The sequence below is a fragment of the Anomaloglossus baeobatrachus genome, chromosome 5 (genome assembly GCF_048569485.1).
Source record: "Anomaloglossus baeobatrachus isolate aAnoBae1 chromosome 5, aAnoBae1.hap1, whole genome shotgun sequence".
In the NCBI taxonomy this organism is placed as follows: domain Eukaryota; kingdom Metazoa; phylum Chordata; class Amphibia; order Anura; family Aromobatidae; genus Anomaloglossus; species Anomaloglossus baeobatrachus.
In genome coordinates, this window is record NC_134357.1 from 332,664,616 (window position 1) to 332,808,794 (window position 144,179).

General features: G+C 47.7%; 1 protein-coding gene across 2 annotated transcripts; it reads right to left on the minus strand.

The window, feature by feature from the left end:
- Positions 1-9,786: 9,786 nt before the first annotated feature.
- RPN2 (ribophorin II) lies at positions 9,787-93,101 on the minus strand. Of its 2 annotated transcripts, XM_075349816.1 has the most exons (18): positions 93,000-93,101; positions 80,138-80,331; positions 71,581-71,676; positions 71,327-71,502; positions 30,524-30,599; positions 28,237-28,371; positions 27,965-28,141; positions 23,973-24,091; positions 18,449-18,554; positions 17,858-17,949; positions 17,663-17,777; positions 16,216-16,410; positions 15,958-16,044; positions 13,944-14,039; positions 13,300-13,375; positions 13,083-13,212; positions 12,740-12,810; positions 9,787-10,210 (listed from the first exon to the last, which is right to left on the minus strand). In XM_075349816.1, exons 1-17 carry the CDS (start codon positions 93,007-93,009, stop codon positions 12,759-12,761), a joined length of 1,932 nt encoding a protein of 643 aa, XP_075205931.1. In that variant the 5' UTR covers positions 93,010-93,101; the 3' UTR covers positions 9,787-10,210; positions 12,740-12,758. The 2 variants fall into 2 exon arrangements, with proteins under 2 accessions (XP_075205931.1, XP_075205932.1); XM_075349817.1 differs by lacking the exon at positions 12,740-12,810.
- Between the last annotated feature and the right edge of the window lie 51,078 nt (positions 93,102-144,179).

Sequence of the window (144,179 nt, forward strand, 5' to 3'; positions counted from 1 at the left end):
TGTCACTCTAATTAATATACCCTCATGCTGCCGCTCTCCTTAATATACCCCCACACTGCCACTCTCCTTAATATACCCCCACAGTGCTACTTTCCTTAATATACTCCACGCTGCCACTCTCATTAATATACCCCTCCCACACTGCCTCTGCAAAATATTTCCCCCCCACAGTGCCCTTTTGTAAAATATCCTACACACACACACACACTGAATAAAAGTACTCACCCCACTACCTCTCAGAAAGCTGTGTCCCTTTCACGATTGTTCTCCCCTTTTCCAGTACAGTTCATCTTCCACTCCTCCATGGAGCGCTCACCACTGCCCAACGTGTATCTGTGGCGCCCGCAGCAGTGTGATGAGTTCAGCACCTTGCTGACGTCATCACGCTGATGCACGTCGGAGCCTAGACCCGAGCGCCGCGCTACACTGTTCAAATGTATTTACGGCTGAGACACGCAAATACATTTGATCAGGAAGGAGAGAGCTGCGGTCACCATCACTCTCCTCAGCAGTGTGTATGCCGGGCGCAGAATCGCACAGCAAGGCCGACACAGCACAGCGCATACTGCGGAGGAGAGCGGCGGTGACTGAAGATTGAGCGGCCACTACAGACACCAGCCCACTACAGGTACAGGCTCCGGCCCTTCTGGTATTTGCCAGAATAGCCCTATGGCCAGTCCGGCCCTGATGTATAGGATGACAGCACATCACAGAGCAGTCCGCTTCACAAGACATTCTTGTCCAGATCCTCTTTCATTCTTTAATGTGTTTTCTTCACAAAGATGCCATGAACCGTGGCATAACTACAAGATGTGGAATATTCTTAGATATTATTCACAAAGCATCTCCGAGTATCCTACATTTACTTTTTCTGTATCTTCTAACCAGTTCAACACCGAATCTGGTTAGCAGCCGCAGATTTAGCATTCAGTGCACGTGACGGAGATAACAGCTCCCAGACCTTAGTAACATCATTATAGAAATGGGGCAGTTACTGCAATTTCAGACAATTCTCACAGTTCAGTGTCATCTCTGCTTCCAATTCTGAAAACGCATTGTAGAACTGGGCATGTAAAAATTTTACAGACCGAAATTTATTCATCCAAATCAGATATTCATGAGGACATAGAAGTTTTAAGCAGTTGTGTAAAATAACTGCAAAGTAATGCTTTCAAAGAAGGGAATTTTGTTTACTTACCGTAAATTCCTTTTCTTCTAGCTCCAATTGGGAGACCCAGACAATTGGGTGTATAGCTACTGCCTCCGGAGGCCACACAAAGTACTACACTTAAAAGTGTAAGGCCCCTCCCCTTCTGGCTATACACCCCCCCGTGGGATCACGGGCTCCTCAGTTTTAGTGCAAAAGCAAGAAGGAGGAAAGCCAATAACTGTTTTAAATACAAATTCAACCCGAGAAACAACCTCGGAGAACTGAACTGTTCAACATGAACAACATGTGCACCCGAAAAAAACAAACTTCCTAAGAAAACAGGGCGGGTGCTGGGTCTCCCAATTGGAGCTAGAAGAAAAGGAATTTACGGTAAGTAAACAAAATTCCCTTCTTCTTTGTCGCTCCTAATTGGGAGACCCAGACAATTGGGACGTCCAAAAGCAGTCCCTTCTTGGGTAAAAGAATACCTCGTGATAGGGCCGTCAAACAGCCCTTTCCTACAGGTGAGCCACCGCCGCCTGAAGGACTTGTCTACCTAGGCCGGCATCCGCCGAAGCGTAGGTATGCACCTGATAATGCTTGGTAAAAGTGTGCAGACTCGACCAGGTAGCCGCCTGGCACACCTGCTGAGCCGTAGCCTGGTGCCGTAATGCCCAGGACGCACCCACGGCTCTGGTAGAATGGGCCTTCAGTCCTGATGGAATCGGAAGCCCAGCAGAACGGTAGGTGTGAAGAATTGGTTCCTTGATCCAACGCGCAAGGGTGGATTTGGAAGCTTGCGACCCTTTACGCTGACCAGCGACAAGGACAAAGAGTGCATCCGAGCGGCGCAGAGGCGCCGTGCGGGAAATGTAGATCCTGAGTGCTCTCACCAGATCCAATAAATGCAAACCTTTTTCAAATTGGTGAACTGGATGCGGACACAAAGACGGTAAAGTGATATCTTGATTGAGATGAAAGGAAGATACCACCTTGGGAAGAAATTCTGGAATTGGACGCAGAACTACCTTGTCCTGGTGAAACACCAGGAATGGAGATCTGCATGATAACGCCGCCAGCTCGGACACTCTCCGAAGAGACGTGACCGCCACTAGAAAGGCCACTTTCTGTGAAAGACGAGAAAGGGAAACCTCCTTCATAGGCTCGAAAGGCGGCTTTTGGAGAGCAGTTAGAACCTTGTTCAGGTCCCAGGGCTCCAACGGCCGCTTGTAAGGGGGGACGATATGACAAACCCCTTGCAGGAACGTGCGTACCTGAGGAAGTCGCGCCAGGCGTTTCTGAAAAATACGGATAGCGCGGAGACTTGACCCTTAAGGGAGCCAAGCGACAAACCTTTTTCCAACCCAGACTGCAGGAAGGAAAGAAAAGTAGGCAATGCAAAAGGCCAGGGAGAAACTCCCTGAGCAGAGCACCAAGATAGGAATATCCTCCACGTCCTGTGGTAGATCTTGGCGGAGGATGGCTTCCTAGCCTGTCTCATGGTGGCAACCACTTCATGAGATAAACCTGAGGCCGCTAGGATCCAGGACTCAATGGCCACACAGTCAGGTTCAGGGCCGCAGAATTCAGATGGAAAAACGGCCCTTGAGACAGCAAGTCTGGACGGTCTGGTAGTGCCCACGGATGGCCTACCGTGAGGTGCCACAGATCCGGGTACCACGACCTCCTTGGCCAGTCTGGAGCGACGAGAATGGCGCGGCGGCAGTCGGACCTGATTTTGCGGAGCACTCTGGGCAACAATGCCAGAGGTGGGAACACATACGGTAGCCGGAACTGCGACCAATCTTGAACTAAGGCGTCTGCCGCCAGAGCTCGGTGATCGTGAGACCGTGCCATGAAAACCGGGACCTTGTTGTTGTGCCGTGACGCCATCAGGTCGACGTCCGGCATCCCCCAGCGGCGACAAATCTCCTGAAACACGTCCGGGTGAAGAGACCATTCCCCTGCGTCCATGCCCTGGCGACTGAGAAAGTCTGCTTCCCAGTTTTCTACGCCTGGGATGTGAACTGCGGATATGGTGGATGCCGTGTCTTCCACCCACGTCAGAATCCGCCGGACTTCCTGGAAGGCTTGCCGACTGCGTGTTCCCCCTTGGTGGTTGATGTATGCCACCGCTGTGGAGTTGTCCGACTGAATTCGGATCTGCTTGCCTTCCAGCCACTGTTGGAAGGCTTGTAGGGCAAGATAGACGGCTCTGATCTCCAGAACATTGATCTGAAGGGTGGACTTTTTCCGAGTCCACGTACCTTGAGCCCTGTGGTGGAGAAACACTGCTCCCCACCCTGATAGACTCGCATCTGTCGTGACCACCGCCCAGGATGGGGGTAGGAACGACTTTCCTTTTGACAATGAGGTGGGAAGAAGCCACCACCGGAGAGATTCCTTGGCTGCCTGAGAGAGGGAGACCTCCCTGTCGAGGGACGTCGACTTCCCGTCCCATTGGCGGAGAATGTCCCATTGTAGTGGACGCAGATGAAACTGCGCAAAAGGAACTGCTTCCATTGCTGCTACCATCTTCCCTAGGAAGTGCATGAGGCGCCTCAAGGGGTGCGACTGGCCCTGAAGGAGAGATTGCACCCCTATCTGTAGCGAGCACTGTTTGTCCAGTGGAAGTTTCACTATCGCTGAGAGAGTATGAAACTCCATGCCAAGATATGTTAGTGATTGGGTCGGGGTTAGATTTGACTTTGAAAAGTTGATAATCCACCCGAAACTCTGGAGAGTCTTCAGTGCCACGTTCAGGCTGTGTTGGCATGCCTCTTGAGAGGGTGCCTTGATAAGTAGATTGTCCAAATACGGGATCACGGAGTGACCTTGCGAGTGCAGGACTGCTACTACTGCTGCCATGACCTTGGTGAAGACCCGAGGGGCTGTCGCCAGCCCGAAAGGTAGAGCTACGAACTGCAGGTGTTCGCTTCCTATAACGAAGCGTAGAAAACGCTGATGCTCTGGCGCAATTGGCACATGGAGATAAGCATCCTTGATGTCTATTGATGCTAGGAAATCTCCTTGAGACATTGAGGCGATAACGGAGCGGAGAGATTCCATCCGGAACCTCCTGGTTTTTACGTGTTTGTTGAGCAGCTTTAGATCCAGGACGGGACGGAACGACCCGTCTTTCTTTGGCACCACAAACAAATTGGAGTAAAAACCGTGACCTTGTTCCTGAAGAGGAACAGAAGTCACCACTCCTTCCGCCTTTAGAGCGGACACCGCTTGTAGCAGAGCATCGGCTCGGTCGGGCGGTGGGGAAGTTCTGAAGAAGCGAGTTGGAGGACGAGAGCTGAACTCTATCCTGTACCCGTGAGACAGAATGTCTCTCACCCAACGGTCTTTGACCTGTGACAGCCAAATGTCGCCAAAGCGGGAGAGCCTGCCACCGACCAAGGATGCGGAGAGAGGAGGCTGAGAGTCATGAGGAAGCCGTCTTGGTAACGGTTCTTCCGGCTGGCTTTTTTGGGCGTGATTGAGTCCGCCAAGAATCTGAGCCCCTCTGATCCTTTTGAGTCCTTTTGGACGAGTAGAATTGGGACCTGCCTGAGCCTCGAAAGGACCGAAAACCAGACTGTCCCCTCCTCTGTTGGGGTTTGTTTTGTCTGGGCTGAGGTAAGGATGAATCCTTACCCTTGGAGTGTTTAATGATTTCATCCAAACGCTCACCAAACAATCGGTCACGAGAAAAAGGCAAACTGGTTAAGCACTTCTTGGAAGAAGAATCTGCCTTCCATTCTCTCAACCACAGGGCTCTGCGTAAAACCACAGAGTTGGCTGACGCCACCGCCGTACGGCTCGTAGAGTCTAGGACAGCATTAATCGCGTAAGACGCGAATGCAGACATTTGAGAGGTCAAGGGTGCCACCTGCGGAGCAGATGTACGTGTGACCGTGTCGACCTGTGTAAGGCCAGCTGAAATAGCTTGGAGTGCCCATACGGCTGCGAATGCTGGCGCCAACGACGCTCCAATCGCTTCATAGATGGATTTTAACCAGAGCTCCATCTGTCTGTCAGTGGCATCTTTAAGTGCCGCCCCATCTTCCACTGCAACTAGAGATCTGGCTGCAAGCCTGGAGATTGGAGGGTCCACCTTGGGACACTGTGTCCAGCCCTTGACCACGTCAGGGGGAAAAGGATAGCGTGTATCTTTAAGCCGTTTGGAAAAACGCTTATCTGGATAAGCGTGGTGTTTCTGGATTGCGTCTCTAAAGTCAGAGTGGTCCAGAAAAGTGCTTAATTTACGCTTGGGATACCTGAAATGGAATTTCTCCTGCTGTGAAGCTGCCTCCTCCGCAAGAGGAGCTGGTGGAGAAATATCTAACATCTTATTGATGGACGCTATAAGATCATTCACTATGGCGTCACCATCCGGGGTATCTAGATTGAGAGCGGCCCCAGCATCAGACTCCTGATCAGTTACATCCGCCTCATCACACAGAGAGTCGTCCCGCTGGGACCCTGACCAGTGTGATGAAGTTGAGGGTCGCTCATAGCGAGCCCGCTTAGGTTGTCTGGGACTGTCGTCCGAGTCAGAGCCGTCACCCTGGGGTGCATGTGACACCCCCGGAGCTAGGAAGTGGTCCAGCTGAGGGGGACAAGGTGGCAATGAATCAACAGTGCCCATGGTCTGAGTTACTGGTCTAGACTGCAATGTTTCAAGAATTTTAGACATAGTCATAGACAATCTGTCAGCAAAAGCTGCAAACTCCGTCCCTGTCACCTGGACAGCATTCACAGGTGGTTCTCCCTGGGTCACCTCTAGCAGCGGCCCCGGCTGAGCAATTGCCACAGGGGCCGAGCACTGCACACAATGGGGGTCAGTGGAACCTGCCGGTAGAGTAGCCCCACATGCGGTACAAGCAGCATATAAAGTCCGTGCCTTGGCACTTTTGCTTTTTGCGGACGACATGCTGTTGTCTCCTTGAGAAATCTAAGGAGGGTATATAGCAGAAAATCACCAGCGACTGTACAGTGCAAAGTATTGCCAGCACAAAATACAAAGTACACTATGGCACAAGTGGGGGAGAGCCCTTGAGGGCTGCTTACCGCCCGCTGAAGAGGGGCGGACCGTGGGCGTCACAAACAAAAGTGCGGGAAACTGCGTCCCACTGTGCCTAGTGTGAGGGCTGGAGTATGTAAAACAGACTCCAGCTCTTAACGCTGCTGGTCTGTACAGCGTCCCGCCCTCCTCCTGACTGGCAGGTCTGGGGGCGGGAACGATACGAACCAGGCCGCAAAAGCCGGGGACTGTAGTAATCTAGCGCGGCCGTCATATATGCACGGCCAGCGCGGAAGTCCCCGGCGCACCACAAATCCCAGCCGCGACGCAGTAAAAACTGACCCCCGCGGCCGGATCGGCCGATCGTACTAAGTCACCTCACTCAGCAGAGCTGTAGTGAGTAACGGCACAAGCGCAGCAGCGCTGTTTACCCCGGCGCACTAACACACCCAGCAATGCTGCAGTGTGCGTGCGATAAGCACGGGGACACGGAGTACCTTGATGGAGCAGGGTCCTGTCCCTGAGGAAACTCCGCTCCGTATCCAGCAGATCCTCCAGGGGCTGTGGATGGAGCACGGCCTCAGTGCCCGGAGACCGGTAAAGTCCCACTTCACCCAGAGCCCTAATGGGGATGGGGAAGGAATCAGCATGTGGGCTCCAGCCTCCGTACCCGCAATGGGTACCTCAACCTTAACAAACACCGCCGACAGAAAGTGGGGTGAGAAGGGAGCATGCTGGGGGCCCTCGTATGGGCCCTCTTTTCTTCCATCCGACATAGTCAGCAGCTGCTGCTGACTAAACAGTGGAGCTATGCGTGGATGTCTGGCCTCCTTCGCACAAAGCATAAAACTGAGGAGCCCGTGATCCCACGGGGGGGTGTATAGCCAGAAGGGGAGGGGCCTTACACTTTTAAGTGTAGTACTTTGTGTGGCCTCCGGAGGCAGTAGCTATACACCCAATTGTCTGGGTCTCCCAATTAGGAGCGACAAAGAAATAGAAGTGTTAATAATTTTCTATCAATTAATAAAATGCAAAGTGAATGAACAAAAGAGAAATGGTAAATCACATTAATATTTAGTGTGACTGTCATTTGTATTCAAACCAGCATCAATTCTTCTAGATACATTTGCAGACAGGTTTTGAAGGAACTCAGCAGGGAGGTTGTTGCAAACATCAGATCGTATGTGGATTTGGGATTGTGCAAACCCTCTAGTCTCTATGTAATCCCACACAGACTTAACCCCACCCCTTTAAATGTGAGGGCTATATCACTTCAGGACTCCTTGTTCTTCTTTCATGTCACAAGTCATACACGACGGTAAGACTAAGGCTATGTGCGCACACAGCGTTTTTTTTGACGCTGCGTTTTTGGCCGCAAAAACACACAAAGACGCCAAAAAACACAACTGTGCCAAAAACGAACTGGTAAAAAACGCACCGCATTTCAGTGCGTTTTTGGCTGTGTTTTTCCAATGCATTGCTTGGGTTAAAAATGTAGTAAAACGCTGGAAAGAATTTACATGTCCATTTTTTTTTTTTTTAGCTCAAAAACGCAGCTAAAAAAAAAAAAAAATAAGTTGTGTGCTAACAGCAAAAATGAAAAAACTCAGACTTTGCTGCCCAAAAATGCACTTGAAAAACACGCAAAAACGCTCAGTGCGCACATAGCCTTACCGTAGTTTTTGGACTTTTTTTTCCCCAAAATTTTTGGGGAAAGTGGGGGGGGGGGGGGGGTGAGTCTTATAATCTGATGGCTGCAGTGGTGGTGGAGCAGGTCATCAGAGACAGGAACAGGATGTAGTAGCACCTACCATGACCATGTCATTAGCCTCATTTCATAAGCACTGCATCCCGACGCCCATCATCTCTCACCCCTGAAGCTGGCGCCGAGAGGTGGGCGAGATGATGGGCAGGGATTGTGCGCATACTAAACAGCCGGCCCACGTGATCATCCCTGGCTCCTACAGCCTCGAGTGAACATGTGTAGCTATATTCACTGCCCCCGCGCATCATCAGCAAGGGGGGCAGTGAATAAGTATACACACCGGTCACCATTCCCTGCAGCATCGCAATGACCTCCTGTCTACCTGCCCACTGATGTGTGTGGAGAGCGATGCGCACAGCAATGACGTCATCACTGTGCGCACGGCTCCACACAGGTCAGCGGCACTGCTGCTGGCACAGACAGGAAGACGAGCGATGCTGCGTGGAGTGAGGAAAGGCGAGTATAAACGTTTATATTTTTATGTGTGCCACAGGATGCAGGCCGTATACCACGATGAGGGCATATTCCAGGATGGGAGCACATACCAGGATGGGGGTATTTATCAGGACCGGGGTATTTATCAGCATGGGGGCTATACCAGGATGGGGGACATATATACAAGGATGGGGATAATATAGAAGGCAGGAGGATCATTACCAGGAAGGGGTACCTTAGTAGAGAATTTGGGGACATTACCCCCATAACAGTGTCAGCAGCAGATCCTCTCCCCATAACAGTGTGTCATGACAACATTTTTTGCTTAAAATTTTATTTTCCCATTTTCCTCCTCTAAAACCAGGGTGCGTCTTATGGTCCGGTGTGGCTTATAGTCCGAAAAATACGGTAACACAGCAAGAAGACAAAAGGTTGTTATACTACACCAGAGAGGTCTCTTCCAGGAAAAGATTTCAAACCATCAAGATGAAGTGTTCAAGCATTAAGAAGTGGGCAAGGGCTGCAGAGCAGTACAATAATGAGTATCTGCAGGCAACAGTGAAGCCTGGTGGAGGCTCCTTTCAAGTTTAGGGCAAGTTTCATTTCAAAAGTTGAGCATTTAGTCAGGATTAATGCTGTCCTTAATGAGCTAAATGGATGCCTCCTTGATTATATTGCAAATACGTACCTGCACTTCTCAGCATAGAGTACATACTAATCTTGACCAAATCCATTAGCTGAAACTATTATTATTTATTATTATTATTATAGTGCCATTTATTCCATGGCACTTTACAAGTGAAAGAGGGTACACGTACAACAATCATTAACAGTACAAAACAGACTGGTATAGGAGGAGAGAGGACCCTGCCCGCGAGGTCTCCCAGTCTACAGGGCAGCCCCAAACTTGTAAGGAGCCTCCACCATGCTTCACAGTTGCCTGCAAACATTCATTATTGTACCCCTCTCCAGCCATTCAACTGCCTATTGTTCACATTTTGTCTCATCAGTCTACAGCACCTGCTGTCATCTTTGTGCGCCCTAGTTCCTATGTTTTTGTGCAAACCAAATCCTATGATTTACGCAAGCTTACATTCACATAAGATCTGGGGTTAGTTCTTCAAAATGTTTGGAGCAAACTTTCTGCTGAGATCCTTCAGAAACTGTGTGCAAGTGTACCTAGAAGAATTTATGCTTTTATGCCATTTTGAATACAAAGAACGGTCACAGCAAATATTGATTTGATTACCCTTTTCTTCATTCACTTTGCATTTTAACTAATAAAAACTATTAACACTTCTATTTTTCAAAATATCCCTATATAATGACTTGTGAATTTTCTTTGCAAGTCAATAAAGGTTTTTTTTTTTCATTTAGAAACTTCGTTTTGGATTATTAAGGAAATACACAAAAAAAAACCAGTCCCATTCACCTTCATTTTATTATCAAGGGAAGAAGTTTTCAGAAGTCCCATTTCATCTTCTTCCAATTTCATTCTTCACATTGCCCCCCAAAAACATGCTGCCAGCCCCCACACAACCCGACATCATGGTTGTCTTTAAACGTGTGAAAATGCCCAGGCAAAAGCTTGCCAACAGCTAGTTCACTGCCTTCACCTGGCAGAAAGATGTCAGCGTACACATCTGGAATGGATATCACAGTGGTTTCAATGACGAGGGGCAAGGGCAGCTGAGAGGCCATCACACAACAATCAGTGCAGAGGAAACATTCTGGGCACATAAAAAAAAAAAATGGACTGCAATTTTTCAACGTGTACAGATGAACTGACGCTGGCATCTTGGGGTGTATTTTTTTTTCAAATCTGGTCTCACTTCACTTTTCTGACCTGTCGAAACAAAGAGGATAATTGTTATACAGTTTTACAAAGGACAGTCACATTATAGATAACAGGACAAATGTGTTATGCGCAGCGAGCCATACATACCTGCTCACGTCAGACAACCTATGATCAGGAACAGTCCACACCTTTCCATTTTATGAGAAAAAGCTGGGTGCCAATAATTACCTTACACAGCCCTTAGGGGGAATCTGTCACCAGTTTCTGCTCCCCCATCTGAGAGCAGCCCAATGTGGAGACAGAGACCCTGATTCCAGCAATGTGTCCCTTACTGAGCTGTTTGCTGTCATTTTGATAAAATCAATGTTTTCTCTGCAGCAGATCTAGCAGTTATACAGAGCTCATGAATATGCTGGACTACCTGGCAGCACGCCAAGTAGTCCTCCAACGATAAAATCACTGTTTAATCAGCAGTAGGTTATCAAAACTATACTAAGCAGCCCAGTAAATGACACATTGCTGGAATCAGGATCTCTGCCCCTACGTTATGCTGCTCACAGATTAGGCTATCTGGTGTAAAATGAACTAAAGTAATAGGAGGCACAGACTTATTAAGTTTATGCATCTTTTGCCTGGCTGTACAAGACAAATTTACACCTACCAAGGGCTTGAGAAAAAAGATTAGCACAACAATGTCTGGTACGGAAATTAAAAATGAGCAAAATTTGGGGCCAACCACTATTTTGGAAAAGTGTCAGTAAAAAATGCCTTGCATATATTTTCTGAAAAGAGGTGCCCTGTTAGGATATCATGCTGCCCATTGCTCAAGCAGCAAAAAACTGACATCAGGGTCCCTTTAAATTTGTTTGAAGGGAAAACTTTATGTTAAGAGTGCAAAACAAACTGTATTGGTTTATAAATGTACAAATTCTCTTCCTTAAAACATCCCCCCAGCGATTTGTTTTATTTATTTCACACCTGGAGTGGTGCTTTAACCTCATAACGACGGCCGTACGACTTAAAGCGGCGGCAAAACAGGGTACTTATTCTGTTCCGCCGCTTTAAAGCGGCGGCCCGAAAAAAGCCTGTAGCGCCCCCCAGCGACCGAAAATCTCGGGGGTTTCAGCTACCGGGGGTAGCTGAGAACCCCCAGATTATGAATCGGGGTGTTTTTTTTGGACCCCGTTAATGTGATCGGCGGTATACACCGTATACCGACGAACACATGAAAAAAAAAATAAATGGCCGGTAAAACTGATTTCTTTTTCATCTGACAAGATCAAAGAAATCTAAACCCCTAGTGCCCCCAAAGCCCCCGGTACCGGAGAGTCCCATGCAGGCTGTATTACTCATCTGCCGCCATCTTCACCTGTTTCCAGTGTTGCTACGGTCGGTCTCCGGTGATTTGTGACCTGCCAGCATCTCCAGTGTTTCATTGTGACCTTCAGCGTCACATACTAATTAATGTAACTCTATGAGAGACATGTTCTGACTCTCATAGACTTGCATTAAGAGCTAGTGACAACTTCTGACTTATGGCCATTCAGACGTTATGGGCACAAGATGGTACCATTGGACCGGAGGTGCGCCGAAAAAGGATCAAGACGGCGGTAGGTGAGTATAATACCAGGGGCAGGGAGCTTACATTTAAACCGCCACTCCAGCGCTGAAAAACAAAACACTGGAGTGGTGCTTTAGGCCAGGTTCACATTTCTGTTTTAAATCAGTCAGCAACAGATCAATTGTTTTTTAGATATCAACTGACGCAACAGATGTGTTTTTCACAGGATTCCGTTCACAGGAATCCTGTGAAAAAACTGATCCGTCGCGTCCGTTACATCCGCTGTGCGTCCGTTTTTTGATGGATCAGTCATGATCCGTTTGTGTTTGGGACAGCCCAGTGGGTGTGCCAAACATGCTGGGCATGCTCAGTAGAGCATGACGGAATCCAGTGCCAAAGACGGATTATGACGGAATCCAGCACCATAGACATCCATTACAAGCTTGATGGATTCCTGCACGGTACGTTAATTTTGACGGCCAGAAAAATGTTACATTCTGTGTTGCTCCTGCCCGGCGGTCAGTCAAAAAACGACTGACCGCGATGCAGCGGATGCAACGCAAGATCATCAGTCGCAATCCGCCACTAATACAAGTCTATGGGAGACAACGGAATCCGCTAAACGGATGCCGTTGTTTACCAGAGCAGCGGATTGTGACTGATACATTTTAACGGAAATGTGAACCTAGCCTTAATAGGAACAATATATGACATGGATTCATATCAACATTAGACAAAAAATAAAGGCTGTGCTGGAAATGCAGGTGGAGTACGTTAGGACATGATAGCAGGGTTGCTCTTTAGTGAAGCAAGATACACATAGTCCATTCATTGTACTTGAGAAGATTAAAGCCAAGCAAAGGGAGTGAACCTCTGATGGGTGGAAATGCATTTCCCGTGCAGTTGCAATAGACATCACAGCAAGTGGTTAGTCCTAAACATGGTCATGAGGCACAGGGTTTGTGATATGGAGCATGGTTGGCATGCATTACAATGATTTGGTAAGGGAGCCTTACTTCATGGGACGCCCCCAGATTACCGAAGCGTTCTATACTTTGCCAACCTACTGCTCTGTTCAGCTGCAGTCCTGAGAGAAGAGAGGAAGGAGAAAGAAGCAGAGGAAGAGAAAATGAAAGCTTGGGAGTCACCGAGACGGCTCTGAGTGCAGAGAAGATTACAGCAGAGAAGGCCGAGTACAAAGGAACACGTTTCCTGGGTCTGTAACACTCCCAGACAGATAGAATTGGAAAGTGCGTGCTAAGTGGAAGAATAGAAGGCACCAGAGAGCAGCCATTTTATTTCGATTTCCGGGAATTGCATTCCATCTGAAAGCAGAGATGATTACACAGATTACTTTACCTTTTGACTGCTTTATGGGCGAGCATGCGATTTCCAGCCAGGAACGTGACAATTCCCAGTAGGGCCAAATACTTCAGAGTCTGGAACATGTTCAGCTGAGTCCAGTAGACATACATCAGGCCCAACATAGCTAGAAAAGTCAATACAAATTAGGTAGTAAAATGATCCGCCTGCTGGATCCATTACACATGGCAAGCAATAGCATGTGGGAACATACCGGCATGTCCCAGATGGAAGAGCAGTGTGCTCGGAGAGAAGCTGAAGTTGGAGATATTTACACCAATCTTTACCCACTAGAAAAAAAAATAGCATTGTTATTATATGAAATCAAGGGAATATTTGTAGCAGCATGCCTAAACTTTAAGGGGCATACAAAACAAAAAAAAATATCAATCAAGGCCTGTTTCTTCATTGCTTCAATGGAATCTGTCAGCAACATGATGAAGAGGCATATGACCTGATCCAAGTGATGTATCACTTGGTGGAGTTTGGATAGAATCCCTGTTTTCCCTGTTGTAGATGTGGCAGTGGTCTGAATGCTGAGCTGTGTATAACCGCCCACACCCCTAATTGGCAGCTTCCTGTGTACTCTATGCATTGTCTGCAAGCTGCCAATCAGTGGTGGGGGCAGGGTTAGCCTGCATGTAAGACCTAGTCCTGCAGTGATAATCTCCTGCTGATAAAACAGTAATAGTATTAAAACTGAAGCACACAGGCTAATAAGTGACATTTCTGGAATCACACCCTATGTCTCTACTTTATGCTGCTCTCAGATTTAATAGTAAAAACCTGCTGACAGATTCTCTTAGAAGTAGCAGGGAAGGAAGAGTGTAAATGAATAAAATTAGTATTGTAACTTACGAGAATAAAGAGCAGGAGCAATGGTGCCAGGACCAGGGCAGTGAAAGTATTCGATACAACAGTAGGTGGCCTCTTCTCAGGTTCCCGGAATAAGTGCTGCACATACAATATGCACATTAGGGAAGTCATACATACAGATCAGATCAATAAATCAATTCATGCTAGCATTGGAAATGTGGAGGGAGCAATCCGGAACAGGAAACTGATCTCCAGTGAAGGCATATAGGAGATTTTCTTCTCCCATAATTAAAGGGGTATTCCAACCATAGTAAGTAATAACACAGCACTATTGGGTGATCATGTGCAGCGATGCAAGGGTAGAAAATAGAGTGGTCCCAAATGTCAGACCCCCAGCAATTAATGTTAAGGCATATCCTAGTCTTATGTCATAACACGATCAAAGGAAAATACACTTTAACGTGCACCAATCACCAGGATTTTTGTATATAACCTAAAGCCAGTGCTATACTGGCACTATCAGGCTGAGTCTATACAGACCTGTGATGGTCAGCTCAGATGTTTAGGATTTGAAATCCAAAAAAGTAAAGTTTATAAAATCAGCAGCTGCTTGATGAGTGACAGCAGCTGAGGAGCAGATAAAATCTGGGGGGGGGGGGGGATTCATACTTATGCTAATTCTAACAGGGAGAGGGAATAAAAGTATTATACCATCGATTCACTTTTTCACTTGCAGGACCTGTGAAGGTCATACCCATATGACCAGAAGGGGCGGGGCCTCAGCCAACAAAGCTGATACCACGATGCAACTTTTTTTGTTGGCTGAGGCCCCGCCCCTTCTGGTCACATGGGTATGACCTCACACAGGTCCTGCAAGTAAAAAAGTGAATTGATGGTATAATACTTATGCTAATTCTAGATCAGGTTAGACAGGATGATTTTGTAAAGTAGCTGCTTGCCTGTTAACAGATTATAAACTACAGTGGAACCTCACTTTACGAGTAACTTGGTGTGTGAGTATTTCGCCTAACGAGCAAAGCTTTCTGTAAATTTGCAACTCGGTTTACGAGCAAGCTTTGCTGTGCGAGCAAATACTCACTGCACACACTTCCGATTCCGTACATCCACCGCGCTGACCCACTCTTGCAGTCCATGAAAAGACACACAAGCACGCACACACACACACAAACAAACACGCACGCACGCACACATATGCTCACCTTACCTTCCGTTCCCTCGCCGGCCTCATGGAACTTGCATGTATCGGGTAACCATCGCGACCGATGCCGGACCTTCCGCTCCCAGCGCGCTGACATCAAAGGCAGGAGCCGCTTGCCTCTGATTGGCCAGCGTGCTGCCTTTGAGTAGCGGCTGACAGGGGAAGGTCCTGCCTCCACAGGATGTGTATCCGGTAACCATCGCGACAAGGGAAGAACTTCCTCTGTCAGGCGCTACTCAAAGGCAGCGCGCTGGCCAATCAGAGGTAAGCGGCTCCTGCCTTTGACGTCAGCGCACTGGGTGTGGAAGGTCCGGCATCGGTTGCCTTGGTTACCCGATACACATCTTGTACGGGCGAACTGCAAGTTCCAGGAGACCGGCCAGGGAACAGAAGGTAAGGTGAGCATAATCTGTGTTTGTGCGTGCTTGTGTGTGTTTGTGCGTGTGTGGAATGATAGAATAGGGGACCAAAATGGGACATTTAACAAGTTGTGGAAGCAATTGTCAGCATTGCAATGATTTCCTATGGGATATCTTGCTCTGCTGAACGAGTAGCTTGGTTATCAAGCACAGTCCCAGAACGGATTGTTCTCGTTAACCAAGGTTCCACTGTACATTCTGTTACCAATCATTACGGGTGCCCGTAGAGTGCAGAATATCTGCTGCAGTCAGTGAACGTTAACATTACTTTTGTGGTTCTCTAATGTTCAGTTTCTCGTTATCAAATATTTTTTTCTTGATAAATGTACTTTCCATGAAATATCCCAAAAGTTAAGACAAGTTATCTCCAATAACGTAAATCCATTTGGGCACACTCATATGCTCTGAATCCAGTTACCTGAATGTCTGGTTTAGGGGTGAATAGGTTCTTGCTTTGGACAGTAGTTGGGGCATCTTCTTCAGGGAATTTGATGACAACATCAGCCTAAACCAGAATTAAGAAAAGAAAAAAAAAGGTTTTTATTAAGTATTAGACAGGTCCTAGCTAGTTAATGTCATATCAGCCACAACTTTTCTATTTCCCACCAAAAAATGACCCAGTCTTCCATACATGGCTTTGTTTAATAACTATTTTATTACAGTGCCTACACCATACCATATTCCAGAGGATGGGATTCTCCAGGGTAGCATCGCCGACAATCAAGTAGAGCGTGTAAGTGCCGGACGCAGAGTCAAACTCAGACTTCCTCTCAGACGGATCAAGCTCAAACCTATATGTCCCCTTATTATCTGGCTCCGCAACAAACACCACTTCTTGGCTAGTCTTCTGGTTATGTAGACGAACAAATGTCTGGGAATCAAACGGAAAAATAAGTTATTGTTTATCGCAATGCAATCTGTAATTGGTTGTAAAAATGTCCTGCAGAATAAAATGGCTTCATCTTGATTTTTAGTATTGACAGGTTAAAGGGATCCTGTCACCAGATTTGTCCCCTATAAGCTGCAGCTACCAGCAGTGAGCACTTATATACAGCATTCTAGAATACTGTCTATAAGTGTCCATGACGCGCTGTATAATATAAATAGCATTTTTAAAAAATAATCATCTGGGGTATGGTCGGCGTCGCTGGTCTCAGTCCGGTGCCTCCTCTTTTCCTTCCACTGCTGTCCTTCCTAGCTCCGTGTGGATCACGCATCTTACATCATCCACAGAAAGGCCACCATTGTGCTCTTGCGCATTTTAATCTGCCCTGCTGAGGGCAGCGCAAAGTACTGTAATGCACAGGTGCGAGGTCAGAGACCGCTCGAGCTTCTGCACCACAATACTTTGATGTGTATTCAGGGGCAGATCAAAGCGCGCTTGTGCAGGAGCACTATGGAAGACTGTGTGGATGACGTAGGACGCATCATTCACATGGAGCTGGGAAGGAGGACAGTGACACTACAGGATATTAGAGGCGCAGGACATGGGTCCAGAGACCCAACCGCCCCCTAGGTAAGTATAATAAAGGTGTTTTTTACAGTATATACAGCGGCCTGGGCTCTTATATACAGTATTCTAGAATATATTCAATATAGATAATATACATGAACTTTTCTTCATATAGGTGAAAAATATCAGACTGATTGGCAGGGATGACACCCAGCAACCTCTCTCTGACCTACTGCTATTATCTGAAATCTGTAATGCCCAGAAGCTGCCACTAACCACCTGAATGGAGCTGCGGCTGCTATACAGTGTAGCTTTCCCACTCTCTTTGGTCCATTTTTTTTTTTTTAGAAGGATCTATCCAATTAAAAGATTGTGTAAGATCAAAAAACACAATTTATATCATGACCTATTCCATAAGAGGTCATCAATATTATGCGGTCATGCAATCCCTTAAAGGAACTATTAATGCATTGATGACCCCTTTCTCTTTTGTATTTGTTGCAGTGCATTAGTCCCAGATAACCATTACTTCTGCTGTCAGATCGATGTGTAAAGAAATATTGTATAGGATGATCTGGATAATCTTTTTTTCCCTCAAACATGTCGATGAATGGCCATAACCTTCAATGCCTCAATTATATAACAAACTTATGTGTGCTAGGAAATGTACCTGATGAGGAGTCAGGCTGGCTCCTGTGTTCACATCAGTAAGTTGGAAAGACAGTGCAAAATTCTGGTGACTGTCAGCAGTAAACGGTCCTTTGGCTTTGGAGGGGAATGCCACCCTGAAAGGAAGAAGTCCTTTAAGCTTTTTTTACAGTCTCTTACACACCCGAAATATCCCATAAACTGATGCCACAATTACCTGGTAGTTTTCGGAGAGATACTCTGGTCTTTATCCACTATGGAGAGATCAACGTTGCTGATTCCAACTTCTGTTGACACCTTCACCTTAATCTGTAATGAGAACAGTTTACAGTCCAGCTCACTTTCCGATAATATCGAACAGACTTCTGCGATAACAGTTCATTGGTACATTTCGAGGCTAAACCTGAGGAGCCACATAAGGGTTAATACTGATTCATATTAACCATTTCCTTTCCCTGCCTCCACAGCCCCTACATTCTATGAGGGAAAGAAACTGCTGCCTCGCACTTGTTTAAAATGGAAGAATGAGGGCACAATGTCCCGCAGCCTTATACAATTTCATTCGAGAGTCTCTTGCTCATCTCAAGGAGTTCAAAACCTGGCAAAGTAAAGACTCAGAGCCATCATTTTCTGTTCACGCCTTTCATATGCAGACATTCCAAGTGGATAATTAGGATAATTAGACCCGAGCAATAAAAATGAAAAGGCCCTGGAAAGCTCTACATCACATTATGCAGCACATTTGCTAGATGATTTGGCACTATTAATTATAGGTCTCCGTGTCAGACAGATTTCAGGTCATACACACCTCCACCTGGCTTGCCAGGAAGCGGCTGTCACCCTCCACGCTCACGGAGAAGTCATAGTAGCCGCTTGCTGGCTTCGAATCCATAAAATTCAGTTCAAATGCGTCTCTATAAAAAGGTAAAAAAAAGAAAGAAGGAAATTATGTTGTATGAATGTGAATATGTTCTGCAGTTAGTGGCTGTTAAGCGCAGATCTGCAGAGATCAGAGTGACAGCAGCAGAATAAACAGATTCCAGTGAAATTAACCTATATATTGTATTCATGTCTCGTACCTACAATTAAGGACTAAAAAGGACAAGTTGGAAAGTGCAGTAAATAATATTATCAGTCCACTGTTAACTACATAACACCTCTAGAAAGGGGTTCTGGTCTGAACGGTGTGCTCTTCCATGAAAATCAATTAAATTAATTGCAGTTTTCTACGATTATCACTTTACTATATAATGTACTGAAATATAATGTACTGAAAAGCAATTCTGTCTGGTGCTGAATAGTGAAAAGAATGCAATTCTTTGCTTTGATCTGAAGGGGTGAAATAAGATGTAAAAATTATATATGGAAATATCATACAAAATTTTCCTGTGTGTATAAATAAATTATATATATATATATATATATATATATATATATATATATATATATATATATATATATATATATATATATATTATATATATATATATATACACACACACACACACACACACGCACATACATGTACACACTGCATATACCAACAGTAGTGACATTCTTTCTCACGTGTTTCGCCATCCACCCCATCTCACTAGTCGAGGCAACAATGCACTAAACAATACCAAATATCATATTTTCTTTTACTTTGGTAAAAAAAAAAGGAGAGAATATGTCTTTAGTTTATAGTAAATAAATATATATTCATATATTTTATATACATATAGACATGGTAAATAAATATGTATATATAAAATATATATATATATATATATATATATATATATATATATATATATATATATATATATATATATATAAAAGATTTTTTTTTATTTTCATGACTCTGAAAATTGTAGATTCACATTGAAGGCATCAAAACTATGAACTATGAATTAAAGGGAAGGTATCGTCAAAAAAAAAAAAAATAACTGCAAAAATGTAAAGTAATAATGTTTAAATGTTTTCTTTAAATATTATTTTTTTTTAATTGTGCAAAATATAAAAAAAAAAATTAAAAAAGTTTTATATTTTCCACTGTTAAACACTAGGGGGAGCAGCTTCTGAACTCCTACTGAATTTCCACTGTATAAAAAGCTCAGATTACAGCCTGACGTAAAGTGGGCGGAGTCTGCTCTCCTGTGTGTGATGGCACGCCTCCCCCCTCCCAATCTGAGTGTTTACAACAGATAACAGAGAATGACATGTAAGAACACAATGCACAGTCATTTTCCTGGTGACCAGAAATGTCTAAAGTGTCACCAAGGACAGCAGGAGTATCACACAGGATAGGATTAGATACACGGCTCTGCAGACAGTATCACACAGGAGACGATTAGATACATGGCTCAGCAGACAGTATCACACAGGAGAGGATTAGATACATAGCTCAGCAAACAGCATTACACGATAGGATTAGATACACAGCACTGCAGACAGTATCACACAGGAGAGGATTAGATAAACAGCCGTGCAGACAGTATCAGACAACATAGGATTAGATACACAGCTCAGCAGACAGTATCAGACAGGAGAGGATTAGATACACCGCTCAGCAGACAGTATGACACGATAGGATTGGATACACGGCTCTGCAGACAGTATCACACAGGAGAGGATTAGATACACAACCCTGCAGACAGTATCACCGGTACACACACAGGTACTCACATGCAGTGGCGTACGCGTACACACACACACACACACACACACAATCACCCCTGATGGGGACCTTGTGCCACACACACACACAAACACACACACACAATCACCCCTGATGGGGTCCTTGTGCCATACACACACAATCACCCCTGATGGGGACCTTGTGCCACACACACACACACACACAAACACACACACACAATCACCCCTGATGGGGTCCTTGTGCCATACACACACAATCACCCCTGATGGGGTCCTTGTGCCATACACACACAATCACCCCTGATGGGGACCTTGTGCCATACACACACACAATCACCCCTGATGGGGACCTTGTGCCACACACACACACACACAATCACCCCTGATGGGGTCCTTGTGCCATACACACACAATCACCCCTGATGGGGACCTTGTGCCATACACACACACAATCACCCTTGATGGGGACCTTGTGCTACACACACACACACACACACACACACACACACACAATCACCCCTGATGGGGACCTTGTGCCATACACACACACAATCACCCCTGATGGGGACCTACACACACACAATCACCCCTGATGGGGACCTACACACACAATCACCCCTGATGGACACACACACACCCCTTTCACATCATTCCTCCCTGTGACCTCCAGTGGGCGCTCCAGGCAGCTGTGCTGCATGCCATCCTCCCCTGCGTCCGGCCGACATTTCACACATCCGATCGCATACACTCACACATCCGATCGCATACACTCACACATCCGATCGCATACACTCACACATCCGATCGCATACACTCACGCATCCGATCGCATACACTCACACATCCGATCGCATACACTCACGATATCGCATATACCTGTACAATCGCGCGCACACACTCACAACATCCGGAGATATCACATGCTTCCCATGTGATCCTCTCGCAGGTCCTGGAAGCTCACTGCACAGCATCGCAAGCGCCGACACACACTCACAATCACCCCTGATGGGGACCTTGTGACACACACACACAGCAGCGACGGGCAGAGCTGGGGGAGCTGCGGCAGCGGGCAGAGCGGGGACTTGGGAGAACGGAGGGAGGGGGGGTGTCATTGGAAACGGTAACGGCGGGGGGGAGGGGTGGCGTCAGTAGCTGGGGCAGAGCAGGGACTGGGGAGAACGGAGGGATGGGATGTCATCGGAGACAGTAACGAGGGGAGGGGAGGGGGCCCGTACTCACACATCCCGGCGGGTGACAGGGGTTAAGTGGAGCAAACAGCACATGCTGTGAGCTCCACAATAATGGCGCCGGTCTCCTCCCTCTGCTGTGTCCTGGACAGCCCAGGGGGCGCGTCCAGGTGCCAGCAGACGCCCACTGTAACGTACAGCATGGGGTCGGAGCCCGACTATCAGAGTCTATGCACAGGGGCTGCCATAAAGGAAGGAGTTACTGTCGTTACACACACGGCAAATCCAGCATGGCAGCCCCCAGTGCCTCCAGTAAAATAAGAATTACATAAAAACTAAATAAGCTGCGATTTTCATTTTGTATTAGAAATACTTGATTTCATAATCACTATTTTTAATACAAAAATAAAAAACCGCGATACCTTCTCTTTAACAGATGTGGAATGAAATACTTAACAAAAAAGTGTGAAACAACTGAAAAGATGTCTTATATTCTAGGTTCTTCAAAGTAGCCACCTTTTGCTTTCATTACTACTTTGCACACTCTTGGCATTCTCTTGATGAGCGTCAAGAGGTAGTCACCGGAAATGGTCTTCCAACAGTCTTGAAGGAGTTCCCAGAGATGCTTAGCACTTGTTGGCCCTTTTGCCTTCACTCTGCGGTCCAGCTCACCCCAAACCATCTTGATTGGGTTCAGGTCTGGTGACTGTGGAGGCCAGGTCATATGGCGTAGCACCCCATCACTCTCCTTCTTAGTCAAATAGCCCTTACACAGCCTGGAGGTGTGTTTGGGGTCATTGTCCTGTTGAAAAATAAAATGATGGTCCAACTAAACGCAAACTGAATGGAATGGCATGCCGCTGCAAGATGCTGTGGTACGCATGCTGGTTCAGTATGCCTTCAATTTTGAATAAATCCCCAACAGTGTCATCAGCAAAGCACCCCCACATCATCACACCTCCTCCTCCATGCTTCACGGTGGGAACCAGGCATGTAGAGTCCATCCGTTCACCTTTTCTGCGTCGCACAAAGACACGGTGGTTGGATCCAAAGATCTCAAATTTGGACTCATCAGACCAAACGACAGATTTCCACTGGTCTAATGTCCATTCCTTCTGTTCTTTAGCCCAAACAAGTCCCTTCTGCTTGTTGCCTGTCTTAGCAGTGGTTTCCTAGCAGCTATTTTACCATGAAGGCCTGGTGCACAAAGTCTCCTCTTAACAGTTGTTCTAGAGATGTGTCTGCTGCTAGAACTCTGTGTGGCGTTGAGCTGGTCTCTAATCTGAGCTGCTGTTAACCTGCGATTTCTGAGGCTGGTGACTCGGATAAACTTATCCTCCACAGCAGAGGTGACTGTCTTCCTTTCCTGGGGCGGTCCCCATGTGAGCCAGTTTCTTTGTAGCGTTTGATGGTTTTTGCCACTGCATTTGGGGACACTTTCAAAGTTTTCCGAATTTTTCGGCCTGACTGACCTTCATTTCTTAAAGTAATGATGGCCACTCGTTTTTCTTTACTTAGAATTTGTGTTATGGCAAGAAAAAAGCAGCTAACAGTCTATTCAGTAGGACTATCAGCTGTGTATCCACCATACTTCTGCACAACACAACTAATGGTCCCAACCCCATTTATAAGGTAAGAAATCCCACTTATTAAACCTGACAGGGCACACCTGTGAAGTGAACACCATTTCCGGTGACTACCTCTTGAAGCTCATCAATGCCAAGAGTGTGCAAAGCAGTAATCAAATTGTCTCTCCAGGAAAGGAGACAAACTCCAGTGCAGCGCCACCTATTGGAAGTAGCGATCCTAAAAGTCAAAAGTGGATTTTTAACAATCCTTTTCATATGACTTAGGATTTATGCCAGATCAGAATCCCAATTTGCAGACACTGTTTCGGGGTGCTTGCCCCTCGTCAGTGCAAAGTATGGGGTGTCTGATCTGGCTCATGAGAAGCTATGTGGGGACCACGGGGGAACACTATTCTCCTAAATGAGACTTTGCAAGAGGAAACAAAGCAGTAATCAAAGCAAAAAGGTGGCTACTTTGAAGAACCTAGAATATAAGACATATTTTCAGTTGTTTCACACTTTTTTGTTAAGTATTTCATTCCACATGTGTTAATTCATAGTTTTGATGCCTTCAATGTGACTCTACAATTTTCAGTCATGAAAATTAAGAAAACTCTTTGAATGAGGTGTGTCCAAACCTTTGGTCTGTACTGTATATATAAAATATATTTTTAAGAAGTTAAAATGATGCGATTGGTACTATGTGACGCAGGCGGTACCCATGCTGCTGAGCTCCTGGACCTGCACCATACAATGATGTACAGCGTTCGTCGCTAAGTGCTTGGTGACATCCTTATAGCACATTATGCAATAACAATTGACAAATTACCAGCTCACTTGACGAAAAAAAATAAGTGTACCTGTAATTAAAGTAAATTGAAACATGTCGCACTTAGTGAAGACGGAGAGACTGTCTGACATGAAGAACGTGTCTTACCCAGATGGAGAAAATGCTGCCTGCTCCAGAACTGGGGCTTTGGTGCTACTAGACTTGGCGTCAGTCAATTTCACTTTGGCATCTGATAGTCGCTGGGAGAGAACATTGGTAACCAAAAGCTATGCAAAAGAGGAAAAAAAGAAAGTATTTCAGCTAGATTACAACAATATTAGAGGTAAAAGCTGTTAAAAACAAAAAGAAGGGAATTTTGTTTACTTACCGTAAATTCCTTTTCTTCTAGCTCCAATTGGGAGACCCAGACAGTGGGTGTATAGCTACTGCCTCTGGAGGCCGCACAAAGAACTACACTTAAAAGTGTAAGGCCCCTCCCCTTCTGGCTATACACCCTCCCGTAGGAGTACAGATTCCTCAGTTTTAGTACCAAAGCAAGAAGGAGGAAAGCCAATAACAGTTTCAAAAACAAATTCAATCCGATAACTAGATCGGAGAACTTAAGAAACAACGTGAACAACATGTGCACCCGAAAAAACGAAACCCTAAAAACAGATAGGGCGGGTGCTGGGTCTCCCAATTGGAGCTAGAAGAAAAGGAATTTACGGTAAGTAAACAAAATTCCCTTCTTCTTTTTCGCTCCTAATTGGGAGACCCAGACAGTGGGACGTCCAAAAGCAGTCCCTGGGTGGGTAAAAAGATACCACATGAACGGGCTGTCATACAGCCTCTTCCTACAGGTGGGCCACCGCCGCCTGAAGGACCTGTCTACCTAGGCTGGCGTCTGCCGAAGCGTAGGTATGCACTTGATAGTGTTTGGTAAACGTGTGCAGACTCGACCAGGTAGCCGCCTGGCACACTTGCTGAGCCGTAGCCTGATGCCTCAACGCCCAGGACGCACCAACGGCTCTGGTAGAATGGGCCTTCAGTCCAGATGGAATCTGAAGCCCAGCAGAACGGTATGTGTGAAGAATTGGTTCCTTGATCCACCGCGCCAGGGTGGATTTGGAAGCTTGCGATCCCTTATGCTGACCAGCGACTAGGACAAAGAGCGCATCCGAACGGCGTAGAGGCGCCGTGCGAGAAATGTAAATCCTGAGTGCTCTCACCAGGTCCAACAGATGTAAACCCTTTTCAAATTGGTGAACTGGATGCGGACACAAAGATGGCAAAGTGATATCCTGATTGAGATGAAAGGAAGAAACCACCTTGGGAGAAAACTCTGGAATTGGACGCAGTACTACCTTGTCTTGGTGAAATACCAGGAAGGGAGATTTGCAAGATAACGCCGCCAGCTCGGACACTCTTCGAAGAGACGTGACCGCTACAAGAAAAACTACCTTTTGTGAAAGCCGAGAAAGGGGAACCTCTTTCAAAGGCTCGAAAGGCGGCTTTTGAAGAGCAAGGAGAACCTTGTTCAGATCCCAGGGTTCCAATGGCCGTCTGTAAGGAGGAACGATATGACAAACTCCTTGGAGAAACGTGCGTACTTTAGAAAGCTGTGCCAAGCGCTTCTGAAAGAATACGGATAACGCGGAGACTTGACCCTTAAGCGAGCTAAGGGACAAACCTTTTTCCAACCCAGACTGCAGGAAGGAAAGAAAAATTGGCAATGCAAATGGCCAGGGAGAAAACCCTTGAGCCAAGCACCACGCTAAGAATATCTTCCACGTCCTGTGATAGATCTTAGCTGAGGATGGTTTTCTAGCCTGTCTCATTGTGGCAACAACTCCCTGAGATAAACCTGAGGCCGCTAGGATCCAGGACTCAATGGCCACACAGTCAGGTTCAGGGCCGCAGAATTCAGATGGAAAAACGGCCCTTGAGACAGCAGATCTGGACGGTCTGGTAGTGCCCACGGTTGGCCTACCGTGAGATGCCACAGATCCGGGTACCACGACCTTCTTGGCCAATTTGGAGCGACGAGTATGGCTCGCTGGCAGTCGGACTTGATTTTCCGGAGAACTCTGGGTAACAATGCTAGAGGTGGGAACACATAGGGGAGTCGGAATTGCGACCAATCCTGAACCAAGGCGTCTGCCGCCAGCGCTCGGTGATCGTGAGACCGTGCCATGAAAACTGGGACCTTGTTGTTGTGCCGTGACGCCATCAGATCGACGTCCGGCGACCCCCAGCGGCAACAGATCTGTTGAAACACGTCCGGGTGAAGGGACCATTCTCCTGCGTCCATGCCCTGGCGACTGAGAAAGTCTGCTTCCCAGTTTTCCACGCCTGGGATGTGAACTGCAGATATGGTGGACGCTCTGCTTTCCACCCACGTCAAAATCCGCTGGACTTCTTGAAAAGCTGAGGAATCTGTACTCCTACGGGAGGGTGTATAGCCAGAAGGGGAGGGGCCTTACACTTTTAAGTGTAGTTCTTTGTGCGGCCTCCAGAGGCAGTAGCTATACACCCACTGTCTGGGTCTCCCAATTAGGAGCGAAAAAGAAAAATCTCTACAGATAATCTAAAAGGGGTCAAACGTGCAGAATATATTATTTCATAAACATCCAAACTAAATAAATAAAAGAAGCAACTTCACAAATAGGGTATAAACTATCCCTATGGTGCATACAGCAATAATACGTTGTGACTTCATAGTTTCAGGTAAAACAAAGCCCTCTGCACTCAGACTGATATTTTACCCCTTTCTTCTGTATGGAAAGCTGGATGACAGCAGAATCAAATTTCCATGAAGTACTAACAAATAAAAACATATCTGTGGAAATCAAAAGGATACTAAATAGGAGAACAAAAGCGCAATAGGGTCTCATCCAAGATAGAAAGTTGGGGTGCCTGGGTGTGGTTCTGTGTGACACGACCACTCGTGTTACACAGAAACAGCTGCTGCAAATCCACGGGAGTCTTCAAAAGGATAAAAAGGAAAGTGGATGTCATCTGCACTGCTGTTCAATAAGGATTGCAAAAGCCAGGATAGGGAATAAAAGTGGCTTTATTTGTCAATGCATTTCCAAATCTAGCTTATTTGTGCTTGTCCTGAGGAAGGAGTCAGTGTAGACTGAAACGCGTTGACAAATAAAAACACTTTAATTCTCAATCCTGGTTTTGAAATCCTTTACATTCCATTTGCCTTTTTACCCTCAAAATCATTAGGATATAATCCTCAATAAATAGCTGCAAAGCTGCTCACTTTTATATTAATTGCAGCAATAAAAATGTTTCAATAAAATTTCACTAAAAATTTGCAAAGGATCAAATTGATTTACTCAAACTATGGGGTAGCATGAATAGGATCTGGCTGCACAAGTGTCACCAGGTATATTTTTCTCTGAAAATCTCCTAAGTGTTAGGTTGCTTTAACACTACCGCCCCATCACCGTTCAGTGGTACCGTCAGAGCGTCCTTTCAAACCCCACGGAAAACGGGTTTCGGACATATGCGCCGATGGGGCCACTGACTATAATGGTGCAGACTGAGTCACCGTGTGTTCGGTCGTGCAACATTTTTGGGAGCATAAGCCTATTAGAGGTGGACACCCAGACATAGTATAGAGTGTCTGGGTGCCCGCCTCCAGTAAGCGTATACTCCTGAAAATGGTGAACAACAGAGCGCAGTGTGAAAGCGGCCTTAGAGTAAACTTAGTGTGAAGCTCTGACCATAGGAAGAGATGAGAATGGTCCATTGCCACTCATGACTGGCTTTTCTCAGCACTGCTCCAGGTGACTGACAGGTCTCTCGCTATGTACACACATGACAGACCTGTCAATCAACCAGTGCAATACAGGAAGAAGCCAGATTATCAATATAGATTTTCTCTGAAATGCCAAAACATTTCAGAAAAAATATTCCTAGATGCAATTGTTCAGAAAGCTCTGATTAATGCTGGCTGTGGTTTGGGCATCAGGTGACAGGTTCCCCTTAATTTGGGGCTCACAGCTTCATACTTCTCTTGATGTCACAGGGTAACACTACAATTTTCTGACAAGTAACCTGATGGAGCGGAACCACAATACCCTTGTGAATAAAAACCATATCCATACAACTCAGCCAGGTCATCCATATCTGGCAGAAATACGTACTCTAAGGAGGGGTTGTTTGTGAGACACAGCAGCAGGACCATCAGGCACCACAATGAGTGGAAGGTGATAGCGATTGTGGGAAAGTGCAGAGGCAGCAAAGGCCACGCTGAAGGCTTCAGAGAGGGAATCAAAGCTCTTCCTGCTGAAGATGGCATTTACCAGCTGGACAATCTGGTCCTGGGAAACAGAAGAGTAGTTTTTGAGAAACACAAGTAGAAGGCAGTAATCTTAAATACTAGACTTAGTAAGAACACTTCTGGAGCTTTTGTTACCTCTTTCAAGGCAGGCTCCACACCAACATGATCTGACAAGCTGTATGTAGCAGCCACAAACAGAGCAGTAGCTTCTAGTCCTTCCTCAAACTGCAGATACTGACCACCCAGGTCATCCAGTCGCGCCACTAAGTCCTATGAAAGAAAAAAAAACAAACAAAAAGTCAGCTTCTAAAAGGGGGAAAAAATGGCAACCATTCATCTTAAATGACCATAAATTACAATTTTAGCCTATTCACTGCATAAAGAAAAAGTTATGTTGTGTATAAATGTGTCTACACCACGTGCAGAATTATTATGCAACTTGTATTGTAGAGGATTGTTTTTATTATTGATCAACAACTATGTTCTCAATCAACCCAATAGACTCAAATATCAAGGCTTAATATTTTTGGAAGTTGGAGTGGTTTTTTTTTTAGATTTGGCTATCTTAGGAGGATATCTGTTTGTGCAGGTAACCATTACTGTGCAGAATTATTAGGCAACTTAATAAAAAACAAAATATATTCCCATCTCACTTTTTTATTTTCACCAGGTAAACCAATATAACTGCACAAATAAACATTTCTGACATGCAAAAACAAAACCCCAAAAAATTAGTGACCAATATAGCCACCATTCTCTATGATGACACTCAACAGCCTACCATCCATAGATTCTGTCAGTTGCTTGATCCGTTTACGATAAACATTGCGTGCAGCAGCCACCACAGCCTTCAGACACTATTCCGAGAGGTGTACTGTTTTCCTTCCCTGTAGATCTTACATTTTATGATGGACCACAGGCTCTCTATGGGGTTTAGAGCAGGTGAACAATGGGGCCATGTCATTATTTTTTCATCTTTTAGACTTTTACTGGCTAGACACACTGTGGAGTAGTTGGATGCATGTGAAGGAGCATTGTCCTGTATGAAAATCATGTTTTTCTTGAACGATACTGACTTCTTCCTGTACCACTGCTTGAAGACGTTGTCTTCCAGAAACTGGCAGTAGGTCTGGGAGTTGAGCTTCACTCCATCCTCAACCCGAAAAGGTCCCACAAGTTCATCTTTGATGATACCACCAGCCCATACCAGTACCCCACCTCCACCTTGCTGGCGTCTGAGTCAGAGTGGAGCTCTCTGCCCTTTACTGATCCAGCCTCTGGCCATCCATCTGGCCCATCAAGAGTCACTCTCATTTCATCAGTCTATAAAACCTTTGAAAAATCGGTCTTAAGCTATTTCTTGGCCCAGTCTTGACGTTTTATCTTATGTTTTTTTGTTCAAAAGTGGTCGTTTTTCAGCCTTCCTTACCTTGGCCATGTCCCTGAGTATGGCACACCTTGTGCTTTTTGATACTCCAGTAACATTGCAGCTCTGAAATATGGCCAAACTTGTGGCAAATGGCATCTTGGTAGCTTCATTTTGATTTTCCTCAATTCATGGGCAGTTATTTTGCGCCTTTTTTGCCCAACACGCTTCTTGCGACCCTGTTGGCTATTTGCCATGAAACACTTGATTTGAAGCGTGATTACGCTTCAAAAGTTTGGCAATTTCAAGACTGCTGCATCCCTCTGCAAGACATCTCACAATTTTGGACTTTTCAGAGCCCGTCAAATCTCTTTTCTCACCTATTTTGAAAAGGAAAGGAAGTTGCCTAATAATTAAGCACAACTTATATAGGGTTTTGATATTACACCACACCCCTCCTCATTACAGAGATGCACATCACCTGATTAATTGGTGGTTGTCTCTCAAGCCTATACAGCTTGGAGTAGGACAATATGTATAAAAATTATCATGTGATCAAAATACCCATTTGCCTAATAAGTCTGCACACAGTGTATAATGTTTTGATCAGCAGATTCCCCATGTGCAGTACTCATGTTGGCTTAATCTGGAAGTCCACATGAGACTTTTCAGCCAACGACTATCGGATGTGCTTATGAAATGTTGTGTCACTAGCCAACAGAAATCTGTAGAACACATGTATGGATGGCTTCTCATATGTTTTCGATTAAAAAAACAAAACACATAGCGTGACTGAAAGCATGGAAAGAATCATGGCATTGATGAAGCTCAATAAAAATGTGTATCGACAGCTCAAGTCTGAAGTCCAATAACAATGAAACTCAATAAAAGGTTGATATTAGAAACAGGGCATAATGGAATTTACATGAATTGTATTAAAGCACTTTTTTCCCAAAATGATGAACTTTCCACAAGCAAAATTTCAATAAAAAATGTACTACAGCGTAGAACACTATAAAATGTTTCCACATTCCTCTGATGCTATGATCCCGTTACCTCTATTTCCTCCACAATCCCACGGAGGTTGGCCTGCTGGGACAGCATAGCGGCAGTCAAGAGTGCTTCAATCGTTCTGCAGAAAAACAGACGACATGGAAGTGAGACATATTGGGAGTAATGGATTAATGAACTGTAATCATTGTACAACAAAACAATTGGGTGGTGAAGTGCAGATTCCAAATGAAGGTTATTGCACATACACACTGGTTGATATACTGTATGCACTAAAAAATAAGGGAACCAATGCATCCACTGAGACATGCCATTTGATCCTCAGAAGCATGGACCTCCTTCAGGATGATTATAATAGGCTTATACATTATATGGTAAGATCCAAGAGGTGATCGGCACTCCACCCTTTAGCTTCGTTGAACGTGGAAAACAGCTCAAAATAAGATATAGGACCCAGGCACTGCTGTTGGAAGCTCGGGATGGAGCTGAGATGTTCAAAAAGTGAATAAAGGAACAGAATTGATTGAAAATATATATTCGAGTGCGGGGTCTTTTTTCTTATACATCAGATGGGACTCACCGGACTATTTTTGCTGCTCCAGAGTAAGCTTGACCACACACATTAGATGGCAGATTGATGCTTCGGCTGGTCACTTAGCTTACACTCCCATACACAGAAGCACTCGCTCAGCCAAGTGCTACTGTGTTCTCTATGAAAAAGGCGAAGGCTGACATGCTGGCCTGCGGCTCATCTCAGAGAGAACAACGTGATTGGCAGAGCAAAATCGGCCATGCGCAATCAACAGCTCTTCCGACCCTCAGTCTTCCAGCTCCCCCATACAAGATAGAAGTGTCCAGAATGACTTAAGAAAAGCAAAAACCTCTGCAATCCTAGATGACAATTTCTCTCATCTCTGCCGAGGTCGCTTCGAAGAAACTGTTGAAAGGCGACTCCCCACGCCATTTCCCATTAATGGTATAAAGAGCAACACAAGCCAAGGGTTCAATTAGACAGGCCAGTCACAGCCAATTAGTGGCTGCTGATGGGCTACCTGCTTAGACTGGACAACTACACTTCTATTTTCACAAAACAATTGTTAATACGATTAAATAGTGTGTAAAATATGGTATCAGCAGTACATGTCCTGCTCACATGGGGCTTTATGCTGCTGAGGAGAATGATTTTTAAGAAAGTTAAGTGATTGTCTGTCTGTTAGGCAGACTGACAATTGGGAAACGAGCTTGTTCTCATTATGCGGCCTGTCTAAACGCCCTTGCAACTAACAGCATTGTGCCTAGTCCCTGCGCTCATTAGCATATCATAAAGGATCTTTAGAAATACTTTTCCTAAAGATTCCTTTATCTATGCTAGTGTATACAGGGACGGTTAGGCAGGGATTAGAAATATGCAGCCAGAACTGCTCGTGGTTCTGGGTGCATATTGCACCTGACAGGTTCCCTTTAAGAGTGTTGTAATATAATGACTTTGTCCCTGTGGAATAATTGTGTGCTTTTCTTCAGCTGGCACATCTGTAGGATCAGTGTTGTAGCAGTGACAACTATCTTAAATTATATCAGAAGTTTTACACATATTGCTGTGTGTCTGCTACAATATTTATGAGTGCTTGATTCTTATGATTGGTCACTAGAGTTGAGCGCGGTTCGTGGTTCTCCAGTTCGCGGCTCGAGTGATTTTGGGGGCTGTTCTAGATCGAACTAGAACTCGAGCTTTTTGCTAAAGCGCGATAGTTCTAGTTACGTTCGAGAACGGTTCTAGCAGCAAAAAGACAAGCTAATTACTAGCTGGCTTTCCGCTGTAATAGTGTAAGTCACTCTGTGACTCACACTATTATGAAATTTCAACGTATAGTGTGCGGGAACAGCGCATTCAGATCACTGCTGTATGTATAATGGTGATCGACATTTTTTTTTTTTTTCCTTGTCTTCCTTCCCTAAGTGCGCACGTGTAGTGGGGCGGGCCAGCATGTCAGCCAATCCCAGACACACACACAGCTAAGTGGACTTTTAGGCTATGTGCCCACGCTGCGGATTTTGCTCGGATTTTGCCGCGGATTTACCGCGGATTTTCCGAAAATCTGCAGCAGCGGCACTTCCAAGCCATTTCAATGGCATTTTGTAAATGCTGTGTCCATGCTGCGGATTTTTCCGCGGCGGATTTGCCGCGGATTTTGATCCGGAAAAATCTGCAGCATGTCAATTATTGTTGCGGATTTTGGTGCGGATTTTGGGTATAGAATGGGGAAAAAAAAAAAAATCCGCATCAAAATCCGCGGCAAAAATAAGGTGCGGATTTGCCGCGAAAGTGACGGATTTTCATGCAGAAAAATCCGCAGGTACATTCTACCGTGGACACATAGCCTTAGCCAGAGAAGCAACGGCATGTGTGATAGGATGTCCATGTCACATGTCCCTGCATTATAAAAACGGGTATCTGCCCGTCCGGACGCCATTATCTCTTCTGCGTCTGGGTGTCAGTCACATCTGGTGCAGCTCTTGTCTCCGATACTGCTGTGTACGCTCTACACACAGCGCTATACAGAACAGGGATAGAAGTTTCTATTAGCCCTTGTAAGGGCTAATAACAGCAGGCTCAGAGCCATAGGTGACAGTCAGGTCCGTGGAAACAGATTTTAACAGCTACAGAAGATAACAGCGTCTGTGTAGCTAAGCTCCGGGACTTCCTCGCTGCATTTCCCCATTAGGAGGGATATAAAGTGAGGCTTCCTTTCCTGTACACTGACCCACAACCCAGCCACTGTACCCTCCTGGCCTTTGCACACTCAAGCTCACTGTTACTAAGCCATTATACTAGCAAACACTGAGTAAACTTAGTGGCATCCTAAAAGTGGCTGTTGGACTTCCATTAGTGTCCCACTAGTGCAAATCACACTTGCGTTGAACGGTATCCGTTGCATTGCGTTGTGTGACGGATGCAACGGATGTGTTGCATTTAGTGGCACAACGGATCGTACATAGTCTTTATTTTTTTTTCTTCTTCTTTCGTTTTACCGGCGGCAGACTATTGTGAACGATCAGCTGATCGCTCACAGCAGCCGGTCGCCGGGTGATCAGCTGATCGCTCACAGCAGCCGGTCGCCGGATGATCAGCTGATCACTCACAGCAGCCGGTCGCCGGGTGATCAGCTGATCGTTCAGCCGCCGAGAATGTGTGAGGGGGGCGGAGTGCGGGGTTTGTGGAGCCGAGTGGGACCATGGCACTGAGGACGTCAGTGCAGCGAGGAATGCAAGGCTGGGGACAGGTGAGTGAGTGTGTGTGTGTGTGCGTGCGTGCGTGTGTACACGTGGAGTGATGTGCGGGAGGGGGCGGAGCCGAGCGGGAAAGTGTCAGGCTCCCTGCACCCGTAGCCAGGGTAAATATCGGGTAACTAGGGAAAACGCATTGCTTCGTAACCCGATGTTTACCCTGGTTACAAGTGCAGGGAGCCAGAGAGAGAATGCGCAGCGAAGTCCTACGGATTGCGCTGCTCAAAAAACGTTACATGCAGCGTTCCCTCCGCCCGACACAGCGTCAAAATAACGACGCTGCGTTGTGCAGCGGATGCAACGCAAGACCATCCGTTTCTATCCGTAGCTAATAGACGTCTATGAGGAATTTAACAGTTTCCTGCAACGGTTACCATAATTGCTCAAGTTTGCGGATAGCAACGGAAGCCGTCCAACGCAAGTGTGAAAGTAGCCTAATAGATTGGTTGGTGTAGTTTTCCATTCTCGGCAGCGGGCATGCTATTCACACAGTGTGTTGCCGAGAACCATCATCTTTGTACAGCACTAAAAATCAACTTACTGACTAGTATTTTACTTGATCACATGTTTTGACTGCAAGATTAGCATGGATCAAGCATTCCTAAGAATGACTGTTTAGGATTCAGTGTAAATGGACTTCTATCTCTACACAGACATGACTGACCTTCATCTGTCGGGGAAGAGTAGGAAGGCCCCCGATTCACATTATATGGTGGTCCGATCTGTTTGGATTTAGCTGACTTATCTAATGTGTAGGGGTCTTATATCTCATGACAGGCTGCTAGTGTACCGTATTTTTTGGACCATAAGACGCACTTTTTCCCCCCCAAATGTTGGGGGAAAGTGGGGGGTGAGTCTTCTGGTCTGAATATAGGGCTGTGGCCGAGAATGAGGGTGCTGCGGTCAAGCGGGTCATCGGCGGCACGAGAAGGCTGTGGCAGCGCCTGCCGTGACCACGTGGGCCCGTTCATTACATATGCACGCCCATCATCCCGCCCATCATCTTTCAGCGCTGAAGCCAGCGCCGACAGGTGAGCGGAATGATGGGCGGGGGGTGCGTGCATATTAACAGGCTGGCCGTGATCACCCCTGGCAGCTACAGCCTGGAGTGATCATGTGCGGCTGTATTCACTGCCCCCCGCGCATCATCATCTGCGCGGGGTGCAGTGAATAAGTAGGGTACTCACCCGTCACCGTTCCCCTGCAGCACCGCGATCTCCTCCCGTCTGCCGGCCAGCTGATCTGTGTAGCGAGCGGTGAGCACAGCGATGGCGTCATCGCTGTGCGCGCTGCTAGTCACACAGGTCAGCTGACCGACAGACAGCAGGACGAGCGATGCTACAGGGAACAGTGATGGCTCCACACAGGTCAGCAGTGATGCTGCCGCCAAAGACATGGGGAGGAGCGATGGAGCGAGGAAAGGTGTGTATAAACGTTTATTTTTTTGTGTGATACAGGATACATGCCATATAGCAGGATGGGGCCATGTAGCAGGATGGATGGGGCCATATAGCAGGATGGATGGGGGTATATAGCAGGATAAGGGCATATAGCAGGATGGCATTATATAGCAGGATGGGGGTATATAGCAGGATAAGGGCATATACCAGGATGGGGAGCATAAAGCACGATGGCAGTATATAGCAGGATGGGGGTATATAGCAGGATAAGGGCATATACCAGGTTGGGGTACATATACAAGGCAGGAGGATCATTACCAGGATGGGGTACCTTAGCAGAGAATTTGGGGACATTACCCCCATAACAGTGTCAGCAGCAGATCCTCGCTCCATAACAGCATTTTTTGCTTAAAATTTTATTTTCCTCCTCTAAAACCAGGGTGCGTCTTATGGTCCGGTGCGTCTTATAGTCCGACAAATACGGTATATTGTATGCATTGTGATAAGGGCTTTGTTACAGATTAAAACCTCTTAAATCAGTAAGGATACACAGGAGTATGTGGGACAAATAAGACAATTCATCTCTTCCGTTCGCTGCACACGCATTTTCATGCGTTTGTGACTTCAACATCACAAAACATTTACTTACTAGAAGGGAAGTACGCAACTCTTAAGTGGGAAAGATCCCACCCAAAAGGTAAATTGTCCTGATCTATACATGACAGCCTCATTTCCATGACAAATGTACTGGGTTCCCCGTGGGAAGCGAAGGGGCAGAGCAGATCAGAAGCATTAACTTGCAAAGAAGCAGAATGACAGTCTTCTGATCCATATACTAAAAGGAAAGCAGCTCGGGCTGTGACAGTTCTCGCTTGTCACCAGGGACTTTTCATCCCACTATGAGGTGCATTTAAAACTATCTTGTAAATTGCTTTTTCACTCCTGTTCAGAATTAAACATGTTGTTAGCATTGCCATTTATATGGAGATTAGCTATTTACATTACAGTCTTGAATCACGCTTAAATACAAAGTGACTCAATCCTATCACATCCTTAATGGGGTGCTCTCTGCAGATGAGGAAATGACCATGTAATCCACAGACAAAACTCCTCAGGATGGACCTGCAGAACTCTGCAGTGAGGGTATGCAGGCAAGAGGACATTACAGGTCCATCCTCATAAGCCGCTGCACATTCTTCACACCAATGCATTGTTGTTAGTTAGAGAAACAGCTCGCTGTGCTATGCAGACTCCCCAACTCCCATTATTTTACTGTGCAGTATCTATCTATATATATAATTGCCTTATTCTGTCTGTCTGTCTGTCTTGCTCCAAAATTGTGTCCTTACGGTGACACAAAGCTGATTGGCCGCTGGGCTCGCCATGGCCCCGCCTCCCCGCACGGATTGGCCGCTTGCCTCGCCTCGGCTCCGCCCCCCCTTGGATTGGTCGCTCGCCTTGGCCTGGCCCCGCCTTCCGCATGGATTGCCCGCTCGCCTCGGCCCTCCGCACGCATCGCCAGACATAACCTTGCGCTGCTGGGATCGTGACGGAGCCGGTGTACGCTGGTAACCATTATACACATCGGGTAACTAAGGTCCCTTAGTTACCCGATGTGTTTCATAGTTACCAGTGTACACCGGCTCCGTCACGATCCCAGCAGCGCCAGACATAACCTTGCGATGCTGGGATCGTGACGGAGCCGGTGAACGCTGGTAACCATTATACACATCGGGTAACTAAGGTCCCTTAGTTACCCGATGTGTATCATAGTTACCAGCGTACACCGGATCCCGGTACACATGTGCAGGGAGCCGGCATTATACTCCTCTCCCCCCAGGACTACTCCTCCTATTATAGTCCTCCTATTATACTCCTCTCTGAGTATAATAGGAGAACTATTATAGCATGGGGGATGGAGCACGATGGGGGGTGCGCAGCATGGGGAATGGAGCACGATGGGGGGTGCGCAGCATGGGGGATGGAGCACGATGGGGGGTGCGCAGCATGGGGGATGCGCAGCATGGGCGATGGAGCACGATGGGGGGTGCGCAGCATGGGGGATGGAGCACGATGGGGGGTGCGCAACATGGGGAATGGAGCACGATGGGGAGTGCACAGCATGGGGGATGGAGCACGATGGGGAGTGCGCAGCATGGGGGATGGAGCACGATGGGGAGTGCGCAGCATGGGGGATGGAGCACGATGGGGGGTGCGCAGCATGGGGGATGGAGCACGATGGGGGGTGCGCAGCATGGGGGATGGAGCACGATGGGGAGTGCGCAGCATGGAGAATGGAGCACGATGGGGAGTGCGCAGCATGGAGAATGGAGCACGATGGGGAGTGCGCAGCATGGAGAATGGAGCACAATGGGGAGTGCGCAGCATGGGGGATGGAGCACGATGGGGGGTGCGCAGCATCGGGGATGGAGCACGATGGGGAGTGCGCAGCATGGGGGATGGAGCACGATGGGGGGCGCGCAGCATCGGGGATGGAGCACGATGGGGAATGCGCAGCATAGGGGATGGAGCACGATGGGGGTTGGGCAGCAAGGGGGATGGAGCACGATGGGGGATGCGCAGCATGGGGGATGGAGCACGATGGGGGATGCGCAGCATGGGGGATGGAGCACGATGGGGGATGCGCAGCATGGGGGATGGAGCACGATGGGGGATGCGCAGCATGGGGGATGGAGCACGATGGGAGGTGGACACCTCCCCCCAACACACACACGCACAACACACCACACACACACTGGGAACCTCAAACACCGCCCTACACAGACACCCGCACACACACAACACCCAACACACAAACACCGCGGCATACATAAATATACGCACATACCGCACAACACACACATTGCACAAAACATACCTCCCCCCAAAACACACCACACCCACACAAACCGCGCAACACACACACACACACACACACACACACACACAACGCGACAGACACACAGCGCTCCACAAACAACGCAACACACATACAACACCGCTCTCACCCCCCGCCACACCCAGACAACACCCAGAACATGTACAGCGCCCTACACAAACACTTGGTAACTAAAATCATACATGAACTACACAATACGTAAATTCTAGAATACCCGATGCGTAGAATCGGGCCACCTTCTAGTGGAAAAATAACAATCCTGATGCCAACTATAGGTGATCTACTATTGAATTATCCGATTCTGGCTCAATTTCTATAGTGATGGCTTGTGAGAACACAAGGATAACAGTTCAAAAACATGCATAAGCTGCGGTCACCATCATTGGGCACTCTAAAATGCTGTATATAAGAGCCGAGGCCGCTGTGTAATACATAAACACTTTATAATACTCACCTAGAAGGTCGCTCCGGTGTAGACTGGTCGAATGGGCGCCTCCTCTTTCGACCATCTTTGTGTCCTTCTTCTGAAGCCTGGATGCATGACGCGTCCTACGTCCTATACACTCTCCGGCACTGAGGTCCTGCGCAGGGCAGATCTAAGTATTGTAGTGCACCTGCGCAGGACCTCAGTACCGGCCTGTGTGCATGACGTAGGATGCGTCATGCACGCTGGCTTCAGAAGAAGGAGGACCAAGATGGCCGAAAGAGGAGGCGCCGGTCCCAGAGAACGGAGATGCCTATTCAACCAGTCTGCGACCTTCTAGGTGAGTATTATAAAGTGATTTTTATGTTCTACACAGCGGCTTGGGCACTTATATACAGCATGTTAGAATGCTGTATATAAGAGCCCACAGGTGGTGGCCGCAGCTTATTATAGAGCCCAAATCTGGTGACAGGTCCCCTTTAAGCATTCTTGAAACAAGTGTTCATATTTTTTATGTACTTTATATCGTCGAGTATAAGCAGAGTTTTTCGGCTTATTTTTTTAATGCTGAAAAAGGCCCCCTTGGCTTATACTCGAATGAGGGTCCCACAAAACATTATTCTCACCTATCCTCCGTTCTCGCAGTGTCGTCTTACCTGCTTCTTGTGGACCACAGGCACATAGACCCTTCAATGATCTCAGCCGGTACACCGATGCCATCAGCGCATTCCTTCTGTTGAATGATTTGTGAAGCCACAAATCAGTCATTTGAAGTAAAGCGATGACGACAGCGGCGGCCTGGTGTGTACCAGCTGAGATCGAGGGGTCTATGTGTCTGCGGTCCGCAAGGTGTAGGTAAGAGGACAGGTGAGAATAGTGTGTGTGTATATATATATATATATATATATATATATATATATATATATATATATATATATGTGTATGTGTGTATGTGTGTATGTGTGTATGTGTGTATGTGTGTGTGTGTATGTGTATGTGTGTATGTGTGTATATGTGTGTGTGTGTGTGTGTGTGTGTGTGTGTGTGTGTGTATATATATGTGATCAGCAGCATAAGAGGGGACAAGAGGGGGACCTGTAAGAGACCATTACTAAAGGATGGGCACATTACTACAGGGCACAAGAATGAGCACATTACTACAGGGGTCAAAACGGGCACTTTACTACAGGGGACAAGGATGAGGCATATTACTACAGGAGACAATAAGTCAATATAGGCACATTAGTACAGGAGACAATATGACCACATTACTACAGGGCACAAGGATGGGTCACATTACTACAGGATGGGGACAAGAATGGGCACAATACATTTTATTGGTATCTATTTTTATGTTTGAAATTTACCAGTAGCTGCTGCATTTCCCACCCTAGGCTTATACTCAAATCAATAAGTTCTCACAGTTTTTTGTGGTAAAATTAGTGCCTCGGGTAATACTCAGGTTGGTGTATACTCGAGTATATACAGTAATTCACAAGTCACCATGAATAATGTAATTAATTTTTTTTTTAGCCCAGGTATGATGGTACTCAATATTTGTAGTTATATGTTCCAGATTATGCTGTTACAGCCACATGGTCCAATAGACTCTGGACTGCCTACAGGATATCTCTGAGAGACAGTAACAAAGGAATCATCACTTTCCTCTCCACTTGTTGCTTTGATCTGTTTGATTAACATTGTACAGTATATCTTCCTTGTTATAGCAGCAGTATGGCAGAAGTTGTCCTGTTAATTGCACTAGCACAATGGGCCCAATTTGGAATTGGCACAGGCACAGTCTAAAATGTGGAAAGCCTTCCTGTGCAACAAAGAGGGCCCAAATTCAATATCCACCGTTTTGAAATTATATGTCCAATAATCTCATATAGATGTTATGGCAAGGGAACAACATACTTTTGGCAAAACAGCTTGGTGATCGAGACAAGCAGACCTCCCTGGAGCATTAGATGATTCATTTATATCATAGTAAAATCATAACGGTGTACCATTATTCACTTCACGTACTAAATAAAGACATAAGTACTACAGATCTGTCAACAGTATTTTTGTGACCATTTCCAGGTCTCTTCTGAACGGCACACACTGAAAAATGGAAAAGAAGGGAATTTTGTTTACTTACCGTAAATTCCTTTTCTTCTAGCTCCTATTGGGAGACCCAGACAATTGGGTGTATAGCTTCTGCCTCCGGAGGCCACACAAAGTATTACACTGAAAAGTGTAACCCCTCCCCTCTGCCTATATACCCTCCCGTGGATCACGGGCTCCTCAGTTTTGGTGCAAAAGCAGGAAGGAGGAAACTTATAAATTGGTCTAAGGTAAATTCAATCCGAAGGATGTTCGGAGAACTGAAACCATGAACCCAGAACAATTCAACATGAACAACATGTGTACACAAAAGAACAACAGCCCGAAGGGAACAGTGGCGGGTGCTGGGTCTCCCAATAGGAGCTAGAAGAAAAGGAATTTACGGTAAGTAAACAAAATTCCCTTCTTCTTTATCGCTCCATTGGGAGACCCAGACAATTGGGACGTCCAAAAGCAGTCCCTGGGTGGGTAAAAGAATACCTCAATAAAAGGAGCCGAAAAAACGACCCCTTCCTACAGGTGGGCAACCGCCGCCTGAAGAACTCGCCTACCTAAACTGGCATCTGCCGAAGCATAGGTATGCACTTGATAGTGTTTTGTGAAGGTGTGCAGACTAGACCAGGTAGCTTAAACAAGGAGAACAGACGAGTTTTTAAAGTGCAAAGAATACATATTTATTCAGGGTGAAGGTGACAACACTTGTGAGCATTAGTAAAAATATATAAAACCTGGACCACACCAGGGTTTGCATCCATGTAGGAACTAGATCGCAGTCATTGAAACAATCAAATGCATATATGCACTTAAATATTCTGTGTAGACAATAGCACTATCTCATATGAGGCAATGATGTAGTATGTCTACCACATGTAAGGCTTAAATAGCATAGAAACCACATATGATGGTAGTGTGTAACATTACAACAATATTATGACAAGGGCTGTGACCACATGGCACACAGGCCAGCAATGAAAAATGCTTAAATACATTTAAGGAGGTCCGGAGATTTTCCCACATATAATGTTGCTCCTACATTTCAGGAGTCGCACCCTTGGTTGCTAATAACACTATCTCATGTGTGGCCAAATTATAATATGTCTATCACATGTAAAGCTTAAATCGCTTAGAAGCCGCACATGATTATAGTGTATAGCATTACAGCATATTATGACAATTATTACAGCATATTATGAAAATGACTGTAACCACATAGTACACATACCAGTAGTACAGGGTGTAAGAAGGTTAGTATACCAAGGGGGGTCCGGAGACTATCCTACGTATAAAGTCACTCCTAAAAACCAGGAGTTATGCCAATAATTACTGACTGAGATCCAAATGGTCTACAACAAGTAAGACTTGGATAGTATTAAGACCACAAATGGTTATATATGCAACATTACAAAAGTATTATAACAATGGCTGCGGCCGAATGGTACACAAACCAGCAATACAGAACATTACAGGGTTGATAACCAGGGAATGTCCGAGGGCTTTCCCTCACATGATGTCACTCCTATAAATCAGGAGTCATACCCTTGATTGCTGGATAGAGTCCGATACATAAGCTGTGGATGCACACTGGTGGTCCAGGGTCGTGGTCCCCAGGCTGCCCGACGTACGTTTCGATAGAAGTAATCTTATTCTTCTTCAGGGGATGGGGTGCCGTGGTGTGCATTCCAAACTTGCCGGTTTTTAAATGGTGGCGCCGATTTACCGTACCCGGAAATCACTTGGTGGCGCATGCGCAGATCCGTCCGGCAGATCTCGCGTGATGAGACGCCGTCAAACCAGACCACGGGGACGCGTCACCATAGCTCCCGCGCGTGCGCGAGGTACCAGACAGCGGCAACAGCACGGAGATGAGCAGAGGACCCGGGCATGCGCACATGGATGCCGGGGACGGATAGGTCAGATGTAATGATGGTATACATTTACTTTGCAATTAAAGGGGCACCACACAAGGGGTTATTCCAAAGTGTCCGTGTACTTATATGAAAATTTTGCCTATGAACAAGGGGAAAACCAAATACGAAAACCAGCATAAGAAAAGCAGGACCAGAGAGGAATTAAAATCAATAGAAATGTCACTCGTAGTACGCAGTTCTACTCTTCAGATGGCAAGAAAAACTATAACATCAAACAATACATCACGTGTGGAACCACACATGTGGTATACTTTGCCACCTGCACCTGCCCCCTGACCTATGTGGGACTCACATCACGAGAGCTTCGCATTAGGGCTAAGCCACACGGCGAGAAAATCGGTGCGAGTGGAGTGCGATAAAACATCGCATTCCCCTCAGACCAATTCTAGCCTGTGTGTCAGCACACATGGGCGATTATTTTCTCAGCCCTAATCGGACTGAGAAAACAATCGCAGCATGCTGCGATTGTAAGCTGAGTCTCTTTCTCTCGCACCCATTCAAGTGAATGGGGCGAGAGAAAAATCGCACTGCACTCGCGGTACACCGGTGTACCGTGCGTGCAGAGCGAGAATGTCTATAGCCGGCTACACAGAAGAGAGGGAGAGAAATCCCTCCCTCCCCTCCTGAGTGCCGGCCCGCCCCCCGCAGCTGAGGTCTGCTCGCACGAACGGACCTCAGTTGCAAGGACACAGGCATGACACTCGGCTCTGCTGTACTGCCAGCACGAGCCGAGTCTCATGCAAGTGGATCGCAGTAGTGCCCGTGTGGCCCCAGCCTTAGGGTTAGGGAACACGTTAGGGACATTTCTGCGGCCAAGGCAATAACTGATACCACACTATTAAAGACACTGCCAAGGCATTTTAAGTCTCACCATTCCTGTGACCCCTCACATTTACAAATTAGAGGCATTGATGTGATAGATGGGGGGATCAGGGGTGGTGACCTTAGAAAGCGCTTGGCACAATGCGAAACAAAATGGATTCTCACATTGAATACCATGACCCCTATGGGCCTGAACGAATCTGTTAGTTTTGCCCCATTCTTGTAACTTAATATGTGCCTTTTACACATTCAGCCTAGTTGTGACATCCTCCGAGTGATCATCATTGTCCCACTGTAATTCTTGTTTGTGTTTTTAATTATTGATTTTAATTCCTCTCTGGTCCTGCTTTTCTAATGCTGGTTTTCGTATTTGGTTTTCCCCTTGTTCATAGGCAAAATTTTCATATAAGTACACGGACACTTTGGAATAACCCCTTGTGTGGTGCCCCTTTAATTGCAAAGTAAATGTATACCATCATTACATCTGACCTATCCGTCCCCGGCATCCATGTGCGCATGCCCGGGTCCTCTGCTCATCTTCGTGCTGTTGCCGCTGTCTGGTACCTCGCGCACGCGCGGGAGCTATGGTGACGCGTCCCCGCTCCCGCGCGTGCGCGGTCTGGTTTGACGGCGTCTCATCACGCGAGATCTGCCGGACGGATCTGCGCATGCGCCACCAAGTGATTTCCGGGTACGGTAAATCGGCGCCACCATTTAAAAACCGGCAAGTTTGGAATGCACACCACGGCACCCCATCCCCTGAAGAAGAATAAGATTACTTCTATCGAAACGTACGTCGGGCAGCCTGGGGACCACGACCCTGGACCACCAGTGTGCATCCACAGCTTATGTATCGGACTCTATCCAGCAATCAAGGGTATGACTCCTGATTTATAGGAGTGACATCATGTGAGGGAAAGCCCTCGGACCTTCCCTGGTTATCAACCCTGTAATGTTCTGTATTGCTGGTTTGTGTACCATTCGGCCGCAGCCATTGTTATAATACTTTTGTAATGTTGCATATATAACCATTTGTGGTCTTAATACTATCCAAGTCTTACTTGTTGTAGACCATTTGGATCTCAGTCAGTAATTATTGGCATAACTCCTGGTTTTTAGGAGTGACTTTATACGTAGGATAGTCTCCGGACCCCCCTTGGTATACTAACCTTCTTACACCCTGTACTACTGGTATGTGTACTATGTGGTTACAGTCATTTTCATAATATGCTGTAATAATTGTCATAATATGCTGTAATGCTATACACTATAATCATGTGCGGCTTCTAAGCGATTTAAGCTTTACATGTGATAGACATATTATAATTTGGCCACACATGAGATAGTGTTATTAGCAACCAAGGGTGCGACTCCTGAAATGTAGGAGCAACATTATATGTGGGAAAATCTCCGGACCTCCTTAAATGTATTTAAGCATTTTTCATTGCTGGCCTGTGTGCCATGTGGTCACAGCCCTTGTCATAATATTAACCTCCACTCAAAAATATTATGTATTGCAAAGTGTGCACAGTACCAACATTCCAAGCTGTACTATTGAAAAAATGAGATTTTTGGCAAAAAATTGCAATTTTTCGAGCCACCCCGCCAACGTCACGGCAAATCTCCTGGGGCAGTCCTAACACTAAAATATTTTTATTTAAAGTGTGCCATGTGGCCTCACATATGCAAAATTAGGACTGCACAGCACGTACCTTGTGCTTTTCAGTCACCGTCTCCATGACTGATTCATGGTTGTGGGCGGGACAGGCCCGAGCACATGCTGCTTAGAATAAATAGCCAGTGGACGGGGTTGGATGGCCAGTGTGAACAGCCACCAACCGCCAAAAATCAGGACAGATGGAAAAATAAACATGAGGTGCACTGCAAGATGAGAACCAACTGGGACCCTATATAACAAGAAAAAACAGCATAAAAACAACCTCCACTCAAAAATATTATGTATTGCAAAGTGTGCACAGTACCAACATTCCAAGCTGTACTATTGAAAAAATGAGATTTTTGGCAAAAAATTGCAATTTTTCGAGCCACCCCGCCAACGTCACGGCAAATCTCCTGGGGCAGTCCTAACACTAAAATATTTTTATTTAAAGTGTGCCATGTGGCCTCACATATGCAAAATTAGGACTGCACAGCACGTACCTTGTGCTTTTCAGTCACCGTCTCCATGACTGATTCATGGTTGTGGGCGGGACAGGCCCGAGCACATGCTGCTTAGAATAAATAGCCAGTGGACGGGGTTGGGACGGGTGACTGAAAAGCACAAGGTACGTGCTGTGCAGTCCTAATTTTGCATATGTGAGGCCACATGGCACACTTTAAATAAAAATATTTTAGTGTTAGGACTGCCCCAGGAGATTTGCCGTGACGTTGGCGGGGTGGCTCGAAAAATTGCAATTTTTTGCCAAAAATCTCATTTTTTCAATAGTACAGCTTGGAATGTTGGTACTGTGCACACTTTGCAATACATAATATTTTTGAGTGGAGGTTGTTTTTATGCTGTTTTTTCTTGTTATATAGGGTCCCTTGTCATAATATTGTTGTAATGTTACACACTACCATCATATGTGGTTTCTATCCTAATTTAGCCTTACATGTGGTAGACATACTACATCATTGCCTCATATGAGATAGTGCTATTGTCTACACAGAATATTTAAGTGCATATATGCATTTGATTGTTTCAATGACTGCGATCTAGTTCCTACATGGATGCAAACCCTGGTGTGGTCCAGGTTTTATATATTTTTACTAATGCTCACAAGTGTTGTCACCTTCACCCTGAATAAATATGTATTCTTTGCACTTTAAAAACTCGTCTGTTCTCCTTGTTTATGCTTAATCATGAGTTTGTGCTACCCGTGTGGCCCTCAGACACTTAGGACCCCCGGGATTTTCTTGAGCATGGTTTTCTGGTTTTCTGTTCATAGACCAGGTAGCTGCCTGACACACCTGCTGAGCCGTAGCCCGGTGTCGCAATGCCCAGGACGCACCCACGGCTCTGGTAGAATGGGCTTTCAGGCCCGAAGGAAGAAGAAGCTCCGAAGAACGGTAGGCTTCAAGAATCGGTTCCTTGATCCACCGAGCCAAGGTTGACTTGGAAGCTTGCGAACCCTTACGCTGGCCAGCGACCAGGACAAAGAGCGCATCTGAACGGCGCAGGGGCGCCGTGCGAGACATGTAGAGCCGGAGTGCTCTCACTAGATCTAATGAATGCAAATCCTTTTCACACTGGTGAACTGGATGAGGGCAAAATGACGGTAAGGAGATATCCTGCTTGAGATGAAAAGGAGATACCACCTTAGGGAGAAACTCCGGGACAGGACGCAGAACCACCTTATCCTGGTGAAAAACCAGGAAAGGGGATTTGCATGACAGCGCTGCAAGCTCCGACACTCTTCGGAGTGAGGTAATTGAGATAAACCCGACGACGCTAGGAGCCAGGACTCAATGGCCACACAGTCAGGTTGAGGGCCGCAGAATTCAGATGGAAAAACGGCCCTTGTGACAGCAGGTCTGTGCGGTCTGGAAGCGCCCACGGCTGACCCACCGTGAGATGCCACAGATCCGGGTACCACGACCGCCTCGGCCAATCTGGAGCGACGAGAATGGCGCGACGACAGTCGGATCTGATCTTGCGTAACACTCTGGGCAACCTCGCCAGAGGAGGAAACACATAAGGGAGTCGAAACTGCGACCAATCCTGAACTAACGCGTCCGCCGCCAGAGCTCTGTGATCTTGAGACCGTGCCATGAAGGCCGGGACCTTGTTGTTGTGCCGTGACGCCATGAGATAGACGTCCGGCGTTCCCCAGCGGCGACAGATCTCTCGAAACACGTCTGGGTGAAGAGACCATTCCCCCGCATCCATGCCCTGACGACTGAGAAAATCTGCTTCCCAGTTTTCTACGCCCGGGATGTGAACTGCGGAGATGGTGGAGGCTGTGGCTTCCGCCCACAGCAGAATCCGTCGGACTTCCTGGAAGGCTTGACGGCTGCGCGTGCCGCCCTGGTGGTTGATGTACGCGACCGCCGTGGCGTTGTCCGACTGTATGCGGATCTGCCTGCCCTCCAGCCACCGATGGAACGCCTTTAGGGCTAGATACACTGCCCTTATCTCCAGAACATTGATCTGAAGGGAAGACTCTATCGGAGTCCAGGTTCCCTGAGCCCTGTGGTGGAGAAAAAACGCTCCCCATCCTGACAGGCTCGTGTCCGTCGTGACCACAGCCCAGGTTGGGGGTAGGAAGGATTTTCCCTGCGACAGAGAGTTGGGAAGGAGCCACCACTGAAGTGAGACGTCTTGGTTGCAAGGGAAAGAGAGACGTTCCTGTCGAGGGACGTCAACCTCCTGTCCCATTTGCGGAGAATGTCCCATTGGAGTGGGCGCAGATGGAACTGCGCGAAGGGCACTGCCTCCATTGCTGCCACCATCTTCCCCAGGAAGTGCATGAGGCGCCTCAAGGGGTGTGACTGACCCCGAAGAAGAGATTGCCCCCCTGTCTGCAGCGAAAGCTGTTTGTCCAGCGGTAGCTTGACTACCGCTGAGTGAGTATGAAACTCCATCCCGAGGTAAGTCAGTGATTGGGTCGGTGTCAACTTGGACTTTGGGAAGTTGATGAGCCACCCGAACTGCTGGAGAGTCGCCAGAGCGACGGTCAGGCTGTGTTGACACGCCACCCGGGAGGGTGCCCTGACTAGGAGATCGTCTAAGTAAGGGATCACCGAGTGTCCCTGAGAGTGTAGGACCGCCACAACGGATGCCATGACCTTGGTGAAGACCCGTGGGGCTGTCGCCAGGCCGAAAGGCAGTGCCACGAACTGAAGGTGTTCGTCCCCGACGGCGAAACGCAGGAAGCGTTGATGTTCGGGTGCGATCGGCACATGGAGATAAGCATCCTTGATGTCGATTGATGCTAGGAAGTCTCCTTGTGATATCGAAGCGATGACCGAGCGGAGAGATTCCATCCGAAACCTTCTGGTGCTCACATGCCTGTTGAGCAGTTTGAGGTCCAGAACGGGACGGAATGATCCGTCCTTCTTTGGCACCACGAACAAGTTGGAGTAGAAGCCGTAACCATGTTCCTGAGGGGGAACGGGAATCACCACTCCTTCTGTCTTCAGAACGCCCACAGCCTGAAAAAGTGCGCCGGCCCGAGATGGGGGCGGAGATGTTCTGAAAAAACGAGTCGGAGGACGAGAGCTGAACTTTATCCTGTAACCGTGAGACAGAATGTCTCTCACCCATCGGTCTTGGACATGTGGCCACCAGGCGTCGCAAAAGCGGGAGAGCCTGCCACCGACCGAGGATGCGGTTCGGGGAGGCCGAAAGTCATGAGGAGGCCACCTTGGAGGCAGTGCCTCCGGCGGTTTTTTGGGGGCGTGACTTGGACCGCCACGCATAGGAGTTCCTCTGGCCCTTCTCCGGCCTGTTGGACGAGGAGGATTGGGACTTGGCTGAGGGCCGAAAGGACCGAAACCTCGGTTGTATTTTCCGTTGCTGAGGTCTCTTCGGTTTGGACTGGGGTAAGGACGAGTCCTTTCCCTTGGATTCCTTAATAATTTCATCCAATCGTTCGCTAAACAATCGGTCGCCAGAAAACGGCAAACCGGTTAAGAACTTCTTGGAAGCAGAGTCTGCCTTCCATTCGCGTAGCCACATGGCCCTGCGGACTGCCACCGAATTAGCGGATGCTACCGCTGTACGGCTAGCAGAGTCCAGGACGGCGTTCATGGCGTAGGACGAAAAAGCCGACGCCTGAGAAGTCAAAGACGCAACTTGCGGAGCAGAGGTACGTGTGACCGCATTAATCTCAGACAGACAAGCTGAGATAGCTTGAAGTGCCCACACGGCTGCAAAGGCCGGGGCAAAAGACGCGCCTGTGGCTTCATAGATGGATTTCACCAGGAGCTCTATCTGCCTGTCAGTGGCATCCTTGAGCGATGAGCCATCTGCAACTGATACTACAGATCTAGCCGCCAGTCTAGAGACTGGAGGATCCACCTTGGGACATTGAGCCCAACCCTTAACTACGTCAGAGGGGAAGGGGTAACGTGTGTCATTAAGGCGCTTAGTAAAGCGCTTGTCCGGAAATGTTCTGTGCTTCTGGACAGCATCTCTGAAGTTAGTGATCGAAAAACGCACTCCGTGTACGTTTGGGAACCTAAACTGGTGTTTCTCCTGCTGCGAAGCAGACTCCTCTATAGGTGGAGGTGGGGGAGAAAGATCTAGCACCTGGTTAATGGACGATATAAGATCATTTACTAAGGCGTCCCCCTCAGGTGTATCAAGATTGAGGGCAACGTCAGGGTCAGAGCCCTGAGCTGCGACGTCCGCCTCGTCCTCCAGAGAGTCCTCAAGCTGAGACCCCTAGCAGCGTGAGGAAGTCGGGGAAGATTCCCAGCGAGCCCGCTTAGCCGGTCTGGGACTGTGGTCCGTGCAGGAGTCCTCCACGTGAGACCTAGGGGCCACCCCAGGAGCACGCTGCGGCGCAGACCGAGAGGGGCCTGGAGGCGATGATCCAACAGTGCCCGGGGCCTGTGTAAGGACCGGTCTGGACTGCAAGGCTTCTAGTAGCTTGGCAGACCATTTGTCCATAGACTGAGCCATGGATTGTGAAAGCGACTCAGAGCGTTTCTCAGCAAAAACTGCAAACTCTGTCCCTGCCGCCTGGACAGTGGAAGCAGGAGGGTCTGCCTGATCCGAGGGGCCCACTAGTGACCGAGGATCCGGCTGAGCAAGTGCAAGAGGGGTCGAGCATTGCTCACAGTGAGGGTAGGTGGAGCCCGCAGGTAACATAGCCCCACAAGAGGTACAGGTTGCAAAAAAAAACCCTTTGCCTTAGCGCCCTTGCTCCTTGTGGACGACATGCTGTTGTCTCCTAGGAGAGTGATCACTGAGGGTATATAGCCAAAAGTAAACAACCCGGCCGAACAGAGAAAATATATACAAATATATACAAATATATATATATATATATATATATATATATATATATATACACACATATACATATATATATACACATATATATATATACACATATATATATACATATATACATATACACACATATACATATATTATATATATATATATATATATATATATATATATATATATATATATATATATATATATATATATATATATATATATATACACTCCGGCACCTTAGGGGGACCAGCACCGGGTGACCGGTGTGGCTTACCGACCGCTCAAAGCGGAGTGTGTGTCCACCAGATTCCCTGCCTTAGGTCTCCCAGAGCTGCAGAGCTCTTCCTGAAATCCTCCACCGGCAGAATGTGTGTAAAAATGGCTGCCGGAGCTCTCAGGGGAGGAGGGAGCCGTGGGCGGCGACTAGTAAAGTGCGGGAATCTGGGGCCCCACAGTGATCAGTGAGGGGGGGGAGGAAACCTAAAGTATGCTCCAGCCCTCACTGCCGACGTCAGGTCGACCGTCCCGCCCTTACCCCTGACTGGCAGGCCCGGGGGCGGGAGTTATGGTACTAGGCCGCAATGAAGCCGGGGACTAAATTTAATACCGCGGCCGACAAACAGGCTCGGTCAGCGCGGAAGTCCCGGTCTTCACAAACCAGCAGCTGCTGCAGCGTCTGTGAAACAAGCGCTCCATGCACAGTCCCCATGGGGACACAGAGTACCTTTAGATGCAGGGCCCTGTCCCTGAGGATACATAGACTCCTGTCCGGCAGATTCCCACAGGGGCTGCGGAGGGAGCCCGGTCCCAGTGAATGGATGACCGGTCAGGATCCCACTTCTCCCAGAGCCTCTAAGGGATGGTGAAGGAAAACGGCATGTGGCTCCAGCCTCTGTACCCGCAATGGGTACCTCAACCTTAACAGCACCGCCGACGTAGTGGGGTGAGAAGGGAGCATGCCGGGGGCCCTCTTTTCTTCCATCCGATAAAATCAGCAGCTGCTGCTGACTAAAATGGGAATGCATGAGTGGATGTGTGCCTCCTTCCACACAAAGCATAAAACTGAGGAGCCCGTGATGCACGGGAGGGTGTATAGGCAGAGGGGAGGGGTTACACTTTTCAGTGTAATACTTTGTGTGGCCTCCGGAGGCAGAAGCTATACACCCAATTGTCTGGGTCTCCCAATGGAGCGACAAAGAAAATGAAACTGAGAATAAAACTGAAGGCGGAGTTTTCAAAAAACCCTTATACAAGGATGGATAGATCTATAAAAAAACAATTTGAACGCTAGATGAATGTTTTATTTTTGATTTTGCAGGCAGAGGTTTGTTTGGCTGCAGAATGGATAGTAATGGAGAGAGTGTATTTAAAGTGGTTGTCCACTAATTTGATACTAATAATAACCCATAGCAGAATTAAAGTGCAGTCAGCGGGCCACATCCACCCTTTGGCTGTTCCTATCCGGCTCACGGACCCAGAAAGCCAAAGGGCTAAAATCAGTGTGCCACAGACTGCACCATGGGGCTGCCCTCCCCTGCTTGGTGTCTCAATTTCATCTCAAGATGCAGGTAATAGTCAATACATTGGTGGAGAAGGGAGCCGATGGGTCCTGCTTCTACCATTAATCCTGCACAACTGAGACTCGGACAGCAAATGTGATGACAAAGACTGGAGAAGAATGCCGGAGAAACGGGACAAGGGTCAGGTTATTTTTTTCTTGTGGAATGAATGTGTGGGTGCATCATACTGTGTGTGGGGGCGCTGTGAGGACAGTTATACTCTGTGGTGGGTGCTGTGAGCATAGGTGGCTTATAATAAGGGCAATCTGGGCTACCACCCATTGCACTGAGAGGGCCCAAAGTTAGTTTGCCCTCATTATAATATCTTGTGCGCCACTATCAGAGCAGGAAACTTTCCTGAAGCTCCGCTTCTAGCAATGCAGAATGACAGTACAGTTGTAGGGAAGCGCCTGTTCCCTTATCTGTGTTGTGCCTCAGCCAGTGTGATGAGAACGTCATCGTACCAGCACAAGTATGTTGGCGGCGACCACAAGAAGTAGAGGACCCAAAAGAAATTGATAGGTTTTAAAAACTTTTTCGAGTGGGAGAGTGAGGCTAAAGTTGGTTTCTTATTTGAAAAATGTTAATTTTTTATATAGGTTTAATAATAAAAAGAAAAAAAATCAAAATAATAAACAATGCAGTGAGGAACCCTTATATGAATACAATTAAATAATGCTACAAAAATGGGCATCAAAATGGGTACTAAAGGGTGTTATTGAAAGGGTTAAAAGAAAGACGTGTGAAGAAAGCTACTATGGCAATAGTCACACACAAATCTGTAAGGCTGCTTTCAAACATCCGTTTTTTTGCCCTGATGCAACGGATCCGTCGCAGATTGTGTAAAAACTGATGCGACGGATCCAGCAAAAGTCCAACCCACGCGGGTTCAAAAGGTACCAGACAGAGTGCTGGGCCTAGCCACGGAATTCTGGGTATTGATCCAAATTCGGCACCCGGGTAAAAAAACAGAAAAAAAAAAAATAAAGCAAGTACGCTATACTTACCGATTCATCGGCTCCAGCATTCACTCAGTCACTTCTGAGGCCACTGATTACCTTCATTGCATATGCACTGCTTCCCCCACCCACTGTCGTCCGTAATTGATTGCAGTCAGACAAGCCCCTATGCTGAGTGACAGCGTCTGACGCTTCCAATCACAGACCCAGTCTGTGGGTTTACAGCATACAGTAAAAATGAAAAAAAAAAAAAAAAATGACTCCGGGGCCCCTCAGCACATATAAAAGTATTTGCGCTTAGCTTGGCCATGTAACAAAATAAGAGAAACAACATGCGGCTTTTTTTTTTTATTATTTACAATAAATATTTTTAAAAAATGAAAAAAACGGTGTGCGATTCCCCCCCCCCAGTTTTGATACTCAGCAAAGATAAAGCCTGACAGCTGTGGGCAGGCATTTTCAGGTTGCGGAGACCCATGCTTATTGAGCCCTCCCAGCCTAAAATTAGCAGCCAGCCAGGATTGCCGCATCCATTAGATGTGACAATCCCAGCACTTTACCCGGCTCTTCCCAACTGCCCTGATGCTGTGTCAGTTGGTGTTAAGGGGTTAATCACAGCTGCCACTAAGCCCTAGATTAGTTACAGGTGGTGTCTGAGTGTCTGAGACCCCCTCCATTACTAATCTGTAAGTGAAGGTAAATAAACAAACACTGAAAAATCATTTTAAGATAAAAAAGCAACCTCTTTCACCACATTATTAACACCAAAAATACCCTTGCAGGTCCAACGTAATCCACGCTAGGTCCCACAACGATTCCAGTTCTGCTACATGTGAAGTCACAGCACGAGATCATGCCATGTGACCGCCTACTGTGGACTTCAGGCAGAGACTGAGCAGCGATCAGCGGTGACATCACTCAGGTGAGCCGCGGCCACAGCTGGAGATTCACACGTACCTCCACCTGTGACTCCAGGTAACTTGACCTCAGGTGACTTCAGTAACCTCACTTGAGTTAATTGAGATCCCTTGAAGTCAGGTTACCTGCGATCACAGATGGAGGGCTGTGGGAACCTCCAGCTGTGGGCGCGGCTAACCTAAGTGACGTCACTGCTGATCGCTGCTCAGTCTCTGCCCAAAGTCCACAGTGGGCGGTCACATGGCATGATCGTATGCCGTGACTTCACATGTAGCAAAACTGGAATCGTAGTGGGACCTAGTGTGGATTACGTTGGACCTGCAGGGGTGTTTTTGTGGTTAATAAAGTGGTGAAAGAGGGTACTTTTCTGTATTTTATTTCAAATAAAAGGGTCATTCCATGTCAAGTGGACCAGTGGTCCCCACTCGACCTTCTCCGATTTTGCTGAAAATTTATAAGGATGTACATGTATATTTCAAAAGAGGTTCTGTAAATTTTTAGGGCCAGATCTCAAATACATTGGGCACTGCTGACCTGTCACTGGAAGCCCCCCCCAAGCCTGCGGCTTCAGCTAAGAGGATTTTGCAAACTTTGGCACATAGCCATTAGAGTTCTATACTGGCTATGATGCTGAAATTTGGCATACTAGCTCCACTTTTGATGCTAAACACGATAAAATTATTACCGGCTATGACAAAACAATATTTTGGCCGCAATTTTGTGTCAAAGTAGCTAGTAAAACGTGTCGCATAAAATTTATGCCTAACTTTGCCCATATATAACTCAAGACCAAAAACCAATAGGAACTGGTGCTTTACCCTGTACACCAAACACCTACATGACTTTGCATTGCTGCAATATCACGGTCAAGGCATATGTATTTGTGGAAATATTCACACCCACAAATGATGACAAACTTTAAAAAAACAAATTTTACCTATTTTTAGGTCAAATTTCTCAAAAAGGGTACCCCTAAAATATATTAATTCTGATATCATTAGAAAGAGCACATTTTTCTCTACAAGGATCAGTTTTTTTTTTTTGGGTCTCTCAGTTTAAGAAAAGAAAAATGCCACTGAACATGGTGTTATTCATTAATACGCAATGAATGGTAACTGCACTATTCAAACCCTTGCGTTGGTCCATGGTGGTTATACCACAACCAATTCCCTAAAAATTCGTCTTAGAATCCTATTAAGAATTGTAATAATGCTGTCTTTCGGGAATTGGCAGCCACATCGCCTAGGAGCCATGGCCGATAGCCGTGCAAGGCCAGCCGCTGGCGGTCTCTTTATCGCAGGTTCCGAAGCCTGAGGGTGGGTGTCTTTGCCTCGGATCCCAAGCCTAATATTGGGTATCTTTTGTTGGTTCCCAAGCCATATTGTTCAGTCTAAGTGGTCTGGAATTGTTGCTTCAGCGATGGATCTGCAGCCCAGTACAAAAATTTCAAACATTTTCTCAACTTGTGCCACCACAATGCTGATTACAATATCAGCGCTGAATGGAATTTTTTTGGTACCAGTCATGGAAAGTCGCCCTGTGATGGGATTGGAGGGACAGCAAAGAGGTTGGCAGCTCGTGCCAGTCTTCAACGCCCAACTGAAAACCAAATACTGACCCCGGTGGATTTATTCAACTTTTGCAACGAGCAACTGCATGGAATCAAGTTTGTTTTTGTTCCAAAAGAAAAAATTGACGAAATAGGGGTAGTTCAAGAGGAGAGGTTCAAAGATGGACATACAATTGCTGGAACAAGAGGAAATCACCAGTTTGTGCCAATTGATGACAAAAAGATCGCATTTCAAGGGTGTCAAATGACCCATCATCTTTCATTGCCCATGTAGATAGATCTGTCAGATCAGAAATGCCTTTTGTGCCAATTGCAAACCTCCAGCCAGGGCAATACATTGCCTGCATTTACGATAGGAACTGGTGGATTGGAAATATTTCTGAAATTTCAGTCGACGACCATGATGCATTAATAAATTTTATGCATCCTCATGGAGCAGCTAGCTTCTTTCACTGGCCTGTGAGAAATGATACATGCTGGATTCCCGAGCAGTCAATCATTGCAATAATTCCAGCACCAGCTGCAACAGCAATGGGCCGACAATACAGCTTCTCTGAACCCATTATGTTGCAAATTCAGCAACAATTCCAGACCACTTAGACTGAACATTATGGCTTGGGAACCAACAAAAGATACCCAATATTAGGCTTGGGATCCTAGGCAAAGACACCCACCCTCAGGCTTCGGAACCTGCAATAAAGAGACCGCCCGCGGCTGGCCTTGCACGGCTATCGGCCATGGCTCCTAGGCGATGGGGCTGCCAATTCTCGAAAGACAGCATTATTACAAATCTTAATAGGATTATAAGACCAATTCTTAGTGAACTGGTTGTGGTACAACCACCATGGACCAACGCAAGGGTTTGAATAGTGCAGTTACCATTCATTGCGTATTAATAAATAACACCATGTTCAGTGGCATTTTTCTTTTCTTAAACTGAGAGACTCCAAAAAAAACCCCCAATGATCCTTGTAGAGAAAAATGTGCTCTTTCAAATGATAACTGAATTAATATATTTTAGGGGTACCCTTTTTGAGAAATTTGACCTAAAAATAGGTAAAATTCAGTTGTTTAAAGTTTGTCATCATATGTGGGTGTGAATATTTCCACAAATACATATGCTTTGACCGTGATATTGCAGCAATGCAAAGTCATGAAGATGTTTGTTGTACAGGGCAAAGCACCAGTTACTATTGGTTTTTGGTCTTGAGTTAAATATGGGCAAAGTTAGGCATAAATTCTATGCGACACGTTTTACAAGCTACTTTGACACAAAATTGCGGCCGAAATATTGTTTTGTCATAGCCGGTAATAATTTTATCGTGTTTAGCAGCAAAAGTGGAGCTAGTATGCCAAATTTCAGCATCATAGCCAGTATAGAACTCTAATGGCTATGTGCCAAAGTTTGCAAAATCCTCTTAGCTGAAGCCGCAGGCTTGGGGGGGGGCCTCCAGTGAAAGGTCAACAGTGCCCAATATATTTGAGATCTGGCCCTAAAAATTTACAGAACCTCTTTTCAAACATACATGTACATCCTTATAAATTTTCAACAAAATTGGAGAAGGTCGAGTGGGGATGATTTTTAAAACTGGTCCACTTGATGTGGAATGACCCAAAAGGATTTTTGGGTGTTTATGTTCATTTACTTTCACTTACAAATTAGTAATGGCGGGTTTTCATAGACACCTCCCATTACATAATCTAGGGCTTCGTTGCAGCTGTGAGCTGCAATTAACCCCTTAATACCCCGATTGCCACCGTACTAGGGCAATCGGGTTATAGGTAAAGTGCTGGGATTTTCACATCTAATGGATGCGGCAATTCCGGGCGTCTGCAGGCCGTTTTTTTTATGTATTTAAATAATTTCAAAATAAATAAATAAAAAAAAAAAAAAAAGCTGCATGGGGTTCTTATTTTGATACACAGACCAGATAAGCGCTCGGCTGGGAGTTGCAGCCTGTAGCCATGGCTTTATCTGTGCTGGGTATCATAATATGGGGTGACCCTAAGCCAATATTTTTAAATTTACCTTACTGTAGGATATAGACTGACTTCTGATTAGACACGTCAGACACGCGGTCATTCAGCATGGGGGCGAGTCTGATTGCAACAAGTCACGGACGCCGGTGAGCGGGGAAAGCCGTGCATATGCAATGAAGGCAATTAAAGGCCCCAGAAGCAGTCGCGGGAACATACAGCCACGCCGGTGACTCAGTAAGTATGAAGCGCTTGCTATTACCCTTTGCGCCGAATTCTGGTCCCCATAGACTTCTATGGGGACAGATATCCGGCCAGATACCAGGGATCAATACCCCTGTGAGTCACCCATCACTAGTGAAAAAAACGAAGGGACAAAACGCAAAAAGAAGTGACATGCTGCATCTTTGTGGTTGACACAAAGATGCAGCAAAAAAAAAAAAAAAGAAGCTGCAACTTGCAGACAGCAAACTGAAATCTCACAGACTTTGCTGGGGAAGGAAATGCATGCAGTTTGGTGACCCAAAAACGAGGCAAAAAACGCATGTGGCCTTGCAAGGAAACCCTGGTGTAAGAGCTTAGTGCAGGATAGATGTGAGCCAAGCCTTACTGCAATCTTTGGGATGCAGAATAAACAAATCAACAGCAGGTCAAGAATTGCTTTTGTTTTTTTTTTACGCTGTTCCTCGTGCAGTACAAGTGATTAGATGACTTTACAAAAAAGTATTAGTATTTTTGCCGACAGAGTCATAGTCTTTTGCGGGACAAGTTGACGTTTTTATTGGTACCATTTTCGGGCACATTTTTTTTAATCACTTGCTATTCAGATTTTTGAAAGGCAGAATGAACAAAAACATGCCATTCCATGTGAGGTAAAAGTAATAAAACAGCTTTATTCTTCAGGCCAGTACAATTACAGCGATACCATTTTTATTTACATTCGTCTTTTTTATTGTGTTTTATTCCACTTTTATTTGAGTGATTTGGTGAAAAAAACTGCCACTTTTTCGGTGTTCGTTGAAAGAGTTAAATAGTGAGCGTTTTATAGGTCTGGTTGCTCCGAATTTGGTGATACTAAATGTGTATTTTTGTTTGTTTTTACATAAATATTTCTTGGTATAATTTGTTTAAAATTTCTTTATTTTTTGTGATTTTTTTTTAAATGTTTTAAAAAAAAAAATTTAAAACTTTTTCTTTACTGTTTTACTTAGTCACTTCTATAGGACTTTAACTTTCATTACTCTTATCGCTGATATTTATTGCAATGCATTAACCTGTCAGTGATGAATTGACAGAAGCCTCTTAAACCATGCTCCTGGCATTGTCTAATAACGCTTGCTGTAGCTTGCTAACCCCGGATGTTATTATGACTACTTCAGGTAGCAATGCCAACGATTAAGCCCTCGCGATTACGTCGCGGAGGGCGCCGATTGGACGGGAGACAAAGCTCCCTCCCTCCTAAATATTGCAACTGACCACGGCATTTAGAAGGTTAAAAAGCCCAGGGCGGTGCAGGCACCGACTCTGGCTGAGAGAGCTGGGTCTCAAATGTCACATAAGCAGAGCTCTCGGTGGCGATTGCAAAAACCTAGCTCACGTCCTCAGAACGATCGCCATGACGTACTCATATGTCATAGGTTGAGAACCCCTTTATGCATCGAGCCACTTTGTACGTTAAAGGTGTGGTTCATCCCTTTTCATTATTGGCCATATCGATATTATTTTGAGAAACAATGCTTCTCTCAAATACCTTATGTTGCCAATAGAGCCTGTGAGCAGCGCTATTGTGCTCCACTCACCCCCTTCGCGCGACCACTCCGGACTCCGTGAAACCCAGGATCCGGTGACGTCACATCAACTGAGGCCGGCAGCAGTCTCCAGTGACTGGCTGTGGGTGGCATTTCATCGCTCAGCACAGCCCTGCGTGACAGCCCAGCACCTCCCTGCTCCCTTCTCCTTCACTGCAGAGCGCTGCAAGCAAAAGACATGCCGGGATATGATGAGCGGCGAAACACCACCCACAGCCCAGTGACTCACGGAGACTGCAGCTGGCCGCGGTGAGGTCATGTGATCAGGAAGTTGACGTGACATCACCCGATCCCCGAGGTCACGGAGCCCGGGGGTCATGCGATGAGGAAGAGCAGACTGCAATAGCGCCGCTCAGGGAACTTCTCCACTTGCAATTTCTATGTGCGAGTGTGATCCGAAAAAAAAAAAAAAAATTGGATCGCACTTGCACCAGTGTTCATCAATGAGTCCGTGTCCTCTTGCTAAATTTTTACCGGTACGACTCGTGCTCTTGGTGTAATCGCAGCATGCTGCGATTTCCACCGAGTCTCAGCTCTCTCACCCCCATGCAATCCTATGGGAGTGAGAAAAAAGTAAGAATATGGGTGGCATGCACATGTCATACAGATGGCTTAATATAGACAGACTGCACTCACCAGATTGACGTGTGAACAGGTGCATAACTGAACATGACATAAAATACAAAAAAAGACAGTATGCACTCTGATAATGCTAACGTATGGAAACCATGAATGTGTGAACATGGACCTGCATTACTGCTAAGGAAAATCTAAGAAAAATGAGATATTTAGCGTATAGAAATGGCCATTTGTATATCTGCCCAGTTGCCACGGGCCGGGCTCACATGTGAATATTACAGAGCAGCCTAAAGATACAACCCCAGATAATCCTGTGAGGCACACCTTCTTAGTAAAGCCCATAATAATTTGCACAAAATTTACCCCTTACGCTGCTTTCACACATCCGTTTTTTCCTGTGCGGCACAATCCGGCGCTTTGCAGAAAAAACGCAACCGTTTTTTTTTTGCCGCCGGTTGCGATTTTTTTGCATAGACTTACATTAGTGCCGTATTGTGCCGCATGGGCTTGCGTTCTGTCCATTTTTTGCCACATGCGGCAGATTTAGCCGATGCGGCGACCGGATGGAACGTTGCTTGGCACGTTTTTTTGTCCTGCAAAAAAAAAAAAAAAACGCATCGCGCCACATCCGGCCTATGCGGCGCGATTTGCAATGCATGCCTATGGATGTCGCATGCGGCGTCCTGCGGCAAACACCGCATCCAGCCGCCGCATGCGTTGTTTTCCACTACGCATACTCCGTAGCCTGCCGCAAGCGGCAAAAACCGGACGGGCTGCATGTCAAAAACTTATGCAAAGGATGCGGTTTTGTAGCCGCATCCGTTGCGTAGGTTTTAGAGCCGGATTGGCTGGCTCTGCTAAAACCGGAGGTGTGAAAGGAGCCTTAAGCCCCCGGGCGTTTTGCGTTTTTTTTTCCTTCTTTCTTCCGAGAGCCGTAACCTTTTTATTTTTCCGTCAATCTTGCCATATAATGGCTTGCTTTTTGCTGGACGAGTTATAGTTTTAAATGAAACCATACATTTTACCATATATTGTACTGGAAACAGCAAAAAAATGTAAAGTGTGGAAAAACTGCAAAAAAGTGTGATCGCACTATTGCTTTTGGGCTATTTTAGTCACAGGGTTCACTAGATGGTAAAACTGATGTGTGGGTGTGATACCTAAGGTCGGTGAGAGTTCGAAGACAGCAAACATGAATAGGTTTACTTGTATATAAAGGGGTAAAAAAAAATTCACAAGTTTGTCCAAAAAAAGTGTAGCCATTTTCCGAAACCCGTAGCGTTCTCATTTTTCGAGATCTATGGCTCAGTGACCGCTTATTATTTTTATTTTTTTAACCCTTTAGTTTAGCGAAAGGAGGGTTATTTGAACTTTTTTTAAACTTTTTTTTTTTTTACTAGATCCCTTAGGGGGCTATATGGGTCAGCAATCTGATCGGTCTGCCATATCTCCAGATCACAGCTACAGAGCTGAGATCTGCTGCTTTACTTTCAATGCTGGCACTATTCCGGCATTGAGAGCAAGTGAGTCATGTTAGCTACAGGCGGCATTACATGACCCTGTGCTACCATGGCAACTACCGGAAGTCATGTGATCACGTCATGTAACTTCCGATGGGGGTGGTGTAAGTCATCATGATTTCTGCGCGCATATACATCTCGCTGCCAGATTTTGGCAGCGAGATGTAAGGGGTTAATAGTTGTGAGTGGAAGCGATTCTACTGGCGACCAGCAGGCACATGTCAGCTGTTGAAATCAGCGGTTATGTAATAATAATAATAATAATAATAATAATAATCTTTATTGCTATAGCGCCAACATATTCCGCAGCGCTTTACAATTCAGGAGGATCATATACATATACATATCATATACATATACAAACAAGTAACAATTATAGAAGATACAATATTTAAAAGGGAAAAAAAAAAAAGGGCAACCCTGCTCGTGAGAGCTTACAATCTACAATGAGATGGGGGGGCAAGTGCTTATTTACAATGACAATCCAGCCATCTCAAGGAAATGGGGGATAGATAATGGCTTCCTGGACCAGTTGGCCAGAACCTTGAGATGCATTTGGGTGCCGTGGAGTTATGTTCTGAGAAGTTGTAGAGGGATTAGGTGAAATTAGTTTGGCTAGGGAGTGTGATAGGCCGCCCTAAAAAGATGCGTTTTTAGGGAGCGTCTGAAGCTGAGTAAGTTGTGATTTGTCCTAACTTCTTGGGGTAGAGCGTTCCAGAGGATTGATGCAGCTCAGGAGAAGTCTTGGATCCGGGAGGGGGAGGTTCGGATTAGTGTGGATGTTAGTCAAAAGTCATTTGCGTAGCGTAGAGAACGGGTGGGGTGATAGAGAGGAGGGTGGAGATGTAGGGGGGTGCCGCATTGTGGAGAGCTTTGTGGGTGAGAACAAGCAGTTAGAATTGGATCCTATGATATATGGGCAGCCAGTGCAATGACTGGCAAAGAGCAAAGGCAACCGAGTAGCGGTTAGCCAGAAAGGTGACCCTGGCTGCTGCATTAAGGATGGACTGTAGAGGAGAGAGTCTAGTTAGGGGGAGACCAATTAATAGAGAGTTACAGTAGTCAAGGCGAGAGTGGATGAGGGTGAGGGTTTTTGTCGTTTCCATTGTGAGAAAGGGGTGGATTCTAGAGATGTTTTTGAGGTGCAAGCGGTAGGAGCGGGCAAGAGATTGACTGTGGGAGGTGAAGGAAAGATCAGTGTCAAGAATAACACCCAGGCAGCGGACCTGCGGCCTAGGACTTATCGTTGTGCCACACACAGAGAGGGAGATGTCAGGTTTAGGAAGGTTGGGAGATGGAGGGAAAAGCAGAAGTTCAGTTTTGGAAACGTTAAGTTTCAGATAGAGAGCAGACATGGTGTTGCAAACTGCAGTAAGGCAGTCACTTGTGTTCTGTAGTACAGCGGGGGTGAGCTCAGGGGATGAGGTGTATAGCTGTGTGTCATCAGCATAAAGATGGTACTGAAAGCCAAATCTGCTGATGGTCTGTCCAATTAGGGCACTGTAGAGGGAGAAAAGAAGAGGGCCAAGGACTGAACCTTGAGGGACCCCATGTGTGCGGATCTCCGCGGCCTACCCACAGCAGGGGGCGGGGATTAACCTCACACGATCCATGACGTACCCAGTATGTCATGGGTCGCTAAGGGGTTAAAATTCCCATCTCTCAAACCATATAAAGGATTAAGTCAATCGTGATCGCAGCATTCAGGAGGCAGGGAGATGAATCGCTTACCTCTCCCTGGCAATCGGGTACCTGTAATGCAATCACAGGGACCAAATTGCTGCCATGGCAACCCTGAGTCATCACCAGGTTACTGAGCTACAGAGAGCCTTACACACCATGCCGACTGCATGGTGTGTGAGGCGAAGTGTCATTGTTGCACTGACAGATATAATCCAGTGCAGTGATTGAGCTACAGCAGGAAAAAACGCAGAAAGAACTGTCATGCTGCAGATTTTTTCTGCAACATTTGCACAGCAAGTCAGGATGCTCATAGACTTTGCTGGGATGTGTTCATCCTTGCATTACTGATTAAAATGTGCAAGAAAAATCGCATGATAAAAACATAGCATGGGGACACAGCCTTATAGTCTGAAAAATAAGGTAACTAGTACTTTAGTTTTCAATTGTATACTTCAAAAGTATGAAAATTGTCCCAACCGGCAAGGGAATGAGCAGCAGAGGTTTAGAAGACTGTTCAATCGCTTCCACGCTGGTTCTCCTAGTGAAGAAGACAGCCTGTATCTGGCGTAATCTACAAACTAAGCAGATCGCACCAGTCACTCAGGCTTCTTCACTGAAGCTTTCTGTGCATGCCCCATCGCGGGGAATGATGGCTCCTGCACCACTGAAAGAACAGTCAACTGCCAATCAATAGGCGGTGGATGAGGAAGATAAAGCAGTTATCAGAGCTGGAAGTGGCCCCTTTGCATGACAAACGGTACATTTCTCGGAAACATAAATCCAGACTTCTAAAGTAAAGCTAAGGCTGTAATCAGCACTGCAGGGCCCATACACAGATGACATTAGCTTGGGTTAGAAAAACCTGCTATCAGGTTCTCTCTAATAAATGAGAACTGCTTGTACACAGTTTCAATAGTGTCACAGAAGGTTATAAAAGAACACGGAATTAAAAGAAAAAGGACATTGTCCCAAAAAGGCTGATAAGTCTAAATAGTTTCTTTACTCAGATTTATTTTTTCTCTTTGAAATAGGTGCGCCATGATACCTGAGCATGAGGATTACATGAAGGATACATATCTAATAACACCTTGTCGGATACATAGTATAAAACCCCCTGACTTTCAATAGGATAGGTCATTAATATCAGATAAGAATATAAAATAAAAAAAAGGCAAATGGCAGCGCCTTGTATAATACGTTCAAAGAAGTAAACAACAGAATAAAAAGGTTCCCCAAAGAAGGAGGCTCACCTTTTTAGAAAAAACAACAAATAAAAGTTGCTTAACTCCACCTTCCTGGCAACTCTTCATTACCAAAAATACAAACCTGACACCAAGCTTTACATATCGTATATTAACCCCTTAACGACCCATGACGTACTGGGTACGTCATGGATCGTGTGCGGTTAACCCCCACCCCCTGCCGTGGGCAGGCCGCGGCGATCTGCGCACATATCAGCATATCCGATCACATATCTGTTTTCAACAGCTGACATGTGTGCCTGCTAGTCGCGGGTGGAATCGCTTCCACCCGCGACTATTAACCCCTTACATCTCGCTGCCAAAATCTGGCAGCGAGATGTATATGCGCGCCGCTATTATTCTGACTTACCCCGCCCCCATTGGAAGTCACGCGACATGATCACGTGACTTCCGGTGGTTGCCATGGTAGCACAGGGTCATGTGATGACACCTGTAGTTAACCTGAGTCATTTACTCTCAATGCCGGAATACAGCCGGCATTGAAAGTAAAGCAGCATATCTGCAGATCTTAGCTCTGTAGCTGTGATCTGGAGATATGGCAGAGCGATGAGATTGCTGATCGCTATAGCCCCCTAGGGGGACTAGTAAAATAAAAAAAATTTTAAAAAATGTAAAAAAAATAAAAAACCTAAAAGTTCAAATCACCCCCCTTTCACCCCATTGAAAATTAAAGGGTTAAAAAAAGAAAATATACACATACAGTGGAACCTCGCTTAACGAGTAACCCAGTTAACGAGAATTTCGCTTAACAAGCAAAGCTTTCTGTAAATTTGTAACTCAGTTTACGAGAAAGCTTTGCTGTACGAGCAAAATCCTCACCGCACACACTTCCGGTTCCGTCCATCCACCGCGCTCTGACCCGCTCTTGCAGTGCACACAAACACACATATGTACGCACAAACACACAAACCCACCCACACGCACACACACAGTATTATGCTCACCTTACCTTCCGTTCCATCGCCGGTCTCATGGTTCTTGTAGTTCCCAGTACATCGTGACGAGGGAGGAAACCTCGCGGTGAACTACAAGATCCAGGAGGCCGGCGATGGAACGGAAGTTAAGGTGAGCATAATGTGTACCTTCCGTTACATCGCCGGCCTCCTGGGTCCTGTAGTTCGCCGGTATAGGCTGTGCATCGGCATCCATTGCAACGAAGCAGGAACTTCCTCTGTCACCGCTACTCAAAGGCAGCGCGCTGACCAATCAGAGGCAAGTGTCTCCTGCCTTTGATGCCAGCGCTCTGGATGCGGAAGTTCCTCCCTCGTCGTGATGGTAACCCCATACACAGCCCATACTGGTGAACAGCAAGTCCCAGGAGACCGCCGATGGATCGGAAGGTAAGGTGAGCATAATATGTGCGTGTGTGCTTGTGCTTGTGTTGAATCACACAATAGGGGAACCAGGATGGGACATTTAACAAGTTGTGGAAGGAATTGTCTGCATTGCAATGATTTCCTATGGGAAATTTTGCTTTGCTGAACGAGTAACTTGGTTAACAAGCACAGTCCCAGAAAGGATTGTTCTCGTTAACCAAGGTTCCACTGTATTTGGCATCGCCGAGTTCAGAAATGCCTGATCTATTAAAATATAAAATCAATTCATCTTCTCAGTAAACGGCGTAGCGACAAAAAAAATTCCAAACGCCAAAATTATGTTTTTTGGTCGCCGCAAGTTTTCCGCAAAACACAGTAACAGGCGATCAAAACGTAGCATCTGCACAAAAATGGTACTGTTAGAAACATCAGCTTGAGATGCAAAAAATAAGCCATCACTGAGCCAAAGATTCCGAAAAATGAGAACGCTACGGGTTTCGGAAAATGGCGCAAAACGTACGCCACTTTTATTGGACAAACTTCTGAATTTTTTTTAACCCCTTAGATACAAGTAAACCTATACATGTTTGGTAACAAGCCATGGAGAAAAAGACATGGATCGCACATCCCAAAAATACATTGATCTAAAAGCCGCTAGGCAAAAATTTAAATAGAACATGAGGTTCTTAGTTACCATTCTGATCAGACTGTATTAAGCCCACTGCCACGTCACGGCGAACCTCTTGAGTGGGTCCCTAATCTAAAGCCTTTATGGTGCGGCACTGTGTGCCAACCACTGCCGCAGCGACAAAGCAACAGCAAGGCAGGCAACCTGGCGCCTCACAGCACCCATGCTGCAAGGCAAAGCCCCCAAGGCTCCAGGCCGCACTGCCCCACTGTCACGACATCACCACAACAGCGGCCACCGCACAGCACCAACACACAGTGAGAGAAGCTGCGCACTCACCTCCCACCGGCTCCCATGTGTAAACTTGCTTGGATCTGCACTCTCCCCATTTGGCACAGGTGATTTTAATCAGCAGGAGACTGCAAGAGGGGTCAGCCTTCTTTTTGCTCCCAGTTCACATATGGGAGCCGGTGGGAGGTGAGTGCACAGCTCCTCTCACTGTGTGCTGGTGCTGTGTGCTGGCTGCTGTTGTGGTGGTGTGGTGTCGGTGGGGCGGCGCGGCCTGGAGCCTTGGGGGCTTTGCCTTGCAGCATGGGTGCTGTGAGGCACCAGGTCGCCCGCCTTGCTGGCGCTTTGTTGCTGCGGCGGTGGTCAGTGCACGGTGCCACACAAAAAGGTCAGGTTAGGGACCCACTCAAGAGGTTTGCCGTGACGTGGCAGTGGGCTTAATACAATCTGATCAGAATGGTAACAAAAGAACCTCATGTTCTATTTAATTTTTTGCCTAGCGGCTTTAGATCATTGTATTTTTGGGATGTGCGATCCATATCTTTTTCTTCATAGTATGGTATCTATACATGTTTGGTGTCTACAAACTGGCACCGTCCTGAGGTATCACACTGACACATCAGTTTTACCATATAGTGAACATGGTGAATAAAATATCCCAAAAACTATTGTGCGATAACACTTTTTTTTGCAATTTTTCCGCACTTGGAATTTTTTTTTTGCCATTTTCCAGTACACTATATGGTAAAACTTATGGTTCCACTTAAAACTACAAGTCGTCCCGCAAAAAACAAGCCCTTATATGGCAAGATTGACGGAAAAATAAAAAAGTTACGGCTCTCGGAAGACAGAGGGAAAAAAAAAAACAAAACGGAAAAATGCAAAATGCCCGGGGGCTGAAGGGGTTAAGCCAAACTCATTTTACAAAAACTACGTATTTTGGAGGTACAGAACCTCATATTCAGACTAAAAGCTTGTTAGCAAAAGGTACTATAAAATACACAAAAATTGTGCCATGTTCTGAATAAATTCTTCCTGATTGACAGATGTGAATTTAAGATAAAAAACAAACAAACTGTAAAAATACATATAAGCCTATACTCCCCTCCGGTGCGGCCACGGTTCCAGCAACATCTAAAGCCACGTTCCTGGGGCCCATGTGACATTGGTTGTGGAACTCATGTGTCATAATAATCAGTGCCGGCTTCCTTCATGCCGCATTTAGATGTTTGAGCAAGAAGTCAGCGCAGCGCTCAGCTGCTCAAATGTCCGAAGGCGGGGAGAAGGAAGCCGGCGCTGATTGGTTGCGAGACTCCCATGTAATAATGTCATGTTGGTACCGGGAACGCGGCTTTAGATATTGCTGGAATCGTGGCCACAACGTAAGAGAGTATGTTTTTTTATTTTTACGGGGGCAAACAAGGGGAAAGAGTAGGGGTTGTCCAAGTAGTGCACAAACCTGAGTTCCCCTAATGAGAGGAAACAGGGCCAGAAAGTTGTATTTTATAATCCCGTGCTGTAATGTCTGTATACTCTTTTGTGTCCTCCCCTACCCAGGAGATGTGGTATGTTCAGATCATGTCTCTGTACAGTCAGACACAGCCATTACACAGTACACAGCAGGGGCACATATATAAGATCTCAGCACAGGAACATTTCTTTTTAACACATCCAACTGATTAAAATGTACTTTGGTAGTGGGACAACTCCTTTAAAGCACCATTTCAGTTTTTTAATTTACTTCACTGTTGGAGTAGTATTACCAATCCAAGTTCCCTGCCCCAAGTAAAATACTTATCGGCTGCAGTTTTCTGCTCTTTCCAGCGTTGCTCTGGTCATGATTTGATGATTTGCCATATTGTAACTGCAGCTTATGACTGAGCGCAAGTCAAAGGTAATGGTCACAAGCGCTCAATGTGAATCTGTGAGAGCCTTGTTCTGACTCTCATAGACTAAACATTGAGAAGTGACTTGCAGCTCACGTAGCAAACCCTGAAGCAATTTGGCAGAACACAAACCGCAGAAAGTGGTGCTGAAAACAGAAGGAGCCGGTGGCTGGTAAGTATACTACAAGTGGCAAGGAATTTACATTAGTGATGCTACTCCAGCGGCGAAATTTATATATAATATATATGTATATATAATCCTATTTTATGAAAATGTACAATGTAAGTGGAACAAAGTACAACAGGAGTCGATCAAAATATCGCACCTACCCAAAAATGGTATCAGTACAAACATCAGCTTAATGTGCAAAAAATAATCCATCGCACAGCCCCAGATCCTGAGAAATGCAAATGTTATGTCTCAGAAACTGGTGCCAAAAGTCATTTTTTTTTTTTTTACAAACATCTGCGTTCTCTTTCACCAATTAAATAAAAGAAAAATTATACATGTTTGGTATCTACATACTCGTATTGACCTGGGGAACTATACAGCCAGGTCAGTTTTACCATGTAGTGAAGATGGTAAATAAAAAACTATTGTGAAACGGCTTTTTTTTTTTTGCAATTTCACCAGACCTGGATTTTTTTTACGGTTTTCTAGTACACTATATGGTAAAACTAATGGTTTCATTCAAAAGTACAACTTGTAAAAAAAAAACTTAACATGGATAGGAGGGTCTGCTGCTAAGTCTTTGGTTTTGTGATCTTTTTTGTTTCTATGGTAATGAATGTTACATCACATGAAAGCCATATGTGTAATATAGGTTTTAAAAATGTTGTGTTTGTTGCTTATGGCAACAGTGTTGTACGCATGCGGGAAAACAAAATGGCGGCGTCTAATGCAATATTTATAGCAACGGAGAGCAGAGGAGTGATAAAATTCTTGTTTCTGCAAGGAAAGTTTGCGAAGGATATTCCTGGTGATATGTCACAGACATTGGGGGATCAATGCCCTTCATATACCACAGTTAGGAACTGGGTTGCCAAATTTAAAATGGGCCAGTTCAGCACCAATGATGAGGAGTGTCCTGGACGACCGGGAGTGGTTGATGTACCGGAGATCGTCGATGCTGTGCACAACCTCATACTGGAGAATTGACGAATTTCAGCTAAAGCAATAGCAGACATCATGGGGATTTCGCATGAACGTGTTTGAGTCATTATCCATGACCATTTGCACATGAGGAAGCTATCGGCAAAGTGGGTCCCCAAATGTTTGACAACAGATCAGAGGAGCATGCGAGTGAAAACTTCCCGGTCCACTTGTCAGAGTTTCTGGACTGATAAGAACTTCCTGGATCGATTGGTCACTATGGATGAGACCTGAATTTATTAGTATGACCCAGAAAGCAAGCAGCAGTCAAAAGAGTGGCGGCACAGTGGGTCTCCTCGTCCAAAGAAGTTCAGGGTGCAAAAATCAGCCACTAAGGTGATGGTGTCTGTGTTCTGCAATAAGAAGGGCGTGCTGCTAGTGGACTACCTTCAAAAGGTATTACATTGAGCTTTTGGACCAATTGAAGGCAGCTCTGAAGGCCAAAATGAGCGGCAAGCTGTCCAAAGGCATCTTGTTCCTGCAAGACAACGCCTCCACTCACACTGCACAAGCGACCACGGCAAAACTGGCAGAGCTGGGCTGCCAGCTGGTTCACCACCCACCTTATTCACCAGATCTAGCTCCCTCTGACTATCATCTGTTTCCAAACCTGAAGAAACACCTCAAGGGTACCAAATTTCACTCCATTTCTGATGCCATGGCTGCTACAGATGCCTGATTTGAGGCACAACTGAAATCCTTCTTTTTGCTAGGCTTACAGAACTTGGAATACCGATATAAGAAGTGTGTTGACATCAGTGGAGAGTATGTGGAATAAATGTAAAGTTTCATCATCCTCTCTTTTCTTTCTGGGTAAAGCCAAAGACTTATCAGCATACCCTCATACATCAACGGAAAACTAAAATGGCTCTTGGAAGAAGGGGAGGAAAATCTGAAAACAATATACCCAAATAACTTTTCTGGCAGTTTCACGTTTTATTCTTCGTTTCCTATGCCCAAAATAAGCCATTACAGTCATCACTTCCTCTAAATACTCCTCAGCTCCATATGACTACAAATGCCATGAACCTTTCTGCTGGGCTATAAGCTAGCAGTGAGCACACCCATTGTAGGTGCGCCAAAACTCCTCCCACACCTTCCCCAGTGTTACACACCATCAGCACGATTTCTTGTACAGGACACTATTATAGGGAACTGAAGTAATGCACAAAGCACCAGAACACCAACCCTCCCATTTTTTGGATATTAAGATGCACCTCTTTCCTCCCAAAAATTTGCAAGGAAAATGAATGAGGGGTGCATCTTAAAATCTGAATGTAGCTTTCCGGGGGGTGGTGGAGAAGGGTCACAGGAAGCAGGGCAATGCTGTGCGCTATGGAGCGGCTCTGTACGGCTGTGTGCGGCAGGCAGCAAACCTCTGGCCATTCTGAAGAAGTTGGCGGTAAGGGCTTTCAAATAATGGCTCTTGGCTCAAGCTCTCATCTGTGCACGCGCCGACTCCAGCCGCCATTTCTTTGAAGCCCGCACCACCGTCATCTTCAGAATGGCCTCATCGCCCACAGCAAGCACCAGCACCGAGCAGTGCCGGCTGCCCCAGCACCGCAGCCGTCAGTGAGTATTTGGACTCCCCTCTGCACCGCCATACTCTTGTACCGCCCCTGCCTCCTGTGACCTTCGCTCACCACCACTGCCACCTCACCTCCCTGGTAAGACACCACCGGATTATAAAACGGATCCCATATTTTTTTATATCTTTAAATTTGGGGTGCATCTTATAATCCGGAGCGCCTTATAAAACAAAAAATACGGTATAAACTTACACCCTGCTGTATATGTTCAGAAACAAGAGAGCTTGTAAAGACATGTAACATAGTGGCCAACCCCATAAATCATTCGAATATCTACTAAAAAGCAATATTGGAAAGTTAGCAGTCAATGGCAATCTGGAGAGATACTTACGCCAGGACATTCTCTTCTTTACTGAGCCTGGTGGTCACGGCACTGACAACTTCTTGTGAGGCCAGAGGCAGGCCAAAGCCACTGAGGGCCCCTACTGCATGGTAGATTTGGGTGACGGAGGAATCCTCACTGACAGCACCAAGCAGCAAGTCTCTGGTTTCGTTGGAGATAGGTACCTAGGAAAATGTAGCTGGGATCAGAAGCCTGAAACACTGATGAATGAATCAGAATAATCCATCTGTCTGCTGACCTACCTCACAGTTGGATAGGGCTTGACTGGCTTGAGCAGCGTAAAACAGTGAATCCACATTACCGGCATCAACGTTAGTGCGAATAAAATTACAGGCGGCCTATGAGAGGGGAAAAAACAGATGCTGAACATACATAAAAGCAGCATAACCCTGCAACCACTGGGCACCCACGTAACCGATGGGTATTAAACAATTTAGAAGTACAGTATAACGATGAACTATAATAGAAGTGTTTATTTTGCATTTTTTTTGCGTCCTTGTGTTTTCCTTAATACTTGATTGACCCCATTCATTTTTACTAATAATGTACTGAGAAACGGGGGGAGCAATGAGAAAAAAGTACAAGTCTGTTATTCTTTGGGATATGTTCTTACAGCATTAACTGTATTGTAAACAATGACCTGGTTACACAATTCTTCAGAAAGTACGATTATGAGGATTAAACTTGCAACTTTTTAATTTACTATAAAAAATAAATTTAAAAAAGTTGTAAAAAAAAAAAAAAAAAAAATACATTTGTGCTGCCATACTCCGATACCTGTAACTTATTAATTTTTCTGACAATTGAGCTGTATGACAGATTGATTTTTACATGGCAAGCTAATGCTTTGACGTCAGGTCTGGAGCTTTTTTGCTTTATAGCATTTACCGATTAGCTTTTTATCATTCTTTATATTTGTATTCGGACAGTGAGGCTATTCAAATTTGTAGATTTTTTTATTTTTATTTTCTCAAGTGATCCTATATTTGCAGTATAAAGGGAAAATGAGTCCTATGAGACCCGAAGTTGGCAGTGTCATGGTGGGGAGAAAAAGAGAATTTTGTTACTTACCGTAAATTCTTTTTCTTATAGTTCCGTATTGGGAGACCCAGACAATGGGTGTTTAGCTTCTACCTCCGGAGGACACACAAAGTACTACACTTAAAAGTGTAGCTCCTCCCTCTGAGCTTATACACCCCCTGATGAGCAGACTCAGCCAGTTTAGTGCAAAAGCTGAAGGAGAATAGCCACCCACAAGTAAAACAGAGCAAAAACCGGAACAACCGGAAACTCTGTCTACGACAACAGCCGGTGATGACACGCGGAACAAGAAATTGCCAGCAGGCAACAGGGAGGGAGCTGGGTCTCCCAATACGGAACTATAAGAAAAAGAATTTACGGTAAGTAACAAAATTCTCTTTTTCTTTATCGTTCCTTTGGGAGACCCAGACAATGAGACGTCTCAAAGCTGTCCCTGGGTGGGAAATAAACAGAAAAACAAAGAAGTAGGCAGAACCTAACTTCACAACTGGGCGACAGCCGCCTGAAGGATGCGTCTGCCCAAGCTCGCATCTACCGAAGCATGAGCATGCACTTGGTAGTGCCTTGAAAAGGTATGCAGGCTAGTCCACGTGGCAGCCTGACAGACTTGTTGAGCCGTAGCCTGGTGCCTGAAAGCCCAAGAGGCACCGACAGCTCTGGTCGAGTGTGCCTTGATCCCCGGCGGGGGAGGCACTTGAGAACACTGGTAGGCATCCGAAATGGTCGACCTAATCCAACGGGCTAAGGTCGGCTTAGAAGCAGAAAGGCCCTTGCGCCGACCTGTGGTTAGCACAAAAAGAGAAGTGCAACGCCTAAAAGCAGCGGTGCGAGACAGATAGATCCGGAGAGCACGCACCAGATCCAGAGTATGCAGCGCTTTTTCAAAGCGAACAGGAGCCGGACAAAAGGAAGGTAAGGTAATGTCCTGGTTAAGGTTGAAAGGAGAGACCACCTTAGGGAGAAAGTCCAGAGTCGGACGGAGAACCACCTTGTCTTGATGAAAGACCAAAAAAGGTGACTCCGAAGAGAGTTATGGCCACCGGAAAAGCCACTTTCTGTGAAAGACGAAACAAAGAAACCTCCCTAAGAGGCTCAAAGGGGGGTTTCTGCAAAACCGTGAGAACCAAATTAAGGTCCCAGGGATCCAAGGGCCGCCGGTAAGGCGGAATGATGTGAGACGCGCCCTGCATGAAGGTGCGGACCTGAGCCAGCCGGGCGAGACGCCGCTGGAACAGCACTGACAGAGCTGAGACTTGTCCCTTGAGAGAGTTGAGGGACAGTCCTAGCTGCAGACCGGACTGAAGAAAGGACAGAAGGGTCGGCAAGGAGAATGGCCAAGGAGGATAGCCGGAAGAGCGACACCAGGACAGGAAAATCTTCCAAGTCCTGTGATAGATCTTGGCGGAGGAAGACTTACGGGCCCGAGTCATAGTGGAGATGACTTCCGTAGGAATACCAAAAGCCGTCAAGATCCAGGACTCAAGAGCCACGCCGTCAATTTGACAGCCGCAGAATTCAGGCGGAAAAACGGACCTTGTGAGAGAAGGTCTGGACGGTCCGGGAGATGCCACGGCACCTCTACAGACAGATGGAGCAGGTCTGGGTACCAAGCTCGCCTGGGCCAGTCCGGTGCAATGAGGATAACTCGACGGCCCTCCATTCTGATCTTGCGCAGGACTCTGGGCAAGAGAGCTAGAGGGGGAAACACGTAGGACAGACGAAACTGGGACCAGTCTTGAACCATCACTGTAGTCCGCGGCGAAGGCCTGAGGATCGTGGGAGCGAGCCACGTAAACCGGAACTTTGTTGTTGTGACGGGATGCCATTAGGTCCACGTCCGGAGTGCCCCATTTGCGGCAGATCGACTGAAACACTGCCGGGTGCAGGGACCACTCGCCACTGTCCACGGTTTGACGGCTGAGATAATCTGCCTCCCAGTTTTCCACGCCTGGGATGTGGACTGCGGATATGGTGGACTTGGAGTCCTCCGCCCATTGAAGGATGCGTTGTACCTCCAACATTGCCAGGCGGCTGCGTGTCCCGCCTTGGTGATTGATGTAGGCAACCGCTGTCGCGTTGTCTAACTGGACTCGGATGTGCCTGCCCGCCAACAGGTGGTGAAAAGCCAGGAGAGCCAGAAGCACAGCTCTGGTTTCCAGCACATTGATCGAAAGGGCTGACTCGGACGGAGTCCAAGTGCCCTGCGCTCTGTGGTGGAGACATACCGCTCCCCAGCCGGATAGACTGGCATCCGTCGTGAGGATCACCCAGGACGGGGCCAGGAAGGAGCGCCCCTGGGACAGAGAGAGGGGCCGAAGCCACCGCTGAAGAGAGCTCCTGGTCTGTGGCGACAGAGCCACTAACCTGTGCAAGGAGGAAGGCCGCTTGTCCCAACAGCGGAGAATATCCAGCTGCAGGGGACGCAGATGGAACTGGGCAAAGGGAACAGCCTCCATTGACGCCACCATTTGACCCAGCACCTGCATCAGGCGCCTGAGGGAATAACGGCGGGGCCTCAGTAGAGAGCGCACCGCCAGTTGGAGGAACTGCTGTTTGACTAAGGGCAACTTCACAAGTGCCGGCAAAGTCTCGAACTGCATCCCTAGGTACGTGAGACTCTGGGTCGGAGTCAGAGTAGATTTGGGGAGATTGACAAGCCACCCGAATTGGGCTAGAGTGGCAAGAGTGAGCGAGACACTCCGCTGACAGTCCGCGCTGGATGAAGCCTTGACTAGAAGGTCGTCCAGGTAAGGAATCACTGCCAACCCCTGTAGGTGCAGGACCGCAATCACTGCTGCCATGACCTTGGTGAATACCGGAGGGGCTGTGGCCAACCCGAAGGGGAGAGCCACGAATTGGAAATGATCTTCTCCGATTGCAAAACGTAGCCAACGCTGGTGAGAAACGGCAATTGGCACATGCAGATAGGCATCTCTGATGTCGATGGATGCCAGGAAATCCCCTTGGGTCATTGAAGCAATGACTGATCGCAGGGACTCCATGCGAAAGTGCCGCACCTGAACATGCTTGTTGAGAAGCTTGAGATCCAGGATGGGCCGGAAGGAACCGTCCTTTTTGGGAACTAAAAAGAGATTTGAGTAGAAACCTCTGAACCGTTCCCGGGCGGGCACCGGTACAATTACTCCGTTTGCCTGCAAGGATGCCACGGCCTGCGAGAAGGCGGCGGCCTTGGAGCAGGGGGGAGTTGAGAGAAAAAATCTGTTTGGCGGGCTGGAAGAGAATTCTATCCTGTAGCCGTGGGAGATGATATCCCTCACCCACTGATCGGAGACATGTTGAAACCACGCGTCGCCAAAGTGGGAGAGCCTGCCACCGACTAAGGACGTTGCTGGCGCTGACACATAGTCACGAGGAGGCTGCCTTAGCGGCAGCACCTCCTGCGGTCTTCTGTGGACGCGCTTTTGGGCGCCAGTTGGATTTCTGGTCCTTGGCTGAGTTAGTGGACGAGGCCGAGGGCTTAGAGGACGACCAGTTGGAGGAACGAAAGGAACGAAACCTCGACTGATTCCTACCCTGGACAGGTTTCCTGGTTTTGGTTTGTGGCATGGAAGTACTCTTCCCGCCAGTAGCTTCCTTAATGATTTCATCCAGCTGTTCACCGAACAAGCGGGAGCCAGCAAAAGGGAGCCCAGCAAGGTACTTCTTTGAAGAAGCATCTGCCTTCCACTCTCGAAGCCACAAGATCCTGCGGATGGCGAGGGAATTAGCCGAAGCCACCGCAGTGCGGTGAGAAGCCTCCAGCATGGCAGACATGGCATAGGATGAAAAAGCTGAAGCTTGGGAAGTTAAGGTAACCATTTCGGGCATAGATTCCCTGGCGAGGGAATGCATCCCCTCTAGAGAAGCAGAGATGGCTTTGAGAGCCCACACTGCTGCAAACGTCGGGGAGAATGAGGCCCCCGCCGCTTCATATACGGATTTGGCCAGGAGGTCAATCTGGCGGTCAGTGGAATCCTTAAGGGAGGTGCCATCAGCCACCGACACAACGGTCCGGGCTGAGAGCCTAGACACCGGAGGGTCTACCATTGGGGACTGAGCCCACTCCTTGACCACCTCAGGTGGAAAGGGAAAGCGGTCATCAGAACCACGCTTTGGGAAGCGTTTGTCAGGGCAGGCCCTGGGCTTGGTCACAGCGGCCTGAAAACTGGAGTGGTTAAAGAACACACTCTTCACTCTCTTAGGCGAGGTAAACTGGTGCTTTTCTGCTAGAGAGGGTTGCTCTTCTGATACTGGCGGATTGAGATCCAGTACAGAATTAATGGAAGCAATCAAATCACTAACATCTGAGTCACTTTCGGACAGATCAATGGGGCACATGGAGTTAACCTCCGAGCCCCCCGTAAAGGCATCCTCCTCATCCTGCGAGTCAGCTCCTGAATCAGAGCCGCGGGACGAGGAAGGGGACCCTGCGTCTCTTCTTAGGAGGACGGGGTGTGGGACCAAATGAGGAATCCTCTGTGAGCTCCGGTCCTGAGAGACCCCTAGCAGCAGAGGCACCCTGTGAAGGGGGCTGATGCATGTTCAGCAAAGTCCTGGACAGATGTCCCATGGAGTCAGCAAAAGACTGGGAGATAGACCTAGAAAAGGCTTCTACCCAAGCCGGAGGTTCAGGCACAGGAGCAGGAGAAGCCTGAGAGACCACTGGGGGTGAGACTCCAGGCTGAGGCACCGCCAGGTTAGAGCAGGCATCACAATGTGGGAAAATGCTCGATTCAGGCAGCAGGAGCTTACATGCAGAGCATACTGAATAAAGCTTTGGAGCCTTGCTCCTCGTGTGAGACATGCTGCTGGAGTGGAGGCTCTGCCAGAGAATGAACCCCAGAGAGTATAAACAGAGGTCCACAACCGGAGACCGGTTGTGGCTTACCAGACCGCTGGAGCGGTGTTGTGTGCCCTCCAGATCCCGAAGCCCGGACCCCCAAGCACAGCACCTCAGCAGAGATGCTGCAGACCAGCGCTGCAATGCAGAGAGAACGCTGAAAAAATGGCCGCCGGAGCGAAGAGAGGGGGCGGGACATAGAGACCTACAAGGGAGGGGACACACACAGCAGTGGGGAGTGTCCCTCCCCTGCACAGAATGGCCGCCGAGAGGAGCCGAGCCTGTCCCTCTGCATGAGAGACAGGCGAGGCCAGTGAAACCGAAACTAGGCCTCCGGCGAAGCCGGGGCCTAAATTTGAGCGGCGCGGCCGGCGCACAGGCACCATCGGCGCGGTTCTCAGGCGACAGCTAGAGAACCCGCCGGAAATGTCAGAAAACACAATCAGCACACTCTCCCACAACAGTAAAGTACAGGGACCCGGAAAACTAAACGTCTCAGGTACTTAGCTGCTGAGACGCAGAGCCATGTCCCTGGGGATGAGTGCTCCGGTCCAGCAGGGTCCTGAAGGGCTGCGGATGGAGACCGGTCTCCTGCCAAGCATGGAGACCGTGCTGGCTCCCACTTCAAGCCAGAGCCCAGGAGGGATGGTGAAGGAGGACGGCATGTAAGGCTCCAGCCTAGGAATCAACCTTACAACACCGCCGACACAGTGGGGTGAGAAGGGACATGCCGGGGGTCCAGACGTGGACCCCACTCTTCAATCTCGTTCCAAAAGGAAAAAATCATATGAGAATGCATGTGTGGATGTATGCCACCTGAACACAAAGCGATAAACTGGCTGAGTCTGCTCATCAGGGGGTGTATAAGCTCAGAGGGAGGAGCTACACTTTTAAGTGTAGTACTTTGTGTGTCCTCCGGAGGCAGAAGCTAAACACCCATTGTCTGGGTCTCCCAAAGGAGCGATAAAGAAAGGGGGAGTAGGGGCTATGGGGCAAAAAAACAAAAACAGCATGCAACTCAGATTACACACCTTAAAAGGGTTATCCAGGACTACTTTTTTTACTATGTGCGGAAGAACGAACAGACCAGTAGTTGCTAGCTACCTGCCTGGTGCCGATATCTGCCGGCACAGATTGGTCACAGTCCGCTCATGCCAGGGACTCAAATTCATTGTCTTCTGCTCTGCTCTGTTGACATCATGCTTATCGACTGCCGACTCCCCATGGACTCTTTGATACAAGCTTGAGAAACCAGGTTTTTTGGGGTTTTTTTTTTTTTTTTTTTACAAAAACTGATGAAACACTGACCAAACTGCTGGTAAAAATTGAAACTCTGACCAAACTGATGAAATTCACCATTTCTTTTTTGGATACGAGAAAAATCACTGACTTGTGAAGGAGCCCTAACACAACCAGTGTGTTTTCAGCTGGCTCAGCTCCTGAGCCTGTTCCAAGCTGTATGTCACACATCGGGGAAGCTTTAAAATGAACCTGTCACCAGATTTTACAAAAACAGTATACATTAAACAGATATCTTATGAAGCTGATATACTTACTATGCATATCCGATTGAGAAACAAAAAATTATGCAGTTGGAAAGAAATGACACACCTGGCCAATAAAGATGTAAACTGAAGCTTAACATACCTTTATTTTATTTATTTAGGCTTAAAACTGATCAAATGGATAGAAGAAATCATCTGCATAAATGTTTTATTGTATGTATGTTTTATAACATGTGAACCATTTCTCTAACACTGTGGAAAATATACCGTATTTTTCGGATTATAAGACGCACTTTTCCTCAAAAAAAATTGGGAGGAAAATGAGGGGTGCGTCTAAAAATCCGAATATAGCTTACCGGGGGGTGGAGAATTGTCTGTGGCGGCAGCCTCTCTGTGCAGGTGGGTGGGCGGGCGGCCTGCTGGCTGCCAACCTGTGAGGGCCACCGGCTGGCTATGCGGACTGCGGTGGCTGTGCTGGCAGCGGAAGCTGTGGTGGCTGTGCTGCGAGTGTCCTAGATGGTCTGTCCACGATCCGGGCTTCAAATGATGGCACCCGGAGTCAGCGCGTGCGCATATGGAGCACTTAGATGAGAGCTCCATCTGCGCACGTGCCGCTCCCGGCGCCACTTCTTTGAAGCCCAGACCGCAGACAGAGCATCTGGGACACTCACCGCACCGGTCTGCTCCACCACACAACCACCGCAGCTTCCGCTGCCACCACGGACACCACCGCTGCCGCCAGAACTAACTCTCTGCCGCTGCCAGCACAGCCTCTGCCTCCGCCAGCACAGCCTCTGCCTCCTGTGACCCGCTCCACCACCGCTGCTGCCCCCCTCTGGTAAGACAACACTGGAGTATAAGACAGACCCCATTTTTTTAAACTCTAAATTTGGGGTGCGTCTTATAATCCAGTGCATCTTATAAAACGAAAAATACGGTACTTTGAAAAGCTGGGGACTAAGTGTTCTCGATGACTAAGCGCAGCTTCCCCCCATCCAGCTTTCCTAGACTGATAGGTCACTCCGAGATGCATTGCTCCGGCCAGCTTTGCAAAATATGTTTCCAATGAAACTCTGCAGTGTTTCAGAGTAAAACACACCTGGCTGCAATGACATAGCTAATGTCTGATTCCATGCTGCTGATTTTAAGGCAGCATGAATTTCCTATCAGGTTCCCTTTAAACTGCAGGTACAGTAGAAATTTGTGGCTCAGCTTAGGATTTTTGCTGCATATTTCCCTGCAAATACAAGTCTTATGTCACCACAGGAAAAATCCACTGTGTGAACATACCCCAACATCCTGGGATCTTTTTCCTGCTTAAAATTGCAGTTTTCTCCCTCCTACCTCTTCCTTACCTGCACAGTAATATAAAAGGTTACTGCAACAGAAATGTTCTTAATTCCCCAGTCTCACCTTTTCATCTGCTACACTTGCTCCAAGGTGCTTAAAGCCTACAAGATAGTAATATGCATTCTCCATGTCAGATAACGGGTGTTCCAAGGCATCTTTTAGTCTCTCCACATCAGCATGGGTCAGATAGTGGCTGGGGGTCAGAGCATGTACGATGGCCAAGAGAGCGAGTACTAAGAGGAACGCTGACTGTGGAACTGCAAGGGAAGAATCACATCCATTGTTATCAAAAGACACAATATTAGATCTACAATTATCCATATTTCACCACAAAAAAGCAGCCTTTGCGGCAAATTATAAAACGGTTAAGTTATTTGTGTCATATGGCATACTGTAAAAAATAAAACAAAAAAAAATATATATATAAAAAAAAAAAAAAGAAGTGTTGCTTTTTCATTCATACGGACACAAAAAAAAGGAATAAAAAGTGATCACAAAGCGATTATATAAAAGTGGTACGAATGAAAAGAAGGGAATTTTGTTTACTTACCGTAAATTCCTTTTCTTCTAGCTCCAATTGGGAGACCCAGACAGTGGTGTATAGCTACTGCCTCTGGAGGCCGCACAAAGAACTACACTTAAAAGTGTAAGGCCCCTCCCCTTCTGGCTATACACCCTCCCGTAGGAGTACGGATTCCTCAGTTTTAGTACCAAAGCAAGAAGGAGGAAAGCCAATAACAGTTTCAAAAACAAATTCAATCCGATAACAAGATCGGAGAACTTAAGAAACAACATGAACAACATGTGCACCCGAAAAACGAAACCCTAAGAACAAATAGGGCGGGTGCTGGGTCTCCCAATTGGAGCTAGAAGAAAAGGAATTTACGGTAAGTAAACAAAATTCCCTTCTTCTTTTTCGCTCCTAATTGGGAGACCCAGACAGTGGGACGTCCAAAAGCAGTCCCTGGGTGGGTAAAAAGATACCACATGAACGGGCTGTCAGACAGCCTCTTCCTACAGGTGGGCCACCGCCGCCTGAAGGACCTGTCTACCTAGGCTGGCATCTGCCGAAGCGTAGGTATGCACTTGATAGTGTTTGGTAAACGTGTGCAGACTCGACCAGGTAGCCGCCTGGCACACTTGCTGAGCCGTAGCCTGATGCCGCAATGCCCAGGACGCACCCACGGCTCTGGTAGAATGGGCCTTCAGTCCAGATGGAATCGGAAGCCCAGCAGAACGGTATGTGTGAAGAATTGGTTCCTTGATCCACCGCGCCAGGGTGGATTTGGAAGCTTGCGATCCCTTATGCTGACCAGCGACTAGGACAAAGAGCGCATCAGAACGGCGTAGAGACGCCGTGCGAGAAATGTAAATCCTGAGTGCTCTCACCAGGTCCAACAGATGTAAACCCTTTTCAAATTGGTGAACTGGATGCGGACACAAAGATGGCAAAGTGATATCCTGATTGAGATGAAAGGAAGAAACCACCTTGGGAGAAAACTCTGGAATTGGACGCAGTACTACCTTGTCTTGGTGAAACACCAGGAAGGGAGATTTGGAAGATAACGCCGCTAGCTCGGACACTCTTCGAAGAGACGTGACCGCCACAAGAAAAACTACCTTTTGTGAAAGCCGAGAAAGGGAAACCTCTTTCAAAGGCTCGAAAGGCGGCTTCTGGAGAGCAATGAGAACCTTGTTCAGATCCCAGGGTTCCAATGGCCGTCTGTAAGGAGGAACGATATGACAAACTCCTTGGAGAAACGTGCGTACTTTAGAAAGCCGTGCCAAGCGCTTCTGAAAGAATACGGATAGCGCGGAGACTTGACCCTTAAGAGAGCTAAGCGACAAACCTTTTTCCAACCCAGACTGCAGGAAGGAAAGAAAAATTGGCAATGCAAATGGCCAGGGAGAAAACCCTTGAGCCAAGCACCACGCTAAGAATATCTTCCACGTCCTGTGATAGATCTTAGCTGAGGATGGTTTTCTAGCCTGTCTCATTGTGGCAACAACTTCATGAGATAAACCTGAGGCCGCTAGGATCCAGGACTCAATGGCCACACAGTCAGGTTCAGGGCCGCAGAATTCAGATGGAAAAACGGCCCTTGAGACAGCAAATCTGGACGGTCTGGTAGTGTCCACGGTTGGCCTACCGTGAGATGCCACAGATCCGGGTACCACGACCTTCTTGGCCAATCTGGAGCGACGAGTATGGCTCGATGGCAGTCGGACCTGATTTTCCGGAGAACTCTGGGTAACAATGCTAGAGGTGGGAACACATAGGGGAGTCGGAATTGCGACCAATCCTGAACCAAGGCGTCTGCCGCCAGTGCTCGGTGATCGTGAGACCGTGCCATGAAAACTGGGACCTTGTTGTTGTGCCGTGACGCCATCAGATCGACGTCCGGCGTCCCCCAGCGGCAACAGATCTGCTGAAACACGTCCGGGTGAAGGGACCATTCTCCTGCGTCCATGCCCTGGCGACTGAGAAAGTCTGCTTCCCAGTTTTCCACGCCTGGGATGTGAACTGCGGATATGGTGGACGCTCTGCTTTCCACCCACGTCAAAATCCGCTGGACTTCTTGAAAAGCTTGAAAAGCTTGGCGACTGCGTGTTCCCCCTTGGTGGTTGATGTACGCCACCGCCGTGGAATTGTCCGACTGAATCCGAATCTGCTTGCCTTCCAGCCATTGTTGGAAGGCTCGCAGGGCAAGATAGATTGCTCTGATTTCCAGAACATTGATCTGCAGGGTGGACTCTTCCTGAGTCCACGTCCCCTGAGCCCTGTGGTGGAGAAACACCGCTCCCCACCCTGATAGGCTCGCATCCGTCGTGACCACTGCCCAGGACGGGGGAAGGAACGACTTTCCCTGTGACAATGAGGTGGGGAGAAGCCACCAACGCAGAGAGTCCTTGGCAGTCTGAGAGAGGGAGACAGTCCTGTCGAGGGACGTCGATTTCCCATCCCATTGGCGTAGAATGTCCCATTGTAGAGGGCGCAGATGAAACTGCGCGAACGGGACTGCCTCCATTGCTGCTACCATCTTTCCTAGGAAATGCATGAGGCGCCTCAGTGAGTGCGACTGGCTCTGAAGGAGAGATTGCACTCCAGTCCGTAGCGAGCACTGCTTGTCCAGTGGAAGCTTCACTATCGCTGAGAGAGTATGAAACTCCATGCCAAGATAAGTCAGAGATTGGGTCGGGGTTAGATGAGACTTTGGAAAGTTGATAATCCACCCGAAACTCTGGAGAGTGTCTAGTGCCACCTTCAGACTGTGCTGGCATGCCTCTTGAGAGGGTGCCTTTATAAGCAGGTCGTCTAGATACGGGATGACCGAGTGACCCTGCGAGTGCAGAACAGCTACTACTGCTGCCATGACTTTGGTGAAGACCCGGGGGGCTGTTGCCAGACCGAAAGGTAACGCTACGAACTGCAGGTGTTCGTCGTGTATGACGAAGCGTAGGAAACGCTGATGCTCTGGTGCAATCGGCACGTGGAGATACGCATCTTTGATATCTATTGATGCTAGAAAATCTCCTTGAGACATTGAGGCTATGACGGAGCGTAGGGATTCCATCCGGAACCTCCTGACTTTTACGTGTCTGTTGAGCAACTTTAGATCCAGGACGGGTCGATACGATCCGTCCTTTTTTGGGACCACAAACAGATTGGAGTAAAAACCGTGACCTTGTTCCTGAAGAGGGACGGAGGTCACCACTCCTTCCGCCTTTAGAGCGGCCACCGCCTGCAACAGAGCATCGGCTCGGTCTGGTGGTGGAGAAGTTCTGAAGAAACGAGTTGGCGGACGAGAACTGAACTCTATCCTGTACCCGTGAGACAGAATATCCCTCACCCAACGGTCTTTGACGCGTGACAGCCAAATGTCGCCAAAGTGGGAAAGCCTCCCACCGACCGCGGGTGTGGGAATCGGAGACTGCAAGTCAGGAGGACGCCGTCTTGGCAACGGTTCCTCCGGCTGTCCTTTTTGGGCGTGACTGAGACCTCCAAGAATCTGAGCGTCTCTGGTCTTTTTGAGTCTTTTTTGACGAGGCGAATTGGGACCTGCCCGGTCCTCGAAAGGACCGATAACCAGACTGACCCTTCCTCTGTTGGGGTTTGTTTTGTCTGTGTTGCGGTAAGGATGAGTCCTTACCCTTGGAGTGTTTGATGATTTCATCCAAACGCTCTCCAAACAATCGGTCACGAGAAAAAGGCAAATTGGTTAAGCACTTCTTGGAATGAGAATCTGCTTTCCAATGTCTCAACCACAGGGCCCTACGCAAAACAACGGAGTTGGCTGACGCCACTGCCGTGCGGCTTGTAGCGTCAAGAACAGCATTAATCGCGTACGACGCGAATGCCGCCATTTGCGAGGTCAATGGTGCTACCTGCGGGGCAAATGCACGTGTGACTGAGTCGACTTGCGCAAGCCCGGCTGAGATAGCTTGGAGTGCCCATACGGCCGCAAAAGATGGCGCTAATGACGCTCCAATCGCTTCATAGATGGATTTCAGCCAGAGCTCCATCTGCCTGTCAGTGGCATCTTTAAGTGCCGCTCCATCTTCAACTGCAACCAAGGATCTAGCTGCAAGCCTGGAAATTGGAGGATCCACTTTTGGACACTGGGTCCAACCCTTGACCACCTCAGGGGGAAAAGGATAGCGTGTATCTTTAAGCCGTTTAGAAAAACGCCTTTCAGGATAAGCGTGGGGTTTCTGGATTGCGTCTCTAAAGTCAGCGTGGTCCAGAAAAGTGCTTAATGTACGCTTAGGGTATCTGAAATGGATTCTCTCGTGCTGCGAAGCTGACTCCTCTACAAGAGGAGCTGGTGGGGAAATATTTAACATCTTATTGATGTTAAATATAAGATCATTAACTATGGCGTCACCATCTGGTGTATCTAGATTGAGAGCGGTCCCAGGATCAGAATCCTGATCAGTTACGTCCGCCTCATCACCCATAGATTCATCTCGCTGGGATCCTGACCATTGAGATGAATGTGAAGGCCCGTCATAGCGAGCCCGCTTAGGCTGCCCGGGGCCATCGTCCGAGTCAGAGTCTTCACCCTGAGGTGTATGTGCCCGTCCCGGAGCTTGGAGGTAACTCAGCTGAGGGGGACCAGGGGGCAATGATTGCACAGTGTCCGTAGCCTGAAGTACAGGCCTAGCTCGCAATGTGTCAAGAATTTGTGACATAGTGAGAGACATTCTGTCAGCAAAAGCTGCAAACTCAGTTCCTGTCACCTGGACAGCATTCACAGGTGGTACACCCTGGGTCACGTCCAGCAGAGGTCCCGACTGTGCAAGCGCCGCAGGGGCCGAGCACTGCACACAATGGGGGTCCGTGGAGCCTGCCGGTAGAAAAGTCCCACATGCGGTGCAGGAAGCATATAATGTCTGTGCCTTGGCACCCTTGCGTTTTACGGACGACATGCTGCTGGCTCTCTGCAATGTGAGAGAGTCTATAGCCAAAGTGCGACCAGCGCTATGCAGTACAAAGTATTTGTAGAAACAAAATACTAAGAATACTACTGGCACAAGAGGGGGTGAGCCCTGAGGGCTGCTTACCGCCCGCTGAATAGCGGGTAAGAGGCGCAGAATTCCTTGTCTGGGTCTCCCCGGCTCCCCTCTGCAGCTCAGCGTGTCAGCAGGAATGGCTGCCGGCGTCTGTGGAGAGGGGCGGTCCGTGGGAGTTCCTAAACAAAAGTGCGGGAAACAGTGTCCCCTCTGTGCCGATTGTGAGGGCTGGAGTATGTAAAAACGACTCCAGCCCTCGGCGCTGATGCACTGACCAGCGTCCCGCCCCTCTCCTGACTGGCAGGTCTGGGGGCGGGAACGAACGGAAGCAGGCCGCAAAAGCCGGGGACTCGAGTTATCAGCGCGGCCGCCGTAAAAGCGCGGCCCGCGCTGAAGTCCCCGGCGCACCACAAGTGCCAGCCGCGCCGCAGTCCCAGCGGCCGGCGCGACCGATTCCCAGAAGTGTGCCTGCTTCAGCGAAGCTGAATGAGGCCATGGCACAAGCGCCGCAGCGCTGATGTCCCCGGCGCACTACAACACCCAGCATGCTGCGGTGTGAGCGCCAAATGCACGGGGACACAGAGTACCTTGAGGAAGCAGGGCCATGTCCCTGATGTACTCCGCTCCATCCAGCATCTTCTCCAGGGGCTGTAGATGGAGCACGGTCTCAGTGCCTGGAGACCAGTAAATCCCACTTCACCCAGAGCCCTGTAAAAAGGGATGGGGAAGGAATCAGCATGTGGGCTCCTGCCGCCGTACCCGCAATGGGTACCTCAACCTTACAAACACCTCCGACATACAGTGGGGTGAGAAGGGAGCATGCTGGGAGCCCTGTATGGGCCCTCTTTTCTTCCATCCGACATAGTCAGCAGCTGCTGCTGACTAAAAACAATGGAGCTATGCGTGCGTGTCTGACCTCCTGCGCACAAAGCTAAAACTGAGGAATCCGTACTCCTACGGGAGGGTGTATAGCCAGAAGGGGAGGGGCCTTACACTTTTAAGTGTAGTTCTTTGTGCGGCCTCCAGAGGCAGTAGCTATACACCACTGTCTGGGTCTCCCAATTAGGAGCGAAAAAGAAAGAAACAGTAGACATAGCACGACATCCCAGCTGCTGCTTTCTATAAAGAAGCATTTCCCTGCCTGATTAAAAACTGGTTTTACTTCCCAGAAAGAATCGGATGTGATCCCTGGCTATCCTGCCTGCATACTGTTCTGCTTCCTCCCCTGCCTAGAAGATGTGATATCGCCGACCATGTCTCTGTACGCTCAGACACGGCCATTACACATAAGCACATTTATGACATCTCAGGACAAGAACCTTTTTTTTTTTTTTGTAACATCCAATTGTAGAACTTCTTTATTCTAAGATGTATTCATTAAAATGTACATACTTTGTGGGACAACCCCTTTAAGTTTCAACATAAAAAGGTTCATTGTTAAATTTGATAATGAAAAACTTCCTCAGTTATAGATATTGTTTTACTATCAAGGTTGGCTGACGACTTTGTCCATGTTTTAATTATGGCCTATTTGAGTTTTATAACCCTGATCTAAAGTAATGCTTAAAGAGAACCAACCATCATGATGTTGCTATATGAGGTAAAGGCAGTGCTGTACAGGCAGTAAGATGCTGAATACAGGCATACCTGTTATAGAAAGATGTGATGCTTGGTTACAGAAATATCTAATCAAGATGCAGAAATGCCCTGCACTTTGATTGACAAGTCTATTTGCTTTAATGGAGGCAGGTTTTTTGGCGAATAACTAAAGCGCGGGGTTAAAATTTCCCCTCAAAAGATAGCCTATGACGCTCTCGGGGTCCAGACGTGTGAGTGTGCAAAATTTTGTGGCTGTAGCTGCGACGGTGCAGATGCCAATCCTGGACATACATATATACACACACACATTCAGCTTTATATATTAGATTGTGCCGTGTTGCCATTCCTATTGTTGGTGGCACGTGCCCACAGCAATTGTCTTCACTACAAAGGCGCTGGAGTCTGTGCATGCGCATACTGGGATCTCCGGCACTGTTTTATTGAAGACACTGCAGTGAGGACTATGAGCAGCAGGGGCGTGTGCACAGATGGGGGGGGGGGAATAAAATCTACGCATGCGCCGATACCTCTCCCCTAAGCATTTGCAGAGGGAGGGGTTTTTTTGGTCACACTACATCCTAAAAACATTGTTTTATTCCCTGAGAGAGCCATTCAAAGACTGCGAATGGCTCTCCCTGGTGTGCCTGCTCCCATTAGGAGTGAAGCAAGCCTGTGCTTGTGCTCATTGTTTCACGAACAACACATCTGAGCACCCGTGATAGTTGGCTTGAACACCCTAATGTTTTACCAAATACAGAGCAGTGCTAAGCATGTTCATCCATTACTAGTAACAACACTTTCAGCCATGACCTTAGGTGTGACTGGTGGAAGGCGCTATGGCCAACCAACATAATCAGAGCCAGAAGACAGGAGCACTTTGCAGAAGAGATGGCACACATTGTAATGCATGAACAGGCCAGAGGTACATTAAATTCGTTAGGAGTCATATTTGGTGCTCTTTAATTCAGGGGTATTTGCTTCAAAACTAATGAATGAAATACGAATCTTAAAAAATCCACCATTACATTTTTTATGCATTTTCTTGGCAAATTTAATCGCATCCTTCACCAAAGGGACCACTGAAAATAGATGCACACTGCATGGCACATGTTTTTGTGGTGCCCCTCTATAGGAAAAAGCAGCCTCCTACGTTGTCCTCTACAGGTCCCTAAACGATATGCCGACATCTCAGACAGAATTTTATTATAATTTTATTATATTTTGATTAGTGAATGACCACCTATAAAACCTTAGTGTATAGACCCTTGTCTGTCCCATGTATATTTCCAGCTAAGTGCGCAGATAGTGGAAGATATTAGTCATACAAAATGTGCCATAAGTCTGTTGTGTTTTCTGCCAAAAACCTGTTGTTCTTGTCTTGCACCATATTTATACAGAGACTTATCTGACAAGGGGAATATATTTATTAGCAAGGGGGCATGATCCAATAACAGGCAACAAAAAAAATGTGGAAAAATGTGGGCGCTTATTTCTGGCACAAAGTAAGCCAATACAGTCATGGCCAAAAGTTGAGAATGACACCAAAATTATATTTTCACATGATCTGTTGCCCTCTGGTTTTTAATTGTGTTTGTCTGATGTTTACATCACATACAGAAATATAATTGCAATCATATCATGAGTACCAAAAGGTTATATTGACAGAATGAGTTAATGCAGCAAGTCAATATTTGCAGTGTTGACCCTTCTTCTTCAGGACCTCTGCAATTCTCCCGGGCATGCTCTCAATCAACTTCTGGACCAAATCCTGACTGATAGCTGTCCATTCTTGCATAAGCAATGCTTGCATTTTGACAGAATTTGTTGGTTTTTGTTTGTCCACCCGTCTCTTGATGATTGCCCACAAGTTCTCAATGGGATTAAGATCTGGGGAGTTTCCTGGCCATGGACCCAAAATCTCTATGTTTTGTTCCATGAGCCATTTAGTGATCACCTTTGCTTTATGGCAAGGTGCTCCATCATGCTGCAAAAGGCATTGTTGGGCGCCAAACTGCTCTTGGACAGTTGGGAGAAGTTGCTCTTGGAGGACATTCTGGTACCATTCTTTATTCATGGCTGTGTTTTTAGGCAAGACTGTGAGTGAGCCGATTCCCTTGGCTGAGAAGCAACCCCACACATGAATGGTTTCAGGATTCTTAACAGTTGGCATGAGACAAGACTGGTGGTAGCGCTCACCTCTTCTTCTCCTATAAAAGAGAGTAATAGAATCGGGTATCCAAGCCGCGCCAATGACTAGCCGATCATAGAAGTAGGAGATAATTGTAGCTTTAATTATGCATAGGTCAACGCGTTTCGGAAGACACAGCTTCCTTCCTCAGGACAAAAATGGCAAAAGTACAAGTGTTGTACTTTTGCCATTTTTGTCCTGAGGAAGGAAGCTGTGTCTTCCGAAACGCGTTGACCTATGCATAATTAAAGCTACAATTATCTCCTACTTCTATGATCGGCTAGTCATTGGCGCGACTTGGATACCCGATTCTATTACTCTTTTTTATCTGCCATACCCGGGGACCGCTGCCGTGACTGTGGAGTTACATACATGCTATTATAGGCGTTGTGACTGTCACAACCCCTATAGGTGATTACCACTACCCCTCTTGACACCCCCCCAATCTACCGGGGTAAGACCCTATTGCGCTTCTTTTCCCAGAGTTTTTTCTCTTCTCCTCCTAATAAGCTGTTTTCCAGATGTCCCAAACAATCGAAAAGGGGATTCATCTGAGAAAATGACTTTACCCCAGTCCTCAGCAGTCCACTCCCTGTACCTTTTGCAGAATATCAGTCGGTCCCTGATGTTTTTTCTGGAGAGAAGTGGCTTCTTTGCTGCCCTCCTTGAAACCAGGCCTTGCTCAAGCAGTCTCCGCCTCACAGTGCGTGCAGAAGCACTCACACCAGCCTGCTGCCATTGCTGAGTTAGCTCGGCACTGCTGGTAGTCCCATCCCGCAGCTGAAACAGTTTTAAGATACGGTCCTGGCGTTTGCTGGTCCTTCTTGGGCACCCTGGAGCCTTTTTGGCAACAATGGAAGCTCTCTCCTTGAAGTTCTTGATGATGCGATAGATTGTTGACTGAGGTGCAATCTTTGTAGCTGCAATACTCTTCCCTGTTAGGCCATTTTTGTGCAGAGTAATGATGGCTGCACGTGTTTCTTTAGAGATAACCATGGTTAACTGAAGAGAAACAATGATACCAAGCACAAGCCTCCTTTTAAAGTGTCCAGTGGTGTCATTCTTAGGGCTCACTCACACTTGCGCTATTTTGACGCAAACGGAATCCGTCACTAATGTAGTAGTTCATTTATTTACAGTGGAAGCGCGACATCATGTGGACACAAGGGGGTACTGCATGACACACACACACGCCATAGTAACGCGCTTCCAATGTAAATAAATGAACTGTACTACATTAGTGATGGATTCCGTTTGCGTCAAAATAGCGCAAGTGTGAAACTAGCCTTACTTAATCATGACTGATTGATCGCCAGCCCTGTCCTCATCAACACCCACACCTGTGTTAATGGAACAATCACTAAAACAATGTTAGCTGCTCCTTTTAAGGCAGGAATGCAATGATGTTGAAATGTGTTTTGGGGGTTGAAGTTCATTTTCCTAGCAAATATTGACTTTGCAAGTAATTGCTGTTAAGCTGATCACTCTTTATGACATTCTGGAGTATATGCAAATTGCCATTAGAAAAACTTAAGAAGTAGACTTTGTAAAAATAATATTTGTAGCATTCTCAAAACTTTTGGCCATGACTGTACACAGTGTAAACTTACACTGGAGAAACTAAATGTGCCAGGCTAAGTCTGTACTGTTAACCTTTTCATGTCATGGCCATTTTCCGTTCTTGCGCTTTCATTTATTCCTCCCCTTCTTCCAAGACCCATAACTTTTTTTTATTTTGGCATCAATGTAGTCAGGTGAGGGCTTGTTTTTTGAGGGACGAGCTGTACTTTTGAATGATGCCATTCATTTTATCTCATTGTGTACTGGAAAACGGGGAAAAAATTCCAAGCGCACGGTGAAATTGCAACAACAAAAAAAAAAAAAAGGGCAATGCCAGTATGCCACACTTGTTTTGTGAATATTTACCATGTTCACTATATGGTAAAACTGACCTTACACTATGCTTCCCCAGGTCAGTACGAGAACGTAAAATAGATAAAAACAATGTTTGCTATGTACATGGTGAAAAAAAATTCCTATGTTTGTAAAATTATATATAGTTATTTGCTTTTGGCACAATTTTCTGAAAGCTGTAAAGTTTGTATTTTTCAGGATCTTGGGTTTAGTGATGGATTATTTTTTGTGTCCTGAGCTGACATTTTTACTGATACCATTTTTGGGTAGCTGTGACATTTTGATTGCCTTTTATTACAATGTTGCGGCGAACAAACATCATAATTCTGGCATTTTTTTTTTACGTTACGCTGTTTACCGATCAAATTAATTTATTTTGATAGATCAGACATTTCTAAACACAGATACCAAATACTGTGCATCTATTTAATTATTAATGGAGCTTAAGGGGGTGATTTTTGTTTTATTAGTCTCCTTGGAGGGGGGGGGGGGGACTTGAAGTGATCGTTCAATCGATACTGCTATACAGAGTAGTGCATCAGCAGTACTCTATATAGCACAAATCATGAACTCCTATGAATGACTGCTCACAGGATTGTGATGATAGACAAGGGTCATCAGCTGACTGCGGCTGTCCTGTAGACACCGATTGGAGTGAAACGTGAGCATGCACATCTCTGTTCCATCCATTGTCTATGCGCCTAGCCATTTGTTAGTCCCATAGAAAGTGAACGGAGCAGAAGTCGAGCATCTGCATTTCCACTCCTTCCTTTGTCTGTGATTTCTGTCAATCCCATAGACAATGAATAGTTAAAGTCGAGCATGCATATCTGTTTTATCCTTTGTCTATGCACTCAGCTATTTCTGTCAGTCCCATAGACTAAGAAGTGAACGGAGGTTGAGCATGTACATTATGCTATGCACTCAGCTATTTCTGTCAGTCCCATAGACGAAGAAGTGAACGGAGGTTGAGCATGTACATTATGCTATGCACTCAGCTATTTCTGTCAGTCCCATAGACGAAGAAGTGAACAGAGGTTGAGCATGTACATTCTCTATTCTATGCACTCAGCTATTTCTGTCTATTAAGCAGATGTTGGGCATGAGCATTTCTGCTCCGTCCACTGTCTACGTGCTCAGCTATTTCTGACAGTCCCATAGACAATGGATGGAGCGGAGGTTGAGCATGTGCATTTCAGTTCTATCATTTGTCTATGGGCCTGACAGAAATAGATGAGGTCCATTGTCTATGTGCTCAGCTATTTCTGTCAGTTCGGTCCCATAGACAACAATGAATGGCATGGAGGTAGAGCATTCACATCTCTGCTCTGTACATTGTCTATGGGACTAATGGAAATAGCCAAGCATTGAACGCTGAATGGAAGTCGGGCCCCAGCAATCAGCAGGTTAGACACTTGTTTCCAGGAGTCCCCCTTTAAGTAGAGCTGGGCTGGCAGCTGCTCCGATATCCTCGGTATCACAGGATGTAGCATTTACATTCAGAACACACAGAGGATGGGATGAGAGGTCTGGCAGCCGCCGCACACATCTGTGGTAACAGTACACAGAGCCTGTCTGCAGTCAGCACAGCCCGCTCAGGTGCCCGGTCACACGGGGCGCGGTACCGCACACAGCCCTCGGTGTCATGCCCATCACCCACACGTCCCAGTGCACAGCATTCATTGTCACCGGGCGGACTGCTCTACTCACTCGCTGCCATGTTGCTCGCTCCCGCCCCTCACAGCGTCACTCGCACCGACCAGACACTATTTCCGGCGCTTCCTAGACAGACACGTAGACGGGCGAGATAGGGGCGCAACCAATCACTATGAGAAAACTGCGCAGACTATAACAGCGTCCACAGGACTAGCTCTGAAATACCGAGCACTATACAGGTATATCAGAGCACTCTATTTATTGGTAGCAGAATGACAGACGATATCTACTGTATACGATACACCTGGAGAATGGCTCCCCTTTCTAGACCTATAAATGGTCTCTTCCAAATAAGATGGGGAAGCGACGCGCATGTGTCTGTGATTCATTGGCTAATTTTTCTGCCAATATTCATAGTGGGCGGGGCTTCATGTGAGTGCGCTCGTCTTCCGCTATGTTGTACCCATTGCATGCTGGTATGCTACTGTGATTGACAGCCGGGGTGACCAATGATATGAGGACGGAGTGACGTGTATGATCAGTTCTGTCATGTGGCGCTAAGGAGCTGACAGGAATGGTGTCTCCTCACAGGGAGCTGCTCAGCTGAGGGGAAATGCGCGAAGTCCATGTGCGATATATATAACTATGTATAAGGCCCCCTTCACACGTCCGTGAAAAACACGCACGTGTGTTACGGGCCGTTATTCGGGTCCGTGTCCCGTTTTTGTGTCCGTTTTTATGGTCCGTGTGGCACCTGTGTGAATTGCGTATGCTAGCCGTGTTTGTGTGCAGAACGTCCGTGTGTGCGTGTGGAATTAACGTGTATGTGTACGTGGAATGTCCGTGTGGAATGTCCGTGTTTGTGATGCACAATGTCGTTTATAAATGTCGGCTGACAGCAGACAGAGTTGCGCGATGAGAATGAACTCGGGTGAACTTCACCCGACTTCATCCTCATACCGCGGCTCTGTCTGTGTCGCATACTGATTAGCGGTCACCTGTGAAGGATTCACCGGTGACCGCTAATCCCCCGAGTGACTGAAGTTTCCCCCCCTCTCTCATACTCACCGATCCCCGGCGCTGCACGGCATTCACACTGCTGCGGCGGCTTTTACTATTTTGAAAAAGCCGGCCGCTCATTAAACAATCTCCTATTCCCTGCTTTCCCCGCCCACCGGCGCCTATGATTGGTTGCAGTGAGACATGCCCCCACGCTGAGTGACAGGTGTCACACTGCACCCAATCACAGCAGCCGGTGGGCGTGTCTATACTGTGCAGTAAAATAAATAAATAATTAAAAAAAACGGCGTGCGGTCCCCCCAATTTTAATGCCAGCCAGATAAAGCCATACGGCTGAAGGCTGGTATTCTCAGGATGGGGAGCTCCACGTTATGGGGAGCCCCCCACCCTAACAATATCAGTCAGCAGCCGCCCAGAATTGCCGCATACATTAGATGCGACAGTTCTGGGGCTGTACCCGGCTCTTCCCGATTTGCCCTGGTGCGTTGGCAAATCGGGGTAATAAGGAGTTATTGGCAGCCCATAGCTGCCACTAAATCCTAGATTAATCATGTCAGGTGTCTATGAGATACCTTCCATGATTAATCTGTAAATTACAGTAAATAAACACACCAGAAAAAATCCTTTATTAGAAATAAAACACACTAACATATACCCTGGTTAACCACTTTAATCAGCCCCAAAAAGCCCTCCATGTCCGGCGTACTCCACAGTCCTCCAGCGTCGCATCCAGCGCTGCTGCATGGAGGTGACAGGAGCTGCAGCAGACACAGCCGCTCCGGTCACCTCCACGCAGCTAATGAAGACAGCCGGCGATCAGCTGAGCTGTCACTGAGGTTACCCGCTGTCACTGGATCCAGCGGTGGCCGCGGGTAACCTCAGTGACAGCTCAGCTGATCGCGCGGCTGTCTTCATTAGCTGCGTGGAGGTGACCGGAGCGGCGGTGTCTGCTGCAGCTCCTGTCACCTCCATGCAGCAGCGCTGGATGCGACGCTGGAGCATCCTGGAGTACGCCGGACATGGAGGGCTTTTTCGGGCTGATTAAAGTGGTGAACCAGGGTATATGTTTGTGTTTTTTATTTCTAATAAAGGATTTTTTCGGGTGTGTGTTTATTTACTGTCACTTACAGATTAATCATGGAGGGTGTCTCATAGATGCCTGACATGATTAATCTAGGACTTAGTGGCAGCTATGGGCTGCCAATAACTCCTTATTACCCCGATTTGCCAACGCACCAGGGCAAATCGGGAAGAGCCGGGTACAGCCCCAGAACTGTCGCATCTAATGTATGCGGCAATTCTGGGCGGCTGCTGACTGATATTGTTAGGGTGGGGGGCTCCCCATAACGTGGAGCTCCCCATCCTGAGAATACCAGCCTTCAGCCGTACGGCTTTATCTGGCTGGCATTAAAATTGGGGGGGACCGCACGCCGTTTTTTTATAATTATTTATTTATTTATTTCACTACACAGTATAGACACGCCCACCGGCTGCTGTGATTGGGTGCAGTGTGACACCTGTCACTCAGCGTGGGGGCGTGTCTCACTGCAACCAATCATAGGCGCCGGTGGGCGGGGAAAGCAGGGAATAGGAGATTGTTTAATGAGCGGCCGGCTTTTTCAAAATAGTAAAAGCCGCCGGAGCAGTGTGAATGCCGTGCAGCGCTGCGCCGGAGATCGAGGAACGGTAAGTATGAGAGAGGGGGGGAAACTGACCGACAGACTGTGAGAGAGGGACAGACAGACAGAGAGACCGACAGAGAGACAGAGAGACCGACCGACGGACTCAGGGAGATTGACCGACATACACAGAAATAGAAAGAATAGCCGACATCACTAGAAATAAAAACACCAAACGGACACGGACTATAGGTAGATGCATACGTGTTTACTAACGTGTGTGCACATACCCATAGACTTTCATTGTGTCCACGTGTGCGTGCTCCGTGCAGATAACGGACATGCATCCGTGCAAAACGCAAACACATACGGATCACGGACACGCACACATGGACATAATGAAATAACGGACGTGTGACCACAATCATAGATTAACATTGGTGCACGTTTGGCCGTGTCTCCGGTATATACGGAAACGGACCAAACACGCACGTGTTTCACGGACGTGTGAAGGGGGCCTAAGGCTGCTTTCCTGCTTTCATACATCCGGCTAATACCGGATAAAAAGGATCCGGCGCCAGATGTTCCTCACTGAATTGTATTAGCGCCGGATTGTGCCTGTATCTGGCAAAATTTCTGGGTCCAGCTGCCGGAAAGAACGCACAAGGGAACGTTTGTCACCGGCAAAAAAAACGCACCGCGCCGGATCCAGCGCTGTACTGCGTGTTGTAAAATGAAAGCCTATGGCTACTTTCACACATCCGGTTTGAGCAGTGCGGCTCAATCCGGCTGTGAAACCTATGCAACGGATGCGGTGAAAACACCGCATCCTTTGCATAAGTTTTTACATGCGGCCGGTCCGTTTTTTTCCGGTTGCGGCACGCTACTGAGCATGTGCAGTGGAAGAAACCGCATGCGGCGGCCGGATGCGTTTTTTTCCGCATCGCGCCGCATCCGGCGTCCATAGACATGCATTGAAAAATGCGCCGCAGCGGCCGGATGCGGCGCGATGCAGTTTTTTTGCCGGAGCAAAAAACGTTGCAGGCAACGTTCCATCCGGCCGCGGCATCGGCTAAATCTGCCGCATGCGGCAAAAACCGGACCGAACGCAAGCCCATGCGGCACAATACGGCACTAATGTAAGTCTATGCAAAAAAAACCCGCAACCGGCGGCAAAATAAACGGTTGCGGTTTTTCTGCAGAGCGCCATATTTTGCCGGTGAGCAAAAATCGGATGTGTGAAAGTAGCCTATGGGCGCCAGATCAGGTTATAATGCGGCAAAAAACGCATTCCTGCTGGCTGTGTGGTCAGGAGTGGGGATGAGTGAACAGTAAAATGCTTGGGTACTCGATGGGCGAAGCCCATGTCGTTTTTTTTAATTAGTTTCATTAAAAAATAAAAAAACAACAACCCCAAACACATAACCCTAACCCTAGTGCCCAAAAACTAAAAAAAAAGAAGTGGCCTTTGCCCTATTTTTGTATGCTAGCCAGGTATAGCAGGCAGGTACGGGCTGCCCCCAACCCCCAGCTGCATATTTGTACCCGGCTGGGAACCAAAAATATAGGGACGCCCTTTTTTTAATTATTTCATGAAATAATTTAAAAAAAACCGACATGGCCTTTGCCAAATTTTTGTGTCCAGCCAGGTACAGCTAGGCAGCTGGGGATTGGAATCCCCAGCGCAGGGTGGCATAAGCTTTATGCCCCCCCGCTGCGAATTGTAGGCCGCAGCCGCCCCAGAAAATGGCGCTTTCATAGTAGTGCCATCTTTTGGCGCTGTAGCCAACTCTTCCAGCGGCCCTGGTGTCGGGTGGCACGCTGGGTAATAAGGTGTTAATTCCAGCTTTGTTAATGTTAGGCCAAGTCTGACCCGGCCATTAAGAATCTTCAATAAAGGGTTAAATAAAAGACATCACTCAGAGAAAAAATACTTTATTAGAAATAAATACACAGACACACTTAGGGACTCCATCTATATTACTCCCTCTCACCCCTCCACGATCCTGGTCTTCTTTCTTCTGTCTTCTTCAACCGATGCAGCTCTGCTATATCACAAAGTACGGGGGAGAAACTACTTTCTGAGCATGCTCAGTACGGAAAACTGGATCCTGCCTATCAGAAACGGTGACTTCCGGTAGAGCAGGATCCGACGCTCATTGAATGAACTACATTGCAGGTACTGCCGCAATATGAAGGATCCGGTGAGGTGCAGTATTTTGACAGAGGTCAAAAACGCAACAAGTAGCGTTTTTGAAACACGGTAAAATACCGCAAAAACACCGGATCCAGTGTGTGCCGCATGCAACCTTATGTGACTGCATATTGCCGTGATTCCATTGTAAATGCATAGAACTGACAAGGCATTTGTAAAGGATCCGGTCATATGTGGTTTGCGTTTTTTTTGCAGATCGGCAAAAAAACGCTGATGTGAAAGCACCCTTATAGAGCGCCATTAACTCCTTAGTGATGGAGCCAATTTTAACCTTAACCACTCCCCCCCCCCCCCCTCCCAACCCTTTTTGACTTTCCTGACCAGGTCATTTTTTTCTCCAGTTCTGACCAGTGTTACTTTAGGAGGTAGTAACTCTGGAACGCTTCAATACATCCCGGTGATTCTGAGATTGTTTGTTTTTTCATTACATATTGCTCTTCATGATAGTGGTAAATTTCAGATGATATCTAGCAGCTACAGGTACGGGCAGCGAGGGAGGTGGTGTGGCGGATGGGGGCAGACCGAGCTCCTCAGCCTGTTGGACCGGTCCCGGTGGGACATAGGGGCGTGGGTCGCTAACCCGCTCCTCCGAGGTCATCTCCACTTCGCAGGCTCAGACAGTTGCAGCCAGTTCCTGCATCTCGGCCGTCCATTTTTTTAGCAGAAAGCTGGCCTGGGCCTGGATTCTTCGGCACATCCGTCTGTCTGGGCTTCCACCCAGTCGGCAGTCCCGGGGGCAAATCCTTCTATCTTCGGGTTGCTGGACCGGTCAGACATTTTCTCAAGGTGGTGTCCAGGAACGGAAGATGGCAGAGTCCTGGTGTCCCTGCCTCTTATTTCCTCGGATCACATGCCGCTATTCTAACCCGCCCCCCTGGTTTTTCTGGAGCAGTCCTCTGATGCGGCTTTCTAGTTTCGATTTCGGCCTCAGAGTTTACCTTCCGGCCTTGTTCCCAGGGGGCGGGGCTTCAGCTTCGCGCCCTTTCTCGGGGATGACGATGCTGGGTTGTTGTTGTTTTCGCGCCCTATGATGGCCGCAAAGATGGCGGTTTTCAACAATTTTTGCAGCGGAGCACCGCTGACAGTCCAGAACAAGGCACACTTTCACCGGGTAAGTGAATGGGTAAGAATCCTGTTCGTGACGCCAGGTTTCGGGGTGGGTCTCCCCCGTGCCACGTGCCAGTAGCGTGCTGCTCGGGTCCGGATCTACGGTGCTACGGTGCGGATCGAGGGGTTCTCCAGACCCGGGGGTCGCGCGGACACTCCGAATAAAAGGGGGACGTATTTATACGGGATTGTTTATAAGATGTCTGCGACGCCACCCACGGTGTGTGGTGAGATGGAGCACCACCGCTGCCGTTGCGGGGCTCCCGGGGACGTTGGGCTGGCAGCTGGATGTTAACCCCTGCGTGGGTAGGGATGGATGTCCCGGGGCCCAGTGTCTCTATGTTGAGGATGGTGAGTGCAGGGGTCGGCGCACCCGGCAGGCCGGGGGTGTTACTCATGGTCGAAGAAAGCACACGAGTCCTGTGGTAAACTAAGGTGATGGTGGCCGGCTGCCGCAGACTGGTGTATCTGATCCCACACCCGGGTTGGTAGTCAAAGTGTCTCTCCTCTGCACTCAGTGTTTTGTAGGTAGGACTGCCCGGTGTGACACTGACTCTTGGGATCTACATGCCCTGGAGGTGGCCCTATCCCTCTCTGTGGGTGGTTGTCTACTTTTTAGGACTTAGGTTGGGACAGGACCTAAAATCCTGCCCTCAATTGGTTAATTAGCTAGGCCGTCGGTGCCGGTCCTGGCTTCAGGGTCCAAGTACCCCCTCTGTGCACACGATTTTTGGGTTGGTTCTCCGGTGTCGGTACTGGCGGGCTCCAACCCTGTCCCGGTCCACCTCGAATCTCCGGCAGCTGATTTCCCGTCTCCTGCAGACTCTAGCTACCATTTGCCACCTAGCCAAGGTGTCAGGGCTCCGACCCTGGCACCTGTCAACTTGCAGTTCAGGCCTTGACTGCCTGAGCTTGCCTCCTCCACCCCACTCTGAACTTGACTCTAGACTTATCTGACTGTTTTCCCGCCCCGGGTTCTCCAGACCCCTAGGTGGGCGTGTCCCAACCTACTGGTCCCGCCCACTGGTGTGTCCGTCCTTCCCTGAGGGGGGTGACTAGGGTTTCAGGTCGGCTGATTTAACCCTTTGTGGGATTGGTGTTATGCGAGGGCTTTACATGTTCAACTAACTGGTTTTCTAGGGTACTACACTAGCAGGAGCATAAGTAGCATGCAATGTATATGAAGGCACATCAAGACATGTTTTAATGTAAGGCACCACAAGTAACTTTGTGTTGAAATTAGTCATGAGTGGACTCGGACTGTAAAAGTCCGGATCTGCGTGGTTTCAAAGGTACCAGAGTGCCGTACCCTGGCCTGGGATTCCAGATATTGATCCGGCACTCAGGAAATTAAAAAAAAAAGAAAATAAGAATGAAGCAAGCGCTTCATACTTACTGAGGCTTCGATCCCTCCTTCACTTCCGGGGCCGCTCATTATCGCTCATCCATATACACTGCTTTCCCTGCCCATCGGCAGTCCTGGTGTCTGTGATTGGTTGCAGTCAGATGCGCCCCCAGCCTGTGTGACAGTGTCTGATTGCAACCAATCATAGGCATTGTCTGCAGGTCAGTATTGTGGTGTAAAAATAAACAAAACAATTGGTGTAGGGTCCCCCCATATTATAATACCCAGGACAGATACAGCCCATAGCTACAGGCTGCAGCCCTCAGCCATGCGCTCATCTTGGCTGTGTATCAAAATAAGAGCAACCACATGCTCTATTGTGTCACCCCCAGCCTAAAAATAGCAGCCTGCAGCCGCCCAGGATTGTCGCATCCACTAGATGCGACAATCCTGGAACTTTACTCGGCTCTTCCCGATTGCACTGGGGCAGTGGCAATTGGGGTAATAAGTAGTTACTAACAGCCCACAGCTGCCACTAAGCCATAGATTAGTAATGAGAGGCATTTATGAGACCCCCCATTACTAATCTGTAAGTGAAAGTAAATAAACACAAACACCGAAACCATCCTTTATTTGAAATAAAAGAAAAAAAAGCACCTTCTTTCACCAATTTATCCACCCCAAAACACCCCTGCAAGTCTGACGTAATCTACATGAGATCCCACAACGATTCCAGCTCTGCTACATATCTGAAGTCAGCGCATGGTTATGGTACCTGACCGAATGCTGTGAGGTTCAGGCAGAGAATGAGTGAGCCACACAATCAGCAGTGACGTCGCTCAGGTTATTTGCAGTCACAGCAAGAGGTTCGCACGGTCCTATACCTGTGACTGCAGGTAACCTGACCTCAGATGACTTCAGTAAACTAAGGTTCACAGACCTGCATCTCCTGGCAGAAAACCGCTTTTTGTTGGCAAGAGATGGACATTTGGTGCTCAAAATTTTACACTACATTCCTGCACCCAATCTATACCTCCTGGCAAAAAACATAAATACCGTATCATACCGCATGCGGTTTTGATCCATTTTTTTGCCAGGAGGTGTAGATTGCGTACATGAATATAATGTAAAAATGTCATCATCAAATTTGCATTTCTTGGCCCAAAAATTCAAAAATAAGGTTTTGATGCCATTTCGGTGCAGTTTTCTGCCAGGAGGTGCAAATTTGGTGCTGATATGTCTGCACCAGATTTCAGCACCAAATTTGCATTTCCTGGCAGAAGAACCATTTTACACCATATTCATGCACCCAATGTACACCTCCTGGCAAAAAACGCATCAAAACTGCATGAGGTATGATACGTTAGTGATTCGATTTTTTTTTCCAGGAGGTGTAGAATGGGTGCAGGAATATTGTACAAAAATTTGAGCACCAAATCTGCATCACTTGGCAAAAAAAAAATGCGTTTTTCAGCCAGGAGATGCAGGTGACTTCACTGAGTTTAATGAGGTCACCTGAGATCCTCTGAGGTCAGGTTACCTGCGGTCAAAGGTGGAGGACTCCAGTTGAGACTGCAACTAACCTGAGTGACATCACCATTCATTGCTGCAGCGCACTCAATCTCTGCTTGGAACTCACAGTGGGCAGTCATGTTCCATGATCGTGCACTGTGCCTTCAGATGTAGCAGAGCTGGAATCATCGTGGGACCTGGCGTGGATTACGTCAGACCTGCAGCGGTGTTTTGAAAGTTAATAAAGTGGTGAAAGAGGGTTTTTTTGTATTTTATTTCAAATAAAATATTTTTCGGTGTTTTTACTTTTACTTACAGATTAGTAATGGAGAGTCTCATAGACCCTCCCCATTACTAATATATTCCTTAGTGGCTGCTGTGGGCTGCCATTAACCTCTTATATTACCCAGATTGTCAAGGAACCAGGGCAATCGGGAAGAGCCAGGTAAAGCGCCGGGCTTGTCTCATCTAATGTATGCGACAATCCTGGACGCCTGCAGGCTGTTATTTTTTAGGCTGTGGGGCAGCCCAATAAGCATTGGTCTCCCCAGCCTGATTTTCCAGCCCCCAGCTGTTGGGCTTTATCTTGGCTGGGTATCAAAATTGGGTGGGGAACCATACTCTGTTTTTTAAAAATAATTTATTGAAATAATTAAAAATTATTTATTTAAATAATTAAAAAAGCTGCATGCGGTTCCTCCTATTTTGATACACAGCTAAGATAAGCGCACGTCTGGTGGCTTCAGCCTGTAGCCCTATGCTTTATCTGTGCTGGGTATCATAATATGGGGGACCCTACGCCAAATATTTATTTTTATACCACAATAGATGCACATAGCGTCTGTGATTGGAAGTGTCAGACACGCTGTCACTCAGGTTGGGGGCGCGTCTGACTGCAACCAATCACAGACACCAGTGGGCTGGGAAAGCAGTTCATATGCAATGAACATAATACGTGGCCCAGGAAGTGAATGCGCAGCCTGGAAGCAGTGTATTCCTTCTACCAACATTTTTAATCACTGGATTCTGGTCCCCATAGACTTATATGGGGACCGGAATCAAGCCTGGAACCGGATTTTATAAACCAGATCACTGGGATCCGCCAGTCCTGGTTATCTGCTAGTCCACTCATCACTAGTTGTAAACACAAATAATAGTGAATGAATAAAGGTAATGTCCAGATGATGCACCAGAAGTGAAAACTAACCTGTAGACATCTGCTGTCAAGGTGCCATGTCCCGACACACGTTTCGGCGTTAATCTTTGCCAACCCTTACCAAGAAGGGTGCTAACACCACGCTTTGGCTAGAGTTGACAGCATCGGCCTTACAGAAACTGAAAGAAATTTTTGTGAGAGCTCCGGTTCTGTAAAGGACTTCCTCAGGAAAATCTTTTACCTCTGGGTTTATCTCTAAACTGTATTTTCCGGCTGAGCGAAATTATACCATTGGGGATAGTTAACTGCTAGTGCTAAAGATGATGCTTGAAGAATGGCGAATTCTTCTCAAAGGTGCCAGTTCCCCTGTAATAATTTACACAGATGATAAGAACCTGACCTTTCTGCAGTCCACCAAATGGTTACATCCTCATCAAGCCAGATGGGCACTGTTCTTCGCCCAATTCGACTTGAGTTTAACTTGTCCTGCAGAGAAGAATGTTAAAGCTGATGCCTTGTCTTGATCCTTTCACATATCTGACTTTGCGGCGGGAAAACAAAACATCGATCTGACCAAAATTGTTGAAGTGGCTCCTGTTCTTCTAAGGCCTGAAACACACTTCCGCATAAAAAACGTACGTGTCTCACGTTCCATTTTTCGGGTCCATGTTCCGTTTTTTATGGGCGTTTCTCCTGTACGTGTGACATCCATGTGATGGCGTATGCTTGCCGTGTGTGCGTGTGGAATGTCCATGTATGCGTACGTGGAATGTCCGTGTGGTGTCCGTATGTGTTGATCTGTGTGTGTTGTAAAATGTCGTTGCTACATACCCACTGACAGCCGACACAGACAGAGATGAGCGATGAGAATTAACTCAGGTGAACCTCACCCGACTTCATTGTCATACCACGGCTCTGTCTGTGTGTGGCGTCCTGATTAGCGAACATCCGTGATGGAATCATCGGCGACCACTGATCCCCTGAGTAACTGAAGTTAGCGGCGACATTTGCGCTGCCATCACTCAGGTTACCCGTGGCTAGCTGGAGTCACCCACCCGACACGCCACCGCTACTCACCTGTGACTTCTTCGCTGATCGCGCAGCTCACTTCAGTCACTCGGGCGACTCGCTGTCACAGGTGAAGGATCCAGTGGTGGCCGCGAGTAACCTGAGTGACGTCATCGGTGATCGCGTGGCTCACTTCAGTTGCTGCTTGGAGGTGATAGAGAGCAGTCATTGTGTGTGGCCGCTCCTATCACCTTCATGTAGCAGAGCTGAGAGCGTCGTGGGACATCCATGGATTACGGCGGACCTGGTTGGGTTTTTTGGTTTTATTAAATTGGTGAACGAGGGTGTTTATTTGTTTAAATTATTCTAAATAAAGGATTTTTTGAATGTGTGTGTTAATTTACTTTTAATAACAGGTTAAACATGGAAGTTATCTTGGGGAGACGGCTGCCATGTTTAACCTAGGAGTTAGTGGCAGCTATGAGCTGCTGCCATTAACTCCTTATTACCCCAATTGCCACCGCACCAGGGCAATTTGGGAAGAGTCGGGTAGAGTCCCGGGACTGTCGCATCTAACGGATGTTGCTTTTCCGGGCGGCTGCTGACTGATATTGTTAGGGTGGTGGGCTCCCCATAACGTGGGGCTCACCATCCTGAGAATACCAGCCTTCAGCCGTGTGACTTTACCATGGCTGGTATCAAAATTGGGGGGACCGCACGCCGTTTTTTTTAAATTATTTATTTATTTATTTTACTACACAATATAGACCCGCCCACCGGCTGCTGTGATTGGTTGCAGTGATACAGCTGTCACTCAGCGTGGGGGCGTGTCTGACTGCAACCAATCATAGGCGCCTGTGGGCGGAGGAAGCAGGGAATAATAGATTGAATAATGAGCGGCCGGCATTTTCAAAATAGTTAAAGCCGCCGTATCTTTTGCACAGCTGTTCGTCGCCGCGCTGGTCATTGGGGATCGGTAAGTATGAGACGGGGAGATACAGACAAAGAAATATTGACTGACAACCACAGAAAAAAAGGGATATTGACTGACAGCCACGTTAAAAATCGATTGACCGACATCGCTCACAAAAAAACGCACACGGACGGTACGTGTAGCACACGGACATGCTACGTGTGCCGTCCATGCAGGCACGGACCCGTTGACTTTAGCGGGTCCGTGCCTGCGTGATCCTGGAGAAAAACGGACATGTCGATCATGTTGGAAAACGCTCACACGTAGTAACGACACGGACACACGTTCCGTGTGTTTTTACATGTGTGTGCCAGCAACCATAGGGTAGCAATGGCCAACTTGTCTCCGTGCCGCCGGTACGTGGAAAAACGTACCAAACACGTACCGGCGGCACGGATGTGTGTCGGAGGCCTCAAGGACATTCCTCTTGGTAAGACTTCTGAAGTATTTTCTGCTTGGCAGAAGAGAATTCTGCCTTGGGGATACGAGATGAAGCTAGCCGCCTATGTGGGTGTACGCAAATCTACTGAATTGATTGCTTGCCACTTTTGGTGGCCCTCACTGGCCAACTATGTTTGGTATTTCATAATCACCTGTCCTCAGTGTGCCTGTAACAAGTCAATCAGGAACAAGCCTGCTGGTTTTCTTCAACCTCGTGGGTTCCTTCCGTCCCGTGGCAACACATATCCATGGAATTAACCCTCTCTTTCAGTTGTAACACCATTTGGGTTGCAGTGGACTGCTTCTCCTAGATGGCTCATTTCATTCCTCTGGCTGGATTCCCTTCCACTATCAAACTTGCCACACAATTTTTTGAGCATGTGTTTTGTCTTCATGGTCTTCCTCTCCACATTATCTCTGATTGAGGGGTCCAGTTCACATCAAAATTCTGGAGAGCCCTTTGTAAACTGTTGAATGTTCAGCTGGAATTCTCCTTTGCGTTTCATGTGCAGACCAATGGATAAATGGAACAGGTCAACCGAGTTTTTTAGAACTACTTACGTAATTTTATTTCTGCTCGTTAGAATAATTGGGTAAACTACTCCCCTGGGCAGAATTTTCCTATGACAACCATGTTGGAGATCTTCTGGAGCATCTCCGATTTTTATTGTCTACTACCCTCATGTGCCATCTCCCATGACCTCTTCCTCTAGAGTGCTAGCTGCAGATTGCTTTTATGGTAAATCATTCTATAACTGGCAACAAACTGGGGCCCCCCTCTTTAAGGCTCCCTTCACACGTTCTTGTCTCCAGTACGTGTTTGGTCCGTTTCCTCATGTGCCGGAGACACAGGCACACGTAGACCCATTAAAATCAATGGGTCTGCGCACATATGCGTGTTTTGCTATGGACCGTGTGTACGTGTGGAGCCATGTGTGCTCCACAAGTAGACATGTCCGTTTTTCTCCGGCATCACGGGTGTCACACGGCCCGCACATGGACCGAATGGATGTGATCTGTGTTACACGCACCGGAGAAAACACGATAAAACACACGTGTTTGTAGAAAAAAAAATGTCTATACTCCCCTTCTCCAGCACTGCTGTCTCTGTCGCGCTATCACTTGCTTCCGACCCCGCTCATTATGCTCATTGAATATTCACTCCACTATGGGCCGGAAGCAGCAGCAGCAGCGGGGAGTCGGCAGGACTGGAGACCAAAGATCAGCACCATGGACAGCAACACCAGGGACAGGTGAGCAGAAAGTTCCGGTTCTCCATGTGTTATTACGGACGGATAAAACACGGAGAACACACGTTGTGCCATAAAAACGGCACACGGCGGACAATACGCACCTTTGACACGTCCGTGAAAAACGTGCGTGATTTTCACGGACGTGTGAAGGGGGCCTAAGGCGGTGTTCAAGATGAAGTCTCAGGCAAAGAAGTAAAGAAGTAGTCCACCTCTTTACTGTCCTAGAGATAAGTTCTGGTTGTTATCCTTTAACATCCGCATGAAGGTTCCCTCCTTCAAGTTTGTTCCTCGGTACCTTGGGCTATTCAAGTTCCTCAAACATATCAATCCTGTGACTTAAGGGTACTTTACACGCTGTGATATCGTTACCGATATCGCTAGCGAGCGTACCCGCCCCCGTCGGTTGTGCATCACAGGCAAATCTCTCCCCGTGGCGCACAACATCGCTAAAGGGTGCTTTACACGCTGCAACATCGCTCACGATATATCGTCGGGGTCACGTCGTTAGTGATGCACATCCGGCGCCATTAGGGACATCGCAGTGTGTGACACCAAGGAGCGACGATCAACGATCGCATAAGCGTCAAAAATCGCTGATCATTGACACGTCACTCCTTTTCATAATATCGTTGCTGCTGCAGGTACGATGTTGTTCGTCATTCCTGCGGCAGCACACATCGCTATGTGTGACACCGCAGGAACGACGAACATCTCCTTACCTGCGTCCACCGGCAATGAGGAAGGAAGAAGGTGGGCGGCATGTTCCGGCCGCTCATCTCCGCCCCTCCTCTGCTATTGAGCGGCCGCTTAGTGATGCCGCAGTGACGTCGCTATGACGCCAAACACACCTCCTCCTTGAAGGAGGGATTGTTCAGCGGTCACAGCGACGTCGCTGAGAAGGTATGTGCGTGTGACACTGCCATAGCGATAATGTTCGCTACGGCAGCAATCACCAAATGTCGCACGAACGACGGGGGCGGGTGCTATCGCGCACGGCATCGCTAATGATATATTGTCGGGGTCACGTTGTTAGTGATGCACATCTGGCGCCGTTAGCGACATCGCAGCGTGTGACACCAAGGAGCGACGATCAACGAGCGCAAAAATGTGAAAAATCGTTGCTTGTTGACACGTTGCTCCTTTTCAAAATATCGTTGCTGCTGCAGGTACGATGTTGTTCGTCGTTCCTGCGGCAGCACACATCGCTATGTGTGACACCGCAGGAACGACGAACATCTCCTTACCTGCGTCCACCGGCAATGAGGAAGGAAGGAGGTGGGCGGCATGTTCCGGCCGCTCATCTCCGCCGCTCCTCTGCTATTGGACGGCTGCCGTGTGACGTCGCTGTGACGCCGCACAAACTGCCCCCTTAAAAAGGAGGCGGATCGCCGGCCACAGCGACGTTGCAGGGAAGGTAAGTCTGTGTGACGGGTGTTAGCAATGTTGTGTGCCACGGGCAGCGATTTGCCCATGATGCACAACCGACAGGGGCGGGTACGCTCGTGTGGCGCCCTAGACTAGCCAGGTCGTCACAGGTAACACACGCACACCCCCACCCCCACTAGACAGTTACATTAGCCAAACACAAAACCCTTGTTGCCTCCCTCCAGGGTCTGATGTCCACACCAGGTGGGGCGGAGCCAAGCGGTTGGCCCCACCCACCGAGGAGTTCACAGGCCTGGAGGCGGGAAAAGTGACAGTGCAGTTTAGGAGGTTGAAGTGAGAGGAGTAAAGTGGAGAGTGTCTGGGTTTGTGACCCAGGCACTGACAACAAGGTTGGGAGACGGTGGTGGCCGTCTGCAGGAGTGGTGGATCAACGCGGAACCGTAGGACCGGGGTCGGGCGGTGGCCCGCCGGTACCGACCGGGGAGCAAAGTGAAGCCAGCACACACAGGCAGGGCCATCGGACCCCGACTAGGCTTGGAGTCGCCGTCAACAGTCAAATCCGAGTGTGACAGGAACCCCAGGGGTTTCCTAACAGCCAAAGACCCGTTAGAAGGCAACCGCCCACACCGTGAGGGTATACAGCTACCGCCTAAGGCTAGAGACCCAAGGGCCAGTGCCTGCGGGCAAACGGGCTCCTCCGGCATCCATACACCGGGGAGCGGACTAGTGTTGGGGATCCATCATAGTCAAGACAGTACACAAAGGTGCAGGGAAGGACAGCCGCCATCACCTGTCCGGGGAGAGACACTGCAGCCGGCTGCGGGACACGTCCATCCAGCCGTTTGGTTTACCGAGGACTTTGTGCATCTCTTGCTGAGTGAGTACACCCGTGCCATCCGGCACCGCGCCGCGCTGTCCCTGCAACCCTGCACCTCACCTACCCTGCCTCCCCGTCACACCACCGGGCCCCGGGACCACCAACCCCTACCCACGGAGGGGCAAAACAACATCCCAGTTGCTCCCTACCATCGCTCCCGGGATCCCCGTCACCAGCAGCGGTGGTGCCCATCTTCACCACAACCCGTGGGTGGCGTCACAAACTAAATCCCCCAAACCAACCACCCTTTTCACTCACGGGCGAGGAGCGCCGCTCGAGTCCCTGGATCCGGCCCACCACTCGAGCCACCGAGCAGCAGCGGCCGCAGCAGCGCCGGACCCGAGCGTTAGCGAGCGCGCGGCAGCTGCGTCCTCCCCGCCCGCGACAATCACTACAGCGTTCGGATTGGCCACTTCCATCCTCTGTTCTGGCTTGTAGATCGCAGTACATTTCAGAGGGCTGAATTCACTTGTCCCGGATCGCGTGTAGCAGCAGATCATAATACAGTCCATTTTGCATCGCTTCATCCGTTCAACAGTTCTTCTGGCTCTGCATTCCAGAACAAAGGATGGAAGCGCTATTATGTTGCCTTTTCTAAAGGCAAGGCTGCCCAGTGACAATGCAGTTACGACCACCAATTGGAGCAGAGGGGGCGCGGAAAAGGCAATGTAGATGCACGCCTATGTTACTAATCAAGATTTGAATCGCGCTATGTGACAGGGTCCCAGCGACCGCCGATATCGTTGTACAGGTCGTTATGGGTCGCCGTATCATTGCTATGTCGTTGGGAAGATCTGACTGTTTGACAGCTTACTACCAACCCTGTAGCAACATACCAGTGATCCTCACCAGGTCGTATCATGGTCGGAGTCGCTGGTACATCGTTTAAAGTGTGACGGTACCTTTACACTATTCCTGGCCTGATTATGGTTCCTAGTTCAGTTTCCTGATATGTTAGATGCTTCTAGTATTGTGTTTTGTTTTCTTACCCAGCATGTCTGCTGATTTACCCCAACCTCTCTGACCTTGGTTATGTTTACTGAGCATGTGCTGCCTGCCCTGACCTCAAGTTGCCCGACTACGTCTCTGCCTGTGCCCTCTGTAATTTGCATGCATTCCTTGACCCGTTAGACAGCTGCTGCAGGCTCAGGGACTGCCCTGTCAGTGGTAGTGAGTGACTACCTGAGGCCCAGCCTATCCTCATCATTTGAATCTCTAGTGAAACCAGGTAATCGCTTATGCCCCTCCATGGTAAGCCCAGCCAATGGCACAGTATATCCACATCATCCAGTTGTTACACAGACACGTATAGATCTCATTTCACGGCAGTCAGTTTGGGAGGGAAGGGGAGAGCTGACAGCACTGTGAGATAAGATCTGGAACTGTTTATGATACATATCTCAGATCTGCTGTATCTACACAGTAGATGCAGAGATCAATGAAGAGAAGAGGGCATGTCCTTTTTTTCTCCTGTGTGTTGCTGCCTGATTATGACTGGTCAACCTTATGCAGGGGAACAAAAATCTCTTGTAACGCTCAGTTGAAGTGGAACAAATTATATCCTAATTATATCCTACAAGTTAATATCTCCACAATGCAGTGGAGAAATTAAAAAATAAAAAAATATGTTTTACTTAGCTCTGCAGCCACTTTTTTATGTGGCCAGCTTAACATGCTCAAACTGGTAAAAAGTTCTATTTAAGGCTCATAGTTTGAAAAGGTAGTAACAAGGGTTAAATTACCAACTTTATAAAGTTTGTTCTCAGGTATATTCAGGAAAGGCATTTATGTGTTTTGTGACACTTTGTTTTCAATCCTAGTTTTTTGTATGTTTGCATTTATGTGTTTTTTTCCCTATAGGTTCCTGAATAGATAAGCCAAAGAACTGTATTTAGTAAAAAAGACTGCATTTTTTTTTGCAGTGGAAACCTATGAGCGAAGAACTGCACTATGTGCCCATATAAGATGTCAAAGATTTATGTAAGGAACTTATAGTGTGAAGTGTCTGATATTTAGCACATTGTAAACCTGCAGCTTGACCCCGCTGTCATTATTATAATTCCTTCCCTGTTTTCTTAAAGATGTAATGGTAAACAGTCTTCTGAGAAGAAAGTTATTTAGATGTTTTGTAATCTGGGGTTTCAAAGTGAAAGTATTTATTATATAAAACTGATGGGGATGGAAATGAATGCCACATGCAGCAGCTTATTCCTTTTCTGCCATTTTCACAGTGTACACTAGAGGGCGCTGATGTTCTCATTTGCTGGTTTTGTACTTTCTGAAATGCTAAAAGATCCCAGGAATGATAAAATACCAATACACATAAGGCTTTGGTCAGATGTGTAAATGTATGATGCCTTACTACTATGCCAAGTATGTAATGTTCTGGTGACCTTAGGAGTTGTGCACCATTAGCTGAGTGAGCCCGGCATATCCTTGTGGAGCAGCAGTCTCATCCAGAGCACAGCTCAGTGACATCATTCACATTCCATATATCAAAAATACATTCCAAATTCCATATTTATATAATCCAGGCTAGATAGGGCATGTTTTCAGAATATATGGTACTATAGCATGAGACATGTAAGGATTAAGCACCACAGTTATAAGAGTATGTTACTGTAAATGGAAGCATCTATTAGAAGGAGGTGTTCGGTGGAGGAGGATTACCCTGTCAATCAAAATTTCTCCTCCAATCAGGGATGTCAAAAGGAAGGCACCAGTATTTACATGGTTAATTCTATGCAATGTCACCAACCATCATGCCTACAAAACTGTGTAAACCAACCAGTGACAATCAAAGTGTCCCCAAATACAGGGATAAAACAGTTTTTCTCTCTGGCAATAGTGTAATCGGTGTGTTTACTTCTATTAACAAAGCCACAACTCTCCAACAGATCCATCACACAATGAGCATCATCACGTTGATGGGGAGCTTAGGGATTTATGCATCTTCATTTGTTCCCTCAAATATGGCGGAATCTGTTATCAAGATTCCGAGGGGTTATGACCATTGTATTTAAAGCAGGCTTCCACTACTGTGATGTTGTAAAAATACCCTTAGGCGGGCTTTGCACGTTGCGACATCGCATGCCGATGCTGTGATGTCGCACGCGATAGTCCCCGCCCCCGTCGTACGTGCGATATCTTGTGATAGCTGGCGTAGCGAAAATTATCGCTACGCCAGCTTCACATGCACTCACCTGCCCTGCGACCGTCGCTCTGGCCGGCGAACTGCCTCCTTCCTAAGGGGGCGGGTCGTGCGGCGTCACAGCGACGTCATACGGCAGGCAGCCAATAGCAGCAGAGGGGCAGAGATGAGCGGGATGTAAACATCCCGCCCACCTCCTTCCTTCCGCATTGCAGCCGGGACGCAGGTAGATGTTCCTCGCTCCTGCGGCTTCATACACAGCGATGTGTGCTGCCGCAGGAACAAGGAACAACATCGTATCTGTCGCTGCACCGGCATTATGGAAATGTCGGAGCTTGCACCGATGATACGATAACGACGCTTTTGCGCTCGTTCATCGTGTCATCTAGGATTTACACACTACGATCTCGAAAGTGACGCCGGATGTGCGTCACTTTCGATTTGACCCCACCGCATCGCACCTGCGATGTCGTAGTGTGCAAAGCCGCCCTTAGGGCCCTCAAACACATTAGACTAAATTAATCTGAACCTGCCAATATCAATGGGTTTGGCTGATGACCATCAGCCTTTTGATGGTTGGTAGAAATGTTGATCGCACATATCCAATTTCGGATTTCTGATCCATTAGTTTTTCTTGAGATAAGCCACAGGCTCATATGTCAGTTGGCGACTTTCTCATAGAGAACATACGATTACTTGACCGAGCAAGCGCTCTTGTGTATGGGAGTGTCAACTGAGATGGCTATCGGCTGAATAATCGGCCGAAGCATCATCTGGCCTACAACAATCTATTGTGTATGGCCACCCTTAGAAAAGGTAATTAATATCGAAAATGTGGGGATCCAACACCCAGCACCCTCACTGATCAGCTGTTATCAGCTTCTGCTGTGGACATACAGTGTGTCCACCCATATCCTGTCCACCGCCATTAACTTGAGAATGGCGGCAGCTATAGCATAGAAGTGGTGTCTAGGTATAGTAAAGTAGCCATGCGCTACGCAATGAAACCACCTATAGCGCCACCTGGTGGAAAACAACGGAGTTAGCATTTTTATTTCGAAAACAGAACGAGAGAGAAAAAAAGTAAAATACAAAGTTGTAGGGCATCATCAACTCAATACGAATCGACACCTTGCATACAGAAATGCTATGATTAAAACATGTAAAACTTACAAGGCTGCGGACGTGAAGCGATACCTCATGGAGACCTTCCTACAAGTCATTGGGTATCGTGGCTGCGTGGAGTGGCCTCCATGCTCACCTGACCTGACCCCATTGGACTTCTTTCTGTGAGGTCACATCAAACAGCAGGTGTAGGCGACCCCTCCACCAACATTGCAGGACCTACGACGACATATCACAGATGCTTGTGCAAACGTGTCACCTACCATATTGCACAACGTGCAGCAAGATACAGTATGCTGTCCAGAGTCCAGATGTGCATTGCAGCTGACGGTGGCCACTTTGAGCATCAAAGTTAAATGAGCGCCATATGCGTGACCAGCATTCAATGTTTTGGGGGGGGGGGTCATGGGTTTCATATCATAGCATTTCTGTATGCAAGGTGTCGATTCGTATTGAATTGATGATGCCCTGAAACTTTGTAATTCGCTTTTTTTCTCTATCTCGTTCCGTTTTCGAGATAAAAATGCTAACTCCGTTGTTTTCCACCAGGTGACGCAATAGGTGGTTTCATTGCGTAGCGTATGGCTACTTTACTATTCCTAGACACCACTTCTATGCCTATAGCTGCCGCTGTTCTCGGCGGTGAACAGGATATGGGTGGACACACTGTATAAATAGTGAATGGAGCTGAACGCCACCGCTATATCAACTGTTAGGTGGACACTCCTGTATACTGGAGATCAGCTACAACTCATTTGAATATGAGATTTGCAATACCTGTGAGCAGTCACAAAACAGTTGTGTTCTTCAGCTCATTACATTATCTGGAGCCGGTATCAGATGTTGTGTCGGGCCCCCACCAATTGGTGTCCTATTGTTAGGCGGGCTTTACACACTACGACATCGCAGGTGCGATGTTGGTGGGGTCAAATTGAAAGTGACGCACATCCGGCATCGCATGCGACATCGTAGTGTGTAAAGCCTAGATGATACGATTAACGAGCGCAAAATCGTCGTAATCATATCATCGGTGCAGCGTCGACGTAATCCATAATTACACTGACGTGACGGTCCGATGTTGTTCCTCGCTCCTGCGGCAGCACACATCTCTGTGTGTGAAGTCGCAGGAGCGAGGAACATCTCCTACTGGCGTCACCGCGGAATCCGTAGGATATGCGGAAGGAAGGAGGTGGGCGGGATGTTTACATCCTGCTCATCTCCGCCCCTCCGCCGCTATTGGCCGCCTGCCATGTGACGTCGCTATGACGCCGCACGACCCACCCTCTTAGGAAGGAGGCGGGTCGCCGGCCAGAGCGACGGTCGCAGGGCAGGTGAGTGCATGTCAATCTGGCATAGCGATAATTTTCGCTACGCCAGCTATCACACGATATCGTACCTGAGACGGGGGCGGGGACTATCGCGTGCGACATCGCAGCATCGGCTTGCGATGTCGCAACGTGCAAAGCCTCCCTTAGAATGTCATCAATATCATAGTACTGGAAATCTCCTTTTAAGACTATGTCTGCGCGCTGCGTTTTTTTGCGACCACAAAGATGCAGCATTTTTGTGTGTTTTTAGCCACAAAAAAACGCACCCGCGGTAAAAACGCATAAAAAACGCATGCGTTTTTGTTGCTGCATTTTTTTCAATGCATTGCATGGGTGAAAAACGCTGGCAAAAATGCAGAAATAATTGACATGTTGCATCTTTGTGGTCACCACAAAATCGCACCTAAAACAAAACTGCACTGTGCGGACAGCAAAAATGAAAACTCATAGACTTTGCTGGGCAAGCAAAGTGATGCAGTTTTTAGACCAAAAACGCACCCGAAAAACGCTCAAAAATGCCGCAAAAAAACACAGCGTGCGCACATAGCCTAAGACTCTGCGTAAACTGGATGACAATCCAAATGGCTGAAAATCTGATAATTAAGTGTTATTTTCTCAATGGGCTCAATCAATAAGAAAGTAACAATTTCTAAAGACGCTAATTCAGTATGGCAAGACTTAAGGCCCCGTCACACGCAGGGATATCGCCAGCGATATCGCTAGCGAGCGTACCCGCCCCTGTTGTTTGTGCGTCACGGGCAAATCGCTGCTCGTGGCGCACAATATCGTTCGGAGCCATCATACGGACTTACCTGCCTAGCGACGTCGCTGTGGCCGGCGAACCGCCTTCTTTCTAAGGGGGGAGGTTCGTGCGGAGTCACAGCGGCGTCACTAAGCGGCCGCCCAATAGAAGCGGAGGGGCGGAGATGAGCGGCCGTAACCTCCCGCCCACCTCCTTCCTTCCTCATTGCTGGCGGCCGCAGGTAAGCTGTAGTTCATCATTCCCGAGGTGTCACACGTAGCGATGTGTGCTGCCTCAGGAACGATGAACAACCTGCGACCTCAACAATCAATGATTTTTTGAAAATGTGTCAACGGTGGACGATTTGGTGAGTATTTCCATCATAGGTGTCACACGCAACGACGTCGCTAACGATGCCGGATGTGCGTCACGGAATCCGTAACCCCGGCAATATATCATTAGATACGTCGTTGCATGTGACGGGGCCTTTATTGTCACCAATCACAACATAGCAGAAGGATGTGTGATGCCCTGGACCCCCAGGGGTCACAGTACACTAACACACATGAACACCCCTTCCCCTGGGTAGGTGACATCAGTCAATCAAATCCTTGTTGCCACCCTCCAGGCTTGATGTCCACACCAGGTGGGGCAGAGCCAGGTGGTTGACCCCACCCACCGAGGAGTTCACAGGCCTGGAGGCGGGAAAAGACAGTGAGATTGTGGTAGTGGAAGTGAGAGGAGTGAAAACTGTTGGTGTCTGGGTTGGAGCCCAGGCACGTTCAGCAAGGTCGGCAGACGGTGGTGGCTGTCTGCAAGAGTTGGTGTAGGTCAGCGGAACCGTAGGACCGGGGTTGGGTGGTGGCCCGCCGGTACTGAGTCGGGGAGCAGATTGAAGCCAAGCACCAAGGCAGGGTACTCAGACCCCGACTAGGCTGGGAGATGCCGAAAAGGTCAAATTATCTGATTGCGGTCTGGACCTCAGGGGTTCATTCCCACCTAAGTCCCGTCAAAAGGCAACAGCCCAACCCGTCCGGATAAGTGCCACCGCCAAGGGCCAGAGATCCAAGGGCCAGTGCCTGCGGGCAAATGGGCTCTCCCGACACGTACACGCCGGGGAGCGGACTACCCGTGGGAAGCCATAGGAGTCAAATACACTTACACAGGTGCAGGAAAACGACAGCCGCCATCAACCCATCCGGGGAGAGTGAGAACACCGCAGCCGGCTGTGGGCCCCATCCATCCAGCCGTTTGGTTTACCAGAGACTCTGTCCTTCTGTGTCTGAGTGAGTACAACAGTGCCATCGGCACCACACTGCACCTCAACGTTGCACCCGCGCCCACGCTGCCTCCCCGCCTCGGCACCTGCACCTTTACCTCCTCCCTGCTCACCAACCAGGGCCCTGGGACCAACAGCCCCTACCCACGGAGGGGTCAACACCTCAGCTGCTCTCCGCCATCGCTCCCTGGATCCCCCGTCACCAGCAGCGGTGGTGCCCACCATCACCACAACCCGTGGGTGGCGTCACGACTGACATCCCCAAATACCCACCAAAAACCTCCCCTTTTCACTTGTGGGTGAGGAGGCGCTGCTCGAGCCCCGGGTCCGGCCCCGTGCTCGAGCCACCGAGGAGCAGAAGCACCGGACCCGAGCGCCAGCGATTCCAGACGAGCAGCGTTCCCCACCTCTCCGCCCGCGACAGATGCAAATATCTGTATGTATAGGCAGATTATGAGGTCAATCTGGGCTACTGGCCTAGGCTTCAAGGGCCCATGGATGGATAGATTGCCGTCATCATGATGTTTTGTGCTCCACAATTGCTGGCGCACATCTTCAGGCAGGAAGCTTTCCTGGAGCTCTGGTGCTGGCAATACAGAATGACAACACAGCTCCAGGGGAGCTCCTGTCGCTTCTCCTGTGTCGTGCTGGCACAATAATGTCTGTATGATGTCTGTATATAAGGAGGCTATGTGAGGGCTCATACTGTGTCTAGTGAAAGAAGAGAAAAAAATGTTCTTACCATTCTTTAGACAATGGAAGCTATTCCCCTGCGTGGTGCATGGAGGAAGGTGTACTGAACACAATCAAGAGGACATACTAGGAACTATTATTTGTTTTTAATGGATTTACAATACATTTTTTATTTTACTTACCTTGGACACTGTTGCTGGATATTCTCCTTCTCTTAATTGTATATAGGGCACTATACGAGGGCTAATACTACATATAGGGAGGTTATATGGGCTCATCCTGTATATCAGAGGGATCTGTGAGGGCTCATGCTGTATGAAGGTGTAACAGCAGCGCCATGTCTCTGCAGCATGGTCTCAATTGGTCCCTACAGCTACTCAGTGTTCCTGCTTCCTGCTCTTGGGGTCTGCACATGCCACACAGGTCTGTTTTCCCAGAAGCGCACTTAGGACACGAGTGCACGCACTCCCCGCCTCTTGAAGGGGCAATACGCACATTCTGTAAATGTCCCCAGTCAATGGCTGGAAGACATTAGGCACTTAAGGCATCTCCCCCCACACGGGAGGTGAATGAGCAACATGTCTATTCTGTTTGTGCATTGTTGCTCGTTGACAGGTCCCGTATCCTATGCTAGTATCCTGTGCCTGCTAATCTGTACTTTGTATTCCAGAATCTGCTGTCCATCTGTACCTGCCTGTTCGTCAGCACCAGCCTGCCTGCTTGTATCAGCCTGCCCGCCTGCTCCTAGTCCTCCACCTTAGTCTATCCCTGCATCCCTGACCCCTGGCGTCATTTGTTACAATGCCAAGAGTTCACCTGGAGTGCTACCTGGCGACTACCTCCCAGTACGAGCCTAACTTCACCATCAGGGGCTCTAGTGAAGATGAGGTGGTCACTTAGTTACACCCCTCCAGGGTGAGCCCAGTCCCATGGTGTAGTGGGTCCACACCACACCACACTATTTTGCTCACGCCATGCTCACTGATCCCAATATCAGTCCTCTCACAGAGTTGTTCCAGCCTCCCTAGAGGCATTCCACAAAGTATTTGTTTTGAGTCACTTCTGCACCAAACTCTACTCTCAGACTGAGACAGAGTAATCTTATAGTAGGCCAATATGCCATCCGGTTCCTCACTTTGTCATCTGAAATAGGCTGGAACAAAAAGGCGCTCATGGCTGTCTTCTAGGAGGGTCTGACCACACAAATTAAGGACAAACTAGAAGGCTGAGATGCTCCCACCTCCTTAGACTACCTCCTTGGCTTTATGGATAAACCTCAGGTTTCAGGAACGCTCTAGAGAGGCGATTCGTGAGAAGAGGTCAATGCTTCTGGCTCCAACTTTCCAGCGACCGATTGTTCCACAGCCTTCAGCCTCCACAGCTCCTCCAGAACCTATGCAAGTTGACCAAGTGAAGCTGGCAAAACATAGACAGGAGGTCCGTCGCACCGAGGGGACATGCTTCTACTGCGGTAGTCCTGAACGCGTAATCCGTTTCTGAGAAGCCAGAAAACTCCAAAGCTAGGAGCTGTTAGAGAGGCAGCCCTGGGCAAGAACAAGCCCTCTCTGACTGTTAAGGGTGCTTTACACGCTGCAACATCGCTACCGATATATTGTCGGGGTCACGTCGATAGTGACGCACATCTGGCGCCGGTAGCAACATCGCAGCCTGTGACACCAAGGAGCAACGATCAACGATCTCAAAATCGTTAAAAAATGGGGATCGTTGACACGTCGCTCCTTTCCTTAATATCGCTGCTGCTACAGGTACGATGTTGTTCGTCGTTCCTGCAGCATCACACATCGCTATGTGTGACACCGCAGGAACGACGAACATTTCCTTACCTTCGTCCACCGGCAATGAGGAAGGAAGGAGGTGGGCGGGATGTTATGTCCCGCTCATCTCCGCCCCTCCGCTTTTATTCGCCGGCCGCTTAGTGACGCCGCAGTGACGTCGCTATGACGCCGAACACACCTCCCCCTTGAGGGAGGGATTGTTCGGCTGTGACAGCGACGTCACTGTCAAGGTATGTGCGTGTGACGCTGCCGTAGCGATAATGTTCGCTACGGCAGGGAGCACCAAATGTCGCACGAGCGACGGGGGCGGGTGCTATCGCACACGACATTGCTAGGTATCGCTAGCAATGTCGCAGCGTGTAAAGCACCCGTTAGTGTCTGTTTCTAGTGGCAACATCCGGGTTGTAAGGTCTGCCTATCTGGACTCCAGTTCAGCAGGGAATTTCATACAACAGGCCGTAGTTGATCGGTGCTAGATTCCCATCCAACAGTTTCCATGTCCTTTGGCGGTGTCATCTGTGGATGAGTGAGCCCTGTTTGAGGCCGTCAATTTTGTCACCGAGCAAATGGAGCTTTGAGTGGGAATGCTGAGAAGATCTCTTTTATGTACTACGGTGACTATCCCATGCCCTGGTCCTGAGACTGCCATGGCTACGAGTGCATGAACCTGTCTTGGACTGGAGATCCAATGAGGTGCTTCGCTGGGGACAGTCCCGCCATGAGAAATGCTTTGTTCTTATCTGTCCTGCCTGACTGCCGACGAATCCGTCAGATTTTCCAGGTCTGCAACCTATTCGTCCTAACCGGATGTCGTTGACAAGAAGGAAGCAGGATGTTACCTCCACATAGGCTGCAAGATTGTCCTATTGACCTATTTCCGGGTTCCTCACCCCCTCATGCTCAAATCTACCATCTGTCCCAGACAGAGGCCCAAGAAATGTCCAAGTACGTAAAAGAGAATCCGGCAAGGGAAATAAACCCGAAGTCCTGGTCTCTAGCCATTGCTGGATTCTACTTTGTAAAAAAAAAAGATGTCTCTCTCTGGTCCTGTTTTTACTATAGGGGCCTCAATCAGATTACGGTCAAGAAAAAATATCCACTGCCACTTATACCGGAATTATTTGCTCGACTTAGAGGCTCCAGGATCTTCACTAAACTCGACCTTTGTGGAGCGTATAATCTTATCTGTGTATGCCAAGGAGACAAATGGAAGACCTCCTTTAACACATGGGATGGCCACTACGAGCATCAAGTAATGCCGTTTAGGCTTAGTAATCCCCCCGGTTATCTTCCAGGAGTTTGCGAACAACATCTTTCGGGATCTTCTTTAATCATGTGTGGTCGTGTACGTGGATGACATCCTTGCGTTCTCTCCCGATCTACCCACACAAAGGAGTGTACGCCAGCTTTTGTAGAGACTGAGCATGAACTGTCTGTATGCTAAGTTCGAGAATAGCATTTTCGAGCAGATCTCTCTTCCTTTTCTGGGGTATATAATCTCTGATTACAGGTTGAAGATAGACCCTGAAAATGTGCCTGTGAGCCTAAAGTGGCCTCATTCTGACGGTGTGAAAGCCATCCAGCGGTTTCTGGGATTTTTTTAACTACTACCGCCAGTTTCTACCTCACTTCTGGTACAAACTGTTCCAATCACTGCCATGATCCGCAGTGGGTGTAAATCCTAAGACATGGACTCCGGAAGCTGAGAGCGCTTTCATCTCCCTAAAACAGATCTTCTCAACAGCCTCGGCGCTGCACAGACCTGAGATCAGTAAGCAGTTCTTCTTATAGGTGGATGCTTTTTCATCTGGGGCTTGGGTGGTCCTCACGCAGAAGTCACTTACTGGGAAAATAGTAAACTGCGATTTCTGTTGCAAAGCCTTTTCTGCTCCTGAATGCAACTATTTGATTGGCAACCGAGAGTTGTTGGCAATTCAGATGGCTTTGGATGCGTGGCATTACCTACTGGAAGGCGCTGTGCATCCTATCATCATTTACATCACCCACAAGAACTTGGAACAACCTAACGTCGGCACAGAGGCTGAATCCTTGCCAAGCCTGCATGTCATTGTTCTTTGCTCACTTCGACTTTGTTCTCCAATTCTGTGGCTGACAAGATTGTCAAGGCGGACAAGCTCTCCAGGTCCTTTATGTCTGTCGATCAAGAGGAGGAGTCTCAACACATCACTGAGCCTTTCAAAATGCTTGCGGTGGATTCAGTATGCTTGTCTTTGATAGCACCTGGTAAGACTTTCATAGCAAAGGCAGACAGGAGGTTACTGCTACAGTGGGGGTCACTCCTCTAAGTCTGGAGATCACGCCGGACAAAAGAAGACAACTCTTCTCAATTCGCGACATTATTGGTGGCCAACCTGGCTCAAAGACATTGTGGATTTCATGTCCTTCTGTCCTTCATGTGCTGCAATTAAACCCCCAAAAAGCTTCCTACTGGGCGACTAATAACTCTTCCTGTGTCATCCGCTTCCTGACAGCATATCACAATGAACTTCATCACAGACCTTCCGGTGTCCTCTGATTGCCTAGTCATCTGGGTGATAGTGGATTTTGTTTCAAAATTAGCTCATTTTGCCCTCTTGTCTGGTCTTCTATCTGCTCCAGTACTCGCTGAGAGGTTCATTCAACATATCTACTGTCTGCACACTCTACTGCTCCACATTATGTCTCACAAAGGCTTTCTGGAGGGCTATCTGCAAACTTCTTAATGTGTTCCTAAACTTCTCTTTGGCCTACCATCCTCAGTCTAACTTTTAAGTGGAGCAGATCAACCAGGTCCTGACCAACTTTCTGCGGCACATTGTCAACTCTCACCGCAGTGACTGGGTCAAGCTTTTGCCTTGGGCAGCATTCTCATACAACAAACATGTGAGCGAAGCTTCAGCAAGTTCTCTGTTCTTCATTATGTATGGACATTAGACTAATATCCCTGTGGCCATCAGTTCAGACATCTCTGCGATAGACGACCTTGCTAAGGGGTACTTTGCACGTTGCGACATCGCTACTGCGATATCGTCGGGGTCAAATCGAAAGTGACGCACATCCGGCGCCAGTAACGACGTTGCAACGTGTAAAGCCTAGATGCGCCGATAAACGATCGCAAAAGCATCGTAAATCGGTGATCTGTGTAGTGTCGGACATTTATATAATGTCGCACCAATAGGAGATACGATGTTGTTCCTCGTTCCTGCGGCAGCACACATCGCTGTCTGTGAAGCCGCAGGAGTGAGGAACATCTCCTTACCTGCCTCCACCGGCTATGCGGAAGAAAGGAGGTGGGCAGAATGTTTACGTCCCGCTCATCTCCGCCCCTCCGCTTCAATTGGCCGCCTGCTGTGTGACATCGCTGTGACGCCGCACGACCCGCCCCCTTACGAAGGAGGCGGGTCGCCGGCCAGAGCGACGTCGCAGGGCAGGTAAGTGCGTGTGAAGCTGCCGTAGCGATAATGTTCGCTACGGCAGCTATCACAAGATATCGCATGTGCGACGGGGGCGGGTACTATCGCGCTCGGCATCGCTAGCATCGGCTAGCGATGTCGCAGCGTGCAACGTACCCCTAAGAGCTTCTCCAAAATCTGGAAGTACACCCATGCCACACTGGTGAAATCATCCGAATGGATAAAGAGGCATGTGGATAAGATATACGTCTTGACCCACCTACACTGTAGTTTTTAGCCTCAAGGCAAGGTATGGCTCGTATCAAGATACGTACGTCTCAAGGTGCCCTTTTTTACGAATTGGGTCTCGGTACATCGACTCCTTTGAACTCATCAGTCGCATCAACAATGTCTCCTACAAGCTGAGGCTTCCTGCCTCGCTTCATATCTCCAATTCTTCTACGTTCCTCTCCCCAAACTTGTGATTCTACACTGCTTCTTCAAGAATCCCAGTATCGTGTTCTCACCTGTCAGTTCGATAAATGTCTTTGAGGTAAAATCCATCCTGGCCATGAAGAAGATTAAAGGTAAGACCTTATTTTTAATTGACTGGAAAGGTTTGGGTCCTGAGGAGAGATTATGGGATCCCAGGGAGAATATTAATGCTCCTCTTCTCCTGAAGAGATTCCTTTCAGGCCTGGAAAAGAGGGGATGTAAGAAAGGAGGTACTGTAATGTCAATGCCGGCCTCCGTGCTGCAAGGAAGCTGGCGCACTCACCCTCCTGTCTCCGGTCCTCACTCCTGCTTCCTGCTAATGGGGCCTGTGTATGCTGGACAGGTCTCTTGAAAGAGCGCTCAGACTTCCACATTCTTAAATGGTTTGAGGACATTAGATTGTTAAGGCATCCTCCCCCTATGAGAGGTGCCTGAGCAATGTGACCATTCTGTTTGTGAAGTTTGTGAAGTTGTTGCTAGTTATCAGGTCCCGTATCCTGTGCTTCTGTGTCTGTTAATCTATACCTGTGTTCCAGGACCTGCTGTCTGGCTTTACCTGTCTGTCCGTCAGTACCATCCTGCCTGTCAGTACCAGCCTGTCCATCAGTATCTGCCTGCCTTTCAGTATCAGCCTGTTCATTAGTACCAGCCTGCCTGTTTGCACCAACCTGCCTGCCTGCTCCTAGTAGTCTGGTCTGCACCTTAGTCCATCCCTGCATCCCTGACCCCTGGAGTGGTACTGAGTGGAACTGAGATTAGCTTCTAGAATTGCTGAGCGGAGATGGAAGAGGTCTCATTCCACCGAGCACTTCATTGCATACAAACAGTCCCTCACCAATTTCAAAACCACACTTACTGCTGCAAAACAAACCTACTTCTCATCCCTCATATCCTCCCTGTCTCACAACCCTAAACAGCTATTCAACACTTTTAACTCTCTCCTCCGTCCCCCAGCACCACCTCCCTCTCCTTTCATCTCAGCTGAAGACTGTCTCTTTCTTCAAGCAGAAGATTGATAACATCAGAGCCAGCTTTGGCCCACAATCCCCACAGCCCCTCATGATAGCTACTCAGCCTTCTTCCTCCAAATCCAGCTTCTCCAGCATGACAGAAGATCATTTCTCCACTCTACTCTCAAGATCACATCTCACCACCTGTGCACTTGACCCACTCCCATCCCACCTCATCCCCAATCTTACTGCAGTCCTCATCCCAACCCTAACCCATCTTTTCAACCTATCACTAACAACTGGTGTATTCCCTTCATGCTTTAATCATGCCTCCATCCATCACTCCCATCCTCAAAACGCCCTCCCTTGACCCAGCCTCTGTTTTTAGGTGTCGCCCCATAACACTTCTCCCTATGCCTCAAAACTACTGGAACAGAATTTCCACCTTGAACTGTCCTGTCACCTCTCCTCCTGCTCCATCTTTGACCAGTTTCAATCTGACTTCCGACTGCATCACTCCACTGAAACTGCCCTAACTAAAGTCACCAATGACCTATTAACCGCCAAAGCCAAGCGACACTACTCTGTCCTCCTCCTCCTGGACCTGTCCTCTGCCTTTGACAAAGTGGACCATTCCCTCCTACTACAGATTCTCTCATCTCTTGGCGTCACAGACTTGGCCCTATCTTGGATCTCGTCATACCTAACAGACCGGACATTCAGCATCTCCCAGTCTCACACCACTTCCTCATCTTGCCCCCTATCTGTCGGTGTTCCCCAAGATTCTGTTCTTGGACCCCTCCTTTTTTCCATCTACACCTTTGGCCTGGGACAGCTCATAGAGTCCCAAGGCTTTCAGTATCACCTCTATGGTGATGATACGCAGATCTACCTCTCTGAACCTGACATCTCCTCCCTACTAACCAAAATCCCACAATGTCTGTCTGCTATTTCATCCTTCTTCTCTGCATGATTTCTAAAGCTTAACAAGGACAAAACTGAATTTATTGTCTTTCCTCCTCCTCACTCAACCCCTCCTCCTCACTCAACCCCTCCAAGAAGCCTATCCATCAAAGTTGATGGCTGTGTACTCTCCCCAGTCTTGCAAGCTTGTTGCCTCAGTGTAACCCTCGACTCTGCTCTATCCTTCAAGCCAAACATCCAAGCCCTCTTCACTTCCTGCCGACTACAACTCAAAAATATCTCCCGGATTCGAGCATTCCTTAACCAAGAATCAGCAAAAACATTAGTGCATGCCCTCATTTTCTCCCGGCTCGACTACTGCAACCTCCTGCTCTCTGGCCTACCTTCTAACACACTAGCACCACTCCAATCTATCCTAAATGACGGGGCCAAACTAATCCATCTCTCCCACCGCTATTCCCTGGCCTCACCACTCTGTCAATCCCTTCACTGGCTTCCCATTGCACAAAGACTCCAGTTCAAAACACTAACCATGACATACAAAGCCATCCACAACTTATCTACTCCATACATCTGTGACCTAGTCTCTCAGTACCTACCCGCACGCAACCTGAGATCCTCACAAGATCTCCTTCTCCACTCCTCTATTATCTCATCTTCCCACAATCGCATACAAGATTTCTCCTTCGTCTCCCCCATACTTTGGAATGCTCTACCCCAGCATATCAGACTTTCAGCTACGATGGAAAGCTTCAAAAGGAACCTGAAGACCCACCTCTTCCGATAAGCCTACAACCTAAAATAATCCTCAGACCAGTACACCACTGTGCAACCAACTCTACCTCACCTACTGTATCCTCACCCATCCCTTGTAGACTGTGATCCAGTCTGTGCCTTGTATTGTGCATGGTTATTGTACTTGATTTTATGTATACCCTTTTCACTTGTAAAGCGCCATGGAATAAATGGCGCTATAATAATAAATAATAATAATAATAATACCTTCCAGCACAAGCCTAAACTCACCATCAGAGGTTCTAGTGAAGATGAGGTAGTTGCTTAATTAAGTCCCTACAGGGTGAGACTGGTCCCGTGGCGCAGTGGGTCCACATCCACTCGTATAAAAATAGTGAGTTATGTGGGGGCTCGTCCTTTATATAGTGAGGCTATGTAAGGACTCATCTTATATATAGGGAATAATGTGGGGGGCTCATACTGTATTGAGGGCTCTGTGTGGGGGCTCATACTGTATATAGGGGGTTATGTGGGGATCATACTGTATATAGATGACTATTTGAGGGCTCACCCTGTACAAAGGGGTGTATGTGAAGGCTCATACTGTTTATAGAGAGGTATGTGGATGCTCATACTGTATCAAGAAAGATGTGTGTTCTCATGCTGTATATAGGGGGCTATGTGAGAGCTTATATTTTATAAAGGAAGCTATGTGAATTCTCACACTGTGTATAGGGGGCTATGTGAGGGCTCATACTATTTATAGGGGGCCATGTGAGAGGTCATACTGTATCTAGGGAGCTAAGTGGAGGCTCAAGACGTATATAATGGGGCTATGCAAGGGCTCATCCTCAGTGGCGTATCACCAATAGTGGCAGACCATGGGGCTGCTATGGGGCCCATGAGTTGGGACGCCCGGAACCAGTGCTGGCACCAGCCTCTCCCATCCAGCATCACACTTTCAACTGTATTAGCAATACAGTTGAAAGAAGTTTTGAAAGAGAGAACGCTCTTCTCCCTCATCCATCCTTATCCCTGTGTCTGCTATCTGACGTCTTTTTTTTTAAGTCAGTGAGTACAGTGTTGGTCAAAGGCCATAATACTATTTGGAAGATTATGGGGTGCATTATACTATTTGTAGGACTATGGGTGGTGCATTATAATATATAGAGGATTATGGGGGTGAATTATAATATATGGAGGACTATGGGGGTGTATTATAGTACTTTGAGGACTATAGGGATAGCATTATAATATATGCAGGACTCTGGGGCTCATTATAATATATGGGAGATGCATTATAATATATTGAGGACTATGGGATACTTTATACTATATGGAGGATTAAAGGGTATGTTATACTATATTGAGGACTACAGTATGGGTGTGCATTAAAATATTTGAAGGGCTATGTGGAGGACAATATACTATTTGGAGGGCTATGTAGGACCCATTATAATATTTGGAGGGCTATGAGGAAGCCTTTATACTTTATGGGGAGCTGTGAGGGCCATTATACTGTATGCAAGCAATTATACAGTGTGAAGGTTTATGTGGGCTTCATTATATTGTACGGAGCGCTGTGTGGAGGCCATTGTAATATTTGGAGGACTAGTGGGGCCATTATACTGTATGTAGGCCCATTATACTTCTGTGTGGGGATTACAGTTCTGGATCATACTATGTTGGGGGTCACTATACTTTCCCAGAGTAGTTGAGGTTGGGTACAGTAGGGTCATCACACTGTGTGTGGAGGGTACTGTGGAGGAATTTACTGTGGGGGTATAATTCAGTGTTCCCAGGGCATTTTAGTTGGCATCATACTTTATGGGTGCAATGAAAGGGGAATCTGGGGGCTTCAATAGAAGGAAAATTACATCTGCAAGGGTTGCAAGAGATGTTCTGATGTGAACTTGACAAATATTAACTAATTCATTTTTTTTCCTGGGGGATTTGGAATTCTTACTATAGAGTCCTATGATTTCTATGTATGTCTTTGCTCATACTGTATATAGGGAGGCTATGTAAGGGCTCATACTGTATATAGGGGGCTATAATAGTAATTTTATTCATTTATATAGCGCTGTTAATTCCACAGAGCTTTACATACATTGGCAACACTGTCCCCATTGGGGCTCACAATCTAGAGTCCCTGTCTGTATGTCTTTGGAGTGGCTATGTGAGGGTTAATTCTGTGGAGAGCTATGTGAGGGCTCATACTGTATATAAAGGCTATTTTGCATGTGTGACGCCCCTCAACTATTCAGATCGTCACAGGTGTTGTGAATGTCAGTTATGCTTTTGCTGCTGTGGGGCTCCCTCTTGTGGCCAGGACTGGTTTGGACAGAGACCAAGTGTGTTGGAGCAATGGGCGTTTCCATTGCTAACTCTCTGCCTATTTAAACCTTGGTCTGCTAGCAGGCTGAGCCGGTTGTCATTTGTTCCTTGGTTTTCCAGCCTTCTCATCTTGCTCCAGACCACATCTACCCCAGATAAGTGCTTGGTTCTTCCTTATGTTGTTTTGTTCTTTTTGCTCTTATCTAGGTTTGTCATTTTCTGTGGTTATTGTCAGTTTATTTGCATGCAGCAATCTTCCCTCTCAGTTGCTTAGCTGGTAAGCTCCCTGCAGCTATGTTTGGAGTATTGCTCCTATAAGTCCATGTGTTTGTTGTTTCTTGAATTTGTAATGGTTCCTGCTTTCTGTTCATTGGTATGACAAGAGCGCCTGATATAGGATGGAGTTCATATCTAGTGATCTGAGGACTTTTTGTACTATCAGATATTTGGATTTATGTAGGGTTTTTCTCTGGCCACCATCAGCCCCTTTCCTATCCTTTCCTATTTAGTCAATGGGGCCTCACCTTTGCTAATCCTATCATCCATTTATTCATCTTTCCTTCCTTTAGGATAGCTAGTTCTCTGGCTGGATTCGCGGTGCATATGATGTTAGTTCACCCCCCAGCTACTTCTAGTGTTGATGGTTAGTAAGGGGATGGCGGCTAGATTAGTTGCCAATGCTCTTGTCACCTTTTTGCCAATGATTTATGGTGATCTTCCATGGTTCCGGATCATAACACACAGGGTACTGCACGCTCTTTCTCTTTAGTGCGGTATTCAAATCCCTCATGGTTCTGGGTCCCCATCTTACAGTGCTGCCTACAACAGCAAATCAAATCCTATGAACACCCTGCACCACACCCACCAGACACACCAGTCGGCGGCTTAAGCGGAATAGGGTCGCCCACCTGGGGGTCAGGAAGGGAAGGTAAGGAGTGAAGAGTAGCAAAGTGGAGTAGCAAAGTGGAGGAGGAAAAGTGAGGGAGCTCCCGAGCTGAGAGGAGCTCAGAGGAGGCTGGGAGTAGTGGCTCCCAGGAGAAGCTGACTGGGTTGCAGACGGTGATCTGTACCAAGAGGAGTCGGACCCCCGGTCGCATGGGATTGAGGCTAGGTGACTGGACCTGTCAAAGAGGACGGTCAGCAGCCTGGTCCTATCACCGGTCCGGGACCGAAGGCACGGTGGGGTATACGGACACTAGGTCGGGGAGAAGCTTCAGGCAACCCGGCAATTAACCTGCGGAGAGCGGAGCCTTTATGGACTGTTCCCACTAGCTCCAGAATCGGGGCACTAGCGCAACGAAGGGGATAGGGCCTTCCATACAAGCAGCCCACTAAAATCCCTAGCATGAGCTCTGAGAGCAGGCTCCCACACTTAAGCGTGCTTTACACGCTGCGACATCGCTAGCAATTGCTAGCGATGTCGAGCGCGATAACACCCGTCCCCGTCGTACGGACGATATGTGGTGATCGCTGCCGTAGCGAACATTATCGATACGGCAGCATCACACGCACTTACCTGCTCTACGACATCGCTCTGGCCGGCGAACCGCCTCCTTTCTAAGGGGACAGTTCGTGCGGCGTCACAGCGACGTCACATGGCAGCCGTCCAATAGAAGCGGAGGGGCGGAGATGAGCGGGACGTAAAAATCCCACCTACCTCCTTCCTTCCGCATTGGCGGTGGACGCAGGTAAGCAAATGTTCGTCGCTCATGCAGTGTCACACATAGTGATGTGTGATGCCGCAGGAACGAGGAACAACATCGCTAATTCGAAGAGATCGATTTTTTGGTTTAGGACGACCTCGCCGCGGCAAACGATTTTGTCCATTTTTGCGATCGTTTTAAGTCGCACATAAGTGTCACACACTGCGATATCGTTAATGACGCCGGATTTGCGACACAAATAACGTGACCCCGACGATAAATCATTAACGATATCGTAGCGTGTAAAGCCCGCTTTAGTCACAGTGGGGACCGGGCCCCAGCAAGTTCCAGACTACTGGGCCACTACGGTGAATTTAAACTTTGTGCCAGGAGGCAGGTCACGAATCACCAGGCAGCACTGGAGGGAACGGGACCCGGACGAGCTCCCCTTTGAGAGGCAGCAGCACCCAGAGACTTGGTTTACCCGGTTGTCAGCGTCTGCTTATTGGCTGAGTGAGTACCTGAGTTATTTCCCCTTCACAGCACCCAGTAGCACCATCCAGAGTCCTGGGGCCTACCCCTACCCGTGGAGGGCAACGACACCTTGCTGCCCCACTTCATCACCCCGGGTACTCTCAACGGCAGCGGCGGTACTCCCAGTTACCGCACGGGTGGCGTCACGAACTATATTATATTCCCTGTAAATACCCCCTTTACATTTGAGTGTGGCCCCTAGGCTCCCGGGTCTGGAGACCCTCGAGCCACAAAAGGACACTACCCCCGGATCCGAGCGGTTCGATCCGCTGCTGGGGTAGCACACATGGAGCGCTTCTTGAGCCGCTGTTTGACGATATTGCATTTACAGACGAGCACCTATGTGTTAATCATGTGACCTATCAAATTATCTTGATACATGGGGTGCTGGTGGAGGTCCATGCCTTCTAAACTGCCCGGACCCTGGCTACTCTTACTACGCCCCTGTCTGGATGCAAATAATGAATTTGAGAGGAAATTCCATTAACATGATGAAACCACCTTTATAACAATTAGCACTTGATACACTGAGCTCCCTGCTCATCTTCATTTCCTTCATCTTCCATCTTTTTCTCTGCCCCTTTTCTATAGGATCTGTCTAGTCCTCCCTCCCTTCAGAAATTAGTGTTACGTCTGTGTGAACATGTGCTCAGCATGTGTGTGATGTAAGTGTAGCCGTGCTGAATAGGAGCTCTGTGTGTGTACGCCATGTGCACGCTAGCTTGTTACAGTGACATATATATGTTTGTGTGTGTGGCGGCGCAATGTCTAGCTTTTATTATAGCTAAATGATCTTAATTTTGTGTATACAGCAATGTTCAGTGAAAAAATATATACAAAACACGGGTAGATACAGAGTGCTACCACACTTGGTCCTCCATCTATATAAGTACAGGAGCAATAATAAACCAGTCCTGGCAGCTAAAACAGATGCAGGCAGGTAATAGGTGCCATGACAGCGTACAAATCAGTATAGCTTTCAGGGTACATTCTACAATCTGGCAATGCAAGGTGTTATTACCCTCCATGGGTAGGGGTAGGCCCCAGGGCTCTAGAAGGTTATACTGGGTGCCGTGACGGGGAGATCACTCATGTACTCACTCAGCCAATAAGCAGACGCTGACAACCTGGTAAACCAAGTCTCTAGGTGCCGCTGCCTCTCTCGGGGAGCTTGTCCGGGTCCCGTCCCCTACAGTGCTGCTTGGTATTCTGTGACCTGCCTCCTGAGACAAAGGTGAGATTTACTGAAGTGGCCCGGTAGTTAGCCACTTGCCGGGCTCCGCTCCCCACTGTGGCTAAGTGTGGGAGCCTGCTATCAGGGCTCACGCTTGGGATCTTGTGGGCTGCGTATGTGGAGGCCCTATCCCCCTCGTTGCGCTAGTGCCCCGATTCTGGAGCTAGTGGGAACAGTCCATAAAGGTGCCACTCTCTGCAGGTTAATTGCCGGGTTGCCTGAAGCTTCTCCCCAACCTAGAGTCCGTGTACCCTGCCGTGCCTTCGGTCCCAGACCGGAGATAGGACCAGGCTGCTGACCGTCCTCTTGACAGGTCCTAGGCACCTCACCTCAATCCCCTGCGACACTGCCTGCAACCTAGACACCGCCTGCAAACTAGACAGCTATTTTCAGGAGCCACCGCTCCCTCCTTCCTCCACTTCATGTTCCTTCTCTCTACTTCACTGACACTGGCGACCCTATTCCGCTCAAGCCGGTGGGTGTGGTGCAGGGTGTTCATAGGATTTGATTTGCTGTTGGTGGCAGCACCATAGGATGTGGACCCAGAACCATGAGGGATTTGAATACTGCACCAAGGGAAAAGAGCATGCAGTACCCTGTGATGAACTGATAGCCCAGGGGCGTCACACTGACTTAACTGACTGTGGAAAACCACAAGAAAAGTGAAGTCACACATGTCTATATGAGATAATGCCATGGTTTGGTCATTGTTTGGATCTCTCAACCCTTTATCACTCGGGATAGAAGAGTTGATTTGCAGGAGTCTTGTCCCGGATGGGCATCCTGCAAATCCTCACCTGATTACATGGGCTGGCGCAGTGCAGTGTGAGCTTCACGCCACAATGATGACATTGCACAAGGTCAGCTAATCAAAAGAAGAGTTGGGAATGCCAGGAGGCAAGGAGATTTTCATGCTTCCCATCCAGCGGTCACAGATTACTGACCTGGCCAATAGTATGAAGTCTGGTGAATCAATTATCCTATCTCCAATTACCATCATAGAATGTACATTAAGAATGTACTAATGCTAAGCCTGATGTTTTGCCTTCTAACATTAAGGAACTGGTCAGGGTTCCAGATGAAGGGTTGGTACTAGATGTTCTGAGATCAAATCTCAGATATTTTGTTCAGAATGCTCACAAGGACACTGGAGAGTGTGCCCGTTACCAAAGAGTCTGTGCTATGCCCAATTCCTCTTTTCAGGTATCACTGGGTTTACTCTCGCCTAGCGAAGCTTCGTCACTATCTTGTTCTCGCATGACTATTGATCAGCTCAAAAGAGATAACAACCACAAACGTAAGACGGTTCCTGACCTTAGTTTGAGGGAGTGTGAGGTGGAGCGAGTACTGAGCTCCAGGCGGGTCAAGTCCTGTATTCAGTATTTTGTTCAATGGAAGAGTCAAGTTCATGAAAATAATTTTTGTGTGCATTTGGCAAGATGTCATACAGACTGACCGATGTGCAAATTCCATCAGCAACATCAGATGATGAGGTCTACTGAGAGTTCAGTGGCCCCTCGTAGAAAGGGGGGTACTGTCATGCCTTGGGATTTGATCCTGTTTCCTTCTGCTCCAGAGTGTTTCCCATTTCTTGTGAGCCATAGCATGGCATCCTGATTTACTTTTTACCTTTACTTTGATTTCTTTGGGTTGTGGTAACAGGTGTCATGACTTGCTCATTGTGTTTTTACAATCACATCCCGAGTGGGGGTTATAAATATTTTCCTGTTTTCAGCATTCAGTGCTGGCTATACTTCTGGACTGCTTCTCTTGGACTTGTGGACTGCTTCCAAGAAAATCCAGTTTTGCTGCTTTGGATTTACCCTGCTGTTTGACAGACCTGTTTAGCTTTTACACTGTGTTGTCTTTTTTGTCGTTCTTTCACCTTTCTTCAGTTTTCTTTTAGGTTGGTAATTGCTTTTATTATCTCTCATTCGCCCACTTGTGCTCTTGATATATGTTTACTCACTTTGGGATTTTGTCTACCACTGCTCCCTTTAGTTTGGTTAGTTATTGCTGCCACCACTCCTCTGGTTCCTTAGGAGGAATGAGAAATTATCCAATGGCCTATCAGGCAGTGAGGTCCGGATTGTGTGTTTCTAGGTGTGCAGCTAGGGATATTCAAGGTCTGTGCAGTTAACCATTAGGGCACTGTACAGATTTGGATACTAGTCTGCACAGGAACCAACAGGGTGCAGGTGCCGTGTCAGTGCTATAGGCTTTGTTTCCTCTTTGACCATGTGTGAGTGTATAAAGATATAACAATAGGAGGCTATGTGGGGCTCATAATGTATTTAGGAAGCAATGTGGGGCTTATACTGCATTTCAAAGGCTATGTGGGGGATCATACTGTATATAGAGAGGGGCAAAAAGAAAGATTGGTATCCGCTCACCTGTAGCCAAAGGAGGGGTCACCGTATCCAGGACTCGTGCAAGGGAAAGGGTATACTGGCAATCCAGATTGTAGACAGAGGGTAATCCAGCAACAAAGTCCGAGGGATATTAAAATCCAAAAATTTTATTAAATCAAATTAAAATCCATATAAAAAAGGTCCAAACAGGGTATAAACAACTGTCAGAGAGGATGCATTTCGAACCCAATGGCTCTTAGTCAGTCTCTACTAGACTTGACTAGAGTAGAGACTGACTAAGAGCCATTGGGTTCGAAATACATCCTCTCTGACAGTTGTTTATACCCTGTTTGGACCTTTTTTATATGGATTTTAATTTGATTTAATAAAATTTTTGGATTTTAATATCCCTCGGACTTTGTTGCTGGATTACCCTCTGTGTATATAGAGAGGATATGTGAAGGGCTTATATATTATATAGGGACTATGTGGGGGCTCATACTGTATATAGGAGGAATGTTTCTAATTGGCACATCTAATGGATGTATACCTTCTGGGGGTGGCTGCGGGCTGCTATTTTTCAGCTGGGAAGGGCCCAGTAACCATAGCCCCTCCCAGCCTGATAATACTAGCCCCCAACTGTCAGCTTTATCTTTAACTTAAATAAACAGCATGGGATTCCTTCTTTGGTTATCAAAAATAGGCGGGACCCCTTAAATTGTTTTAATTTATTTTGTTCACTACAGACTTCTTCCCCAAGTCGAAAAGCTTTTAAATTGGCTGCGCTGCAGCCTTTCAACAAACTTTATTAGCATATCAAGAACACCTGAACTCTGAATTCGAACCCAGACTTCAGTGAAAAGTCCGTTTTCAAATTCGAGCCTGGCTGTCTTAATAAAAACTGCATGGACCAGGGCTCATCCCACTGAATGCTCGTACTCCTTTCTTGTGAGCCATACACTACTCAGACAACACAGGATCAGTGAAACACAGATTGGTAAAACTTTATTGGTTCACCAACAGGCAAAAAAATATTGGACATTCCCAGCAAGAGCACAAGATGGTACAAGCAGCAGAGTTTCACCGTTACACTGGCCTACCAGGGATTAGAGTCTTTGTGACTTTGCAGCTTCCAGTCCACAGAACCCCGCTTTTGTTTGGCACCCACTGAGAAGAGATAGCGGCAAGCTTAGGAAGCAGTTTTGTGAACCTTCAGTTGGAACCATGAATCCTTAAACTGAAATCCTGTAGGATATCCAAAGTGAAGCAGTTCTGTGTATCCTCAGTGGGAACTGTAGCTTCTCAACTGAGATCATGTAGAATCCTTCTTTAAGTGAAGCAGGTCATGTAGAGTTTATCCCTGGTGACAGAAGCAAGGCCCTTTTATACCAGTCAGTTCTCTTACAGGATTGGTGGAGATGGCTGCTCTCTCATTGGTCGCAAGTTCAATCCGACTGCATAAATTGCCTGTGACCTATTCAGTCAGAGGGGCTGAGGCAATATACATTTATAGACAATAAGGCTCCAATCAGTTTGGGAAGAGACAATGGTTAACTTCTCTTGATTTAGCAAACAATAGAACCCATACTTCTGGCCTAATTAAGAAGAGTTCACCTTCACACAAGTGGCCAAACTCTGAATTGTCACAGTAACTATTGGAAATATTAAGGTAAGGTCTATTTTTCCTAAGCTGTCTACATGGACAAGTAGGTCATAGAAAGTTAAATGAAATAATACCTTGATATATGTGATCCGATCCGATGTATAAATCCCGAGAAATTTACGTTTTTCTTAATATGTGAATGAGGTGTTAAGATCTATGGGCTGGACACAGATCGTCTTGAGAATCTGCCTTCACAGCTTATTTTAAATAAAAGGGTAAGTTACCAGTGTGGCAACTAGCAGACACATTTCAACATCAACTGTCCGAGTGACAACGATGTAGTCACAGGTGACTTGCTGTCACAGTTGGAGGATCCAGCGGTGGCCGCGAGTTACCTCAGTGACAGCTCAGCTGATCGCGCGGCTGTCTTCAGTTGCTGCGTGGAGCTGACAGGAGCGGCGGTGTCTTCTGCAGCTCCTGTCACCTCCATGTAGCAGAGCTGGATGCGACGCTGGACCTCCGTGGATTATGCGGACATGGAGGGGTTTTTCGTGCTTAATAAAGTGGTGAACGAGGATATTTGTTAGTGTTTTTTATTGCAAATAAAGGATTTTTTCTGGTGTGTGTTTATTTACTGTAACTTACTGATTACTCATGGAAGGTATCTCGGGGAGACGCCTGCCATGATTAATCTAGCATTTAGTGGCAGCTATGGGTTGCTGCCATTAACTCCTTATTACCCCGATTGCCAACGCACCAGGGCAAATCGGGAAGAGCCGGGTACTGTCCCAGAACTGTCACATATAATGTATGCGGCAATTCTGGGCGGCTGCTGACTGATATTGTTAGGCTGGGGGGCTCCCCATAACGTGGGGCTCCCCATCACGAGAATACCAGCCTTCAGCTGTATGGCTTTATCTGGCTGGTATTAAAACTGTGCGGGACCGCACGCCGTTTTTTTTTTAATTATTTATTTATTTATTTTACTGCACAGTATAGACACGCCCACCGGCTGCTGTGATTGGGTGCAGAGACACAGCTGTCACTCAGCGTGGGGGACGTGTCTGACTGCAACCAATCACAGGCGCCTGTGGGCGGGGAAAGCAGGGAATACGAGATTGATTAATGAGCGGCCGGCTTTTTCAAAATAGTTAAAGCCGCCGGAGTTTTAATAACAGCTGAGCAGCGCCGCAGCGGAGATCGGGGATCGGTGAGTATGAGAGAGGGCTGCTCACTTCAGTCACTCAGGGAATTAGCGGTCACCGGTGAATCCTGCACAAGTGACCGCTAATCAGGACGCGACACAGACAGAGCCGCGGCATGACAATGAAGTCGGGTGAAGTTCACCCGAGTTCATTCTCATCGCGCAACTCTGTCTGCTGTCAGCCGACATCTATAAACGACATCGTGCATTACAAATACGAACATTCCATGTACACATACACGTTCATGCCACATGCACACACTGTCATTCTACACGCACACACGGACAGCATACGCCATCAACACGGATGTCATATGTACCGGAGCAACGCCCCTAAAAAACGGAACACGGACCCAAAAAATGGACCGTAAGACACGTACGTTTTTTTTGCGGAACTGTGTTTTAGGGTTATGATAGAGGTTTAATGAGACTCATTTGATTGCAGCCTATCTCTGGAGAGAACAAAAAGATCGGTTGTTGAAATTTAGCATGCTGGATCCTTCTCCACATCATTTGTTGAGGGAGATTTGGGAGGCCCCCATACACATTAGACTGTCGGGCAGGTCTGGCATAATAGGTGGGGGTGGGATCAGATGGCTCCAGTATAATGTGTATGGTGACCTTTAGTAGAATACATTATTCTAGCCTTCTTATCTGTAATCCAATTGAAAATATGACAGTCAGCCTCTCCCCTGTCTTAAACAGCTACATAATGGGAGTAATATATTGCAATACAATGCACAATAAATTGGAATAAGATGTTCTATAGATTTAGGGACCCTTTTAAATGTTATCTCTTAACCTTGTGAAGGTCAATCCAGGATTCTCTGTTTCACAGCTCCATCTCGCAATCATCAAGATGTTTGTGTTCCTTAAATAACTGTGCCTATGGAAGTTTGACACACTCATACCAAATACCAATGTCTCCTTGACTTTGAAGCTGTCTCTCCTTTGGGTCCGGATGCATGAATCTGAACCAGTAGAATTCTTCATTAGCCAAAAAAGTAGATTAATACAATATGATGTGGTGTCCTCCATATGTTTTAGTCTCACAGAATAGTCTACAAATGTGGAAGAACATGAAAATGTTCTTAAACGTGTTTTTGATGGCATAAGACCTTGTTTTCTCTTTTAATCTAATCGACATCACTGTTTAATTTATAAAAGGTATTTTGCTTCTTCAGACCTGGCATAGTCCTTTTCAGAGAAAACGTTCTTTTTTCTTAATACTTAATACAATGTCTTATTCGTCAAAAAATGCAAAAAAGAAGCATCTGATGTTTTTTTCTGAAAAATATAATCAGTAAATCTACACTGGAGATCAAAATTAGAAAACAACACACAATTTCCTAAATGTTAAGGTCATTGTGTAGTCCTTTGTGATTATCTCCTAACATGAGTAAATTAGCAGTATTTTAAGCTTATTTCATAATTGAATTAATTATAAAGGACATAATAAAAATGTAAATGAGATAAATGAAAAAATACTGATCAAACTTAAGGCCGCTTTACACGCTGCGACATCGCTCAAGCAATCTCGTTGGGGTCACGGTATTTGTGACGCACATCCGGCCGCTTTAGCGATGTCGTTGCGTGTGACACCTACTGTATGATTGATTTTGAATCGTCGCAAAAACGTTCAAAATCGCTCATCGGTGACATGCCCCCCTATTCTCGATTATCGCTGCTGCTGCGTGTACGATGTTGTTCGTGGTTCCTGCGGCAGCACACATCGCTATGTGTGACACTGCAGGAACGAGGAACGTCACCTTACCTGCAGCCGCCGGCAATACGGAAGGGAGGAGGTGGGCGGGATGTTACGCCCCGCTCATCTCCGACCCTCCGCTTCTATTGGGCGGCCGCATAGTGACGTCGCTGTGACGCCGAACGAACGGCCCCCTTAGGAGGCGTTTCGCCGGTCACAGCGACGTCGGTAGGCAGGTAAGTAGTGTGACGGGACTGAGAGATGTTGTGCGCCACGGGCAGCGATTTGTCCGTGTCGCACAACCTATGGGGCCGGGTACGCACGCCAGCGATATCGGTACCGATATCGCAGCGTGTATAGCGGCCTTTAGAGAACACTTTCAGATACCTGCAAGTTATTGGTATTAATCGGAAACCTGGTGCTGATTTCCTGAATTATCTGAAAAACCCTATTTAACTGGCAGTCTAATATCGCGGGCGGAGGAGGGGACGCTGCGCTCTCCCACTGCTCGGGTCCGGCTGCTGCTGCTCGGCGGTGGCTCGAGCGGTGGGCCGGATCCCGGGGACTCGAGCGGCGTTCCTCGCCCGTGAGTGAAAAGGGGTAGGGATTGATTGGATGGTGGATTTGAGTATTGTCCGTGACGCCACCCACGGTTGTGGTGATATTGGTGATACCACCGCTGCTCTGGACGGGGATCCCGGGAGCGGTGACAGGGAGCAGCTTTGTTGTTAGTTCTCCCCTCCGTGGGTAGGGGGTTGGTTGTCCCGGGGCCCGGTGATGGGGGAAGGGGTGGATGGCAGGCGGGTTACGGGGCCTGGTGAGGTGCAGGGTCGCAGGGGCAGCGCTGTGCCGCACGGCACGGTGGTACTCACTCAGCCAATGATGAAGACACAGTTCTCGGTAAAACACACGGCTGGATGGACGGGTCCCACTGACGGCTGCGGTGGTTTCTGCTCCCGGCAGGTTGATGGTGACTGCCTTTTCCTACACCTATGTACTGTAGATGGTTACGATGGGTTCCCACCGGTAACCCGCTCCCCAGCTTGGATATGGGCTGGAGGAGCCCCTTTTTGCCCGCAGGCTTTGGCCCTGGAAAACGGTTGCCTTGGCGGTGGCGGTGTCTCCCTCTCACGGTTGAGCTGTTGCCTTTTGTAGGTACTTGGCTGCTGGGGAACCCAGGAGGTTCCCTTCGCTGACGGATTCGACAAATTCACGGCGACTCCTAGCCATGTCAGGGTCCGTAAACCCCTGCCAGATGGTGCTGACTTCTCTTTGTGTACCGGTCCGGTACCGCCGGGCCACCGCCCGTCCACGGTCCTTACGGTAGACTCCAATCGGTCACTCCTGCAGACAGTCACCACCGTCTGCCAACCTTGCTGTACCGCCCGGCCCACACACCCGGTTGCTGTCAGTCAGTTGCTCCACTACCACTTCACTTCCTTCCACTTTCACCTCCAAAACTGATCTGTCTACTTTTCCCGCCTCCAGGACTGTGAACTCCTCGGTGGGCAGGGCCAACCGTCTGGCCCACCCCCCTGGTGTGGACATCAGCCCCTGGAGGAAAGCAACAAGGGTTTTGTGTTTGACTTCGGTGTGCCTGACCGGGAGTGTGGGGTGTGTTGTGTTGTTCTCTGTGGCCCCTGGCTTGTCCAGGGCGCCACACTAACTTTACAGTTTGCACTGACTTTTCAAAAATGGTGCGCTGTTCTAAAGTGACTGAAACCCTCTGGCAGCAGGTTGTCCACATGAAGGCCAAAGAGGTGACCCTATCAGCCATAGTAAGAAAAGTTGGTCATTCCAAGTCTATGATTTTGAGAACATTGCATCTTTACAACATCACAAACTCTTTCAAGTTCCCCAAGAAGGCTGGTCGACCTCGCAAGAGAGGACAGAGTAAAGCAGAGAATCTCTATGGGGAATCGTTTCAACACTTGAGCTGGAATTGCTTGCCAGTTCTGCACTGAACAGAGTAAAGATCTCTCTCGTCATACAGTGTCACAAAGTTTAAGAGCATTTGGACTGAAAGTACAGTACAGCAGAGCCGAGTGTCATGCTAGTGTCCCTGCGACTGAGGTCCGACTGTGCGAGCAGACCTCAGCTGCGGGGGACAGGACGGCACTGAGGAGAGGCGGGCCGGTACTGCGGAGGGGAGGGAGGGATTTATCTCCCTCTCTCCTCCGTAGCCGGCTAGTGCCATTTTCGCCCTGCACTCGCGGTACACCGGTGTACCGTGAGTGCAGTGCGATTTTTCTCTCGCCCCATATAGTTGAATGGGTGCGAGAGAAAGAGTCTCGCATTACAGTCACAGCATGCTGCAATTGTTTTCTCAGTCCGATTAGGGCTGAGAAAATAATCGCTCATCTGTGCTGACACACAGGCTAATATTGGTCCGAGTGGAATGCGATGTTTTATTGCACTCCACTCGCACTGTTTTTCTCACTGTGTGTCTAAAGCCTGCTTTACACGTTGCAATTTCGCATACGATTTCGTATGCGATTTGCAACGCCCCCATCGTTTGTGTGGCGCGTTCAATTTGTTGAACGTGCCACACATACGAGTAACCCCCGTCACACGTACTTACCCGTCCATACGACCTCGATGTGGGCGGCGAACGTCCACTTCCTGGAGTGGGAGGGACGTTCGGCCTCACATCGACGTCACGCGGCAGCCGGCCAATAGAAGCGGAGGGGCGGAGCTGAGCGGGACGTAAACATCCCGCCCACCTCCTTCCTTCCGCATTGTGGGCCGGGAGCCGCAGGATGCTGGTAAGATCTGTTCATCGTTCCCAGGGTGTCACACACTGCAATGTGTGCTACCCCGGGTACGATGAACAATCTGACGTGCAATTCTAGAGACAGGTACGATGTGTATGCAATGAACGTTTTAACATTCAAATCGCAATCGCACGTACCCGTCACACACTGCAATGTAACTTACGATGCCTGATGTGCGTCACTTACGACGTGACCCCGCCGACACATTGTAAGATATATTGCAGCGTGTAAAGCGGGCTTTAGGCCTTAACAACAATATGATAATCACAAAATTGCTTTCAACCACTCAGGAAGAAGGTCGTTCATGTGTGGACCGATGCATGACTTTGAATTTTACTTTCTTGAACTCAGAAGTAATAAATGATATTGATTTTTTCAATACACTCTATTAGAAAAGTAATTATCTAGTATTGTGATCAAAATAAAATTCAGCCATTGTGTCCCAGTTCCTGTAGGTGCTGCAGGGCAAATGTAATAATACATGGAAACAATTAAGTGAATGGCTGTAAGGTTATAGAAGAATGTCTCGAGTTCACCAGAATAGGATATGCTCATACAAAAGGGTTATGGATAGAGATTGTCTTAATGAGACAATCCCTTTACAGTGTCCCTCCAGGTACAAGTAACTTTAAAGGAGTCAGCTGAAGTCAAACAAAATTCTAAATCGCTATCTATTTAATGCTGAGATACTCAAACAAAGCATCATCAGAGCAGGAGACAAAAGCTGTGGTCACTGTCACAGCCTCTGCCCCCTTCTTGAAACGAACCGCCATCAGTGACACTCGTTTCAGGGGCTGTACTCGTCCCTCCCTGAGAGTTGTACACTGTGTGATCTACACTGTAACAGTGTCCAATCTGTTGTCGGCTCAATTATCAGCCAGCAACAGAGCGGTGTCAGAATACCCAGCATGTAGTAGACTAATGCCGCCCCTGCGAGTGATGTCCTTTAGCCTCATCACTACAAACTGCAGGGATCCTGCGGGGTGTCTCTAACCAATGTGAGACTGTGACCGGGGTTATCTATGACGGCCGGTATGTCTCGCCCCGGTTGTGCTCACTCCATGATAATCCACTATAGGGTTAATGCTGTTTCCATACAGGCTGAAGGGAGGGTTAAATAGATTCAGGAACAAGGGCAGGTGTGCCGGGTGTGAGGGAGTGATCACATCTCCCTGAGTTCTCTGCCGGAAAGGCACATATGTACTATTGTGGACTTTTTCTTTGGAATAAACCGTGTGCTGTGAACCTTGGTGCCTGGATCCCGTGTCTTCTGCAGCGCAGCCGACGATGCTACCTCACATATGGTGGAGAATCGGCGGGCATGACAGCCGGTGAGGTGTAGCATCCATCCCTGGTGACCCAGCTGCGCATGTCCTGGATTCGAGCGGCTATACTACAGCCCAAACCCGGCGACGCCATGGAGGACATAATAAAGCATTTGGCTCAGGCTAATGCACAGCAGCAACAGGCTAATGCACAGCAGCAACAGACCAATGCACACCTGCTCCAATCCTTGCAAGTGCAGGAAAAAAAATTCCAAGAACAGATGGATCAGGCCAATGCACGTCAGCAGCAAGCCTTGCAATTGCAGGAAAAAAGGCACCAAGAACAGATGGTTCTCCTGGCCAAGTCGATCCGTGCCGGACCGGCAGCAACAACCACGGGACCGGGTGACGACGGCAGCGTCCCGAAAGCGGTGAGACAAGCGTTGCAAAAGATGACCCCGGGTGATGATGTGGAAGCGTTCCTGGCGGTGTTTGAACGGGTGGCCGAGCGGGAAAAGCTGCCGACCCCGCAGTGGGCTGAGGTATTGTCACCCTATCTGACGGGGGAACCCCAAAAAGCATACCTGGACCTCTGTACCGAGGACGCCATTGACTATGTGACCCTGAAAGCCGAAATACTGGCTCGGTTGGGGGTGAATACCTATGTACGGGCTCAGCGGGTAAATCAGTGGTTCTATGAGGAAGCCAAACCCGTACGCTCCCAGGCCTATGACTTGTTGCATCTTGTAAAAAAGTGGTTGCAGCCTGACACTCTGAGCCCGGCGCAAATGGTGGAAAGGGTAGTAGTGGATCGTTTTGTGCGCACTTTACCCATCACCGTTCAACGGTGGGTCGGACAGGGTGACCCGAGTACCCTGGACCAATTAGTGTCCCTGGTAGAGCGGCATGTGGCTACGCAGGACTTGATACGGGACACAGACTTTGCGTACCGCCCGTCGGTCCGGCCCCTCCAAGCCTAGGGCCAAGGACCCACCGCTGACACCGGTGCGGGAGTCCGCTACCGTCCCGTCTGAAGCCGCACCCTCCGTCCCTGAGGTCCGGAAAACTATGTACCCTAAACGACAAATCGTCAAGGGGGTGTCCTTCCCTATTAGATGTTGGCGGTGCCAGCGGGTGGGACATATGGAAGCCCAGTGTCCACTCACCACGGAGCCCATGGATTGTGGGGTTACCCGGCGGGGTTCAATGTATGCTCAGGTGGTGTGTACCGCTGACCTGGTCTACCCAGAGACTGAGCCCCACTTGTGCCAAATTCAGGTGAATGGATGTCCGGTTACAGGCTTGTTGGATTCCGGAAGCTTAGTGACCCTTGTGCGATCAACCCTAAGGGCTAAAGTAAAGGCCACAGGACGTACCGTGGGGGTGGTTTGCATACATGGGGACCGCCGAGACTATCCCACGGGGATTGTCACCATCACAGCACCTTGCGGTCAGGTGCAACATGAGGTGGGACTTATTAATACTCTTCCGTATGATGTGATCCTAGGAAGGGATCTGCCCTATTTTTGGACTTTATGGAAGGGACCTCCTAAGTCCCCTCAGATATTGGTCAGTCCGGGACCTGAGCCCTACAATCCTGAATCCGGGACGCCTGCCGTAGGGGTCCCCATGATAGGGACAGGATGTGAACCTGATAGGTCGCCCCTAGAGGTATTGGCAGGAGAGGTTGAGACGGTCGAGCCCATCCCGGAGTTGGAGGCGTCCCCGGATACGTTTGGGACAGCCCAACTCCAGGACCCTACATTAATACATGCCCGGAGTCGGGTGACAGTAGTTGACGGGGTGGCACAGCTGCCTGGTGCCCAGGTAAGATACCCCAATTTCGCTCTTAAGCAGGATTTACTCTACCAGGTAGATGAAATACGGGGCGTAGGGGTAGAGCAGTTGGTGGTGCCCCAGCCGTATCGCCGGCGGGTCCTCGACTTGGCTCATAAACACCTGATGAGTGGTCACCTAGGGGTCAAGAAAACGCAGGAGCGAATATTGCAAAGGTTCTATTGGCCCGGGGTCTTTGGGGAGGTAAAACGGTTCTGCGAAACCT

Excerpts from the sequence above, each read along its gene's own strand:
- RPN2 (XM_075349816.1), bottom strand. Across the intron at positions 71,503-71,580 it reads AAGCCCTATCCAACTGTGAG|GTACCTATCTCCAACGAAAC; the intron begins GTAGGTCAGCAG and ends ACATTTTCCTAG. Across the intron at positions 13,213-13,299 it reads CTTCCATCTGGGACATGCCG|CTATGTTGGGCCTGATGTAT; the intron begins GTATGTTCCCAC and ends TGACTTTTCTAG.